Genomic DNA, 144,179 nt, shown 5'->3' with positions numbered 1-144,179 from the left:
ATTAGACAGAATATAAAACCAGAAAAACAACATAAATCACAGTATAACATAAGAGGCATTGTAACAGTGCTATAATTTATATCTGTTTTTCACAGTGCTTGACTTCATTTCTGCTAGCCTTTATTTTCTCTTCTCTGTGGTCCACATTCTGCTTTGGAAACACCTTACTAATTTTAATAGCGATTCCACAATTAACTCCAGAGAGAGAGAAATGGCAGAAAGATGCATAAGAGCTAAGGGATGGCAACAATGAGGTAAGCCAGAAGAGAAAAATACAAATGTTGATGGACAAAGTTAGGAAATAACAATCTCTTTTGTTTTTGTCAATCTCCCCTAGCAAAGGAGAGATGATAAGGAAAGCAATGAAGAAAGAAACATAAATAGAGTCATGAAGTAGGGCAGAACATTCTGATTTTGAAAAGTCACCATGTTAGAACTGCACCCATAATTCAAAACTGTTAAGTTTGATCTATCAATCAAGTGAAGAACAAACAATAATCCTAGCAAAAAAAAAAAAAAAAAAAAATCTGGTTTAAAAATGGGAATATGTTTCCTTGAGGTATGTGATTTCTTGCAGTTTCTATCCCCATTGGGTTTTCTGTTTTCGTTCACCTTGTAGCAGCACTCAGAGATAGGAATGCAGTTGAATCACAAAAGAGAAGAAGTTCTGTGACAAATAATGTGGCCTTCAGTTTGCTTTGGAGTTACACATGTATCAGGAAAAAAAGAAAAAGAGAGGGGAAAAAAAAAAAAAAAAGGAAAAAAAAATGAACAAAAGCATTAAATGTCTAAATATCTAAAGCAGACATTTAATTTATAGTTTGGTCACACAGACATTTCAATCACAGACAATAAGGATATGGTTCTTTTCTAAAACTCTCCAGGATACACTCTGTTCCTTTCTTTGAATTACTCTTAGTGATTCTTTTAAAAACTAGAAACTATCATTTCCCTATATATTGTTATTTTCCCAATGACAAGTAAATTTTCACGTTTTTTATATGTTTAACATACATAGCTAAACTTGAACTGTCCTGGTTTTATCTAAGGATGCATCTTGACATTAGAACTAAACTACTCAAACCTTAAACTTCTGTCAAAAGAAGCAATTCTCCTTCCTTCCTTCCTTCCTTCCTTCCTTCCTTCCTTCCTTCCTTCCTTCCTTCCTTCCTTCCTTCCTTCCTTCCTTCCTTCCTTCCTTCCTTCCTTCCTTCCTTCCTCCTTTCCTCCTTCCTTCCTTCCTTCCTTCCTTCCTTCCTTCCTTCCTTCCTTCCTTCCTTCCTTCCTTCCTTCCTTCCTTCCTTCCTTCCTTCCTTTCTCCTTTCCTCCTTCCTTCCTTCCTTCCTTCCTTCCTTCCTTCCTTCCTTCCTTCCTTCCTTCCTTCCTTCCTTCCTTCCTTCCTTCCTCCTTTCCTCCTTCCTTCCTTCCTTTCTTCCTTCTTTTCCTTCCTTCCTTCCTTCCTTCCTTCCTTCCTTCCTTCCTTCCTTCCTTCCTTCCTTCCTTCCTTCCTTCCTTCCTTCCTTCCTTCCTTCTTTCCTTCCTTCCTTCCTTCCTTCCTTCCTCCCTCCCTCCCTCCCTCCCTCCCTTTCTCTCTCCCTCCCTTCCTCCCTCCTTTCCTTCCTCCCTCACTTCCTTCTTTTCTTCCTTCCCCTCTCTCTCTCTTTCTCTCTTGCTTTCTCTTCTTCTGTCACTCCCTTTCTTTCTTCCTCTTACCCTTTCTCTTTCTTTTTCTTTCCTTTTCTTTGTTCCTCCTTTCATTTGTTTTCTCTTCCTCTCACACTCTCCCTTTCTCCCTTCTTCTTCAAGGATCTCAGCAGGACTGGGATGAGAAGCAGTGCCAGTGCCTGAGGAGAAAGAAGAGCACTTTGTGAACCCTGGCCTGGCTCCCCACCAGATGAAACACAAAGCAGCAGCCTGGTTGTCGCTGCCAGCAGAGGGAGCACACAGAATTGCTTCTGTGGGGCCCTCTGGTGAAACTACCTTTTTGGAAGTTTAGAAAGGGATGGAGTAATACATGTAGTAAGAATAGGATTGCATGTGAAAGTCCTTTCCCATCTATTACAACATCAAAACTGAGATTTAAAATAAAAAAATAGTTTAAACTGAATATCAGCTTTCTCCATTTCCTTGTAACAGGTTTCATATTCATCAATTAGAATAATCACTCTTTATTCAACCATTTGGTCAGAATTCAAATGTAGTATTTTCCATAAACACACATGAAATCACTTCAAAAGAACAGGGAGGTAACCGAGTAACAGCTCTGGGAGAGCCAAAAGTAGCATTGCAGCTCTTACAACTTCCATAAAGCAAGTAAATTTATGTAAGAAGATGCATACAACCTTACGTGAATAATGCAACATGCACTCAAAAGTCAGGAAAGCCAAATATTAAGCTTTAACTTCCTCAGTTTTAACTCTTCAAGTTGTATATCCTGTAGTTTTTATGGTAGACCATAAATAACAAAATGATACATTAAGGTTTCCATTTAATAAGGAAACCAGGAATAGAAAATAACACGTGTACAACTTGGCCAAGCAAACGCTGTGGAAACAGTCAAATTTTAGTGTTTCCTGAGTCTGGATTGAGGATGTTTTAGACCCACATCTGGATCAAATGATGTGACTTGAGTCCTTCTCAGATCTGAAACCATGGCATGAGAAATTTTTGTACTAAGATAACTCAGCTGCAATGGTTTAGACATTTTCTCAAGTTTGGCAAATTTTGGCATATTTAGATTGAAAAACAACAGTTATACATTTCACCTCCAAATTCATTTGGAAAAATTGCAATCCACTGGCAAAGAAGTGAGAAAACCAAGAGAAAACATCCTGTACTCTGAGAAATTGTGCTTCTTGAGATATCCACATTTAAACAAGTCTGTGCAGTAAACTGCAGCAGATAAGATCTGTCCTGCATGAAACTGCAAGAGCACTACTATATTACTTGCAAGTTAGTTGTTCCTGATTTACACAAGTACAAGTGAGATTAAAATGAGATTTTGATTATATTTCAAATAGGATGTCATACTTTCCAAGAGCCAGCCTCTTTGACAATAACATCTGCTCTGTCTTCATGGTACTCATAGCAGAAATCTTCCATAGTGAACTCTAGTTCTTTCTTTATTCATATAAAATATCTTTATCTTTTCTAGGACTCAGCTAAAGTCTCTGGAATGTGCCCCTCTTATTAGGTTTAGAGCTGTAATTTTGAAAGTATGTACAGTCAAATTTAAAGAAAGGTCAATATAGGTGCACACAAGCATAAGTGCAAATGAATAATTGGAGTACATTTTTGTGACCCATGATAATGTAAAAAAAACTAGGATGTACGTGGTATACTGTAAGTACACTGTAACATATCCTACACAAGTAACAGTCTTCAACAACTGCAGAATCACTGAAAAAGAGTCAGAATCAATTTTGAACCATAAGACACACAGAATAGGCACTGTAACAGTGATGGTCTCAGACGTTATCACAACCACCTTTGCACATCATACTTTCCTCAAAGAGGACTGAATAGGATTAGAAGGAAATGTATCTTTCAGCTTCCCAATCCTTTCCCACCTGGATACCAGATGGCCTCCAGGGGCCTAGTGGGTGTTTAAAGTTACACCAGCTTATATCATAAAGTCTAGTACATCATGTGAGGAATCAAGTGTATATCTTGGGTCATTCCAGCTCCCAGAGCTATTGGCTATTTTTGTTCTAAGACAATGAACTCTAAAAAGACGTATATTCCACAGAGTCCACAAGTCTTGCACCTTCAGAACATTGTGATTCGTTTCCTGACAGTCTGAAGACTGTCCATTTCCAAATTATATGTCCTTAATTTGAGCCACTTGCTCAATTCAGTCACTCAGATCTTTGCTCAGACATTTTCCACGGAGGCCAAAGATGTTTCCCACATATCCCACATTTCAAAACAAAGGTTTTACTCCTGTTGATCCAGAACCAAAGAGCACTAGAGAGTTTCATTTGTATAGTGGACTTGGAGCTTGGAGATTTCAATGCTTTTGCCTCTGAAATATTTGAATTAAAGTTCTGACTACTTAGTTTCTGAAATAAATCTGTTTGGTAGTTATGAATAAGAAGGATTGTACAAAGCTAAGAAATAGTCACCTCTGAAGTTCACTTGGATCTTTAATTTGTTCTGGAAAGAACAGTTGCAAGTGTTCAATAAAATTAACTATTTATTTGACATGTTGGAGTGGCTGAGGGAGCTGGGATTGTTCAGCCTGGGGAAAAGGAGGCTCAGGGGTGACCTTATCACTCTCTACTGGTACCTCAAAGGAGGCTGTAGAGAGGTGGGGGTTGGTCTATTCTCCCACGTGCCTGGTGACAGGATGAGGGGGAATGGGCTTAAGTTGCACCAGGGGAGTTTTAGGGTGGATGTTAGGAAGAACTTCTTTACTGAAAGGGTTGTTAGACACTGGAACAGGCTGCCAAGGGAAGTGGTGGAGTCACCATCCCTGGAAGTCTTTAGAAGATGTTTAGATGTAGAGCTTAGGGATATGGTTTAGTGGGGGACTGTTAGCATTAGGTCAGAGGTTGGACTTGATGATCTTGAAGTCTCTTCCAACCTAGAAATTCTGTGATTCTGTGATTCTGTTTTGACACCTCTCTCTGTCAGAACCCTAAGGACCTAAGGTTATGCCTAGAACGAGGATGGGACATACTCAGAGATGTCTTTCTGAAATGAGCACCAAGTGCTAGCAGCTTCTCTAGGCCACAATATTTGTACACAACATCCCAAATACCAAGATGCCTTATTATATCACTATATGCACTCCTAAGGTATGGTCTGCTGAAAACAAGACTCACACACAACAGAGTGCACAACATTGTCCAACTCATATCGGTCCAGCTAGCATAAGCAAAAAGTCCCTCAAAAATTTTCCTGTAAAAGACCACAAATGCAACCTTAAATTGTTCTGTGTAGACACAGACACACACAGCACATAGATCTTGCCCCTCTTCAGTAGAAGGGTCTCAGAGACCTCTGGAAAACTGCTATAATTTATGTAAAAATCATGAACAATAATAATATTATTTTTCTCTCTTTATTCGTTTCTGTTCTAATCAGATATTCTCAGTGATTACTTCCTTCTCTTATCACCACAAAAACTGAAAGGTCCTTGCCAACCTGTCAGCTTGTTGTCCTTTTGCATTTTTCAAACCAACATGTCATTCTGATACAAATCAAAACTTCATTAACATTTCATGTAAATTCTCTCTAGAGACAGCAGATGTTTTCAGGTGGTCCTATTTCTAAATTATTGATCCATATAAAACACATCTGTGGTCATGCCTGCCAGAGCTTTGTAACTTTATGTGTAAGCACCACTTATACACACTAAAGTTTCCTAAGTGTGCTGTTGGCAGATCACAAGTACAGAGATTTTAACCAAGATTTCATAATGTTTTGGCAAAGAAAATATTTATCTGGTGGATTTATTACATTCTATAATTCTTACATATACTTTTATTTTCCTATATGTCCTGGCAGGGTTCCCAAAATTTCATACAAATTCATAAGGAAAACTAGAATACTTTTAAATGTGGAAATACTGCTTATTTGTTCCTTTCTTCTATAACACTAAAAATGACAGCATAGGGGAACATCCATGTAGAGGTTCTCACTGAATAATTCTAGCGATAATTATTATTCTGCTGATAATAGCTGATGCTGTGTGAGTTTGTTCCAAAGGGAGAGGATTGTCAGGGAAGAGAACTTTGTGAAGAACTCTATGAAGAACTTTATACTTTGATGAGGTTTTGCAAGAACTCTATGGAGCCAGGAATGTGCAGTGCATGTCAGGTCTGAAGTTTTTTCTCCCACCCTGCATGGATGTTTCCTCCACTTCCTCTCAATAGCATGATTTTTTTTGTTGTTGTTTCTGCTTTTGTTTGTTTGTTTGTTTGTTTGGTGTTGTTGTGAGGGCTTATCCCTTAGGTATGGGCCCCTGCAGGAAAATGCCCAGAAGGAAACAGGGCTGAGAAAAAGTGTTGACTCTACACCACAAAGCTCAGATATTTCTCCACAGTTGCACATGGGACAGCAGCAGAGGAAGCCTTTGCATATGGGATGCTCTGAGATGAACTTAGCTATTAGCTATCTCCCATCCCCATGTATCCACTAAGAGGCAGCAGAAACTCAGCATTTTCAAAGGTCTTTGAGTTTTCTGGATCTCTTCAGCAGGCCTATTGCCTCAGCTGAAATCCCTCAGAACTGCCTTATGGCTGCTCCAGTTCCACAGACACCTTCCGTGCTTGCCCCACACTGGGGGAGCCATATAGCACGTGCCATAACAACTAGAAATATAACATTCTTGCCCTCTATTCCCTTTTCTCTCCCTGGTGTGTTTCTCATGGTCTGGCTGCAGCTTGCCAGAATGTTTATGCTCTGCAGTTTTCCACCTTCAGGTAGAGGATTGCTGAGCCCATTAGGTAGGTCTCATGCATTGTTTCTAGATGCTCCTGGGTGTTCTCACACAGCCCAACAGGGAACACAAGTGCTCCTTTCCCTTTCAGTATCTGAGAACTACCTCATCAGTCATGTGCAACATAACCCCCTGAACAATTCTGTAGGATGGTCATCAAAACTCACCACAGCTTCCCTTCCCTCCTCCAGAAAAATAAAAAATAAAATAAAATAAAATAAAATAAAATAAAATAAAATAAAATAAAATAAAATAAAATAAAATAAAATAAAATAAAATAAAATAAAATAAAATAATAAAATAAAATAATTATTGAGCGTCAACTTCACAAATAATCCAGTTAGAAACAATCTCTTAGTTAATTTGGAAATATTCAAGTAGTCTCTGAGATGCGTTACAGATTTCACTTGCTGTCAGTAGGTAATTGTTATAGCTACAGTTAGAGGATGAGGATGCTAATATATAGAAACATCAAATGTTCATTAAATGTTGTGAAGAAGGAAAAGGCCACAGTTTCTGTTAGCCAGAAAGAGCAGCAGGTTAAAACAACATCAAGAAACTCCAGATTACGTGTTAGAAAATACTTTCTCACAATAGAGTGTTACAGAACATGTTCCCTGGAGCCTCCAGCACCAACATGGAGAAGCAGATGAGACAGATACTTCTAGGATAGACAGAGATCTTGTCTGAGGTGTTGAGCTGCCTCTCTGCTCCTTCCAGAGCTGCTTTCTCTGTCTGGAGGGCAGTATCTACAAAGAGAATCCAGCAGAACTTCTGCTACTAGATCTTGCTTTCCAGGTTATATGCATCAGTATAAATTCTATTTTATAGTTTGTTTGTGGGTTTTTTTTGTTTGTTTGTTGTTGTTGTTGTTGTTTTGTATTACTTTTAGTGCACATTTACTATGTTTTCTGCAATTTTAATATAGCAGAGGGAGTAATCAGTGTAAAATAGACACATCCAACTCTATTCTTTCGAGTTAGCTGTGGTATGAATGGTTGTCTAACTATTCAGCATGGCCTGATTTACCTTGCTCCTCTGGTGGGTTACGTTTATTCAGAACAAACTTATAGGAAGTGTCTGAAATTTATTTCTTTTTGAAAATGGATTGGGAATCATTAACACATACTTAGCATGGTTTTCTGTACAATACTAATGAGGTTGCATTCTTTGTAAAGTTTCCTGAAAAGTCTTGAAAAGTTAAAACTGGCCTGTTCAGCAAAACAACAAATGGAAGGCAGAAGGAAAGGGAGTATTTTAAATATACTATTGCTTCAGGACTCCCTAGTGCCAGTGTTTTGGAAACATTCTTCATTACACTCTATCCAATAAAAATTGGTGAGAATCCAAAACTCCAATCTTTTTTTTTTTTTTTTTTTTTTTGAAAAGTATGCTCCTGTTAGAGCATTTTAGGTAATGAGAAGTGTCTTTCTCTCTCTCTCTCTCTTTTTTTTCTTTTTTTCTTTTTTTTTTTTTTTCCCACAGGCGCATGGGACTTTAAGGCCCCAGTTGCACACTTTTCAATCAGTGGATTTCTGCATCTATCCCAGGAATAATAATAATAATTAAAAAAAAAAAAAAAAAGGCAGAAAAAAAAGCAGATGCAGAAGAAGCTATCATTTCTGATGGCCAGTTTTTGGTGGGCTCCAGGTAGGGCATGAATAATGTACACAACATAAGCAGAATACGAAACATGAAATACAGGACAATGTTAAGTCAGGAAATAAAAATTATGCTTATTGCAGTAAAAATAATCTGTGCTGTGGATAGAAGGCTATTAATGTGGAGAAGGACCTGAGGGTCCTGGTAGACAGCAGGTTGACCATGAACCAGCAGTGTGCCCTGGTGGCCAAGAGGGCCAATGGGATCGTGCATAAAAACGAGCATGGCCAGCGGGTCAAGGGAGGTGATCCTTCCCCCTTACTCTGCCCTGGTCAGGCCTCACCTGGAGTACTGTATCTAGTTCTGGGCTCCTCAGTACAAAAAAGACAGGGATCTCCTGGAAAGAGTCCAGCAGAAGGCCACAAAAATGATATGGGGCCCTGTGAATGCCTTTGGAGTTGGTTCATATATTTAAAATTCAGCTAGCACAACAGATTGGAAGAGTGAATTTACTGCTGGGAACAGAAAGGAGGAAAGTGTTAACCAGAGCACTAGAGTAAGGCTTTTTCAGGAGTCAGAGGCAGGGTCTAAACTATTTTGAAGTCCTTTCTCATTTCTTGCCAGCCCAGCAAATATTCACCTGTAATGTCACAGATATATTTCACAATTAGAAAAAGAAGGGCTGGGAAGAGCCCCTCTGTGTGGCTAGAGGGGAAGTGTTTTTCATTATCAGTTTTTACCTGTCTTGGATGTTGGTAACATTCATGATCATTTCTCAACATTATTTCAATCACACCGTTACAGCACCCCAGAAAATTCAGTGACGCCAACTGACAGGCATGAATGGAAATGATGGCAGGCATAATGAAGTGGAAAATTTCCATTCCTGTCATCACAAAGGAGCTGGGATCAGATACTGCAGCAGGTTTATAATCTTCAGGCACTTAGTATTTTACTGTATCTAACACAGGGTTGGTAACTCCATTAAAAGTACAATTTTTTATGGGAGGATGTGTCCCCTCCCTTTTATGACTGAACTAAAAAGTGAAAGATCTCTTTTAGGTTTGCTTTGCCTGAGATGTGAATATGGCAAGTCTCATCACATTTTATGCAATGAACATGTAAAAACAAAAAATTCTGGCTGTTCCAAGTTTGCATCTTATAAAAATATATCTTTTACTGCTGAGCATTTTTATAATGTAAAATAATACAATTAGTTATTCTGGACTTACTGTGAATAGTCATAGTATAACTGCTTCTGCCAGAATCCACTCTCAAATTGCTGCTTTGACCAAACAAATAAATACTTTGCCTCTTAAGTTCTTCCTGTACAAAGTTCTCTTAGAGGCATATCGTACCCACTTTTACAAGACAGATCCCTAGAGAAAATGAGAGGAAATTTCAAAAGCACTATATTTCAACAGAGTTGGCTCATCATAAGCAATTGTCTTAAGTACAATTATTTGAGTTATCTGAAATCCAGAATCTTAGTAAACAGAAAAAAAAAAAAAAAAAAAAAAAAAAAAAAAAAAGATATAGCAAAGCTTATATTAAAGCTTCTTTATTGTAGAATTATGGTCTATTTCTAAACCTGGCATATCATGTAACTGTTGGATGATTACCCAAGAGAACCAGTCATTAGCCTGAATACATGTATTTCTACATTCACTTTTTCATTCCTGTTTGCCAAAACCCTGATTCTAAATCTAACTAAACTTGTAGGAGTGCCTTTTGAGGAATAGATTAATTTTTACTCCTGCTTAATACATTTGTCCTAACCTGTTATGACTGTGAAGGTAAATAAAATTGCCCAAACCAGTATCAAGTTCACCACAGGGTTCATTCGTGGACAGTGACCCAGAGTGTTTGGCAGCAAAATCGTTATGTTTTTTGTCCAACTCCTTAATAAAGTTGGAGTTTTCATTCTGTATTCTTACATTATGTTTAGGCTAAAGGAGAAGGACTAATATTGCTCTATAGCAATACAAAGTTAGATCAGGAATTCATAAAGAGCAAAAACAGAACCAACAATAAATAGGAAAGGTATCATTTATCTTTTTTGGAGTAATTTTGACAAATTAATTTTAAGTGTGGTTGCTGGAACATTAATTAATTACTGGAGAGGCTTTTTCCTGTAATTTATGAGCTACAACTCTGTAGTGGCTGAACACACTGCTCTTGGTGGAGGAGCTGCACTTGGAGCATGAGCTATTCCTCAGAAAATACCTCAGTGCTCCCCACACCCTCAGGAAGTGGGGAGAGGGACACCAAAGCCATCTTCTCAACTTTCTTTCTGAAAAGATCGCCACTGGTCATCCTGCTGAAAAGGATTCAATCAAGTAAATATTTTTTCCATGAGCAACCATCAATTGTAACCCTTCTTTTCTAATCTGCCCTGTCAAATCTGCAATCCACATGCCTTGGTGTGGCCAGAGCTGTTAATGAAGCTATCTGCCCAGTCTCAAAGCCAAGTTCAAATGGTAGTATTATGCTTTCCATACTGATGCTTAGTTTTGCTGCTTGTTAGAGGTGGTAAACTGTATTAGATTATCCATGAGATGGTTTTAAGAAATTTGGTGATTGGAAGAAGAAAACATAATGGTGAAGGCAAAAAGTAGAAGCAGTAGTAGAAATTTTCCATCTGTTTTGTTGTCTGCTTTATTTTCATTGTTTAAAAGAACTGCATATTAACAGAATTTTGGAAAATGAATGTATTTTAAAACTATTGTTCCTTGATACTATTTTAGAAACTTAAATATTTTAAAATAATTTTTTTATAAATATCTTACTAATTTATACTATAAAAATATTACATATTACAACATGTTATAAATTGTCATTTATCTTTCTTAAATTATATATCACAGAATCACAGAATTGTAGGGGTTGGAAAGGACATCAAGAGATCATTGGGTCCAACCCCCTGCCAAAGCAGGTTCCTTAGAGCAGGCTGCCCAGGTAGGTGTCCAGATGGGCCTTGAATATCTCCTGAGAAGGAGACTCCACAACCTCCCTGGGCAGCCTGTCCCACTGCTCCATCACCCTCACTGTGAAGTTTTCCTCATGTTGGTGCAGAACTTCCTGTGCTCCATCTTGTGGCCGTTATCCCTTGTCCTGTCCCCACAAACGACTGAAAAGAGGTTGGCCAAATTCCTCTGTCTCCCACACTCCAGGTATTTATAAACATTGATTAGATCCCCCCTTGGTCTTCTTTTCTCAAAGCTGAGCAGACCCAGGTCTCTCAGCCTTTCTTCATAGGGAAGATGCTCCAGGCCCCATATCATTTTTGTGGCCTTCTGCTGGACTCTTTCCAGGAGATCCCTGTCTTTTTTGTACTGAGGAGCCCAGAACTAGATACAGTACTCCAGGTGAGGCCTGACCAGGGCAGAGTAGAGGGGGAGGATCACCTCCCTCGACCTGCTGGCCACGCTCGTTTTTATGCACGCCAGGATCCCATTGACCTTCTTGGCCACCAGGGCACACTGCTGGCTCATAGTCAACCTGTTGTCTACCAGAACCCCCAAGTCCTTCTCCTCCAGCAAGTCATCCCCTAACCTCTACTGGTACATACGTTTCTTCCTTCCCAGGTACTGGACTCTACACTTGCTCTTATTAAACCTCACTTGTTTTCTTCCTGCCCATCTCTCCAGCCTGTCCAGGTCTCACTGAATGGCAACACAGCCTTCTGGCATGTCAGCCACTCCTCCCAGCTTTGTGTCATTGGCATACTTGCTGAGGGAGTACACTATTCCCTCAACGTCATCGATGAAGACGTTGAGCAAGACCGGACCCATCACCAGGGAACATCACTAATCACAGGTCTCCAGCTGGACTCTGCACTGCCAATCACCATCCTCTGAGGTCGGCCAGTTCTCAAACCACCTTACTGTTCACTTGTCTATCCCACACTTTCTCAGCTTTGCTAGCAGGATGTCTTGGGAGACGGTATCAAAAGCCTTGCTAAGGTCAAGGTAAGTGACATCCACCACTCTCTCTCCATCTACCCAGCTGGTGATGCCGTCATAGAAGGCAACAAGGTTGGCTGAGCATGACTTCCCCTTGGTGAATCCACACTGACTACTCCTCATAACCTTCTTCTCTTCCACTCGCTTGGAGATAGCATTCAGAACAAGCTGTTCCAACACCTTTCCATGGACAGAGGTGAGACTGACTGGCCTTTAGTTTCCCAGATTCTCCTTGCCTTTCTTGAAGACTGGAGTGACATTGGCCATCCTCCAGTCTTTGGGCACCTCTCCTGTTCTCCAGGACCTTTCAAAGATGATAGCGGTTCGGTGATCACCTCTGCCAACTTCCTTAGCACACATTGATGCATCCTGTTGGGGCTCATGGATTTGTGTGCATTGATCCCACTCAGATGCTCCTGATCCACTCTTTCGTCAACCAGAGGGCAGCCCTCCATTTCCCAGATCCTTTCTTCTCCCTCCAGGATCGAGGAGTACCAGTGTTGGGAGTCCTTGAAGCAAAGACTGAAACAAAGAAAGCACTCAGTATCTCCACTTTCTCAGCATCTCCCACTACCAGGACACTCCCCTCTAATATATCAAATATATAAAATAAAATTATTTTAACGGATGTCCTTTCAACATCATTAGTAATTTATTCTCATAATATGATCCTTCCTGGAAAAGTTTATGCGTTGCAAACCTCATATTTTATTCTATTTATTCAGTATCACTAAAAGCACAGAGTGGGAGATATTAAAGTATTAAATAATTATATTTCTTGCACATAAGTGCAGAAGTGTTTTTCCTATTTTTCTAAAAAAAAAAAAAAAAAAAAAAAACTCTCTAACTTTTTGAAAATATTCTGTGATTTTTATCCACCAAATTACTGTTTGGCAACTGAGCAGGCACAGGCAACTCAGTAACCAGGTAAATATCATAGTAACATTTTAAACAATTGTGTTTATGACAATTCTTATTTTCATTATTAATAGGAATGTAATCATGAAATTGCAGATATTATACTATTTATGTGGTCTTTAAATTTTCTGGAAAGATCTTGCCAGTGGTCAGGATTTCAAAATCACTATCTAATAAATTCTTACATAACTAGATAAAGTTAATTCAAGACATAGCACTATTGCTGTTGAGCACTGAACCATCGTTTGGAGCCAGATATATGTTATTCCACCAACAAAATCATAATTAACTCTTTCCTGTGCTCAGTTCCCTCTTGGACACCCAGGTCTATTCATTTTCCTGTGGGTGTCAGATGTTACTCCTTGGAAATCATTAGAACAAATGAAGTATTTTTGTACTGTAACGTTTAGGGTAGATATGCTGTGTAATCCAAATTTTCACCAGGTATAGACAGTCACCTCTGGAACATAATGAGAGAGAGCTAATGGCTTTAAGTTATTTTCAGAATGAAAACCATCAGCTGATACAAGTTAAATAGTCCCTGTTTCCCAAGCTATGGCCCAAAATGATGGGTCTGAACTGCTTCCAAACAAAAAGTTATCTCCAATAGAAGACCAGAATCTGTCTCCAATAGAAGAATAGAAGAGAGATATTTGTGAAGAATAATTTATTAAAGCTGGTTTGAAATTTTTTTATTTTTTTTTCCAAGCAGAAAATTCTATTTTCTTTAAAATAAAATAAAATAAAATAAAATAAAATAAAATAAAATAAAATAAAATAAAATAAAATAAAATAAAATAAAATAAAATAAAATAAAATAAAATAAAATAATAATAAAAACATTTTCAGATATAATAACTTTTGTGTTTGCATGTGTGACTTGGGACAAAAACTTGACAGTTTCTCAATCCAGATCTAATTTTAATTATCTCTAAAGGGAGTGGCACTGTCTTATTTCAATAAAAATGTTGAGTAACACTTGAATTTTACTCCTACCTATTCATTCATATGCTTGACTATACTCCTAAAATGTTATTAGATTTTGTGCCATGTATACATAGCAAAAAAATAAAAGTATATGCCTTTCTTATAGACAGTGTAACAAAGACCCATTTTTGTTAACATGAAGTTATAAGTTTGCATATAGCAAACTGTATGTGTGGGGGAGACATTTGGTTAGTCTAGTCTAGTTAGATACTAGGAACAAGTACTTGATCTCAGGAAATTTTAGGCATGACTGAAAGAAAAAACAACTGAAACCTCTATTGTATTAATACAAGGAACCTGGGAAAAAAAAATGGATGAAGAGCTGCTAGTACAGGACATGAAACCAGAGATGGCAGAAATAACAAACAGGTACTGTAACTGAATAGCAAGTGTAGGATTTAGAGGAACAGAAAAACACAATGATGAAGGTACCAAATTGTAACTAGTGATGATAGAAATCAGTGAATAAGATCTAACATAAACGAAACAAAATTGAACTGAGTCAAAACATCAGTCTTTGATGAAGAATGATAGTGCAAATTTATTGGAATTAACTTCTGTTAAAATAAATAAATTTATGTGAATCTTTTAGATTAGATTTCAGTATAAACACAGGTCTTGGTAACATTATTTTAGACATGCTATTGCAAATTTACATCATTGTGGGAGACTATTACATCCAGGTTATTACTATCCAGGCTATTAATAACATAGTGCCCATTTAGTATTGGATGGGATACAGTATGTCCAGGGCTGTCACCTGACAATCAGCAGCACCCATGAGAGGTGAGATTCTTTTAGACTTTGTTCTGGCAAGTACTCAAGTACAAAATAAATGATGATGAGTTGCTTTACTTTAAACAAATGTAAGTAGAAATACAATGAAGACTTTCAATTTAAGATGGGTGAAATGCAAAATTCTGGGAGCTAGTTAATGAAGATAAATGGACTAAAAATATAAGGAACTACTTGGGATACCTGAAATAAATAAAAACAGAGAAGCAAGTATTATTCATGATTTTTATCAAAGACAGGAAAACACAGTTATAGGAAGTAGTGTTAAATAGTAATCCAGTAAATAAAGAGCTGAAAAGGGATATATTTTTTCTGTTTATGGTGAATATGGGGAAAAGACTTGCCAAGCCAAAATGAGTTCAAATTTCAGAATTTTGAATTACTGAAATAAAGAAAGAAATATTGAAAGTTTGCAAACTACTTCACAGAAGACTAATACAAATCACAGGAAGTTCTTTAGACACATTAATGAAAATGAAACAAAAACAGAGGAGCAGAACTGATATGACAAAAGATAGAAAATAACATAAAATAACTATTACGGCTCCAAAATTAAACAGATACTTCCCCTCAGTTTCCAGTAAAAGTTTTGATGTTGAATACCAGGGGGAAAAATAATAATAATAATAAAAAAAAAAAGCATGACCAAAATGGAGGACTGAGAGTGAAAAGGATCATATCCAAAGCAATTTGAAAAAAAAAAATGAATAGACTTTTGTATCTTACTTATGAGGAACAAGTAATAAACCTCACAGAATTCTAAAACTTAAATAAAACAATGTTTTAATCCAAAAAGCTGCTGATGCAGGATGTGCATGTATCACCAGTCCTCCAAGCATTAAAGCTCTATCCAAATTGTGAAGTACTTTGATGTATGTCTCTGCTTTGTATGAGCAAATTTGAATCTGATTATATGAGTTCACTAGATCACTGAATCATGAGGTATTATGGCTTGGAGATAAATGGTAGTTCCAGTCTTTCATTTCCTTCTCCATGGTCAATAAGAGACAAAATTAATTTAGTTTCCATTTTTTGATTTTTAGTGGAATTTGTTGAGTGGAAAGTATTTTGAACAATAAATATTGGTAAGTTTTAATAAAACTCAATGGTTTCCATGTCTTGTCAACTGACAATGTCTAAGCGTGTAATTCTGACCATACTTTGACATATAGGTTGTACTTAAAAAGTTGTGATTAATGTTGGGAATCACAGTGAATCCTTTAGATTAGATGAGATGTGGTATTTATAAAATTCACTTGTAAACCAAGAAATATGTAATCTTTACATATCAATGGGAATTTGAAGGCCCAGCTTTATTTGCTACTGAATAATACGGTAAAATTCAATCACAGAATCACAGAATTTCTAGATTGGAAGAGACCTCAAGATCATCGAGTCCAACCTCTACCTAATGCTAACAATCCCCACTAAACCATATCCCTAAGCCCTACGTCTAAACGTCTTTTAAAGACTTCCAGGGATGGTGACTCCACCACTTCCCTTGGCAGCCTGTTCCAGTGTCCAACAACCCTTTCGGTAAAAAAGTTCTTCCTAACATCTAACCTAAAACTCCCCTGGCTCAACTTAAGCCCATTCCCCCTCGTCCTGTCACCAGGCACGTGGGAAAACAGGCCAACCCCCACCTCACTACAGCCTCCTTTAAGGTATCTGTAGAGAGCAATAAGGTCGCCCCTGAGCCTCCTTTTCTCCAGGCTGAACAAGCCCAGCTCCCTCAGCAGCTCCTCGTAGGACTTGTTCTCCAGGCCCCTCACCAGCTTCGTTGCCCTTCTCTGCACCCGCTCAAGCACCTCGATGTCCTTCTTGTAGCGAGGAGCCCAAAACTGAACACAGTACTCGAGGTGCGGCCTCACCAGAGCTGAGTACAGGGGGACGATCACCTCCCTAGCCCTGCTGGTCACACTGTTCCTGATACAAGCCAGGATGCTGTTGGCCTTCTTGGCCACCTGAGCACACTGCTGGCTCATATTCACCTGACTATCCACCATCACTCCCAGGTCCTTCTCTGCCTGGCAGTTCTCCAACCACTCATCTCCCAGCCTGTAGCTCTGCTTGGGGTTATTGCGCCCCAGGTGCAGGACCCGGCACTTGGCCTTGTTGAACTTCATGCAGTTGACCTCAGCCCATCGGTGCAGCCTATCCAGATCCTCCTGCAGAGCTTTCCTACCCTCAAGCAGATCGACACACGCACCTAACTTGGTGTCATCTGCGAACTTACTGAGGGTGCACTCGATGCCCTCGTCCAGATCATCGATGAAGATATTAAAGAGGACCGGCCCCAGCACCGAGCCCTGGGGATCACCACTAGTGACTGGCCTCCAACTGGACTTGGCTCCATTCACCACGACTCTTTGGGCCCGGCTATCCAGCCAGTTTCTAACCCAACGTAGCATGCGCCAGTCCAAGCCAAGAGCAGCCAGTTCCTTGAGGAGAATGCTGTGGGAAACAGTGTCAAAAGCCTTGCTGAAGTCAAGGTAGACCACATCCAAAGCCTTTCCCTCATCCACCCAGCACATCACTTTGTCATAGAAGGAGATCAGGTTCGTCAAGCAGGACCTGCCTTTCATAAACCCATACTGACTGGGCCTGATCGCCTGCTTGCCCTGCAAGTGCTGCATGATGACTCTCAAGAGGATCTGCTCCATGAGCTTCCCTGGCACTGAGGTCAAACTGACAGGCCTGTAGTTTCCCGGGTCTGTCCTCCGGCCCTTCTTGTAGATGGGCGTCATGTTTGCTAGCCGCCAGTCAACTGGGACCTCCCCCGATAACCAGGACAATCTGAAGTTCTAGATCAAAGATCCTGCATCCATGAGAGTTGCAAAGAGTTACAGCTACAAAGAGTTGGTGTAATATAAAATCAGCCAACAGTTCAGGTACATTTCAAAAATATTGCTGAATGAACTTATTACCTCTATATTTTATGTTAAATTCTGTCTTTCCTCAACTAGCATAAAAACACAAGGTCAACATATACTTTGAACCTGAGTTGACAGCAAGATCTGTGCCTGATCTAGAACTTATATTTCTAGGAATTGAATGGTAAAGGCCTAGTATTGATGCTGAAAAGACATATACAGAATAACTGGAACAAGTTATGATGTAAGCCAACATATACATGTATGTATGAAGAAAATACTGTAGGCAAAAATCTTGATACAAATGATAATCAAATCTAAGATAGTACAACCAAGCCTTCCTTTTTCATTTGATCTGATTCAGAAGGATTTGGTGCCTATTTGCTATACAGGTGTTCCCCAGCAGGTATTTTGATTCTCGTTAGCTCTTTGCAGTGCACTGCTGACAGAGAACACTTGAAAGGATCCTAAGTGCAGGTGACTGACTGTTGAGAGAAATTCATGACATTGCATCACCAAGTTGCTGTAGATATTAGTTTCCAGCACTGTATTTATTGATGAACTGGAAAAGCATTCAGAGTTTTGCATCCCAGGAACAGTGACTGGCAACTTAAACAGAAATATTTATAGGTCTAAATTAGAAAATAAAAGAAATCAAAACTGACATAAGGAAATCCTTGTTGGAATTCCATTTAAACTCAAGTTTATTTGTGATTTTCAGATTTGAAAGAACATTAGGCTCCTCAAGTAGTTCAAGGAAATTTCATTGTAGAAAATTAAATGCCTTGGTGCCCCAACTTAAAAAAAATAAAAAAATAAAAAAAATAAAAAATCAACTACTCAGATTTCTACTTTCTACTTTCTTTTTTTCTTTTTGCATTGTGTCTGGAACCCAATAAGATAAATCAATATTATCAAATCCCATGGAAACCCAAGTAGAACATACTGTACCAGATGTTATTATGAGCCAGATGCAGAAGCAGACCAAACATATATTTTGTCAAAATTGGTTGGAGCAGTAGCTTTCAGCAGTTTATTTAATCCAGCAGGATTTATCAAGACATACTTCAGAAAAAGCTACTTATGATTAGCACAAGTTGTTCATTCTAGCATTTTTCAGCCAAGCTACTATTAATATCTATCTGATGATATAATGTGGAGAAGCACTGCTACTGCTGAATAAGATGGTTTCATAAATATATCAGTGGCAATAATACATATATATATATATATATATGCCCTTTCAGCATCTAAACTTATTGTCTGTCAGTCTGCTGATTAAAGTAAAAGGGTTAGAAGCATGCAGCCTTTCCTTCCAGCCAGACTGCAGTCTCCCTGAACTGGATAAGAGTTTCTAGGTTTTGCAAAGTATAAACCAGGTTCTGAACTCTCTTCTCATAGCTAAAATCTAGTATTAACACTACGATAAACCTGGTGTCAATGACTTTAGAGAGAAATAGGTGATGCAACTTGTCTGTAGAAACATGTCACTTCCACTAAATATCTCTTCAGCAGAAGCCAACAAACTGTCTCTTGTCTCCCACTTAACTGCTGTGGTAGCTGTTATGAGAAACTGTTAGGAAGACAATTCACAAATGAGATTACATTTGTTTCTTAATGTATTTAAAATGGTAATTGGAAAACTTGAGCTGTAAAGAGTTGAACTAGCTTCTGATTATAAACTATTTGTTCTGTTCTGCTTATTATCCATGATGGCACAATAATTGAGACGATGAGTTCTCCTATGATTATGAAATCCAAGGAATGTTTTCACCACACAATTGTCAGATTTAATTTAGTGTAGCTCTTTCTTAAAAAAAAAAAAAAAAAAAAAAAAAAAAAGAGGGGTGGGGTGGGAGGGTGGGACTAGTTATTTGCTAGTTATTTCAAAGATACTTGCACTCCTGTAAATCATCTTCTGCCATTTTTTGTTGTTGTTGTTGTCATTAGGAGCATCATGAGCTCATAAATCAGTGGATTTCTCACATTTTTATGATTATCTCTAAGAAATCTTTATATCCCTAAAGATGACTCCTACAAAAGTATTTACCACACTTAATTTCATCATAAGATGTCTTATGGGATAGTCTGCCTCCACACATTTACATCACACGGCCAACCACTTCAAATGTGCATTAGAGAAATCCCTGATGCATTTGTTCTTACTAGGATCTCAGTGTCTGCTACCTCCTGCTACCAGAGAATTTTCATGGTCTTTGAGGCAACTTAAAGAGAAGTGAGAGTTTCTTAATGCGGCTGTGTGACAACACACTCAAGATGTTACAACATTGTCTTGCAGGACTTAAGTTTTGTTCTTAGTTTGATGCCTCTTCTCTCCACAGTCTCATCCAGAATCTTCTGAAACTATTAAAGCCTTTGATAATCTGTGGTTTATTTCGTCATGTGGGAGTGCATCCTATAAATTGCGCTTCTTAGTGAATGACTTCATCCAGTGCAGACAGCAAATATCTAATGGTGATGTTAGCTAACATCAACAGGAACTGGTTCATAACTTTTATCTATTTTTTCCTTTTTAAAATAAAGAATAAAAAGAAGGTTATCTCAAGCCCCATGGACCTTAAAGCTACTAACAGTATATATTTTTTTTGATCTTATACCAAATTATCAGAAAAGGAGGAGCTTAATGCTTAGCTTATGAGAGAGTACTGATAGTCAAGAGAAAAAAAAATCTTCAGAGGAATTAATGAAAGATGCTGGGCTGAAAAAAAAAAAACTTTCTGGAAGTGTAGACTAGACAAAGAAAATTACACAGTTATTTCCCCATTTGGGAGAAGAGAGAATAAATGAAAGACAGTTCATACCATAGGAAGAAAGGTAAGATAAAGGAAGGTAGTTAAAATGAAAAATTTCCGTCCTTAAATATTATGACTTAGATCAATGAGATTCTTATTCCTGATAGACAACTTGCAGTCTAGAAAGCTTTTAATTGCCCTTGATGAAATTAAGGGCGATGGTCTTTTGCTAAATTATGAGTTTCAGCCACGGTTTATGTAAGTTGTTCACATTACTCACCCTATAATGATGTACTTGGCTTCATTGATTGTGATCTGGTTCTCATTTGTCTGGCATTACATTCTAAGATTGCAGTGACTCAGATTTCCTTTAGTTTTACAGCAGAAAGCACTAGCATGTATTGCATTAGACATCTCGTATTTAATCATTTGGTTTTGGTCATCCTGTGTAGGGTGCTCAAGCAGGTGTATCCAGACACATAATTCTGCATTTTGAGGATAATTAGGAACTCCTTGTTGTAGTGTCACTATAGTGAATCTTTTTGCTATATAAAGGCTGTCTTATTTTTGAAGTTTTCCATGTAAATTGGAAAAAAAAAAAAAAAAAGAAAAAAGAAAAAAAGACTGGAATGTTCCTGAGAAATGATTTAATCCTTTATTTTTAATAAAGATTGAGATCCATGTAGTTCTTTTAGAGCTTTTTCTTATAAAAAGCATGGAAGAGAAAGCCATGCTCGTAATATACTGTGTAGGAAAAAATAAATAAATATGTACATAGTACATAAACTATTTGTCAGTGCTTTCATCAAACCTTGCTTAACCTTTGTTTAAACAAAGCACTGCTAAAGCCATTAGGTTTTTTAGGTCTTTTACCCAGAGGAGGAAGGCAGGAGTTAGCTACTGTGGTACTGAACAGTGTTTTCACTTAATTAAAAACAAAGAAACAAACATAACCTATACTTTTTAATCAGCTTCAAATCAATTAGTATTTTCATTTTAATCAATAAAAAAGGCTACCCAAATGTTCATGATGATAAAGTGAAATGGATTCAGGAATTATAATAGACTTTGGGTTATGACTTCTATGTATACTCAGACAGTAGAAGCAACCATGTGAACTTCAGTGCATGCTAACCAAAGCATGTACTCAAATTTCTTAAATAGCCTATATTTTTACTGTTTTTCCATGTCTGTGGCTTCATGGTTATTGGGTTCACCAGTAAAATTAAAATACATATATATATATTTAAACTATAAAAATAAATTTATTTAAATTAACTCTGTGAATCAAGTGTATGGTATTATCTCACCTTCCCTTTATCACCCGTGCATACCATCATAATACATGTCCAGTAGGAAAAAAACCCTTAAGAAAAAGGATGAACTGCAAACAGATGCAGAAATTCTGGAAAAACTGCATGATCATTTTCTCTGCTGGTCCTGGAAATGAGACAGAACTTGAAGAAACCTTGAATTTAATTCCTGGGCTCTATACTTTATGCATATTCCTTCAGGCCTATGATTCCAAACTGATGAGCAGGGAAGGGAGAATGGAATGAGATATTGAAGGAAAAGACATAATTTCTGAAAGAAGATTGCATGGTTTTCTATCTTGGATGGGGAATATTCCTAGGACTGCAGAAACCCATCTCTTCAATAATCAATAAGACATAATTAATAGGCTGAGCTCAGAGGCACTGCATAATATATACAGAGGACTCTGGCTTTGACACTATGAGAAGTAATGCAATAGTAATTACCAAAATTGCATATTGGTAATAAATAGATTTTCTTTGTGCTTGAAAAGACTCAGTCATGTACTAGTTTTAGTTATACATATAATTTAACCAGAGTACTTAATTAGCCTGTTATGTTCATCTCTAAATACAAATAAAATAAATAAAATAAAAATAAATAATACAATGAAAATAAATTAAAAATAGAATAGAATAAAATAAAATATAAAATAATAATAATAATAAAAGAAAAACATGATACAAGATTACCTTAATACTGCTCCTGACTTAGCAGCAGTTTGATGCAGAGAGCAAAAATATTTTGATCAGGAACTGCAAAAGCTCACCTTCAGTGGATAAGTAGATGTATAAACCTACACAAAATACTTTCCAGGAAGTTTTGAAAAAAGTATGTTTTGAAACAACTCTACATAGACAGTAACATATGTTAAGCAAATTTTCATAGTTACACATGGACGGATCATTGACAGCAGGAATTCAAGAAAATCTGTAAGGTGATCTAATGATCTTTTCACCAAAAGGACAATTTTAAACATTTTCACCTTCTCTGATTACAGCAATGGTTTTAATAGAAATTGTGTATTTCTTCAAATATTAAAGCATATGATCTTCCTGTACTGGCCAAAAAAAGTAAGTAGGAAATTTTAAGTCCTGCTGACCATTTTTGTGTATGCCTGCAAGCTGTTGTTGGCTTATTCTGTTCTTTTTCTTTTAATAGTCTCAGCACCAACCCCTAAAACCAAATGCACACATACACAAATAAACACACACCAAAAAAATCAACAAAAACAACCCACTCATTTTTCTTCCATGAAATGGTTAATAACAAAAATAAACATAGTAGACATGATGGCCATTTCTCTGATTCATTTTGGAAGTTCATATAATCCTTTGTAAAGTTCACTTGGTTCCTGGAGTTTGACTGTACATCATTATTGATGTGTTTCCTGGGGTCCTGGCTTGAATTCAATCAATCAACCCCTTAAGCATCTAATCTCCAAGCATTCCAAATCTCTTCTGTGGGGCACACTGGTCTAAAACCAGTTTGTTTTTTTGTTTGTTTGTGTGTGTTTTTGTTTTGTTTTGTTGTCAGATATTATTTTAGTGACATACCAAAAAGAATTTTACATCCTCGCACATGAATTTATAACATAGGGGATCCCAGAATTTCAATAGACACTGCAAAGTGATGGTGATGAAAGCAATCAGCTTTCAATTTGTTCAAGTACACAACATAATGGATCTGTAGCCAATGGAAAATCTTACTCTTCTCTTTCCAAGGTCACTTCAGTTGGCTTTGGATTAGGCATCATGATTATTATTTTCCCATGAGGACAGAGGAAGTTCTGCATTCCTGATTCCATTATGCAATTCACCTTGACATGCTTTTTGCATTTGAAACTGTCCCAAATATGTAAAATATGATAGTCTTGTTACATAGATGTTTTATCTTCGAACAGTATTAACAGGAACACTAGAGTTTCAGGAAGAGCAATAAAAGTAAAAACACAGATTACATAATGTAGTTTTAAGAACCTGCAAAGAATTAGTTGGAGTTGTAAATACACTCAGATGGACTGTAGTAATTTTGAATCAGAAGATTACTAAAACTCAAATTTCATATGGGCAAAACTATTGTACTAACTGAAATGAATAGCCCTACAGGAGCCAGTGAACCAAGAGAGGAGTAATTTTTTTTTTATGCAGAACTTACAGAGGAAAGAACCATTTCCATGCCATTTCATCTTAAGACAGATGTAAAAGCTGTCCAACGGTGATTATTTAGAATCACATCTGAACCTGCTTCCTTCTAATGCTGGTTGATTTGCAGTAGCAGTGAACAGAAATGGTGAAAATTGAATGGGAAGGACTATCAGTTTTCCCAGGCAGAAGCATGGGATTAGGAAGCTTCATCCTATGTGGTGCAGCATCTCCACCTTTGTGCAAAGGCCAGTCCTAAAGGCAGTGACACCACATGGTAACACAGTACTACTGTTTTCTTGTATCTCTCTACACATCTCTCTACATGCAAAATCAAGGCTGTAAAAGGCTGTAACTTAGCCTTGATTACATGTACCTTTACATATAGGACAGAATCCAATGTGTTAAGTGTGTCTAAAATTCACTTAATGTGTAGTCTCCACCCATGGCTAGTTTGACCCATTTGAGAGGAAGCCATTGAAAAATTCAAATGTGAAGCCTGACTTCAATCTTAAACAGTGAAACTTGAAAAAAGAAATTTATTAATTTAGGATACTTTATGTTCCATTCCCATAACTTTAAGGGGGTATCATATCATACAGAATTCTAACTATTAGCAGCTTGCAGAGATTTTTTCTAAACTGTGCCATTTAAAAAGTTTTCTCTTCCTCTATAACACCAAATAAAAGCATGTGATTTTAATAAACCCTATAACTCTACATCTCTTCCAGCTAGTACCACAAAGAACCATTCTTAAGATTAAGAATGAATATAAATATTCCTTTATGAATATTATTAAACATATTTTTATATGAATAAAAATATAATCTGAGTCCATCAAGATAATTTCTAAAAAATATCCTCTTTACCTTATTCTTTACCAAGGAGTCAAAGTAATTGTTCAATTAAATTCTCATTAAAGTTTATGATATTAAATACACAATCACCAATTAAAACAAAACAACAACAACAACAACAAAAAATATATATATATAATACCCCCAGAACAGAATAACAAAATAATGAAAACTATCAAAATAACCTGCTATCCTCTTTTCATGTTATATTCACTAATATAATCTGACCTACCTTTCAGAGGGAAGTAGTGGTGTACTCTGGCGGTCTCTATAATGTATAATCAATTTTTGTATTGTCCCACTCCTTACCCCTACAATTTGGGCTAGGATAATTAACACCAGGCTTCACCATTTCTTCCTGTACAAGGCAGCTAAAGAGATGGACTGTACACCTTCCACAGCCAAACTTCTCAACAGTCAAACTGAGAGGGAGAACAAGCAAAAGTCTGTCTTCATGAACAGACATCAGAAGCCATCCCTCAGTCCAACCAATTTCAAAAGTCAGTGGAAAGGCCAAAGCCACCCTTACAGCAACCATCCTTGGCTGCAGGTCTCTGAGTACCACCTGCAGCACATTCATACTTGAAATCCCCTCCTTAACAAGAGCACCTGTTGTAAGACAGAGGAAATATGAGACCGGATTAGTCTAGTCCAGAATGCTGAAAAAGACAGTTCTTTGGATGAAGCTTTAGGCAAACGGAGAAATCACAGGTATGGCCTAAGCAGGCAAAAGAAAGAACAGAAGAACAAATGAAAGAAGGAACAAAGGAAAGAAAGAAAATGAAAAAAGAAAAAAAAAAAAGAAAAAGAAAAGGAAAAAAAAAAGAATGACTAAACAAATGAAAGAAAATGAAAAAATGAACAGATGGAAGGGAGAAAGGGAGGAAGGAAGGAGAGAGAGAAAGAGAGAGAGAAAGAGAGAAAGAGAGAGTGAAAGAGAGTGAAAGAGAGAGGGAGAGAGAGAGAGAGAGAGAAAGAGAGAGAAAGAGAGAGAGAGAGAGAGAGAGAGAGAGAGAGAGAGAGAAGAGAGAGAGAGAGAGAGAGAGAGAGAGAAAGAGAGAAGAGAGAAAGAGAGAAAGAGAAAGAGAGAAAGAGAGAAAGAGAGAAAGGAAGGAAGGAAGGAAGGAAGGAAGGAAGGAAGGAAGGAAGGAAGGAAGGAAGGAAGGAAGGAAGGAAGGAAGGAAGGAAGGAAGGAAGGAAGGAAGGAAGGAAGGAAGGAAGGAAGGAAAGAAAGAAAGAAAGAAAGAAAGAAAGGAGAGAAAGAGAGAAAGAGAGAAAGAGAGAAAGAGAGAAAAGAGAGAAAGAGAGAAAGAGAGAAAGAGAGAAAGAGAGAAAGAGAGAAGAAGAGAGAGAAAGAAAGAAAGAAAGAAAGAAAGAAAGAAAGAAAGAAAGAAAGAAAGAAAGAAAGAAAGAAAGAAAGAAAGAAAGAAAGAGAAAGAAAGAAAGAAAGAAAAGAAAGAAAGAAAGAAAGAAAGAAAGAAAGAAAGAAAGAAAGAAGAAGAAAGAAAGAAAGAAAGAAAAAGAGAGAAACATACGTGAAAAACATCTCCTGAAGCACAAAACTAAGCATCGTCCAATGAGAAAATAAAGACAAGTAAAGGTAATCTTTGAAGATAACACACCTGTGTCAGAAACAGATTATAGAAGTTGCAGAAATTTTTTTCCCAGAGAAACACACATCAGAAGTAGTCTCTCTCTAATATACAGTTTGCAGCATAAATAAAAAGAGCAGAATATTATGACACTTGTAAGTTTTCAATATGCATGGTTGTCTTCTCTTTGCCGTCTATTTTTCTCTAGAGGGAAATTCTTAGTGACAAGAAGCAGTGTATTACGAGAAGTACAACTGAAGAGGTCTGTCTAAAATAGAATGAAATAGAGTGGCACTGAGCCACTCTGAGCAAGCTGAGCAATCATAGGCATGAATGTTCACAAGGCATTTCAACCACCTTTTTGAGTCTAACCACCTCTCTGAGTTCTAAGCTGGTTCTAGGTCTGGTTATGGCTTGAGCTATCAGATTTGTCTTTTTTTTTACTTTCCTTTTTTTTTTTTTTTTAATATAATGAGAAACTAATGTAACTTCAAAAGCAGTTTTGATTAAATTTGTTCACAAAGCTCTTGGAACAATTCTAGCTGGAATCCAGATCTCTAAGTTTTTGGCCCAGAAGAGAGAACCCATGCTTGTTTTTGTAGCATTTTGCTTGTACAGTCTGATCAGAGTTTAGTTTGTAGGATCCAAACACAGTTGAGCAACATTTGATTATGATTATTTTATTTGATTTTCTGAAGTATTTGCAGAAAATTATTGTTGCTTTGAAGATACCTCACTTCAAGCTGTTCAGCTTTTATTCAACAAAGCCAAACATAATTTCTTTTTATGAAACACTGTAAATATAGAAAGCTGTAAATTAAGTTGCTTTGGAACAGAGAAAGCAATTTTAAGAAATGTCAAGTGATATATCTAGCCTTGAAATCACTCTCCAGAGGAAGGAACAGGACTTTCCTTATATTCCTGCCACAACGGGAAGCAAAAAGGCTAATTCAATTTCAGCCCCAAAGAAAGAAAATAACTGCATTTACATTATAACACATACCAGTGGAAGAGATACTTGGGAGAAGAAGAATGGTGTTCATGACCACACAACATATGTGCAGCATAAGTATTAGCAATGCACTCAATTTTTAAAGTTATGAATCAGTTACTGTTATACTACTTATTAGAATGTAAACACCAGAGTATTTCTGGAACTGTCTTAAAACTCAGTGATTAAATAATTATTCAAGAAAGCACATATATTACAACAGTGTTATGAATGGGTCTGTTAAAGATCCAAGCTATTCTTACTTTTAATATACCTTTCATACGCTGAATCATCTAGCCATTGCACGCTAGATATATGTAAAAACTATTCTTCTGTATGAGCTTGTAACTATTAAAGCCTTATAATGAGCAAAGATTTGGAGCAGAGTTCTCTAAACTGTGTTGCTGAGCAGAATTTACAGAATTCCCCAAACAACGATGATAGATTACCTGAGTTGAAGCACTTCTACACAAGCAGTTCCAGCGGATCCTTGTTAATTCACTGCTGTGTGCTACAGAGGTCACCTGTGCTTGGACATGCTCTTCAGATTCAGTGCATGGGAGCAGAGCCAAGAAAAACCAGCCTGCTTGGAGGAGGGAACTGAGATGCTGTATAGAATCAAGGGTACAATGGTCTGGGCAAGGAAGCCGAGTGAATGGGAATGCACAAAGAGAAGACAGGACCTTTGCAGTGGGGTTTGCAGGAAAAAGGTGGTGAGAAAGGGAGGGAGATGTTAGACTACCAGTTCACACACAAAACCTGCATAAAACAGAAAGAAGTAGATTTTTAAAAAGCCATCTGGTAAGGGAAAAGATACAAGGCCTGTTTGGGAATATATGTAAAACATTACATGTCCTAAACAAGTTCTAAAACACTCATAATGTGCTGGTCAAGTGGGTGAATTGCTGAAAGGTAACAGCCTTAGGAAACCTGTACCTTATTCCCACAAAACTTCCGAATGAAGTTATATTCTTCTAGGCTTGTCATTACAGGTTATGTCAGTGTACCTGCACAGTATATGTGTACATGTATAGTATATTACAGTTATGCAGGTACCTGCACAGTAAGTTAAATTACCCTGAAAATTTAGTAAGAAATTGTGCCCAGAAGTTGAAAGTGATTTCTGAGAATGCAGCTACATAGGCCATAATGAATATGATTCTGCTGTCTACTACAAAGAGAAAAAGAGAAGTCCCTGTGGGGTTGCATTACCTTTCATCTCTGGTATTATTCATTGTGTTTTGGATCCTTCTTAACTTTCTTTTTTTTTTTTTTTTTTTTTTTTTTTTTTTTTTTTAGGGGAGTGGAAAGGTAGGCATGGGCAATATAAAAGAGACAGTGTTCAATTTAAACAGCTGTACAGTAAGAATCAGTGATGACAGAGCAAAAGCATTATACCACAGCAACCTCGGAAGTTATCTCTTAATCCTTGTATGAGCCTTGATGATCAGTCCTTTGACAGTCAAGCATGAAACCTATAGCTGTTTACTATTACAGCCACATAATATAGTGTTTGTCTATTGAAATGAAATAACTCATTAAGACATTACAAGTAAACATCCCACTATGGCAAGCCAAATTTAATCTCCTTCCACCCAATCTTAATTGAAAAAAAAACATACTATGAAAGATGGCAATGTTAGACTGCTAGATTTTGATAACCTGAACTTCTGATTACAACTCCTTTTCTCCTTTTTCTACCACACCTCCCTTTCATTTAATGGTGATTATCTACAGAAGTTTTAATTTTATTGAAACTCTTGAAATCCAAATAGTTTCTGTCCTGAGTAATTTTTCTGTTCATTTGTTGCTAAATTTCTGCCAAAGAGTTTTGTCTGTTCTTTGGTTGAGATTATCAGAAACTTTTAGCCAGATAATCAGCTGCAAGGAGACCTCTAATGTCCTGAGCAATTTCTCTTCTACAAGCCATTACCAATTATGCACAAAAAAAAAATTGCTGGGATTGTTCCAAACTCCCTCTCATTCCCTCTGGGATGTTTCTCTGCACCAGGTCCTGAAGAACAACAAAGGAATGAGTTTTTGGTTTTGGAATCAACAAGAATAAACACTTTAGTTTCTTAATTATTGGGCTAGGCTGTATCCAAAAGGGACTAAGTTTGGGATTCTTTTCCTGGCTACTTTTTCTAATCAAGAGCCAAATGTTTGCTGCTCCCTGTTTGGGTGCATAATTCTTTTCATTTCTTTTGGACTTGTAGTGTCTTTACTTCCAGCTCAAAACTGTCTTATATTCAGGAATACTACACTGAAAGCAGAGATATAACACTGTGACAACCACGCAGAGAGGACTCTGATGATTTTCTGTGCCTTCTGTTAAGGCACAGAAAAGCAGAGGTGCAAAAATAAGCTCTGAGAAAGTAATGGATAATAGAACACTAGCAAAGACCACAAATGTTACTTTTTTATTCTAACATTTATAGTCTTCACCAAGATTTTAAGCGTTTAATTTGCAGCGTCCTCACTCTGCACCAATCAAGCTCAATTTATTCAAGTGCGAATCCCACAGCAACTTTTAACATTGCAAAAAAAAGTAATTTCCCATACAGAAGCTGCAAGTGACTCGGATCAGTTTGGAAATTTAAACACAATCTAGTTCATAAAAATCCTTTCTTCACCAATTCAAACCCTTTTTACTATTCCTCTGTCAAAAGTCACTCCATTATTTGTTACTACAATGGCATTGCCCACTCATCAAAACTGCATACAAGTCTTCTGTACTCTCAAACCAATGAATTTTTTCAGGTCTTTAAGCTATTTCCTAGGCTTTTCTAATGGTCAGTTCTGCAGGGAGCTGCAGAAGCACAATTACAAATTACTTTACCTTAAGCTTGCATTGTGTTCCTGTGTTAAGGTGTGAACTCTAAATTGGGAACACACATTTGGATAGCTTCAGGATTCTTCCAGTTCCTACCTAACTTCCCTTCTCTATTTCATATAAGCAGTTGAAATCTTGTAAGTATTTGAGAATATCTTCCATGCCCAAAAACTTGGATTACATCACTTACAGTTCACCTGTGAATCCAAAAAGCATTCCATAGAATTAGAGTTAGAAGCATAGAATATCCCAAGTTGGAAGGGACCCACAAGGATCATCGAGTCCAACTCCTGGCACCACACAGGTCTACTCAAAAATTCAGACGATATGACTAAGAGCATAGTCCAAAGGCTTCTTAAACTCTGGCTGGCTTGTTTATGTGGCTATGACCCTGGGGAGCTTGTTCCAGTGCATGACCACCCTCTCAGTGAAGAACCTCTTTCCTTATTCCCAGCCAGAACCTCCCATATCACTGCTTGACACCATTCCCATGGGTCCTATTACTGGTCACTAAAGAGAATAGATTAGCGCTTTCCCCTCTGCTCACCTTAGTGAGGAAGCTGTAGACTGTGATGAAGTCTCCCCTCAGCCTCCTCTTTTCCAGGCTGAACAGGCCAAGTGACCTCAGCCACTCCTCATACGTCTTCCCCTCTAGGCCTTTCACCATCTTAGTAGCACTTCTCTGGACACTCTCCAACAGTTTCACATCTTTTTTGTACTGTGGTGCCCCAAACTGCACACAATACTAGGTAAGATAAGACTGTACCAGCACAGAATAGAGCAAGAGAGTTGTCCATGGCGAGGTTTTCATCAATCTTTAGGTGCTGCTTATAGCCAGAAACTGTATATTTTGCTTCTGTTTTATATTTTTGCTTCTGATGTTTTATACTATCAGCTTTATATTTTAAGTGCCTGCTACAAGAGAAAGCTATTAAGTATCTTAAACTAGCTGGATATTAGGGATTAGGGTCATCATATATCCTCCAGATTCTGTTATGATTTTAAAATTATTACTGCAAAGGATGTCTAATCAGCTCATTGTTTATTTTTTTATCTTTAGGTAATACATTTAAAAAATCCTATATGGTAACTTTCTGACAATGACTCTGTAAACCAATATGAATATACTGGATCCAGTGTGTCCTGGTTTCAGTTAGGACAGAGTTAATTTTCTTCCTAGTAGTTGGTAGAATGTTATGTTTTGGCTTAGAATGAGAAGAGTTCTGATAACACGCTGATGTTTTAATTGTTGCAGAGCAGTGCTTACACCAAGCCAAGGACATTTCAGCTTCTTGCTCTTTCCTGCCCGCGGGCAGGCTGGGGGTGCAGCAGGAGCTGGGAGGGGACAGACCCAGGACAACTGGCCCAAACTAGCCAAAGGTGTATTCCATACCACCTGACGTCATGCTAAACAATATATAGGGGTGGCTATCGGTCAGCGGGTGGTGAGCAATTGCATTGTGCATCACTTGTTTGTACACATTATTATTAGCGGTACAATTATCATCATTATTGTCATTACTATTACTGTTATTATTATTTTCTTGTCTTAATAAACTGTCTTTATCTCAACTCACAGGCTTCACTTTCCCATTTCTCTCTTCCCATCCCAGAGAGGTAGGGGGGAGGGTGAGCGAACGGCTGTGTGGTGTTTAGATGTGGGCAGGGTTAAACCACGACACAGTGTTAACATGCTGGATTAAATTTCCCAGATTTTCTCTTACTTTGGAGAATATATTAACAGATATTGAGAACTGTAGTTACAGTTGCTCTTACTTGCTTTTTCAGTTCCTGACTCCAAGGCAACCTCTAGATCTCTGATTCACAGCTGTTTCACTGCTCTTGTTCTCTTGCAATTAACTTTGCAGAACAAGGTATAGTGAACCCAATATGTTTGGTTTGGTTTCTCAGGGACTGATTCTTGGTCACCCTCAGTGTTCATAACCATACACCACTCAGGAGTGCAACTCTCCCCTACAGTGCAAAGATGTTCATTTCAAATGCCAGTGAAATCACTGCCACAATCCGATACCGGTTTTATACATTTGCACTTCTATTTCATTTACTTTGGTTCAAAAAGCCTTCTCACATTGAACTGGCCTGTTACAAAGTAGTCCCACTGACCTTGGAGGATCATTTTCCCATAGTTAGCGATATTCTTTATGTGTCATGGCCACAGAATTCACCCCTGACATGATCACCACATCCTTTTCCCCCATGGGTTTTCTTTTACTCCTCACACACCCTGTAAACTACTGAGCTGTCAGTCAGTGCAGAACAAAAGAGTCAGTACTGAACAGAATTATTTCACATGTACTTGAAGTTTCAAAGGGCTACAGCATGATGAAACAATATTAAAATGATTAGACAAATGATAAGATATATGGACACCATTGATTAATTTAGAACTAGACAGGAAAGGACAAACTGGAACTGCATGAAAGCAACCACTAGATCAATCCAAAACTAAAAACCCTAGGTAGGTAGTTTCACATCACTGTTTTCATTTGGATTAATCAAATCTGAAAAATTATCAACAGAGTAGAAAGACAGGAAGAAATTTAGATAATTTAAAATTAGTATTATTGTTGATTTCTCTTCTAGAAATCTTTCTTGCTCAAAGAAATCAGATTGTTAGATCTGAGCAAAGGAAAGAAAAGTCTTGTTCCAAGACTTCATCAGGGTACTGTTTTCAAAAAGATCTTCGAGATACACGCATCAAACACTTCAAGCACTTGATTTAGGTAGGCTGGAGCCAGTGAGAGTGTTCTTTGTCAAAGAAAGTCAGTCTGACCATTAGCATTTCCCAAGTCCTAAGAGATTTACAAGTTAAGATTTTTCCTAGAAAATAAAATGCTTTTACAAAAGCATCCTGTGTTTACAAACTCAGTTTTCTATGAACTATGAATATGACCAAAACCACTTGATCACTTCTGGTTGGACACACATGTAATGAATGTCTTTCTAAAGTCTTCTAATGTTTCGCATTGCTATCCTGATCATCTGGAATTTGTAGATATTATTAACAAATAAATCTAGGCAAGGCTTAAAATATGTTTCTTAAAAGATGTAGAAATATTAACAGGACAATATTGAATTCTCAATGACAAAGAGAAGACTTTTTTTCTGGGCATTGCCCTGCAAGAGAAAAAAAAACTTCATATACTCTCTGAAGCAATTACAAGGATCATACTTAGGAAAACTATGCACTCACTGTATTTAATGTATGAAGTCATAAATTATTCAGAAACAGAAGCAAAGTAATCCCATGACAGAAAGTTTAATCTCTTCTCTGTTATAATATTCTCTTCACTGAAGCACTAACGAGGTGTTTTATTGTGTTTAATAGCTGTATTACAGGTGTATCCAGTACCACAACTTCAACTTAAGTTTTATGTGCTTGGTGCTGCACAAACTTCAACAAAAATACAGTTCCCTTCACAGTCCTACAGTTTCATAATTTGGATAAGATCCTAAGAACACAATTCCCATTTAATTCAATGGTAAGCACATAACTAAAACCCTGTGCAAGACATTGAACATTTAGCACAGTATTCACTAACTAGATCCAGATGATGGGCCAAATCCAGCTCTGATGTAGGTGGGCAAAATGCCATTGAAATCATTTGAGTTGCGACACTAGAGTTGAATTTGACCTTATATTTTTTGAACATGATGCCAAATGACTGCAAAAACAATGTAGTTTTTACTCAAGTGCAAATGAATGCGGTGGTTTCATCCTAGCCCCTGGAGGACATGTATTCAGAGCACAAAAGCATCACACAGTTTGGCACAGCTTGTAACTGCTTTTCCGCAAAGATCCAGGACTCGAGCATTCAGGGCGTTGCAGGTCATGAGCAAAGGAGGCGAAACAGAATAGCTGCATGGACATGGCTGCACACTGTTTGCCTCTTGCTAACCTCTTGCCAGCACTCATTTCCTCATTTTCATCATTCACTTTAATGTTTCAAGAGCAACAACAGCGATTTGAATTATTCTGAAATCTCAGTGGATGCACATTGTTCCTCCCCAGGGCCTACTGAAAGGCAACACTATAACTTTGTATTTATGCTGATAGAACTACAAGCTGAATTTGTCTTAGTGTGACTATTAACACTTGGCCTGTGTAATGTCTTACCTTCAAAGATGTCAAGGGTCTTTCTGAAAGCAAAATTATAGAAGACTGTGGTAAATGGGAACAGTATTTTTAACACATGTATTTGTTAGCTGTTCATATTTTCATATTTAGACTTTGGCTTCCAGAATTACTGAGCATAAGGAAACGTGTTCTTTTTTAGCTTCCTTGAGAACTATATTCATCCTATACCTCTAGGGGCCTAAATCACGATATAAATCAAATTCTTTAAAGTTCTCCTTCAAGTCAGTAGGAATATCTTTAATTAGCACCAATAATCACAAGACAGATAACAACCAAAAACAAACAAAAAATACAAAACACCAAATATATATATCCTACAAAAACATTTCTTGCCTCATGAGATCCAGAAACTAAATATTGTAAGTATAGTAAAGTAGGGCTCAAAATTCTGCCTTCCCACTGCTTTATTTAAGAGTGCTTAGTAAATTTAGTACCAATGTTCCCAGTTGCTGGTTTTCTTATTCACCTTTTCTATTTTAAGGGTAATTAGAAAGCTGAAAGCTTTCCTTGGAAAAGAAAATAATGGTGCACACACACACGCACACACAAAATCATGTCTGTGGGGAAATACCATTTTAAGTATGGTGGAGAGATTGCTGTCTAATAAGTTGAATATTCAATAAATAGAGGAAGAAGACGCAAGCTTTCTGTTTTTGCTGGTATTTCATAAGAACAACTTTTGTTCTGTTATTTGTTCATCTCATTTGTACTCTTCAAACACTACAGTCACCAAAGAGACTTCCCTGAAAAAAATCACAAGGATAACACCCCAGGGCCACAGAATAGCTGAACAAATAATCTGCAGTATTGCTTGTTCTCTTCTCACATAGGAAATGTGAAAGATAATTTCTCCCTCACAGCCTTCTCCCCACTCTCTTAGCAGAGTCACCAGCTTAGAAAGAATCACCAGCATGAATCTTTCTTCCAGCATTTTCTAATACATCCAAATGAGATGTTACAGCAGCATATAGATCTCATACTACTTCAACCTGCAAAATAAATCTACAAAGTAAGCTAAAAAACTGAAGTAAACCCAAAGCAGGTATCAATGTGAAGTAAACATACGCAGCTCTTTGGTCATCTAGCTAGACTATTAAGGTTTAATAATGGAAAAATAAAAAATAAAAATAAAAATAAAAATAAAAATTAAAAATAAAAATAAAAATAAAAATAAAAATAAAAATAAAAGTGGAAGCTGAGCATTTATCAGGAGCTTTCCCATAAGCAAAAAGTGAAATTAAAAGTCTAACATCATTAACCCAGTTTTGATCACCTTGACTTACTGCTTTTCAGACTTTTGACTTGGGAGTTTTGATTTTAATACACAATACATGCCATTCAATATTTTCCAAGATATTCTAGAAAAGAAAGATTCAGATCTCAGAATTCAGAGTTAGATGTTTTTCAAAGAATCTATGCAACCAAATGCACATAATGTTTTTACATCTATGTAACTTAGTTTGTCTGGTTACAATGACATTAGAAATAGATTATTCACAAGAACATTTAAACTCCTGTTGAATAAACATTTTAGATTTATTGTCAGATAGGTGGAAGATATATTCTTTCTTGTCCATTTCACTCCAAGTACCAGAAAAATGATACAGAAAACATCATTGAAAACAAGCAAAATATTTCTTCATGTGCCAAAACCCAGACTTTTAAAATAATAAGATGTGCAACATAGTTCTTTTAAAAATGTATTTGATTATTTTTTCTCCTCTAACTCATTCTTTTTCTTACAGCTGGGATGTCTGGAAAACTCTAGCAAACTGGTTTCCAATTCCAGTAAGCCCCCCTAGGAAAGCAGCTTTCAGTTCCAGGAGAAAATTTTTACTTAGTGGCTAAAAGACTTCCAAGTTCATGATCCACAACAGGCCAAGAGCACTTAAAAGTCAACAACATCATAAATTAACTAAGTAAAACTAAAGTACTTAAGTTTCTGAGGTTGATTTGGTGGATATCAAATGAGAATTTAACTCAGATCTCCAACCCCTATATAATTTTCTTATAGAAATTATGTCTCAAAAACAATCTGTACCAGAATAATACTATATCCTACAAAAACCACCACTGAAACTGTGAACAGGCTTTTGTGTTAAAACGGGCAAAGTTGTTTTTTTTCTTTTCTTTTTCCCTTGACCATTTCTTTTCTGAATCAGACTTTAAATAGAGAGTTTTCTGGGATGAATTAAGAAACTTAAGAATTAAGCACAAACTGCCCCCATTTTAGATGAACAGACATTTTATAAGGAAGTTAGAGATAAGTCTAGACAGATTTTGGGTAGATGTAATCCAACGCAGGATTCTGCAGATTGTAAGGCTGGTCATATTCTTTCCTCCAGCCATTTAAATTGATGTCCTAATATGGTAATAGGTGGCACTATGTTGTAAACAGTCTTTTCAAATAAATAAATAAATGCTACCCTTCATCACTAAATGCCACTGCACTCTTTGACAAAAGAGTGTTGTTAACCCAATCCTTGGAAAAGCCAAGGCATGAGCTACTTTAGTCCCAAGCCTTTTCAACCAGCTGGCGCTGTAAGATCTGTTTAGATCTGTATGAAAAATTATGACAAAAATTAAGATCACTTTGCCTTATGCTATAGGTATTCCAGACTTGTGCTGCCTTACTCCCTAATCTGCTGATGGCTGTAAGAGTATATGGATGATCCTTTCTTTGCACTGCATCTTTCATACCACCTGTTCCCCTCTTTCCTTTTTGGTATCACTGCTGAACAAGGATTCACTGAGATGGGACGCTTGTTTATTTAGGGGACTGAAAACCAGAAACTTGGATTGCAGTAACAATTCTACCATTTATATTCTGTGAGAGCTTTAATCTGTGTGCCTCAGTTTCACCTGGAAGAAAATTGAGTTTATGGTAATATTTACCCATGTTTATGAAACAACAGTCATAGCTGAACTGTGGAGTCCATGTGTTTCTTCCTATCCCTCCCACTTCCCACAGACAAATGAAGTCCATATAAGTAAGCAGATTTGCTCTCCAAGAAATATAAAGTAGCAACTGAGAAATTGAGAGGACGGAAAAAAAATCACTTCCTTATCAAGTGATCTTCTAGGATTTCATTTGTCTTGATTTTGCAGTAGTTCAATGTAGTATCACATTCAGATAACACTTCTTTTTGTTGTCACTTATAATTTCTGTGCCTTCCTGAGAAGACTCTTGAGGACACCAATCACACAGAATCACAGAATCACAGAATTTCTAGGTTGGAAGAGACCTCAAGATCATCGAGTCCAACCTCTGACCTAACGCTAACAGTCCCCACTAAACCATATCCCTAAGCTCTACATCTAAATGTCTTTTAAAGACCTCCAGGGATGGTGACTCCACCACTTCCCTGGGCAGCCTGTTCCAATGTCTAACAACCCTTTCAGTAAAGAAGTTCTTCCTAACATCTAACCTAAAACTCCCCTGGTGCAACTTAAGCCCATTCCCCCTCGTCCTGTCACCAGGCACGTGGGAGAACAGACCAACCCCCACCTCGCTACAGCCTCCCTTGAGGTACCTATAGAGAGCGATAAGGTCGCCCCTGAGCCTCCTTTTCTCCAGGCTGAACAAGCCCAGCTCCCTCAGCAGCTCCTCGTAGGACTTGTTCTCCAGGCCCCTCACCAGCTTCGTTGCCCTTCTCTGCACCCGCTCAAGCACCTCGATGTCCTTGTTGTAGCGAGGGGCCCAAAACTGAACACAGTACTCGAGGTGCGGCCTCACCAGAGCTGAGTACAGGGGGACAATCACCTCCCTAGCCCTGCTGGTCACACTGTTTCTTATGCAAGCCAGGATGCTGTTCGCCTTCTTGGCCACCTGAGCACACTGCTGGCTCATATTCAGCCGACTTCAATCCTCAAACTCAACTTCTTACCATAGTCCAAGATTTCTAAAGAGCAAAACTGTGAAGCTCTAATAGAAGAGGAGACATTTTATTTATTTTATTTTATTTTATTTTATTTTATTTTATTTTATTTTATTTCTTATTTTTTATTTTATTTGCCATCCATTCTTACTGCCAATCTGATGACATTCTGAAAACATTTGGCATTAGACAAGCAATACTATTGGTCTAATTAAGAATGATTTTCTTAAATACCACATATTATTGAAAAATCCTCCAAAAACAGACAACTTGTTCTCATGAGAGACAAGGTCTTAGAACTCTGTATTCACTACCAATGTATTTTCCAAATCATTTCAGGTTCAGTTTATTATAACAGGATAATATCAGGATATAATAGGATACAGGTATACAGTTGATGCTGTATTCCCAAGGTTAGGCAATCTTTATAAAAAGTGTAACACATTAAAATAGAAAGGTATCAAATATATCACAACCACCTCTCATGGAAATGTGTTCTCTGTAATAACAGGAGAGATAAATACTTCAAAATCTTGGAGGCAGAATGACTTGTTTTGCTCTTTTCCTACCCTCTTCTATCTTTCCAGTTTGCCTGTTTTGTTATGCACCCATCCTGTGGGAGGACATTTATCATTCCTCTTCCCTGGTCCATTTTGCATGAAGCACAGCAAGAAGGGGCCAGGTAACAAAGGGCAGAGCTCAGTGAGATAAAGGCCACAAGAATAATCATGGGCGCTGAGCCATGCTTCCCTCCCCAAGCCCTGCAGGATGCTCAGCTTTGCCTCCCTCTCCCAGGGGCAGGTTATGGCCAGGAGGAGGGGCAGTCCCCAAGTGATGCACTTTCACACTCTAGTAAATTTGAAGACATCAAACAACTCCACAGGGTTGTTGTGCTTACACATTTGTTGTCATCTTAGACTCTGGAGAAAACTTTTGAGTAACGCCGAGTTTATTTAGCTGCAGAAAGTTTGGTGAACTCCATGGCCTGTTAACAGCAGGAAAAGTCCAGCCTGCAGCTACAGAGGATTGACTGCTTGGTGACATTAATAACATGCAGATTCAAGAGGTAGAGACAGCTGTGATCTTCTGTATCCTCTGTCCTGCAGGGTGAGTATGCTAAAGATTTTCATCCCCTTTATAATGTTCCCTCTCCCCAGTCAAGCGTCAGGGGTGAGGGCAAACCAAGAGAAGCTGAAAGAAATTAGCAGCCTAATTTTGCTTTAGCAGGAATCAGTAAACCACCACTGAGCAGACAAAGCTTAGTGAACATGCTGTAAAAATACTTCTACATCACCAACATTTTAAACAGATCTAGTCATTAAAACAGAGAAACAGCAACTTTTTACAGAAGGCAAACTTAGAAGATAGATAAAGATAAGCATAAACATAAGGAGTGTGAAACAGGGTTTTCTCTGATAAAGTCAAGATTTTGGAAATAAATTAAAAAACATAAAAAGACAGGGATGACAATTTCTGAATGTACTTCAGCAATGACATTCCTATGTCTACATTGTGTATTATATTAAAAATGCATTTCAAATGAAGAGACACATATTACCACAATTTTTAATGAAATGTCTTTTTATTTTTACATATCAGCCTCATAGCAGAAAAGTATAATAAATGTATCTGAGGGAAAGTTAAGCACTATGCCTCTTCAGCTTTTCTTAGCTTTATCTTTTCAAAAACTTCTTCCCTTTCTCATGTTAGCAACTACATTAACAGCAGTAGTTTGCTTAGTGTTACATATAACTTACATCAGCGGTATATATGAAGAAACTATGTCACAAACTATTCAGACTAAACAATTTACATTCTCTTCTAAGAAAACAGAGGTTCCAGTTATAAATGCCATTGTTCTTGAGCTGTTCATCTAAACAGAGGTTAGCAGGATTAAGTCCTAATCTGTGCACCTGACATCAAATCTTCCAGAAACATCCACACAGAAAACAGATGTCTATCCTAAAGTTTAGCAGTGAGACAAAAGCCATATAAGAGAAAACAAAATGGACCTTTTGAACTGTATTTGTTATTGTGATGTAATATATACCTTTGATCTTGTGTAATGTAATATATATTTAATTATTAAATCTAATTTGAACAGGTGAAGCAGTAAGAAATATTTCAGTTAATAGTTTATCTTTTAAGTTCAGGTGGCATTGCTACAGTTAAAGGGAATATCAGCAGGAAGACCAGGAGATAAAATGAACATGTCATAAGTGACTGAAAGATAATAGTTATTTGCTTTAGATCAGTTGCTTCCAGCAAAATATTTCTTTGGTTATTGATAGGTGTAAAATTAATATCACTGAAACTTTCTAGTAAGATGTTGCCTGACTATCCTTGTAAACACAATTAGTGATCCAGTTTCAAATAAATTTAATGGAATACACAGATTTTATTGTATAAAATAAGTTCAGAAGGAACAACTAACATAATTTAAACCAGCACACATTGTGTGATTTTTGTCTCCCTTCAGCATGTGTATTTCCAAAATAGGCATGAGCTACAAGGAATTTCAGCAGTTGTCTAATTCAAAGTTGTATCCATGTCTCTCTTTGACTTTAATCATCTGAGCAGTGAGCCATTAACATTTGTTGGGTGTCTGCCACAGAGTTGGCATCTCATTTAGGTGTTGCATCGTTAACTTTGGTGAAAAGCATTGCTTTCAGAATGAAAGCAAAACCATAAATAAGGGTTTGAATGTGAAGAAAGTTCAAATGTTGCAGATGGTTCTTGTCAAAAGACTGATATCTGGATATAGCTTTATTGGAAAGCTAAATATTTATAAAATAATTTGGGTTTGTATTTAAAGGTCATCTAATTAAACAAATAAGTGACATTAAGTTAGTTACAAATATTTCTAAAATATTGTTTTTGCCATTTACATTTAGCCAATAGAAATTTGAGTAATACTTCTCACATCTGACAGTGTTATTTTTTTATTTTTAAAGCAATATAAGGTTTTGGGCTGTATCAAGCTACTAATATTTAAACGGGAACTGAGAATTGGCTTTGAGTCATATTTGGCATGATGTCATACTTTTCCTCCCAGTGGTAAAAATTATTGCTGAATTCCCTATTAACTTTCACAGCAATGTTCTTTGGACACAACTGGACAAATTTTACCCAGATTTGCGTTCTGTGGAATCCAAGCAAAGGGATGCAAAATACAGCTCAGCAGCTATCTGCCAAAAGGTGACATGCTGTGATGTGTCTGTTTGCCATCAGGATACTGCTGTGGTAAAAATTAATATTACAGTTATCCCAAATACCTTTTCAAATCCACTACTCTTACTTTGAACATTTAAGACAATGTTTACTTCAGAGAAACACTAATATGAATGTATGAAGAGTTAATTTGATCCCTGCAAATTGTCGCTTTTGTAGTACAGCATATGTAAAGGAACAGATAACTTAGTCGCTTCAGAGGAAGGATTCTGAGGAATGAGATTGGGGGGGGGCAGAAGGGAAGAAGGAAGAGTATTTTTCTTTTTTAAAGATGTTACCAGTTGTATCTAAACATTGTAGTACCCTGTATCCTTTTATTCATGTTGACAATTGTTTTTTCAGCTGTATTTAATACCTTCTTTATTTTGTTATAATGAGAGTAATTACATACAGTCCTGCACTAAAGTGTTTGTCTATTAGTTAAATGTTGTGAATGTGGCCAAGAAGTTATTACAAATTATTAGCTTGATACAGCAACATTTTATAAATTCTGAAGAGCATGGCTCTGGCAGGATGATACACACCAATTTCATTTTGTAAAATTATTTTTCCTTCATAACACTGTATGAAGGAAACCTGGCATATATTCCTCTTGAGTTTGCAATGCTCACATCTAGCATCTTCAACAGGGTTTGTTTTGATCTAAACTGACTTCAGTATAGAGGTCATTTTTGTTAGCATTTTGTTAGCAGAAACAATAAAATCTGAATTATACTTGATTCTTCTTTTCCATTTTTGGCATAGCTCTGCTCCATAAATATATATATATATTCATATAAATTTATAAATTTTATATATATATATATATATGCCCAAATATTTTTCTGTAGCACATGCCAGATAGTAATACATGGATTCCAGCTCCTGCTTCAATGATAGTCTGCAACAAAATTCCCATGGGTACAAAACCACATTGCATAATATCCACTTGACAGTATATAACAATATCCAGCATGCTTACTACTCTACATTATATATTTCAACATCTGAGCCACAATTATTTTTAGACATCTGATTCTCTAAGCCTTCCCACGTTATTGTAAGGACACTTCAGTCATATCATCTCCCGCCCTAAAGTAAGCTGGAATAATGCTTGGTAAGAGCTCAGAACTCATTACAGAGCAGAATGGGAGATTGTCATAAATTCCAGCAACCTACAGAGTTCCTCCTACTAGTTACATGCAGAAAGATGCTAAGATTTTCTGTCTGATACCAACTTAAATTAAGTTGGTATAAAATATTTCTAAAATATTTCTAAATATGAATTGGAGTACTACTGTAATTCATCTATTTTATACACATTAAAATTCAAGTGAAACAGCAAAATGCCTACCTCAGCTTTGTCTCCTTCTTTTAAGGATTTCAATCCTTCCCCAATTAAAGGAAATTGCAAAACTCCTGCGCATTTCACTGGGAGAAGAATCAGATCCTTTCACATCTTTACCAGGGACTATACCCCTTTATGCATGTTTTCACACGGAAATCATCCATATCACCCAAAGTTACTTTTGCAATGGGAATTCATATCAAAAATGAGGCCTATAACACAGAATCCAAAGCAGCCAGTCACTATCATTTTCTCAACCTCTAACATCTGGCCATCTTGTTCAGTCCCAACAGGCTTCCATTTCATAAGCTATAGAATGTAGGAAAGATCCAACAGTCAACAAGATTTTGCTGGAGGGAAAAAAGGAGCAACGGCCATGTGAGTGAAGCAGGGTGTCTCTCCTCCTTTGTTAATAAACCTTAAACATATGTATTCTTATGTGAGTGTGATTCTCAATAACACTGTAGAGCATCATAGTAACCAAGCAGCTCTCACCATAGATGCTTATCATCGTTGTCCTTATTAGTGTGCTAGTCGTTCATCCCTGTAAAAATATAGTCAAATTCTACACTTAGGAACACCTTACAAAACACTGAAGACTTGGTGTGCAACCCTTTCTAACACTTCCATAATTAGCTTTTGCTCTTAGAGGGGCTGAGGAAGGAGCAGGAGGAGAGAAAAAGCTTTGTGTTAAATATTGTAAGACTTCCGCTGTTTTATATGTAACATCAGAAAGAGAGAAGTTCTGCATAAGGTTGTTCTCATGGTTTTCATTATCGCATATAGTTAATCGAAAACACTTCAACCCCAGGCAACCATCACACTGCAAAGAGAATATTAAGAGGGTATAAAAGCATCCTACTCACTTGGAAACTAATTAACTTTGTTAAAAATGAAACAGTTTTTTAAAAAGTACTGTAGCGTCAGGAAGGACTTGTTGATACCTCAGATTTACTATGTGTGCACACAAATGAAAGCCAATTTTGCTTCTGTTGAAGGTAATAGCAGTGGTTTCTCTGACCATTGCAGACAGATCAGGCATTTTGTACTACACCTACAACTTTAAAGAAATAGGATAACCTTTTATGTATTTATATTTTCAATGTACTGTATGGATCCTGAACCTCAAAAATCCCACTTCAAGGATATCTCAGTTTCAGACCTATATATTTACGCAGTTTTGTCATTGTAGCTGTTTTGTTGATTTTTTTTTGTCGTGTTTTGCTGTTGTTGTTTTTTGTTTGTTTGTTTGTTTTTATAAGTAGTATTTAGGTTTCTGATGCTGGCTCAATAGCAATATAGATACTCAGTTCCAAAATAATAGCCCTGAAAATCCTTCAACAGCTTTCTAACTTTTGTAAGTGTTTCTACTATTATAAATATCTATTTTCATCTTCAGCACAGACTAAGTGGCTTTAAAAAAATAAAAATAATGTTACAATGTTACACTGCTCCCTGCTTAGCAGTTTTCCATAGCAAGATATACACACAAAGTTCTCGAACCAAGATATATCCATTGAACTGCAAGCTTCTCTGAGCACATTTCTGAACACCAATTGAAAGAGGATCTTGCAATATAATGCATTTAGAAGATGCTTGGAAGAACAATCCTCCCTTTTACACCAAGAGATCATAGCACAAATGCAGATCATGAAATAATAATTTTCTGCCTGAGAACATTTGAGTTCAAATCCCCAAGAATGCCTAAGCCTTCTAGATTCTAGCTACCCTGATGACTGTCCAGTACTTGATGCTTTCAGACCCTCTTGATGAAGTTGTTCCACTAAACAACAAAAATAATAATCAAAACAATTTGAAATGTATGAAAACAGCATGGAGGATCAAGGCTCTAATATTCTGCAGATCTCATTTTGCAGCAGGGAGTACAAAACCCTGCTCTCCCAAACAGATTCAACAAGTGGATTAATGCATCCTTTCTTTTCTGCAGAAAGACAGCCTCTCAGCCCAAGCCCATAATCCCACTTCTTATGAGATGGCCATAGCCAAGTGTCCAACCCACCTTGCAACCCATGAGGTTTCCAAATTGAGATCCCTCCCTGCAATCCTGAAACACGTAAGAACATAACAAAACCCACTTCTGTTCACTGCATTTCATCCAGAATAGCTGAAGTGACTGTAATCTACTGGTTTGAACTCCATTTTGAGTTTTTTCTCTGTGTGGAATTAGTATTAATTCTGGGTCATTTTCCAGTCACCAGTTTCATAAGAGTGCAGCTTCCTGAAAGTGTGCTTAGCCTCTGCCAATTTTAGTCCTGAACTGGCACTGCAGTCCTCCTGGCTAAACCCTGTATCTATATAGGAAATCAATGAAATTCTCAGCAAGTGTCTTAATATGCTATGGGAGTTTATGAAGAGCAGAGGCTGTAATTTGAATTTCTCCCTTGCTGACATGGGTCAAAATTAGACTAAGCAAAGTAAATAAATATTTCTGTGAGAAATCAAATACTACATTAGTGTATTTTTAGATATAACATCACAGTGATTTAAACAAGGATCTCAAAATTTAGGACAGAATGAGTAATAACTCCTTAAAATTGCTACTGATGTCTATGGAGTTCTGGGATATTTTAAGAGTTACTCTGTTGCACTAATTAATAATAAATAGAGAGCATTAGAGTGGTTTTATTTACTCAGCTTTCTCTCACATGAAACTAATCCACACATGCATTATTTATAAATAATGTGCACCTCTCCAGTTCACAGTATCTAAATTATGCAGAATTAGGAACAGCTGACAAACCAATACATGTAACTGTTTATCCTACCAGATATCACTATATTTGCTGCCAGAATACTTGGTGAACTGCAATTTTGAGTAAATCCTATGGAGCTGGGCTTTTTCCCACAGATGCTACAACAACATTTGGCAATCAAGTTAAAACCATTCTCATTACTGTCACTCAGATAAGAGATAACAGAATTAACTTAAATATATACGGAAGCATAATTGAAAACAATAATACAATTTAATATTTTTGGCCAGGCTAATAAAAATAAAAAGTTCTGCAGTATTTTAGAGTATATTAATTTGCAGGTGTTTCAACACTTCATTGCACTATAGTTGTTTCATCACAGTAAATTATATTCTTCTAACAATGTTCACTTCTGACTTGTTTTTACATTGCAGTTTATTTTCAGCTAGGAACTAAATACAATATTGTCAAGCAAGATCTCTCAACAGTCATGAAATATTTAGTACAATATTCACCTGAGAGCATCATCTAGCACAGATTTTTCAAAGCAATAATCTTAGGTTACATTTGCATTGAGTTTCCAAGAGGAAGTATGAATTTTCCAATGCAGACACACAAGGCCAAATTCACCTCATCAGCTCACTTAATTCATGTCTGGAATAAATTTGGGCTATTCTCCATTCAACTGTGTTCAATTAGACTTTGCATCTTCAGTTTTATTTAGATGGAAGTAATTACCTGAGAAAAGCCCTACAGAATATTCAATGTTTAATATTACAGTATTATACAGAAATATATTTGGGGATGTTTCACTTAAACTGTGGCAGAACCTACACGAAATATTCTGCCCAAATTATAATTGGAAAACTTAAGTGAAAATTCATAGGGCCAACTACGTACATTGTGGGGTTTGGGGCTTTTTTGATCACTGGGGCAATACAAATACGAGACAAAAGCTGAAAACCCTAAAAGCAAACCATTCTTCAAATACTGAAATCTAAATCCCATTTTATTATGCTGTCAATGAACTGCCGAGATTCTCCCTTGCTTGTTAACATGATAGCAGACAGATGAGAAGAAATAAAAAGTACTGGCCTGTGAAAGGCAAATCAAAAGGGAAGTTGAAGGGATTTCTCAAGTTACTCAGGTGAGTCTTTACGCCCCAGCCAGTGACCCAGCCAATGGTCAGAAGGGTGCAGGTTCCGTTTGGTTGCCCTGAATGCTCAGACATGGGATCCAACTGTCTGCCCAAAAAGGCTGAGAATTTGCAGTTTCTTTGTAAGCTTACTGCACAATAAACAAAAGAAGGGAATTTGATACTAACTAAACAGAGAGTGAATAGTCAATAACATTGTATAAACTTTTTTTCAACAACTTCATTACTGGAACTTCTTTTTTTTTTTTTTTTTTTTTTTTTTTGTCTGTCCCCTCAGTTGTAAAATGTTTGTTTTTCAAAATGAAACCTTCACCTGTTAGCAGATAGCTGCATCAAATTCCTAACATATGTAAGAGAAAGGTATAGCATATATTAAATGGAAGTTAAAGTGAACGAAGGAAAAGGGAGAGCACTATGACTACAGAGATATTTAAATACTTTTCCGATCTGCAAAATAATCATTTTATGACTTAATCATTTTATGGCATAATGTTTGTAAAATGAAAGATTCCAGTTTAAAAAATAAATTAATTTAAAAGTATGTTTTTCCATTGTTGTATATCTAATTCTTAAATATAAAAAGGTATTTAAAGTACCCCAATCAACATTTTGAATAAAAAGTAAAATATGTTACAAGTTCTATGCTATCATAGCATCTATTAAATGAGGTGGCATGTGAAAAAGACAGGACAAAATGCAAACACAATGATATTTGTACAACAATTTTAAGTGCAGTCAACCAGAGTTTATAGACCTAAACCCAAATTTTCTTATGATGGAAACATTATTTTAATGTATCATGGTGTATATTTCTCAGAATGAGTTAGCTGTCAAGTTTAAGTAATACCTTACATGCCCTTTTCGTAACTTGCAGAATTAGCTTTATGAAACCCAGCTGTTCAAAGTAAAGCCTGGACTAGCAGTGCCATCTAGCATCTTTAAAAAAACTCAACAACAACAAAATCCCTGTGCACTTACAGAATTGGTAGGTTAGCATTTATTAAGACTATCAATCTTTGTAATAGATCTATGCATCAAGTCGTAACCCTCGAGTGAGCAACAGGACATGTTTTGATAATCACTGTATTACCAAATACAACATCTGTACACGTCACAAACCATCTGGACAATAAAAGTGTCAGAGAAAACCCTTTAGCCTTTGCAAGAGCTGAACCAAGACTGGGGAAAAGAGGGGGGTTATTGCACATTGATAGTGTGAACCTGTGATAGAGATGGGAGTAAGGAAGGGCAAGAGGTTTTCTTCCCCAAGCAATCTAGAATGTGTAGACCACTTTAGATTACCAGAAAAAATATTTGCTTATAAGGGTAAAGAGAAACATCTGCTTCACATGGCTTAATAAATTAACCCCCATTCTGAAACCTAGCAGACTTCTGCTCTGCACAGGGATATATTGACATATAGCAATACACATGAAATATATTCATTTGCTCCTCATTATATGGAGTTAAAAGGCTTAAGATTTTCAAAAGTATAACAGTGAGCAAAATTTCACCCACTTTTATTGTTTGTTGAACAGAATGAATTGCTTGGCATTGCATAAGACAAAACATGAAAACAAATACTGCCTCTCAGAGCCTACAGTATAGAAGACAGGCTCTGAAATGACAGGATGTACTGGGAAGCCTTGAAACACAGTCATTAATTATCATCATTGTTAGAAGCAAGCCTTTAGAAAGAACTTGAGTGCAAACAAGGATGAGAAGACACTGCAGCATAAGGAACTGCAGAGGAAGATGTGAGATGAATTATTACAAGCTTAGCCGTAGTAGTCCCTCAGCACAATGGTTCAGAGGTGTAGATACAGGCACACACCTTTCCTCCAACACTAAGAATGAGTTCTTTGAAGAGAAATAGATATCACAGTAATGGTAATTATATAATGAATCTTTCAGTTGAAGGTCCCTGAAGAACCTTTATGTTGCAAAAAATTATGAATGCCTTGGTGACTCTCAAACAGATTTCATCTTCTACTGTTTTTCCCTATTTCTGTGCATTTTTATGTGGACATTTCCCAAGAAAAGTTTTCAATGATTACAGCTAAGGTTTGCCTGCAAAAATCCAGATTATTCCATTCCTGAAAAAAAATTATCCCCCACCTGAAAAGGTTTGATTCTCTTTTAGGGAACAAGTGCCTTTTACCCATCAAGAGCCCCACTCTAGTATTACCTACTTATTACTACTGGTATTACTTAAGGTTTTGTGAGTTTATGCTATAGCGCATTAGATACATACATTAAACACATATCTATGATATTCTCATCTTTCATATTAGGACTTGGACCATTTTTTACTGATATCTTAATTGTCTACTTCCCTGAAATATTTTTTCCCTAGTATGACTAGTTGTTGCCCTGCAAAAGTAGTTATTTTTAAAATATATCATGTTTACAGTACTTTCAAAAGACCCACAGGGTTCACAGAGAATGGGAAAAGCAAACTGTCAATGCTTTAGTCTTGATAAAGTGTCTCTACACTTGTAAAGAAACACAAATGGCAGCATGCCGTGTGTTTTCCTGCACAATCACCCTAACTTCAGACCTACCAACAGAAAGGAACAACACACACTTTGAAAGAATCTAAAGGAAACGTGAGAATGGAGACCTGGCAGATGTTTTACAGAGCCCCTTTCTGCCTTCATTTACTTATGTCAGGTTTGCTAGAAATGTTATGAAGTGGTAACACAGAAAATGTTTTCTTCTCAAACTATTTCAACTTCCCATTTTAGTGTGAATTTGCATCTTACTTTTTGTGTTTTAGTTAAGAAAACTTCATTTTTCCCTCCTTATTTTTCATCTTTTACAGCACACTGGTATTAGTGGGAATTCATTCTGGGGGAGTCTCTGCTTATAAACCAAAGGAGGCAAGATATACTAGTGTAGCTATTTATACAAGTCATATGCATGTATTCAGATGACTAATCATTCAGATGACTGCAGAGGCTCAGTGCTTGATATGAGAGTGCTCCCATTCACTGCATTGCCCATTCATGCTTGAAGCGTAAGAATACTTCCAAAGGAAAACAGCAGCAAAAAATAAAATTCTACCCACCCACCTCAAAAAAAAAAAAAAAAAAAAAAAAAGGAAAAAAACAAATCAAACTAGACTCATTCACAACAAACCCACCAGCACAAAGCGATTAGCTGCCTAAGGCCACCAAAACCATAAGCACAGGATGTTTTTCTAAAGGGAGGAGGGGTTAGCTTGACCTTTTAATTTATAAAGAGAAACCACACACCCAGGTGTTGCAGCTCTGCTCTGTAGGAGCAATTAGGATGTAATCTGGGTTGTTTATTTTGTTGGGTTCAGAGGTCCATGCTGAAAGATCAAAAAAGACTTATAGACACTCAGTTAGCTCCATGCATGTGAGGTTTTTCAACTGGTTTTTGTGTTGGTACTGTCTAGTTATTTGTTTATTTGGAGAGGGGAAAAAATAAATAAATAAATGTATCTTTAAGTAGGAAATCCTACTTGGGCTTGTCTGTTCCAATGAGGCAAATTGCTCCTTCGTGTTGAAGTTGGATTTTAAAAGTAAAGAAACTTGAAAGGAAATCTGTGTCTGTACAGTGAACAGCAACCCTTCAGTCAAAGGTGTATACATAACACTGGTAACAGATACTCTGTTCTAAATGAATATGCTTTTACTGAGTAGTTTGTGACTTAGGGAATACAGTTATAACTAAATTTAGTAAAGAGATAGATTCAGTATATTCTAAATCAGTAACAGTTTACAGAAGCTAGCATAATTCTATTTGTTATTGAAAGAGAGGTATGAAAGAAAGCATATGAGCCATCAAATTACAACAGGTGTTTTAAGAGACCCTTCTGGACAGTAGTAACACCATTGTCACAGCCAAAGTTGCACAGTTACCTCTGCATCTTTGCTAGAATGAGAGTCACACTTGCATGGTTCTTCTGACCCAGACTGTGCCAGCCTGGCAAAGAAAGATCAGCAGTATTTCAAACAAGCAATAGAAAATGTTTCTAAGGCTGTCAGCACAGAACCACTAGTGAGAGAAAGAGAATATATTGTGGTGTTCCCAACCTCTGGTACCTTGATTCTCTTCGAAGTCCTGTAGTTGCTGTTCCAGCAGCACTTCCTTTTAGAATCGTCTCAGGTTTGCTTAAAATGGTAATGCAGAGTAGATAGATGTGCACAGTAGACCATTTGGCCATGATGTTAATTCAAGGAGAAACCTGACTGCAGCAGCAGAAGACACCTTTTTTTTTCTATTTTTTTCTTTTTTTTTTTTTTTATTTTTTTAATAAGTGGGACAAGACCTATCATTTGTTATATGGATATGCAATATTTAGTATAGTGTAAGGTCTTGGACAGTCTTCAAGCAAGAAAGAGATTCTTCCCCTCTACTAAAGTGCTTGGTAGTTGATCTGTCATCAACTACCCACAAGAGAGTAGGAGGGTAAAAATAGCCATTCTTCACAACAAATTCTTTTCCAAATCTTTCAGATTCCCTGTCAGTGCCTTTTCTGTGGCTACTGTTCTTGCAGCTAAAGGGAACCCTGGCCAACAGGATGGCAGGCCAATCATAGAGCAGAAACTCTGTGAAATCTTGATATTGGCACAAAAACTTTTCAAAATTTGCCAACAGAATTACATTACTGTAAGGACTAACAGGCTGGGATACTGCAATCTACAAAGTTTTGCAAAGACTTGTACTCAACCTCAAAAAAAAAACTCGCTGTTAGCCTGATCCAGAAGACACTGTAGACCATTTCCCAGCTGATGTCTCCTCTTTTTGGATCAAAAATTGTGAATAGACAGGTTTGTGTGGGTAGGGCTTCCTCCAATGTGTGAATTTTGATTGTGAACCTTCTGATGACAGCAACTACCTGGGACATTTTGGGATATGGCAGTCTGCCAAGGACTTGATAGAGGATGCTTTTGTTCTTGAAATACCCTATTTATTTCTAATGTTTGTGGACATTTAATCTTACATCAATAGGAAACTTTGGAAAAAAAAAGATAAACTGACTGCTTGGACTTGTCTTCATTATTCAGAATTTTCCTCTCTAAGCTTTTCACAGAAATAAAAGAAAAAAAAAAAAAAAAAAGATTGAAAAAAAAATCACAATTCTAACATCTCAAGGTTCTACAGCAACACATAAAGCTAGACATGTCAATTTCTCTCTCATTACCTTTTTTTTTTTTTTTTCCTACAAAAGTGGAGCACGTTTTTGTAAAGGACATGGCATATGAAAAAATTGGCACTGTAAGATCTCATTCACTGCAACATCTTCTTCTATTCCATTCTGACTAACACAAAGACTAGTGATGTAGAAATGTCAACCCTCATTTTACATGACATTAATATTTTCCAAAGCTTTGATACTCTGAAACAAAAATTACAACAGAATCAGTTCTGCTATCTTTAGCTTTAATGAGGAAAAAATTCAGCATTATATAAGATACACAAAACTTCCTTTTCCTTTCATCAGAGCTAAAAGATTATTTGCCATGGCACAAAAAGGACAGAGAGAATATCTATTTTTGAATGCATCTGTTGATTATGGTTATAAATTAAACTATTTGTTCTTTAAAATTGATGGAAAATTTTAAAATCTCAAAAATACAGTAAGAGCAGGAAAAAAAAACAGCAGTTTCTTCAATATTTAATCCAAAAATAAATGTCCTAAACTTAGAAACCAATTGTTTTCCTTTCATATGACCGGAATATCTTTATATTGCTTCAATTTTGATTTTTGGGGCTTCAGCTATTATACTGATTTGTGAATTTCTAGTCCATAAGCCAGTGGATGTCATACCTGGGGCTTGTCCCACATTACTGATTGCACATTACTGTTGGAGGCTTCTATGAAGTTCTTTTAACCACCAGTTATTGTACTAGTTGCAAGAACTGTGTGGAAAATAGATACATGAAAGAGGAGCTTTTGGTACCATACATTAAAAAGCAAGTTAGATCTGATAGCCATTAGAGTTATTCTTAGCCCTAATATTTATGAAATAATAAATAAATAAATAAATAAATAAATCTTTATTGATAAAAAGCTAGTAAATGTAAATTTTAATCAATGTTTTAAGGAAAGCCCAGCATATTCAAAGTTACAGATCTACAAAACTGGCAGTAATTTAAAAGGAAAGGCAAGATGTAATTGAGAAATAGGGAAGCAAATTCAATGGTTTATTTCTTAACATTTTAAACTACATCAGATGAGCAAAATAACAAATGAATTAAGAGCTGATGAGCATAACCTTATTTTTTCAGATATTTTACAATTCAAAGTTAATGGACACTGTGGGGAAGAGTTTGATGCATAGATGGAATACCAGATGGAAATTTGGCTCTTACTCCTGCTACTGGACTTCTAGATAGCCTTTGGCAAGTCATTTCCATAGTTTGTACCTCTATTTCCTAGTATGTAATCTGGATTTTCACTGAGATCTCCATTTTGAGATTTCTTGATAATGCTCTCATAATTCACTTATATTGTTTTCATATTTTTCTGTGATTTTATCCTTTCTGAAAGCAAAAAGTAGTCTGGGCATGTGGGATATAATTTATCCCATAGCACTACCCTCAAGCAAATAATATTAACCCAGGGCTATTTGAGGTACCTAAAATGGGACATAAGACAGGTTTATGCATCTAATTCTGAACTTTCAAAAACCTTTGCTCAAAGATACTTTAAAGATCATAGGTGTCTTGAGCATCAAAAAAAGCCAGAAATCAACTTCTTGCATGTATAAAAGCACCTGAGCAACTAAAATTAAACAGGACCACGCAACTCAGCACACCAGTGTATGCACATTCACGTATCACAGATTCAGCACATGTCATGCTGGAATCCTGAAACTAAATCTCCTTATCTCAGTAAGGGATTCAATCCAGTGAGTGTTAACAACTGTACCTGTGAAAAGAGAGACTTAAATTTCGGTGCCTGCTTGAACTGCTGCTTATTTATGTTGCATTAGAAAGTCATAAAACACATAAACAGACCATGGAGCAGCAATTGAAACCCAGATCTTTATTTTAAAAACAATGTTTTAACCCCGAGTTACAGTGTTAGAATTGTTGTTGTTTGGTTTTTTGTTTTTTGTTTTGTTTTGTTTTGTTTTTCTGGACAACAGTCCATGCAAAGTGGAATAGCAACATTATAATCAAGAAGGAAGAAAATGCCATTATTTTGACTAATATGGCTCATGCACTTTAATGGATCAAGATTTGAATTTAAATCTTCTTCAGGCAGAAGGATTAGAACTGAAGCATCTCATCACATTAGTAATAACCTGGGGATGAAAGATCACTGCTTGTCCCTTCACCTCTGTTTCATGGTTCTGATTCCTACTTCATTTGACTGAAGATTTACCTGAAGTGTCTATAAATTCAAAGAAAAAGATGACATCCTTTGGTCCAAAACAGCATCTAACCTTCAACAGAGTGATTAACAAGTCAGAATGGTTTCTCTTTGGCATATAGACAACAATGCATGTGCAAGATGCTGTACCTTCTTCACTAGCAGTGAAGTATGAGGTACTTATGGAATGTGATGACAAACACCACAATGCCAAAATCCATCATTATGATCAGGTTATCATAGTAGTTACATTGCACAGAAACAGACAGGAGCTCACATGTAGAAATGATGATGTCTACAGTCACTCTGCAATTTCTGGAAGCTCTGACACTGATTCAGTTCTGATTCCAATTTTATAACGTTTTTTCTAATAGAAATATGAATGTTTAGATATCTTGCACTTACCAGTAAGAAATGACAGTCTGATAGTCACATAAAGGTATAATCAGGTACTATTCTAACATGAGTAAAACATTGTCTCTGTTCAGGTCTATGTTCAGGTCCTTCTAGTTCAGGTCAGCTAAAAATTAATAATAATATTATTAATTAAGCTCTAAGAGTAAGCAAGCTGAAGAATTAGTCTAGGGCCTGGATTTTAACTTAGCCTTGGCAAGTTAAAGTTAGTGTGACAAATAAACGTCATTATGACAGAGGAAACCCTTGTGAATCAGATAGCCTCTCTGACTTTCTCCCTTTCTATTACAGTTAATATCACCAGCAAAATATCCCTTCCTCTAACTCAGCACCTGAAGAGTAAAAGGAACATAGTCTACCTATTCTCTGTTATCATCCCCAGCTAAATACCTTAGTGAGCCAAGCACACCTCTTTCTTGCAGCTGTCAAAGCAGACCAATGTCCAAGGCACTAGAAAAGGGGTAGCTGAAGTCTTTTTCTCAGCTGCAAAGATGCATTCTTCAGACTAATTGGTTACAAATGTTCACTTAACAAGCAAAGTTATTCATATGTTACAGTAAAGCAATAGTGAGTCTTGAAGACTTTAAATGTTGTTCACTTGTCTTTCTAAATCAAAATCACACAGCAATTATTATAGGGAGAGAAAAAAAAAAAAAGCAAAAAAAAAAAAAGCAGTGCTTAAATGGAATGTCATTTTTGATGTATGGGAAATTTTTATCCCAGAATTTAATGGTTTGTTTGTTTGTTTGTTTGTTTTTCCAGAGAGCAAAGTCTCTATATGAATGCATAGGATAGCTACAAAAAATAATAATAATAAAAAAAAAAACAAGTATTAGAAATTAAATTAGAAGCCTTTTTCTGCTATATTATTGATTTTTCACTCAGTTGTGATTAAGCACTCATACTGTCTGACAGGTATTCATGCACTATATAAAAAAAGTTGCTACGTCAAGATCCTGGGGGATGTGCACACATAACACACATACTACATTGCAAAATCTATAGGCAGGATGAAAAAAAAATCAATTCAGGATGAAGGAGCGTTAATTACTGTCTTCCTTAGTCTGCACAGGGAATTTCCAGGGAATTTCTAGGATTGCCACGCCCTGATATATTTTCTGCAATTTGGTCAGTGCAGGAAAACCACATAGAATCTGTTGAAGTCAGCTGCCCAGAATCAACTGAAATTTGAGTCCTGTTTATTCTCTAAGTTTTGCAGAATTCGAGTTTTAGAGAGAAAGGATCCTCATTAAAAAAAAGAAATGGAAAATAAATTATTGTGAAAGGATGAGAGCTTGCCCTGTTCTTGCTTATGCTGTAGTTTCACAGATGTCACTTAGTAATGCAACTATTTTGTTAAGCTTTAAACAAGAGTTGTTTGGCTACTTCAAAATTACGAAAACTATAGAAAAGGAATTTAGTGATCATCTAAATTTACCACTGCACTAGATCTGGTCCACCTAGAAAAACATATCTAGAATCTTTGTCACTTGCTTTTAAATCTTCCCATGAAAAAGATCATATAACCTACCAGTTCCTTGTAACGCTCATCAAAAGTAACAAACATTGTGTCATAATAATGATGGTCTCCTGGGAGGATATATAACAATTACTTTGGTATTATTCTTTCAAATTATGAAAATGTTAGTATCTTTAAGACTTGAAAATATGCCATGCAAAATTTGTTTGTCTTCTCACACTTTGGGTTGTTTTTAACACCTTAAAAATCTTTATAATCTCACTCCTGATACCCAAAATTCTAAGCTGGCAGAAAGTCTTAGTAAGCTGAAAAACCCTGCCTTAAGAGTACCTAAACACACACTTAGTTTTAAGTATATATATGATCATCTTGAAATTTACTGAAATATTCAAATGATTAAACACCTGCTTAAGAAATTGAGTGGTTGGCTGGCAAAGGGCTCATAGTTTTTCAGGGCCAAGTCCAGTTTTCTTTGAAGACCTGATACATTAGAGCATGTTATTTATGGACTGTGCTTTCTATCTAATTTTACTAGGTAGAACACATTATGATTTTGTGAATGGACTTGCATTTGTTACCTTCACATTCTTAGCCTCAGTAATTATCTCTTCATAGTAATGACATGCACTTTGCCCCTGTTGAAGAAGACAATATTTTTACATATTAGCCAACATTGATTGATCTGATTTTCCCAGAAATCCAGGATGAGCACAGTCATTCTCAGTGCCAGGACACTCCCTACCCCCAAACCTTCATGGTTCAGAAAGATATCAGCCATCACACATATCAGCCATCAATCAATAAACTGGGGATACGACATCCAAACCACCATTCATCCACTTCTCTGCAGATGCTCCATGTTGTGAATAGGATAGGCTGTTTTCGGGGTCCACAATACTGCACATATCTGACCAGATCTCAAATATACTAAATGGACGATATTCCATTTTGTGACAGGTATGGCTTCTCTCTAGCTCCCATCTGAGGATACAAAGCAATTGCAAGAGAAATGGAATGGAAAGGTACTCTTCCTGAAGGCCAGTAGGGAGCAAAGTGTACAGTGGAGCAGCAAAATAGGTCACAGATTTAGTCTGATGGAAGAGGACGTTTTACTGCAAACTGCTGAGATAAAAAGACATTTATTCCCCTCACCTCTACACCCACAGAGAAAGTAATCCTTTTCATTTTGGCTGTGAGATAAGGAAGATCTGACTTGTGGTGTTTTATCTGAGGATGTCATTTGTTGACAAATTTAAATGCATGTCCATAGGGAACCAAGACCAAAAAGGCTGTTTTGTAATGAAATTTTATGGTCTAAGTAATATGTCATTTGTAAATCTTTTTTGATTTTTACTGAGTTATCACTATTGAGTTACCATGAATCTAACTAGCTGACATTCATGCCCAGAGCTTTTTGAAAAGAACAATTTTTTGACTCTTCAATAATTTACTAACTAATAAAATTGTTAATTAATTGAAGAGTTTGTCTGTCTTCAGGTGTACATCTGACCCAAGTACCCATAAGTCACACTAACGTGAGGCAAGCTGAAGAAAAGGTCACCACAGTTTTGTTAAATCATTTGTACAACAGATTCATAAAACTTTAGAAGGCATTAAAAGAACTAGTGTTGAATATCTCAAAAATTAAGCATGTAATTTTATACCTGAATAATCTGTAGAAATTGTAATTTTTTTGTGTAATTGTAATACACAAATTATTTATGTAGGTTTATCTGTTCAGCCCTTCCATATGCTCTCCTCAGCTTTTTCTATTACATAGTACTTTTCCACAGAAGACAGTCAACATTTGCTAGTTAAGTAACTTGTTCTTTTCTGTTTATATTGCTATCGTTCAGATACACAAAAAAGGTTCCAAGATGATATTCTTTTCCCAGTAATCACATGAATAGGATAACTTGGTGATTCAGGGCTGGAAGGAATACATGAAGCAAGGCAGCATCACAAGCACAGTAGAAGAGCAAGAAAGGGAGTGCCTCTCCTTTTTTGGCTTCCCCTCTTCATTCTTTGGCTGCAAGATGCCCTTCTATGCTTTTGAAAGCTGCTCAGAATAAGTGTATACCATATACACAGGCTTTTGCTGCTTGTTATGATCAGTGACATCTCTTGGTTTGTCAGATTCCAGCCTTTATATAGGGGCTTGTATTCCTGAGCTGCACTGAAAAAAATGCAGAAGTTTGTTTGTTTGTTTGTTTGAATATTTAGAAACATACAAGGAAAGTATTTTACCAGTTACTGGCATACAAAAAAACAATGTGTCATTGTCAGAGTTCTTTACTTTTAACTGCATGTACAATACATGAAACGTGATGCCATTTTTTGAGAATCTGACAATTAGGAGCTAATTATTATCATCAGTGACTGTCAGCTTAGTTAAAATCTGAAATAATTTGGATCTGTGTGGTCAGTTATTACCCACATGTCATAAAGAAAAATAATTTCTTTAAGCTTTGTGGAATGGATGACTGCTCTTCAGAGTTGCTTAAAACTTTAACATGCTGTAAACGTTTTAAATAATGCTAGAAAGAAGATACCATACTGTTTTCCTTTATCTCTGTGTTTTGATCCTCATCAAAAGCTAAACAATCTGCTAATAAATATAGATTTAATTAAGCTGAATTTCCAAAACCATAATCAGCTATTGAACAGAAGAAAATCATCCTTAAAAAGATCACAACTCAGGAATATGCTAGCTTTAAGGGACTTGTTTTTTGATGGAGAGGACAGCAGTAAAGCCCGTCTGTTCTTTCTGAACTCCAGGACAAAATAATAAGATTGCACACAGCTGAGAAATTATACCTGAGTCATGGTGTTCTTAGTAATGACATTAAGGGTACTAGGATACCCTAAGCTATGACATGCTTTGGAAAAAAATCCCACAGACTTCAAATGACTCCATTTAAGTTTATTTATTTTCTTTACGGTATCTTCAGTGAGACTCATTTGTCTGATAAGTTTATGAAAGGGGTACGGTTAAAGTCTTTGGAAAAGTGGATGTGCCCCATTAAGCCCCAGTATGCCAGGTATTTCCCGGGTTATAGCACTCAGGAAAGCTGACGGGTGCCCAGCCTAGCTGGTGGTGTCTCTGGTGCTGCCTGCTCAGCCAGAGGGGAATCAGGAGCTGTCCTTTGCTTTCCAGCCCTCCTGAGCACTGCCCAGCTAGTGGAGGGCTTGCTTCCATCACCCTTCCTCACGCTGAGAGGTGCTTACTCACAGAAGTAATTCCAGTGACTGCTACAAATTAACTGACAAAGAAGAGGCAATGTGTGAGCTCCCCCTGCAATGTGTGAGCTATTAACTAGCTCAGAGGGAGCCCAGCTGGCTACCCTGGTTGCCTGTGGTGAGGCAAGCATGTTCAGCTGTTGGGCTGATGTTCCTAGCTGTCAGCTCTGTTTCAAATAGCTCCACAAGCAATGCCTAGAAGTGACTTCTTCACTCCCTTCCAGTAGCACTGAAGAAGGATGGAGCCTAGCAGAGCTGCAGATTTTTGGTTTGGCTTTGTTGCCTGTGTAAAAGGGATCTTGGTTGGATCCAGAAAGAATACTGATAGTTAGCACCTTTCAGGATACACAATTCTGTTTATTAAATAAATAAATATATTTTTTTCATTTAAATTTTTTTCATTTTGTCTCAGTTACATCCTATATAAGCACCTTTTCCAGTAAATTAAGAAATACAATACAAAGACACAAAGATGATTTTACACATTTAAGTACAAAATTGTCCCTTTTTCTGGAAAGCTTCCTCCAAGGAACAGAAGCTTCAATATCATAAATAAGCCAACACCTTCTTTCAGGTGAAGATTTGGATCTTGTGAAGCAGTAGTGAAATGTTTACAGTGTATCTTCAGAAGTTGTATAAACAGCTAGAATAACCAGGGTGGGGGGATAAATTCACCAGTATCCCACTTTTATCCACATAAAAGGTCAGCTTATCTTTTCCAAGTATTAACACTGCACACAAGTTCATTTCAAATAATAATTTTGATTCAAGTCTAGGCACACCAAATCAGCTGAGGTCTGAAAACAGTGTGAGAGACTGCTATTGGCAAAAGGAAAATAAAATCACACAGAGATTCAGTGACTAAGTGTGGTAGCAAAATCCATTACAAGGAAAACCCATGGGTGTATTGGTGTATTGGCTTATGCGTATAGAGTGACCATCAGAAGGCACAAAGTATTTCCTCAGCCGTCATTGTTTTTCCAATGGAAAATTTAGGCTTAGATGAGATTGGAGGAAGGAAGGAAGGAAGGAAGGAAGGAAGGAAGGAAGGAAGGCAGGGAGGGAGGGAGGGAGGGAGGGAGAATTATGCAGACCTCACTGGCATTTACCCCTTCCTGGCAGTTTCTTATGGTTTTGTTCTCAATCACTCATATTTATAGAAAATATTTAAGTGGCCTGTATTCTTGTTAGTTCTGTATGAAATTAGAAAGAAAAACAAATCCTTTCCTTGAAAATATTGCCTTTTTAATTTTGATTCTGCAAAGTAAAACTGGCTGCCAGCAGACCATTACTAAACACAGTCACTGTCTAACCCATGCACATAGCTACTACTACAGCTCATTGTCTGGGATCTGTAGTCTAGATGACCTCTGTAGAATGCATGTTTTTACTTTTTTCTTTAAGCTGTATTTATCAAACACAAATCACACAGATATTTTCAACCATCACACATACATTATTTATAGATCTCTTTTGCCAGGCATAGCATAACTATAAACATACTCCAAGAGAATAGCCATAATTAGCATTTTAAGAAGAATAAACAATTTTCTTAATCGTCTGCTTGAAGTGCATCATTCAGACAACTTTTCCAATACATCCAAGAGTGAAAAACACATCCAACCTAAGTAATGAGGTAAATCACAATGACCAAATCCTGCTCATCCCACAATTCACACATCTGTTCAGAAGAATATGACCCTTGTAGTCCTAAGAGTTGCCATATTTTGATTCTGTGTTAAAACATGAGATAGTATATGCTAGATGATCATTACATATTGCCAGTGGCAGTGCTAGCCCAGACAGCCCTTTGTTTTTCTACCAGGTCTCTGAGAGTAAGCACCATCCTGAGGACTATTAACAGCATGGGCAAGGCATTTGACCATTCTCAGCAGTGATTCTGTATACTCAGGGGGAACCAGGTTTGCCTTAGCTAAATTCTGTTTATCTCAGGTTATTTTTGCATTTGTCTACTGTTACGTCCGACCTAGAAATGCAAATGGTTTTTAAATAAAAAATAAATGCTGACATGTCCGTTTTATTAAACTCTGTGTAAACTCTGCTGGAGTTCTTTTCCAGTTTTGGATGCTTAGCTTGAAAGGAATGTGCACAGAGGAGCTCAGCCATGTATCCCACACACTACAAAATCCCACTACAGGCAGCTGAAATGGGATGCTGTCTTTGGATGTCTTATTCCAGCTTCACATGGATGAGGTATATGGCATACACCTCCTTCAATCTTTCTCTTTGACAGCTTAAGGACTTATTTTATACCTTGTTCTATATGTAAAATTAGAATAATATTAGTATTTGGACACTTCTTAAATGGCATGGAGGTATGCTATGAGGTGAAAAAGGAAGACAAATATAACAATAGTGATTTCACAGATTTCTCAGAAGAAAACAACTGCAACAATTATTTCCTTCTAGCTCCATGATGTAGTTACCTTCAAGCTTTAAGGCACAGTTCATTCAGAAAAAATGCTATGGCCTTTAATCTCTGCTATTGCTGGCCACAAACTCTTTACCCAGTATAAAGATTTCAGCAAGCAACATTGCAACCTGAATCAAATGGCTTGTCTCATTGCTGGCTGGCTATTGTGGACATCATGTTCTACCACCTTTTCTTCACAACTGTGATTAGCATTTTGCAACACAGCCAAGTTCAGCAGTTAGTCATATAGATGGAGACATCTGAACCATCACTGTCATTTGGCATTCCTTGCCTCACTTCCAACAGGACTGTCTCTCTATCAGTCAGGTTCCTAGCCCAGATCTCCCTCACTGAAAACATTGGTGAATTTCCCAACACCTTGAATAACAACAGAATTGGGTCCCATGACCAGAAGATGCATGTGCATCTCTCGTCATACTGTAAGCAGCAAATGGGCATGATTGCTATCTAACATCCCAACCTAAGGGGCTGGTGATATTTGAGAGTTAGCTGATTATATTAACACTCAAAGACATACACAGAACTTATTTACAACACCAGAAAAGATAAAGACTTGCCTAAGGGAAATCATACAAGGCAAAATCTATTCCAGCTACCTTAAAATACTCCTTCTTGGATTCAAGTCAATTACTTAACACAGGAAAGAAAAACAACAACAACAAAACCCTCCCTTGCTGATCAAAAGGCAAAACATGACACAAGCAATTGCTACAAATATAAAAAAAAATATTGTGTTGAGATTATTTTTCATTCACCTGTGCAATTCATTTCCCTGAACATTCCTTGGCAATAAAAGAGCACAAAATGAAAATGCTTAAAACATATGTTCTACTTTTTGCACATTGTTTTTAGAAAGGGATTTTCTTTATTTCATTCATGGTGGGTCAAGGTTATTCGGCATTTCTAAAATTGCAGAAAAGGAAACCAAATCTTAGAGAGTAGAAGTCAAAGCAGAAACACTGTTTTAGAAGCAGCAGGTACCATTTCTAGTCTAGGACACAGACTGAAGGTAGCTGCTTTTCAAACGTAGCAATGGAACAATTAATAAAGGAACCCATTAAGGTCTGATTGTTGCTGCTAAAAAGGAAGGTTGAATTTCAGTCCTTTGAAGTAACTGAGAATGATTCAGGCCTCATTACAGAGATATAATCTACATTCATACATTTATGTTAGTGATTCAAATCTATTGGGACAGATTGAATTCCGTTAAATAGTGCATCTTTCCTGTGGAACTTTTCTCAGGCTTTCTCAGGCTAACCTAAGAGGTGACCTAACAATACAAAGTAGTGGGGTATTTAGGGATTCAACTGTGCTGTAAAAGAAAGGCTATACAGAATGTAGAAAAAAAGAATGAGATATAATCTAAAAAGCTATGTCAGCTTTTCATTTGGACTCCGTTTTGTTAATGCCCTCCCTGTCATCACATGGGATAGAAACGCATTCCCTATGCGTTGAAGTAGTTTTAAGTACTGCTCTGAATATAGCACCTGACAGAAGCAAATTTAATATGAAATTCTGGACACGTAGCTTTTGTATTTAACCATAAGATTTTAAAATCGATATACAATCCATCACAAACTAGATATAGGTTTAAGCAGACCTCTTCCGGAGAGGAACCAATTCAAGATAGTACCTGTTTTTAGAGGAGTTGGGGTTAAATATGTCTGTTTGACCTTGCTATTTTCTCTTGCCACCAGAGATCCTAAAATGCCAATTCATTGCATTTTTCAGCTTTTGACAGAAAAAAAAAAAAAAACACAGAAATTAAAGGTTTCTTCAAATGTATATTTTTAAAACATTATGGCATTTATTTATTCTTTAATCTGCTGGAATCAAAAGCACTTCAGTTTTAGAGATAATATATTGTATTCATGACCTGAACAGCAAGTGAACATTGACAGTAGCTTTGCAGACATACACGTAAGCTGTCAGGCATTCACCAAGAAGTAGGCTTTTGCTTTTCATTTAGTTTTTATTTCTTTTTTTATTAGTTGCTACAAAAGAAAAGCCTAAGTCAGATTCACCAAAAATTTTCTGAAATGCTCTGCACTCAGTGCAAATACGTGCAGAATAAATACTCTGAAGTACCATAAACAACATCATAAAACATATTGATTCTAACATTAAATGGTTTCATTTTTAAGGCTGTTTAAATGTCACCCCCAGAAGCTGAGAACATAAATTTAAGAGCTAACTCTCTCCAGAATAAACACCATAATTGGAGAAAATCATTTCTAATTTCTGTTGTGAAGTTAACAATATATTTAACATCCTAATCTAATGAATCAGTCTAATTTTAGAACTATTTGTTCCTTTCTGGATTTTCTGTTGTTTAAATTAAGACTGACTCCAAATGCCACATGTAATTGCACAGGCGGTTTTCCATTGCATTCCACTGATCTGCATTATTAAACTGCCTGTATTTCAAAAAAAGTTTTGGTTTTACATATTGAGTAACTCCCTGTGTTTCTGCACTGGTTCACTTCTCTGCTGCTCTGTCCTCTTAGTGAATGTTCCACCTACTTGCATTCCAAAACAGTTATTTTACAATACTGAATAATGAACCAACATTCGACGTCTAGCATGCTCACCCATATCCTGTCAGTCCCTGATCCCTTGTTATGGTGTTAAAAGATAGTACATCATATGGAAGATGCCTGTTAATTACTGGGAAAGCTGACAGTTCAGTGACGGGATAGAAATATGAATCTGTCATAACATTCAGTATGTGAAATGACAAATCCATTAGGAGAGACAGAATCAAAGGAAAAACCAACAACATATGCCCCTCCAGGAAAATAATAGCTTGAAAAATCGCTTTAAAATAGCCTTGGAATGGAAAATGTGTTTCTTTCTGGCAAAGGAAACTGCATTAATTAATGAAAAAAAAAAAAAAAAAAAAAAAAAAGACAGCAAAACATTCAGACAGATTTTATGGGGAAACCTTTGCAATCCCAATAAAGCCCCTTTTGCTTTGAAGTCAGACGCGTGATTCGGTAAATGACTCATGTTAGCAATTAGAAAATGGTCACTTAGGGCCCCGATTTCTTTTGAGACAAGGAGGGTGAGGGTGGGGAAAGAGACACAATAAATCTTGAGAGGCTTAAAAGGAAGAGCAGGCTAAAGTGTGAACTTTTTATTTCAGCAACGGAAGCGAGAAATCAGTGATTCATTAAAGGAGGGAGAAAGACCTCCATGGAAGCTGGCAAAGAAGAAGGAAAAGGAGCTAATTATGTCTCTTCCCTTTTTACTCTCTCCGACCAGCATATAATCTGCTTTTCCAGGGTCTGCCTGTAGTATATACTTCTTTCCAGCCCCTCCACCAACCCCTCCTCCAGCAGGGGGGAGGGGGAGATCTAGCAGGCAACAAGCTCCAGGTGGCTTTCTCAAGCACTTCACTGCCAAAAAATAAAATAAAATCCTCCGCTAGAAAACAAGTTCTTTTTTTTTTTTTTTTTTTTTTTTTCTTTCTTTCTTTCTTTCTTTCTTTCTTTCCTTGGAGGGGGGGGCGAAGGGGGAAGGTAGCCTCCCTGGAGGGGATTGGTTCAGCCCGTAAGACAGGGAAATTAGTAAGGCATGAGTCTCCAAGCCATGCTGGTGGCCAGCACTCCGAGGAGAAGAACGCTTTAGGAGCAATTAGCAGCGAGCTGAAGGCGGCGGCGGCTGCTGCTGCCGCTGCCGCCCGGAGGAAGCCAGGGCAGCTCCTGAGGCTCCCTCCGCAGCAGGCACTGCTCGCTCCAACTGCAAAAGGGTTTCAGATGTCCCACCGCTGCTTGACCCCCTGCAAATAAGGGTTGACCACCAGAGGCACATCCCACCTCTGACTTGTAATCGCTGACATTTAGGCTACAGCTTCCAACCTGTTTACAACCAAAGGGGGAGGGAAGGGAAGGGAAAAGGAAAGGGAAGGGAAGGGAAGGGAAGGGAAGGGAGGGAGACAAGTTGGGATTTTTCCCTCTCTTTCTTTCTTTCTCTCTCTGGATTTTTTTTTTTTTTTTTTAATACTGTTCTGGAGAATTCAAAGCAAAACAAAGAAACTGCCTCCTCTGGGGTTGTCAGTGAGAAAGGACGAGTTGTGCAACTGGTTTGGGATTTGCAAAAAGGCAAGGGGGTGGGGATCAGAAGAAGGTGCAAAGCCACAAAGTGTGAGTGCGAGTGTGTGTGTAAAGGGGTGTGTGTGAAAAATCCCTTCCAGCACCCCTTTCTGCTGGTTATTATTTATTTTTGTTGTTGTTGTTGTTCACTTTGCTGTCATCTATTTTTCAGACCTTTCTGCATCTAAGATGGTGAAGAAAGGAGTGAGGAAGAGAACAAAATAACTACTGGGAAGTCTCAAACCAGGTTGGGGAGTGTGTGTGTATGTGGTGGGGGGGGGGTGGGGAGGGGAAGAGAAAAAGGAAAGAGGATTAACCACAGCAACCCCCCCAAAAAAAACCAACAGCTCTTTTTTCTGAGGGAGGACTCGAAGGATTAAAAGGCAGCAACTTCTGAGGCGATTTGTCCCCTGAGTTATGGATGTTGGTGCACTTACTTCAGGCCAGATCAGAGCTCAGAGGGATCTAACCAGAAGCAGCAACCACCGGCTCTCCACTTGCTTTTTACCAGGTTTTACCCTTCCAGTATGTTTCTTTTGATAAGACATTTTCCAGCGCCCAGAGTTTCAGTACAATGTGCAAATGGATACTGACAAATGGTGCCTCAGCCTTTTCCCACCTGCCTTGTTGCTGCTTGCTGCTGCTCTTCTTGGTGTCTTCTGTGCCTGTCACCTGCCATGACCTCGGCCAGGACATGCTGTCCCCGGAGGCCACCAACTCTTCTTCTTCATCATCCTCCTCCTTCCCCTCGTCCTTCTCCTCTCCTTCCAGTGCGGGGAGACACGTGCGGAGCTACAATCACCTCCAAGGCGACGTGCGCAAGAGGAAGCTCTACTCTTACAACAAGTACTTTCTCAAGATCGAGAAGAACGGCAAGGTCAGCGGCACCAAGAAGGAGAACTGCCCCTTCAGTAAGTACGGCTCCGACTTCGGACGCCGGCTCCCCCGGCCGCGGCTCCCCCGAACCCGGCGCCCGAGCCCCCGGCTGGGAAAGGGCCGGGGAGGGGGCTCGGGGCGGAGGTGGGGTGGGCTCTGCCGGGACCCCGCTGCCCGCCCGCCTCTGCCTCGCTCTCCGGCAGGCATTTGCTTTGCAAATGGCTTCGCCGAGCACCGCTCGCTCCGCTGCCTGGCAGAAGAGCAAATTAGAAAAGATTTGCAAAGGATGTGGCGCGGAGCGTGTGGGGGAGCGAAGGTTGGGGGGGAGAGAAGAGGGAGACGACATTGTCTCCCGCATCTGAAAATAATTATCCCCTGTCATTAACGCGCCTCGACGAGAACGCTATATTAAAACAATGCACCCATCTCCCCCCGTGCACACACGCTCTTCGCTTTCCGAGCCCCAGCGCGGCTGCCTGCCCCGCGCCCCCCCTCCCCGATCCCGGGGAAGGGGCTTTTCCTCCCGCCGCCGCTCCGCTGGCACCCGCGCTGCGCTCGGGTTCGCGGCAGCCTCGGTGCTGCTCCGCGCCCCATTGTAAACATCTGGGGCTGGACTCGCGCAGACCTCACACACATTTCATTGTCTTTTTCTTTTTTTTTTTTTTCTTGAAGAAATGATTTCAAAGTAAAAGCCGTATGGCTGTTTCCATGGCTGTACTTTCTAGCTTTTCTGTGGTACTAATGAGGCTTTTAGTAATAGCGTGCTTCTGGTAATGTATTTCTGGCTGTCAGTGCTAGAAATGTAACATTTATTCGGTTTTCTTGCCTGTGCAGTCTCAAACTGAAGCAATTGTAGTAAATCACAATATATTGCATTGTAACTCTTAAGTGACTGCATCCCACTATAGTGCTGCAAAAGTAAGCTCTGTTATGCAAGTGTTGGAGTAAGCACTATGACTTGTTCCGCTGGTGGAGAACTGCTCCTTGGTTCTTGGGTTGTTTTTCATAAATACAGAAAAACCTGAGGATAAATCTCCCGTTAATTTAAAACAACTTAAAGTGACTTAAGTAGCTCCCCTGTTAGCTAATGTGTAAAGTATGGAATATTTCAGCAGGTTGCCCTGCTGTATGATAGGCATTACTGTTAATTCCACTGTATTTCTATTAAATACCCATAATACAGGCGTACAAGCAGGGAGGAGAGAGCTGATGTATCATGTCACTGTTTCACTTGCTCCACCTGGCACATTCATACTCTGTCATATGCTTAATGTTTGTAAAGGCTTTAGATATCAAGGCAGCCAAATCTTACCACTTCCCTTTTATATTTCATAGGAAGCCAAATTCTTGAAAGAAAGATCTATGATGAAGGTTTCACTTCAATGGGTGCTTGTGGAACTAGGTCCTAGCCCTGTATTTCTTTGATAACTTGTATTTGCAGAGGATAGCGTGATTCCCCTCAAACTGGATTCTGCAAACATTGTGTGCATCACTGAAAACACAGAGCCATGCTGTGTAGAATATTCCTGCAGCACAGTCTGTAACGGGCCAAATTGACAACAGTATATTCAGAGAAGTAAATGCTCATCTGAGCAGCCCCACTTAGCCTGCAGAATTATTTACCGAGTAAAGTTGCACACATGCATGAGTTTCTGAAGAAGAGGTATCATAATCTGCATGAGTTTCTGAAGAAGAGGTAGCATAATCTGCAATGTACATATACATCTTTCTACTCTTGATCTATGTGCATGAACAACTCCCTGTAACTCTGGGATGTGATTCCTTTTTCCTAGAGTTCTAGACAGTGTACCAGAAAGAGAACAGGCATTCTGGGTGATATCCTGGCTATTCTTCACAACTGCAGAATATCTACATAAGGGGTGAAGAATGTTGTGTTTTGTTTTGTTATGTTTTCATATAAATGCAAACCAATGGTTGTGTTACACATAGATGTATCCTGTCTTTCAAGTTTACAAGTAGCGAAGAAAAGACTCCCATCGTCCTAGGGCATGTAACTCGCTGACCCCACAGTGTGATACAACAACATCTTTAAACACAAGATTACACTTTAGCTAGCAGAAGACAAGTCAAACAGTTATATCTTCCTCTAACACGCACTATAACTTGCAGTGTGAAATTGTGTTTTCTGCACATAAGCTGAGACCATTCATGTAGACATTTACCATGCCTTAATTTCAAGGGTGTCTGTAGCAAAATGTTGCAAGTGATTCACAAAATCTGTGCTTTTCATCACTTCCATGTAGCTGTGTAATCAGAGTGCTGCCATAATCTCTAGCTGGGCTGATTCCATGCAAATATGTAGTATCATTAAGATAGTCTAAAATGTGTAATTACATGTGAACAAATTTCTGCCATGCATAAGGGGATAGCCAGCCAACACACTAAGTTGTAGCCTGTTTAATGTTAAAGGCTATTTAGTCTTTAATAGAAGTTCCTCCTTCAAAATCACGCTTTCCTAAACAAATAACAGTTACTATTGACACACAAGACTTTGTTTGAAATCTAATTTGGAGGCTAATTTTCTTTTTCTCATATGCTAATGTTTAAAGTCCATTTATGCTGCAGTAAAGCCTTATCTGTAGGTCTCTAAGATCATGATATGTTGTGTAATTAGACAACAGCTTTCATGGCTGACTGCCAATTAAGTACTGTCAAGGAAGAAGAACAGTTAGAGAAAGTCAGAATAAACATTCAGAAAATAGAACTTAGTCCCCAGCCTTTAAAATGGCTCAGACAGCATCCTTAGATTTGCTCTATAAATATTGTGTAAAGTGCACTAAATAAAAGTTTACTTTGGCAGATGTTTTCCGACTTGATTGCTTGGAACTTTTCCATCAGCCTTTCTCTACCTACAGGGTAATGGGAACAGAGGTGGCTTCTGAACACACTGTCAGGAAGCTAGGAGAACTTGCAGCATTTAGGAGAAATGGAGTGTGTGTATCTCCAGATAAAAGCAGGATGCTTTTTAGGTCTGGTTTTATTGTTCCTTGCAACTGGAGTTTTGTTCTCAAAGAGTAACATTTTAGTGATAGTTTGTCCCTCATGTCCCTCAGCACCACAGCTGTGAAATCCCTTTCCTTGGTAGGATCATTTGTGTATATGAACAAGGACAGCTGCGCTGCTTTCTGGAGTCTTAAGTATTTTTCGGGGGGGGGGGGGGGAACACCTCTAAAGTGTAATTTAAAAAAGTAAATTGCTGTAACTTGACATCTGGGATGACCAACAATAGCTTTAGCCATATGTAAACTTGGAGAGAACTGCATGGTGCAGATTCTGACCTGATTTGCACCTAGAAAGCTTTCTTGAAGATGGTGAATATTTGGGTTTAATGGTCGTCATGCACTAGGCTTCATGATATAATATGGTCGTCATGCACTGGGCTGCATGATACTTGTGATAAACTGCATCCAGGAAATTTGAACATATTATTGAGTGTTATATTATTTTTAATCGACTTTTAAGGCAACCATAAATAGTGCTAAGAAGCACATGGGCTTCAAATTTACAGCACAGATTGTAGTAGGTGAAGAGTGGTAACACAATAAGCAATGGTTAACTAGCAGCAGCTAACATGCAGTCCGTAGTGGGAGTTCTGCCTGAGCGAGGATTACAGGGTAAAGCTGTTATTCAGGTAGATATTTAGGGAGTGTAGTCCATGTCATTGAGACTGCCCATTAGAGGGAAGAATTACTAGATCGATTCCTGCGAGTTTTGGACCAAGCAGTGCTATGCAAAACCTACGGTAGATGGCGGCACAGACACTGTCTGGTGTCACCTCTGCTCAAAGTAGGTAGACAAGGGGCTGGGTCCTCAGCTCTGTGGACTAATTTGGCTCAAGCAAAGCTAAAGGGTCTTACACCAGGTGGGAGGCTATTAAATGGCCTTCTGAGCATCCGAAGTGGATTAATCCAAACAGTGCAAAAGCACTGCAGTTGCAGAACAAGTGTTTTCACTGAGAGAGCTAGCAAGAAATAATTAGCTACTGCTCACAAGCTAACCTACTCCAGGCTTTTCCCCTGAGTATGCAATTATCTTTTATGAATGGCTTTAGTATCTCCTGAAGTCCTTGGCAGTCTTTCATTTTGCTATAGTCAGTGTGGGATTAGATTAGCAATATAATGAATAATAGCAAGACAGTTTCAAGGCTTGCTCTGTAGGCCAAAAGATTGTAGACAATGACTAATTGCTAGAAATGCTGAACATTGCTAATGAGGATTTTAAGTGTATGCATGACATGTAAATACAGGTTTATAGTATATATTGGATTGTGTACACACACATCAAAAGTGTTCCGATTAAGTATACTCAGTTTGATACTCTTTCTTTTTTTTTTTTTTTTTAGTATACCTCAAAGCTTTGTTGGTACATTAATCTCAGATGTACAGTTCAAAACAGATTAGAATACTTGGTAAAATACATTCTTTTGCTTCTGGACATGGTTAAGCTAGCTGTTTGGGTTTATCAATTCCTCACAAGCTGGTGTTTGTAAATTAATGTGAGGACTTTTCTCTATTTTTCTAAAGACTAATTAGTAGTCATATGTGTTTTGTTGTTTTACTCTATAAGAGATATTTTATTTTGTTACCAATTAAAATGGTTTAAAATAAGAAATAATGCTGTCTCAGTGAAGTAAGTTAGTAAGTTGAATCTTGTTTTTCTTTTTCTTTAATATGAAATTTGTGTTTTTATGGAGATGACTTCTCACTCCAGGTTTCTTTTTTTTTTTTTTTTTTTTTCCCTGCAGAACTCAGTTACATAATTTATAACCAGCAGGGTACAACCATAGGCACTTAGGATTTATGAATGTGGAAAGAATTGTACTATTTAATGTCTACATGACACTCTCCTGTTATCCTTACTGCATTTCTGCCTTGTGGACCCTCCATGCTGATACTGTAGCCCTGTCATAAATCTGTTCAAAATATACAGTTGTAAGAAGTCTTTTTGTCTTCATAAATCTAACTTATAACCTCTTGGGGAGAAAAATAAATAAATAAATGAACAGTTGGGGCAATTAAAAGTTTGTCCTTAAAACCTCAGAAGAGTGAGAGAAAGATGCATACAGGCTCAGAGATGCCATACTGCTGATTTAATGGGATGATTCTCAGGTATGGCTCAGTCAAAACTTCCCTTGAAGATGGTGTTAGTTGAGTGAGTGCTATAGAATCTGCTTACACTTTTGAAACATCTTGGATGCATTCACTCATAGCATAAAATCCTCTGTTTTGAAATAAAGATGACTTTCATATGTCTTTGAGCTGTGTGTGTGAAGAGGGGTCTTTTCACTTCAAATGGGAGTTCAGTCAGATTCTGCAATAGGGGAGTTTTCATTTCTTCCACAGAGCCTCTCATTCCAGAAAAGGAAAAAACATCCTATTAGCAAAACTTGTTAACCTGTGTGTCTTAAGTTAAAAACAGTGGGTACTTATATGAACATAGAGTTACATCTCCTCTCATGGAGGTTTCCAGACCTTTCCTCTAATCGAGTAATAAAATCACATTGGTAAGGTTCTTAATGGGAAAAAAAAAAAAAAAAAAAAAAAAAACAGTATTGCATTTTTATTCATAAGCCTGATATTTGGATGGTAGCAATAGTGTCAACAAATAATTCAGTCAGCTTGGACTTGTTCTAATGCTTCCTTCATGTCTTGTTTTTGTTTGTTTTCTCAGTTTTCTGAAGTTTTCTGAATCAAGGTCTTAGAGTTCTTTCCTTCCCAAAACAGCACTGAGTTGACATTTCAGTTTGTACATTGTGGTACCATTTCTTGCAGCTGCCATAAGACACTGAACTGTCTTATCCTAATATTCTGTGGTTTATCATGTAGTGACTTCTGACACTTTGAATAGCATAAATAGTTTGAAGGTTTATCAGCATTGTCAACTTGATGAGACTCTATGGAAGTAAGCTTTGCTTACTTCGGGCTAAGGAAAGCTAAATATCAGATCAGAAATGGAGGATGCATTTGAGTAATATGACCACATATAAGTGTCTTGGTTACTATGTAGGTAGAAATATACTAGTCTCATTGCATGTATTTATTATTAATAATAATAAAATCCTTCCTGTACTTCAACAAATTATTTTGATGCAATACTTTCATATCTTGCAGCCTTTCATTGTTCAGATACCTTGAACACAAAGAACTAATAATGGTACTTGTAAGCATAAGTTTTGTGACTTGAAAAGATCCTTTCCTCTCTGTATTAATTGTTTTTGTTGCTAGAGCCAATTTGTTGTAAAACATTTCTTACTACATAGTAAATGGGAGACAGGAAACACTGTTACATGAAGTTTTGAAAATCCAGCACAGGAAAGCTCTCTGTTTTTATGAAGAAAATGAATATCTTCAAGGGAAGGTGTATGAGGAAAAAAAAATCAGTTATATTTTAAGCACTGGATAGATATTAAATCATTAGCTAAATGCATTATTAAAACTGGTTGTGCTACTTCATATGTACAGTGCAACAAATGGAAATTGCAGGGGAATTAAATGGTTGCAAGTAAGCCTGGTCACACGCTAAATAATAGCTTTAAAGGCACTCTTTGCTTTTAAATTGGGTTACTTGTGTTCTTTCTTTGAACATTCAGTTCTAATTGCAACAGTAAATCAAAGAATACACTCAAAGTAGATTCCCATGTAAGGTGGACAACTGGACAGTGCCTTTTTACTGCTACTAACACGTGCATCCAATTACTGGGTTGATATACTCACAGTGTCAGCTGTAAAGCATTCCCATATTTTATAGTTAGCCTAAAGAATTATTAGCCTGTCCCCTTTCACATTTACCTCTAAATAATCTGTCAGTAGTGTATATCTTCTACAGTTAAAGAGGAATTTTCACACGCATTGAGGCTGACTTTCAAGAAAAAGGAAATGTTGAAATTACACCAAAAAGTTTCATTCCTTCCACCCCAACCCCCCTTCTGCAATTTCTGATATTGTGCAAGAGAGGAAAAGGCTACAGATACGATAAACATGAGTGCTCATAAATTTTATATAAAAACAAAGATCAGATCTTTCATAAACCTTGATATAGTAAAGCAATATGATGCCTGTTCCTTTCATGGTCGAAAACATGTGAAAGACAAAGCTGGTTGTTTTTTGCAGTTCCTGATTCCTCCTACATAGGGAGCAGAGGTGAAAACGGGGGACCTGACAGGTCTAGTTTTTCTTCCTTCTTCTGCTACTGATAGTAGAGATTCAAAACATAGCATAGAAATAAAGGGAATGTAAATTTTCTTTCAGGTTCCTAATGCACATCTGTGCAAGCTGCAGTCAGTGTATGTGGGAGTTTGGGAGGGGACACTAAAGCATTTTGGAAGTATTCAGGATACTCTTTAGTTGCAATTAAGTTGTGGTGCTAAGTGGAGGTTGGGAATAAATCATTGATACCGTGCCAGCATTAGAGGAAGGGGAAGGGAAATGTGATGAGTGCCAGAGCAACACTAGAAAGGATGACAAGAAAGAAATAGGGGTACCGTATGTTACACGTGGGAGACAGGAACGTGGCCTACCCATTCTGGCAGTAGTGAAGCCATTGAATTTCCCCATTTTATCTCACTGCATCATCAGTGTTCTCACTTCCTGAACCTATGAACCTGCAAATTCATCAAGGTACCTATTGAATTTTTTTAAAAGTGTGCAATCAATGTTGAGTTATCAAATCTCCCCACTCCTACCCCCACTTCCTTTGTATCTTCTCTAACCCTGTTCTGTTGATATGATTTGGTATGTGCTCTGGCATTCTCTTCTTCAGATTATCTTCTTCAAGAGGATTAGCAGTATGCGTTATTCCTAGTGTCAAAATAAGTGTTGACTACTTGCAAGCAGAAAGGTGATCATACTTGGCCCTTGGGAGTAAGAAAAGCAGCCACAAACAAACCTGTGTTAAAGAAGAAAAAAAATGGGGTTTTGGTTTGTTTGTTTTTCATTTTTTTTGCTATGCTAGTTTTTCACTATCCACTGAATTTGGTATGAGAAACATACACCTGAAGGGCATCGATATATCCTTAGACTTTTAAGTGTTTTAATTTGGGGGGAAAGGAACAGGTTATTTTTTATGACTATATGTTTACTGTTATCAAGTATATCATCTTTTGTAAACTTATCTTTAAGATTTAAAGTAGTTACATAGTTACAAGCTCATACATCCAATAACTGTTTGTTACTACAGTGACAATAGGAATATATGCTCTGTGAAAGAACACAGGATGACTGTATTTAACAGGAAGTAGGTTTTATAAGACTATAGTTTTAGTGCCACATTTTCAAAACTTTTTAACATTATAGGAGATGCTAAGCCTCCTGATATTCACTGCAACTGTCTTTGACTTCAACAGAACAAGGTTTGTTCACTGTGTATTTCCCAGATAATCATTTTTTTTTTTATGGATTTCCAGGAGGGGGGTAGACATTAAAGAGGGTAAAACATGTTGATCTGGAAGTACCTCTCCCACCCATGTGAAGAATATAAAACCTTTGGCAACTTTAACCTTAGTTAATATCACTGTGTCCTTCTCCCCTTTCTCAAGAAAAGCAATGTGGTAGACATGGCCCATATCTTGATGACAGGACACCTTTCCTTTGTCAAAACGCTATTGCTAGTAACCACAATGCAGAGATTAATTGTGTGTTCAGTGAGAATTCATAGCTCCAAAACTAATGGTAACATGAAAAGAAACAGCAGAAAGAGACTGAGTGTCTGAGCTGAGTGGTGGCCACTTGTTACTAGTATGCTTCAAGGTCTGTATCTGGATGTTCACCTGGCTTTTCAGAAGCTGAAATGATAATTTCCTCCTGGAAGAGATACATGTAGTTTTGCTACTATCCTTACTGGGTGTCTGGGGCAGAAATAGATAATTTGGTCAAGGGACTCAACCATGTGTAAATTGGAGTAGAATGTTCATACAAATTGAGTTTCACTAGGTGTTCTGAGGTACAAACAGACACCCTAAACATTCCAAGCTCTTCAACTAGCAGTTTATCTGCTCCTGACAGAAATATCTGGGAAAGTGAGCAACATGTAACTAATAGAAGGAAATGATCGTTTCAGGCTTTATCCTTACACGTGAAGATACTGGATGAAGGCACATACTGTGCAAGTATGCAAACTGTTATGAATAGAAACATTTATTGTCATGTCTATTCCTTTTTATTTACAGAACAGCATCACCTCTGCTTCCAATAACTCATGAGCTCACACAAACAATAGCTCACTTCTTAGGGCAATGCACTGTTTAAATTGCTTAAGGAGCCATAACAAAATTTACCAAAGTTAGCAGTGGGAGCTGCAAATCATGCCCTTTCTGTGCCCCAGAATGGATTCAATTCAAGCAATTTTGCTGCTTCTCTTCAATTTTGTTTTGTGGCCAGCCACAGTCATAGGCCAAGGAAGATGGAGGGAGATGGTGAAATCATGCAGACTAGCAATCTACCAATCCTGGCAATGACAATGTTTCCTATAGTCAAAACACTGTGGGAGATACTGCAGGATAGGGAAAGGGGAACAATACTAACAAGAATCTCTTCTCCAAGTACTATGTGGAGAAATGTGCCATTTCTCTCACAGTTTCACATGTGCAAAGCACTTTGAGGGTAGGAATTGCAACCAAACTATGTACATTTCATGGGAGTTAGTAGTACTTTTTGGTACTTTATTTTCTCTTATTCCATAAACCAGTCAAGAACAGTGATTGCCGATTGCTTCAAAACTGGAGAAACTTGTGTATTAAGGAGCTACAAGATTGAACCCAGTGATGTTGCTAAAAACATTGCTAAAAACATTTTAAGATCATTATAGACATACATGTAGAAAGATTGCTACTAGTAACACAAGTGTAAAATACCTCATTATAAGAGGTTTGAGATGAGGAAATTCATTACAGGTGGATGATATACTTTACAGAACAGCTACTACTTGAAGGTTGCAAATAAACTGGCTGGAAGAAAAGGTCCAGCACCAGCATTCTTTGAGGAATCAAATTTTCATGCAAAATTTAGAAACATTCTTTGATGGAATTTTCAATCATAACAAGGCTGAAAAGCATATGGACTGGAATAATGACATGGTTAATGACACTAAAGGTTCTTCATCCTTCAGCACAAGAGATGAAGATAGCCAGGGCATAAGGGGATCTGGGAGACTTTACTGATTTCTCCATGCTCCCCTAGCTGATAGCCAAACAAGACAGAGGAGGAATCTGTTCACTTCAAAGGGAAAGGGAAGAAGACTGAACAAGGATAGTCTACAGGAAGTAAAACTTGAGTTTGTGAAGTGTCATACAGTGTTTATTAGCTATTATGAAATATCAGGTCCTGTATATGATTTTTGTCCATTGTACCCCCAAATTTATACATGTATTTGTTTCTAGTCTCTCTTTGGCTCCTTGCTGTTTATAAAACCAAGGTAGTAATGCTTCTTCCATGAGCAAGGGTGTTATGAAAACACATTATTTATGAAACACACCTGTAACATGGTGATGAATGCCAGGGAAAAGAAAAAAAAAAAAAAAAAAAAAAGCCCACCAGGAAGGTAATGATTCTCTTTTTACAGAAATGTTTGTGTATAACGAATAGGAAGGGCAGTTTTGTCCTCTTTATGGAAGGGAAAGAATAAGCTACTTCTTAGCTCCAGCAGACTTAGGTGTTTGTCCTTTGATCAGCAAAAACTTAAGCTTCCACTGGAAAAGAAACATTCCATAGCTTCTCTCGAAAGCACTGTCAAGGTTACTCAACAAACTTGTTGTATAGTGTAATAGAAAAGTTAATGGCAAAATAGCTTCTGAAAATACATGGGTGTAGACACAAATTGGATCTGCCCCTCTGTCATGCTGAGCTGAGATCTAGTTGTGCTGCATGACCATTGTGATCTTAAGGGATATCAACCTTGATGTTATTTTAAAGGTCTAAATATTAGGATGTTTCAGCTCAAGGATCTATATGATTTCCATGATTAAACAGTTAAAATAGTGATTTATTTCACTTTCTTCTTTTTACTGTTCAGCCTACCAGTCAAAGAAATTTAAGCATGATTTCTGCCTAATAATTTTCGTATTTGGTCCTATTATGCAGTTTTGGCACTGCCTTAGTTTCTCTGAAATGTTGCCTATGTTTTGGAGTAAAGCTACAAGATTTTTATTATTATTATTGTTTTATTTCTTTTCCTATCTTTCTTTTTATTATAGATATCTCTTCTTTGGTGTCACACGCATTATTCTTTCAGTTTAATTTATTACAGTTACTTTTACATGTCACAACTTCTCTTTGAAATGACAGCCATCCAAGTTAAAGTCTTTTCAACTCTAGTGAAAACACATATAATGAGGCTGACACTTGGCTCATGTGGTATTAATCTGGTCTCTTGGTCATTTCTTCTGTGTCTCCTGCTGCAGTCTGCTCTGAAAAAGACATATCTGCAGCTGGGGAGTACATAAGATTAACTTCCGCCTCTCTGTGGCTTCTTGCCTCAGACCACACACCAAATAATTCCTCAAAGCATTATCCAGATTTGCTCAAAATTCACCATGCTTGCTTTATTCCTTCAGTTCTGCCACACATGCATTTGTGGACTTGCTTGCAGCTGATTCTGCTTATGAAACAGGAAATATTTTGCAAAGATGAGGATTTGGGGACAAACACTATTGTAAAATATCCATAATACTTTTTCTGTGGAACTTTTTCCTTTTAGGTTTTGCTGGTTTTATTAATGTACACAGTAGATCAGAAAGGTCAGCAAAACGTAACCTTTTTGGTTTTCAACAGTACTCAGGGCATAACAAACCCTATCTAGTCATCCAATACTAACTAAATTATAATAAGTGCTGTGTCCAAAATGAAATAAATAAATAAGGCAAATAATAGTGCTTATATTGAGAAAGATCTTTAGTGTTGTCTGATCTATTAAATTCAGTAATGTTGTTAAAAAAAAAAAAAAAAAAAAAAAAGAGTTGTTGATGGGGGAAATGTTACCTCTCTTGTCCAGGGACCTCTAAATCTTAATCACCACTTAAAATCCTTGAAAATGGAGAAACAGATGTAAGGGATATGTGTATTTGTGCTCAAACACCAATGCAGACTCAAAAAGTATCTGTAATGATGAGCAGGAAAAACAATACCTGAAAACATCTCACTGCTTTCTGTTGCCTTGTGGTCAGTACAAGAAGTTATAGCTGAGGTTACCAGACATTTCTCATTAAGTCCTTACAAGGAAGGGAACATATTTTTCGTGTTTGAGTAAACTCCAGTCTGACATATTTTAATATTAATGTTGTTGACTTTTTATCTAAGTACCTTGTGCTAGTAGTTTCAGAATCTTTCTTTCTCCCAGTTCATGAGATCTAATCATTTTCAGATATAGTTTACTGTAAGACCACCAGCCACATCAGACTTTCTGTTTCTCACGGTAGTCAAATATAAACATATACATGACCTTTTTGTTTATAGATGTGTTTTGTGTCCCAAGCTACGGCTGTTCTATGTGCAAAACTACTGTTGTACACTCAGACACTACTGAAAATACAAAAGTAGATCGCATGATGATGCAACTAATATACTTCATAAGATTAAGTTTCCAAAGAATCTGTAAAGGCCCTAACTATTAATGAACTAATTTTCTATTTATTCTACTAATTTTCACATCTAATCCTCTAGTACCTATTGCTGTAAGAACTTCCAAGAGCTTGCTTGATCAAGTTTATGATGTAAGATCTCTCACATTGTGAAACATCTTGTGAATAAATAGAAATCTGTATTATTTCATTATTTGGACATGTGAGATTAATGCCTCCAGATGGACCATAGCATATGCTTTACCCAAGCAGAGAATGACAAATGTTAGAAACTTTTAGATATCTAATAATAATCTTTGAGTTTAGTCAGTTAAAGAACTTATCTCATTCTCTTGTTCCAATAAATATCTTGCTAATAAATTCTAGTTAACATGAACTTGTAGCAGCAGAGTTTCTTGGTTTGTGATTTTATTATTATTATTATTATTTTCTTTTTATTCCTCATCCAAATAGTAGATTTGTTTTCTGGTTTTGAAGGAGAGCTTATACTCACAAGTCATATGTCACAAGCCACTAAAAGTGTCAAAATCTTACAGCAGGCCCTTGGTGGCTTGTTAATCTCTCCCTTTTTTTTCCCCCTTAGTTTTAAAGGAAACAGACTAATTCACTTAAATATAATGAGAGACATGCCTGCTATAGCCTATGTTTTAAAAAGTGTCAGCCCAAGCAAGATCTGTCTTATTTCTTCACCCTTTTTCTTGGATCTAACAATTAAACACAAAGTTGAAAAAATACAGGTTTTTAAGGCAGAGCTATTTAATATGTCAAATGAGAAATAGAAGTCTTTTTCATAACAGAAAAATATGCAAGTGTTAGGGTGGAGAAGTTTTTCTTCTTTGGGCCCATCCTTCCAAATAGTCGTCAGCAACATGCAAAAGATAAAACTCTATAGGGAGACCAGATGTATGTCTAACCTCTTGCCCCCCTTTTTCTAATTGGCTTCCATTAGGAACAAAAAGTTAAAATACCTCTAAACAAAAATAATGATATGGCACGGTGAACTTTTCAACTGCTTAAGAACTTTTCATAAAATTGTAGTATTACAAAAACCTGTTTTAAGGCCAGAAGACTCTTCTACTGTAGTGATATTTCTATACTTGGACCAATAGCTCCATGTTTACTTTTGAAAAGTAAGGGCCAGAAGCTCCATGAGTTGCAACAAAAATGAAAGTAACAAGTAGTAAAATTCTTACTTGTTAAAGAAAATCTACAAATACCATGCTTTAGAACTTAGGCTTCCTGTCCAGTGTTGGGCTTTTTCATTCCATAGACATTACCTAGCCAAATCTTGAAATGTAGCTATGTTATTTCCTCTTTTCATAGAGACAGAAACTGATACAGGATGTTTAAAGACTTGGATTTTTTCTATTTTAATTTTATTCAAGCTTATTCCATGCTAAATAATGGACTGATAATTCTACTCTGTTCCTTATTTTGTATTCACAACAAAAGGGATAATGTTCATGTTCTTAATAGAAATGGGATTTAAAGGGTAAAGTGTAATTGTTCAGTTTGTATAGCAGCGTATGTCTCCAACATACATGTATACATATGAAAGATTACATGATGACTTTGATGCTAGTTAAATATATAGAAAGTAGAAAAAATGTTTAGAGAAGGGATTGAAAACAGATAAACAATTCTGTCTAATGATAGAGATATTGTAAGGTAGCTTCTCTTGCTAAGTATACCTTTTCCCCTAGATGGCAAAACTGAAAATATTTGAAAACAAATTGACCTTAATGGGTAAAGCTAGGAGCTGTTGGTAATCCATAAACTGTCCTTTGGAAGATCTGGGTTTGGGAACTTATTCTGTTTTACAATGAAAAATAAATATTTTAAGTATTGATAAGTATTCACTACTGAAAACAGCTGAAAGCTGATAACAGTCTGTCCTTCCAGGAGAGCAGAGTCTGAAAGCCAGCATTTTGCATATGGATTCCAAAACCATAATTTTAATTGCTTCTTTCTCATGTTGTTGAACTTTACAGAGGAGTTAGTGTTGAAGAGATTTAACTGAAGAAATGGTATTCATCCAGGAACAAAAGAAACTTGCCTACAGAAAGGCAGGAGGAACTGGTCTGATATTTTAAAAAATGAAGAGACTATTGGAAGCAGGGATTCAGGGATTTGAGTGGTTAATTGCAAAGACACAGAAACCTAAGGCTGTGGGCGGCATCTACTAGAAGTAGAGAAGTCCTCCAGCAATTTGTTATAATTGCTTTGCTGGAGTTTACTAAATCTCTTCAGCTCATGTGAGCATTCCATACCTTCCATCATGCAAAATCACCCAGAAATCACCCAATTTAACTTTACTGGCTTAAAAGAAAGATATTATCTAAAGCAAGTGTGTCCAGTGGAATGTTTGGAGATCAACGAAGCTCCATCTAGGATTGGTGACAAGCAGCTGGAGACAGGAGGTTTTTCAGCCAGTGCAGGATAGAATGTTTTCACTCCTACTGAAATCAGCGATACTGGAATTTCTGGATTTCTCAACACCTGAAATCAAAAAGTGTCTAGTGACACTGAGATCAGACTTCATCAAGGCATAGACAGGAAGGATTTTATAGTAGAGGTTTTCATTACTTTGAAATATCCAGTATTGACACTGAGAGAGATAGGACATGCAATCACATCAAGACTGACTTCATTATTCATACCAGAGAACCAGGATGCTTTAGAATGAAAAAAAGTAAAAGGAGTCCTAACAGGAGTGTCATTCGATAAAAAATCACCAAAATCATTTAGACTTTCAACAAAGAGGATGGAGTTTTGACCCTGTACCTAAATGCAGCAGTCCAGGATCTCAGTTATGCATTCCTCTTATTTTCTTCAAATAGACAATTCAAAATAGCCAATTTTTTCACACCGGGATTTCAATTTCTATCAAGAGTATCATTTCAGCACCTTATAAAAGTAATAGTACCACCTTAGAACCTAGTCCAGGAGAAAATACCAAGAGATTTTATGGATTGTGCCAATCCTGGAAAAGGTTACAGATGTCGATTTTGCGGAAGGCTGAAGTAGCCAAAGGAGAAGGTCATTTGTGGGATAAAAGGGAAAAGGAAATTAAAACAGAATAACCAGTGGGGAAGCAGAAGCACTCTGAAATTGCATGATAAACTCCTCATCTTTTTTTGTGCCCTGCATCTACCTTAGAAGCTCAGTCTTTTATTTTTCTGCATAAACTTCAAAGCTAAAACACTAATACTGGAACTGTTCTTACTGGATAGCTTCAGCAGACAGTTTCTGTGAAAAAGCAGTCTGTGAATGGTATCAGAAAAGTATTTGCTACCCCTCCAGAACACTAACACATTCGCAAGATGGGCACTTCCAGGTGGTTTCTCCGACTTACCAACGTCAAGGTTTTGTCAGTTTGAGAGATGTAGGTAGGCAAGGAGTAGTTATGTGGCTCTTGGCCTAGAAAAGGAAGTCCTGCAAAGACATGTAATATGTAACCAGTAAGTTTATGGTACCAGAAAAAAAAAAAAAAAAAAAAATCTGTACTCATCTTTCTCTGGCATCCTTTTTACATCAGCTTTTGGTGGAACACTTTAAAAGTGGTTGAACAGGCCAGTGTTCCAGTATTAAGTTTCAGCCAGCATTGCTTCATGGCTTTTGATGACTGAGGATTCTACTGCATGCACAGCCTTACCATGGGCATTTGTTACACTTGGTCAGTGTGTATCTATTAATTAAAAACTTGTAAAGGCACAAGACTTAAAAAAAAAAAAAAAACCTCTTGGGAATTCTACTGTGGTTCCTGTTATCACTAGTACTTGCCATATAAATTTGTTCAGAATCTTCCTAAGTTCAATTAATAACATATAGGTTCTTCTCATCATACTCTTTAATTAAAGGCTGTTGCACGATCTCACTGCTTTACATGTTACAATTAGTTCTTATTTTCAGTCAGGATACATTCATAGTCAGTGCTACTTCTCCTACTCTTGAAGGAAGGCAGGTTCCTTCACTGCCTCTTCTTCTCTAAAGCTCACTGTAAAGCTCACCACCACAATGTATATACAGGGAGCTGATATGCAATCTTTTTTTTTCCTCTGCTAAACTTAATAAATCAAGTTCATTGCTAAAAAGAGCCCAGTGTGCTGAGAAATACCCTCACTATTTTCCTGCTGGTCCTGGCCATGAAGTACTGTAGCTAAATCCACATGGATAAGCTATGCATCTTAGTGGATCATGTTAATTCATGCGTTGTACCCTGAAAGCATATCTGCCTTGCTTTCCAAGTTTAGTATCTTTACTAAGGCAGCTTAGTTTGAAGTGTTTCTTTTCTGGACTACAAAGAACCAACCTGGATGGTTCTGTGTAGACATGCCTTTTTCTTGTAGGATAATGCTTTCATTTTCCTGTCTTGTAGAACTGCTTCTAGGTGACTGGTCTTAAACCAAAATTGCATGCCATGTCCCAGGCCAGGTTCTGTCCTCAGTGCTCAGGACTCACACTATTAATTTCTCAATGCCAGAGGAAATGAGTAGTAATCCTAGTATTCTAATTTTAGTAGAATTCTAATATTGCCAAAACTAACAAACCCCCCAAACAGACCTTACACCTGTCACATGGCAAATGCCACTCTCTGCCCAATAAATAAAAGAAATGTAAGAATAGAAATGGAGCTAGCTTACAATATATTTAACAGTACACATTTTTGGAAATTTTGAAGTCCTCCATTAAGAGTGATGATAAGAATAGAGCTGATACAGGTGAAGATGAATTGAAGCAATTTATCACATAGTGTTTTATTCTCAATGATTTGGCACATAAGGCTTCTTTTTAAATTTAGAAGTGGGGAATTGGTTTATGGGTTTTTTAGGGGAGGAACTCATTTTTCCCACTTTCTGAAAGATGTTGAAAAGTCAAAGTATTTACCATTCAGAGTGAATATGAAAGATTGAAACAGACTCTCCTATAAAATCAAAGTCCAGAATAATATCAGTTTATATTAAACACAACATTTTATGGAAATTAATTTAAAATATATTTTTTAAACTGCCAAAAATTGAAATTTATTTTTGCTGTAGTGAGTTTAAATTGGAAACATTTTTTTTTTCTTTTTAAAAGTATAATAAAAATTATGATAAGTTTTAGAAAGTTAAATTGAAAATCTTGTTGAAACCCATTATTTCTATGGGAAAATAAAATGAATGAAAAGTCATACTTTCAAATGAACTAATGGTTGGTCATAAAACTTCTATATATACTTCAGAATATATACTTCTATATATGGCTTCAGAATAAGAAAGGAATTGGAGAGTAAATATGAGAAAAAAAAGAAAAAAAAAAAAAAGATGAGAAGAGAGTTCTAATATTCTTTTCAAATAATCAGACTCATCACTAGAATTAAGCTAAGCACAAAGAGTGATTAAATTATGTTTTGCACTGGCTTTTGTCCAAGTCCTGACACCAGGCAAGCAATCTGATTGCCCATTAAATGTCTTAGATGATGTCTGAGGCTCAAGGTACTGATTTCTGTACAACTGAAGGAATAGAGATTTCCTGCCAGTCCTTAGGTAGCTTTTGTCCCTAAGAGGTATTGAATCATTGAATTAGAAATGCAAGAGGACTAGGGGGCATAGCACTAATAATGGGACCTAATACTGTGCACAGAACTCTTAGTTTCCATGCAGAAACCTGTCCACAGGTTATCATCTTTTTTCTTTTTTTTTTTTTTATACATGGAGAAGTGTAGAAGCAAGGCTGTATCTTTACTTCCTTGGCTTCATTCCATTTTATTTATCAATGGTCTTAAGGCAAACATTAAGAAATATGCTTGTTTTCTCCTCCTGACATTTTTCTGGAGCAGCAAGACAACTGCCATAAGTTCTGGATACGGCTCAAGCTGACGAACCAGGATGTTTTTCATGAAGTTGTATCTTTTATAGAAAATACATATTTGTGTTTAGAAAAGCACGTTAGTAAACAGTGTGCTTTATGTGGCTGTGTATTTGCACTGAATATAATTCACAGTGGTCTCTTCCATGTTGAGGAGGGATGAGGACAATGTGCTTTTTTTTTTTTTTTAATCTTGTGACAGAGTTTTTCACAATAGCATTTCCTGAAATATTTAGGTATAATTTCACTTGTTCCTGACATTCTAAGTTAGATATATCAACCAAGGCTACTCTTAGCACTTCCTTGATGCATCAAGATGTCATAGAAGATGTGTGGACTGTTGCATCTGATGTATGGAGATAATGGGCACCACGTGATTATTTTTTTTCCTGTTTTCTTTTTCTTCTACTATCTGTATGTCTGGCTTTAATCAGTGACTTCTCTGTGAAATGTTACAATTGGGCCTGAACAAGCTTTTTGCTCTTCCCTGATATGGAACTGTGGATTATAGGTGAAACTGCATTAAGAGGCTACAGAGGTTAATTATTCCTGAAAGTTTCCAGTACCATACACATCAGTTGACACACTCAGCACACTACATAAACAATCTGGGAGAAGTTATCAGAGCTGCAGTTGCCCATCCCCTGCTCTATCTGCTTTAATTTTGAAGATTTCACACATGGTAGTGTATTTTGGATTGATTAATTTATTCATTCATCTAAGATGGTTGATCAGCATCATATACCATGTACGGTATTTCTTTCACATATACAAGGAAAAAGATTCCTACTTATCCTCAAAATATGTAATATCTAAAGTCTTTCTTTCCATCTAAAAGCTCTCCTTTATCTTGAAGTACCTAATCTTTCTTCTTCTTAATAATAGTTTGAAGTAATATAGGTAGACACCTGCATACATTGTGGTTGCCAATAATTTTTGAGGTTCTGTAATCACATCTAGCTAGTTTAAAACTTTTTTTTTTTTCCTCTGTTGTCCCATGAAAATTTCATATAGACCCAGAAGCTGGCTTTCATTGGGAAAACTGATTAAACAAAAGTGTTGTCAAGATCATAGTGTAAACATACTGATAAAAGTTGCTCTTTTAAACAGAATCCTTGCAGGTGTTCAGTTAAAAACAGAAATCATAAGGTTTTTAAACAAAAAGCAATCCTCGGAACACTATCGTCTCATTTAAGATTATTTTGTTTCAACCCAAACTCTGTGAAATCAAGTAGCTCCTATGTAAAACAGAGAAACGAATGTACAAGTACCTGCTTCCCTCCATCTCTTATTATGATGTTTTCTTACATTCTAACACCATATTCTTTAATCTTTTTGTAGAAAAGAGGCAGCTTTATGCTTTGGAGTATGCAGGAACAAGTTGAGGAAGGGTTGGAAGGTCAGCGAGGGAGCTTAAAGTGTGGCAATTCACTTCTGTCTCACCTCATTCCTGCTTCTTCAGAGCAGCAGAGCAATAATCTTTTAAATCTGTTTGATATGGCTCATATGCTTGAAGCAACTTGGACACTGTTTGCATAGGAGCTGTCTTGAATTTGCCTATATGAGATCACAGCTAAAAAAAAAGATCATAGGACACTCAAGGAATTCTCCAGGTTGCTAGATTTAATTACCAGAATTTCAAAGGAATTCTTTTGTACCAAAAATAATTGGATCATCATTTTTTTTAAGTGGATTAGATACAAAAATATGAGGTAAAACAGCCATTACATTGAGATATGATGTGGGACATTTTTAGCTGTCAAAATGTGCTTAGAAATGTATAACAAATGCCAGCATGATACTGTGAATTGTGAAAAAGATAAGACACAAGTTCTGCTGTTTGCTGTTCCCAGTAAATGTCTACTTTTGTTTAGACATTATTAGTACAAAAACTAAGATAAGACTGTGATTTTCCAAATGTTGAATTGTACTGTCCAACTTGGTTTTTGAATTAAAATACACATAAGCCAAAAATTACGTTTATATCATCTAGTGTGTTGTGTAACAAAAAAGTGTTAGGTAGCACAGTTAATGAAATTATTAAATTTTGGCAGTGGTGTTAAATTGAGTTTATATTCAATGTTGCTTTGAGGGAGAGAGGGTGGAAGGAAAGTTAAATTCTAGTTCATATTAATTGAAGAGACTAAGCTGTTGTTGATATAATAAAGTCTGTAAACAACAATTAGGTGCTATCTGATAGCTGTTTTTTCTAAAAACAACTTTAGAACAGAATAGTCGAAAGTGAAGTTTTTATTCCATGTAAACAATAATCTGTGTCACCAGCTGCTTTTTTGTACAGGTGAGATGTTGATGGTATTAGGAGCACTGTGCACTGAGAAAAGGGTCTTTTAGCCCATAATGCAAGTCGAAATATAACAAGCTAAATATTCAGTGGAATAAGGAGTTAACATACCTCACTATCTTCTGTCAAATAAAACACTGGATATCAAAATTAGTATGGCCTTTTCCATTGTTTTGTAAAGTAGACAGCAAGTACAATTTAAAGGATCTAATTTTTTATATCAAAACACTATTGTGGTCACTTGGATAATTTTCTTGAGCATAAATATCACTTGAATGGAGGAGCCTTCAGGATCGGCTTTGGTCTCCTTGCAAGTTGCCAAGGCAGTTTTTGCACACCCCAGCTTTTATGAGTTATGTTTGTTGTTTATTTTTCCATTATCACGATGACCATTCATATGTTTCATAAATAGTATTTTGATTAAGAGTGTGGCAAACAAGCTCCATTCGTCCCTTGTTTGGTTTGACACCATTCATGGATGCTAACACTTAATTAGTCATTGTCCAATCCAAGGAATTTGAGTAGCTCATTGCTTTTCTTTGTTTATTCCATCCCATCAGTAGTGCAAGATGTATCTTGAAACAGAATGTGATGTGAAATGTCCATGTTGAAAAATTACTCATTATGGGTAACAGAAGTTAAGCCATTGCACCATTCTGAAACTCATGTTGATTGTGAAATGATAGACAACACTCCTCTAAATTACGTATCAGAAAAATAGAGAGATGATTTGAAACCATAGCTAGTAATATCTCTGAGGCTTAAAGGTGAAATTAAACTGTCATCAAGAAGAAAAAAAAAAAAAAAAAAGAAACTAGATCAAAATTTGAAAATATAATGTATTTAAGTCCATTTCAAATAAAGCTGTCTGAAAATCAACAACTGTAGTTGTAAAGGGCTTGTGCAACCGTTGTGATGTCAGTCTAGATGTACAACGCCCATTCTTCTATTAGCTTTCTAGTTTGGGTTTCACTGAATAAAATTGTTCAAAGAAAGTTCAAGTTTTAGAAAGATTTCCACATAGACAAAAATACCAGCCCTGTTCCCTTTTGAATGATTTGTATAAACATTTGCAACAACTCAATCCTGAAATGTTCATTAAACTCAAGGTCTGCTAAGCTTCACAGTTTTGGGATTTACTGGGAATGTTTCCAGTTGTTGCATTTTAGGTAAAAAATAAATAAATAAATAAAATCCCCTTTTATTTAGCATATTTTGCTGTATCAATAAGCAAGGAGGCGGGTAAAGACACTGTAAGGCACCACTTTGTTTGGATCAGCTCAAGGCAAACCTTTACTGCTTATATTTGTATGATATCTTTCCCTTTATCTGTATTTTAAATTAAAATAAATTTAAAATCTTTGATGCTAGAAGCAAAACCTTTGAGTATCTCCTGATAGTGTCCAAATGTGCATAGTTTTTCACACATTCAAACATTTATAGCTGCTGTTGAGAAAGTTATGCCAAATAACTTAATTCTGCCCATATATATGAGGAAAAAAAAAAAAAAAAAAAAAAAAAAGAGACAGGGCCCAGAACAATAAGATAAGACATGAGAGATCTGGTTATTTAAAATTATAAACAAAAATGTCATTGTTGACGTACATCTCATGAGTATTTTCTTAGCAGAATTATCTGTATAAGGTGATTAGGACTGACTGACTGCCTAGCTGTAGGAGAGTATTAGGTGACTTGTAGTTTTATGGGTGGAGTAGTGAAAGCATGAGTATCAAAGTGTGTGTGTGTGTGTGCATGAGTACATAAAAAGAACAGATTAAATAATAAATATTATCTTGTTATCTTACTCAAGGTAGCTTTCTGCAAAACAATTTTATTATTATTTTTATCATTTATCATTTTTAATCATTTGGCTTGTTATCTAGCTGCTTGGTCTTGTTCTTGTGGCTGCAGTTGTTTTGCCTAGACAAACACATACATGAATATACATTGAAGGGGATTTGGAAGAAGGATTTATAGTAATTTACATAAGTTAGCCACATGGAAAAAAAAAAAAAAGGCATTCCTATTAGAAACTTGGCCTCGGCTACTGTCTGTCTAAGCACTGTTCAGTCTAAAGAATGGCAGTGGAGCCTACTATTACAAAGTACAGGGAATCATCAAAGGTAATAAAATTGAGATCAGACCAAAGCAGCATCTGGGAGTGAAGTTTTAAGTAGCAGACAGGAATGTGTACTAATTATTGGATTGTTAATATGTTGCATGTGTTGCTTGAGTAGAGATGGTGTGACTAAGGGGGCAGGCAGTAGCAGAGCCAGTAGCCCTGGATTTTATCCATCACAGATTCTGTATTAAATCTCCAGCTGCTTTATAACTTTCCTAATACAGCATATTCCCATGCAAAACCTGTCTGTCCAACTGAGCACACCACTTCTTCCAGATGTCACCAAATTTATGTAACAGCCTTGGACCATTTGGCTTCCTGCTAAACTGGATTGAAAGCTTAGAAGAGACAGCTGGACAATGTTTCACTGCTACTAAAATATTTGCATTGTATACTTCAGACACTCAAGTTCATCAACGTGCTTTGATGGTTTCTTTCCTATATATACAGGAGGAACATTTAGTTGAGATGATATTGCAGCTTTGCCTTCAAACATAGCATTCCAAGATGTCTTTTATCCTTACATAAGATTGCTCTTGATTATGTTATTCCTTTTTAAAGATCAGGAGGCTGTAGAGAAAGTATTATTTTCTTTTCTGTCAAAGGTTTGCCAAAGAAATAAGGAGCAAATACACTTCACCAGCCAAAAAAAAAAAAAAAAAAAAAAAACTTCCAAGTTCCAACATTACAGCAACATAGAACATAGGTTAATCAATTTTCTAGAAAGACAGGAAGCAATAGAAGTCCTGTAGTGCTTTGCATGTGATGTCCCAGGATAATGTAATCAGCTTACATGTCTGCAGAAGAAATAGTCTTGAATATTAGCTGGAGTAATAGTGCAATTAGTGAAGCCACCATTTTTTCTCTATGAAGTCTTCCAAATTTCAGGTTTTTGCCTTCAATGACTGTTTAAAATGTAGAAAGTTCACCTGTTATCATCACTGCTGTTTGTATCATTCTCAGTTTATGTTCTGTTCTGATCCCAAACAGATTTTGGGATCTGGCTGTCTGTTATCAACAAAAAATCATAGGATTATACTAGATATAAAGGGAATTTCTCTCTCACACCTAGAAGCTTTATGAAGCCCTTATGAAACTTTACATTTCTTGTGTTAGTCTGTATGTTATGTTCATGTTAGGGAAACACTTCAATGCTTTTTCAGTTGTAAGAAATGGAAATTGTCTACCAGGTGTTTTTGTGGGATGCAGGTTCAAATTCTTCGTGGAGAGTCTGCCATTAGCAGGCTGTAGTTTTCTGTCCGTGATGAAAAGTTTTGGTTCGAGTGAGCAAAAAGTAGAGAGACAATGGAAATTCCATGGAAATGGAATTGCATTTGTGATTTGATCAAGGGTGTGTGTCAGGAACACTTAAGTCTTGTGCCCCATCACAGGTCACCAGCTTGCTTATGGTGGCCTGGATAAGGCCCACAGTATTTGGGATTCTCTCCCCTCAGTCTTAAGTGATTCAAAGACCAGATGGTCATTCAAATAAAGAATTTACATTTGAAAAGAGAAAGGGGATGTGTGCTGTAGCTATTCCAAGCTCTGTCCACTGTCCTCTACTCTATTTTTGCCAGCCTGCCAGGACTGATTGGGTTTTTCCTGTTCTCATTTTGTTTGCAGACTCCAGTAGTGGTAAGAAAGTCTGATATTTTTTTTTTTTTTTTTTTCCAGCTCTGTGGATTTTGAAACATATCTTCTCACTATCTGTTTTGTTTTATAATATATTTCACTTTGGACACAAATACCCTCCCATCTGATTCCACTGGTAGCAGTGGCTTGGTCAGCCTCCTTGGTGCAGAACAAGAACATTTCTGAAATCTTGAAATGTTTCCTGAGCTAGAGAGATGGTTTCCCACCCAGCTCTTGCTAGCAGTCACATATTTATCCATGGAATCCCCATATGGCTTTGTGGGTGGTAATGTGTAGAGGGCAGCTTTCCCACCACAGCAGTTTTCCTCAGTACAGATTTATTTCTCTTTTGCTCTGCAGAGTTTTCAATCTTAATCACTGCTAAACTTAGGCCTGGTGTTTGTAGGCCAATATTAACTGTATGAGGAAATAGACTATATTGAACCTCATGGCTCCTTGGATACCCATTTGTTACTTTTTGTCTTTAAAATTGGATAATTATTTTGAAAGTTTCCTCATCCTAACTAGAGGCAGAATAGAATGTACAAAATCCTGGCACCAAGACTTTCATTACAAACTCCAGCCTGCAGGCAAATTGGTGACTCTCTGAGGGCTGAAAACCTCAGCCATGCAGAAAGCAGTAGAGAACCAACAAAAGCAGAGTCCTCTGGCTGACTCCTGTAGATGAGAGCGCTGCAGGGTTCTGTGTACATAGCAGGGGGTAGGCAGAAGCCACCTTTTAGCATCTTTGTCAGCTCTGAAGCCTGCATTCCTCAGTAATTCAAGGCACAAAAGTATGAGAGCAATAGGGTCACCCTGAAATTGATAAACACCAGCTTGAAAATGTCTTCCATTATATAAAGATTGGCTGGAAACAGATAAAGTGTCGTGTATCTTGCTCTATTAACTTGTTAGCTGAAACCAGGAATTTGAGATGTGTGCCTGTCTTTTGTTATTAATATGCTCCAAGGGGCTGAAAACCTTTTGGTCCCAGTCCAGTAGTTACAGACCTGAGCTCAGTTAGAAGATTTCTCCGGCAAAACATGACTTATTCTCTTATTTGGAGGAAATGTTGTTCCTGCATTGTCAGGGAAAAAGGAAATATAAGGTATAGTTCATATATGCTGTCCCCAGGCTGCGTGTCACCTAGGCTGTGAGAGCATTTAACACACACCATGGCTCTCTCCTGCAGTCTGGTGTACTGGAAATCACAGAATCAAATAGTCACAGAAGCACAGAATTGTAGGGATTGAAAGGGACATCAAAAGATCATCAGGTCCAACCCCCCTGCCAAAGCAGGTTCCTTAGAGCAAGTTGCCCAGGTAGGCGTCCAGATGGGCCTTGAATACCTCCAGAAAAGGAAACTCCACATCCTCCCTGGACAGCCTGTTCCAGTGCTCTGTCACCCTCACTGTGAAAAAGTTCTTTCTCATATTGGTGTGGAACTTCCTGTGCTCCATCTTGTGGCCATTATCCCTTGTCCTGTCCCAACAAACCACTGAAAAGAGGTTGGCCAAATCCCTCTGTCTCCCACACTTAAGATATTTGTAAACATTGATAAGATCCCCCCTCAGTCTGCTTTTCTTCAAGCTGAACAGACTGAAAAGTCTCTCAGCCTTTCCTCACAGGAAGATGCTTCAGGCCCCATATCGCTTTGTGGCCCTCCGCTGGACTCTTTCCAGGAGACCCCTGTCTTCTTTTGTACCGGGAAGCCCAGAAATAACAGGGAATCACCTTTCCTTCTCTTCTAATATATACTGAGTAACACTACATCTCTTCTACCATACTAATGAAGCCTAAGTAGACTGTATGCATCAACATGTTAAGAATTTTTCATCATTTAATTTCATAGAGGGTTCATCCCCACAGGAGAAAATTATTTTCAAACTTTTAGTTTTTAACAATATCATATGATGATGAAATGTAAAATCAGTTAGATGTTGGGATATTCATGCAAAAACTTAACAATGAAGCACCAATGTGTATGATCTGGCACAAGTTTGGATTTTTGTTTTTGATTGTAAGATTGCATTCAAAGTGTTTTTTCTCTTTTAATGGCTTAAAATTGAAAGAACTAAACTGGCATCTCACTGTATTTTGTTATTTCATAAATGCTACTGCCTAAAATGCAAATACAGACAAAACGGGAGGAAAGACTGATTGAGTCTAAACTCTATACTGAAGTGCTAAACACTGCATTTCGGGTACTGCCATTCATCTTTCTTTGGTGGACAACGTAAGAAAAATAATAAATAAATAAATAGGGGCAGTTAGAAACTTACACCAAAGCAAATCAATTAGTTGTAATTCATAATTCTCTGTTTTGGTTCAAGTCAATAAATTATCCTAACAGTTACAAGCATTAGAAAACTGAAGTTGTGAATTAAAACTACGTGCAAGTATGTATGTAAGGAAGTACCTAGTGAATGAAACTTATTTTTTTCATAATAAAATCCCAAGTAAAATAATTAACATTTCTGGTGTTGTAATTGATAAAAAGATTGTTCTAAGCTGTGGATGCTGTTTGCAATCTAGGGAATCTACTCTTTTACAGTAACATTACCCCGATTTAGTGTTCTCTTGAAAAGAAGTCCTGAAAGAACACCTAAAAGATGCTAGGCTGTTCTTTCATTATTTTTTTTTCTAGTTATTAGGTGTTGTTTTTTTTTTTTAATAGATTTCCTTTGTATGAAGATGAATTATGAGACCACAAGAGTTGCTTTGCAATGTGCTGTACAAGCACTTCAGAAAGCATAGTCACAGCACGTGATGTCATTTACTTGTGTCTTTGGAAGCAAAGAGGAAAAGAGACAGAAAGAGGCCATGTTGGTAAGATGAGACATTTCCTCCTGTTTTAGGAGCAGCAAAAGGTTTCCATCTCCAGTTATAGTTTAAAGAAGATTGAGTAAAGTAATGGCAGCCTACTCTGGAGCAAGCTGTGTCCTTGGCACACTTGCTGAGTTGGATGATAGGCATAAGAGACTGCTGTGGTGCAAACTCAGAGAATTAGACTGAACTGAGGGCACTGAGCACTGAAAGAGACCTTCCCATTGATTTGTTTGAATAATTTAGTGGTAGGATATTAGAAAGCACAACTTTGATTACAGGGGAAATGGGAAGTTTAGCCATTAACACTTCTGTACCTGTCAGTGCCTCTTCTTTAGAAGGGAAATTCTCAGAATAAATCTTAAAAGAGAACTTTGTTTGTTTTTTACTTCAAACAGTTTGCATAGTTCTGATTTACCCTGGTTTCTAGCACTAAAGAAATCTTGCTTAAATGCAAGGCAACCTTTTTCTTTAGAATATAAATCAAAAATATTTTTAAATGGCATTGCAGTGCAATCTCTTATCAGTGATAGATTTAAAGTAACAAAATATATTGCTTTATTTTTTTTCCTAAGTTGGCAAAAGTTATTTTTTGGACAGAGACAAAGTCAGTATCACATCCTCGGGGGATTTTGTGCATTTGTTCTTTGTATTACACCATGGTAAGAAAGTAGCAGCTGGAATTGCTGTTCTCCTTCAAATCAACAGTAGTTTTGCCATTGAATTCATTGGCAGAAGGGCCAGTTTGCATTTCACTAGAGTAGAAGCTACCAATTCCTGAAAGAGAATGGTATTTCTGAAGCAGGCCTTGAACTACCTTCAAGTGTATATGTCATATAGATTTTATCTCATACAAAATAATCTTTTGAAAAAATGCTACCATACATAAAACTCATTGGCAAGGTATTCCAAAAGGTCTTCTTGGTGTGTAGTGGATGTTAGTAGACAAAATACTTCATTAGCAGCGTTAGGTTTTTATGTTAAAGTTGTATTTTTTTTTTATTCACTTTAATAGTATCAGGGCAGCAACAATTTAAGACAGATTCTTGGGTGCCGTAGCTCCAGGTTTATTTATCTCTGTTGGAATTGCTGAATTTATTTCTTTATTTACTAATTTTTTCACAGAGAGAAATAAAGAAATAAATAGTAACAAAAACATTTTCTGGGCATGGGTTCTTTGTGGACTGCTAGCAGTGTTTAGTGGGTGACAAAAACTCTGGGCATTTGAAAATTACCAAAATTCCAGAAATGAACAACTTCATTAGGTTGTTATGTAACACCAATGTCTTTACATATGATCCCACTCACAAAATCCAAACAATTGTATTTCCAAGAAGTTTATTAAAAGGTTGTATGCAACCCAAATAAGACCAAACAGAGGTGCAAGAGAGGTCACTCAATTGATTCCAGTGGAGCAGCTTTTCCATCAAGTAGATGAGAGCTCAATCTTATTATTCGGAGTTACACAGGTTTTTGCTTGTCTTTTTGAGTGGGAAAATCTTAATAGTATATTTGGTTTTGCTTTTTTTGGTATTCAATATTTCCCTTTAAAGGGTCAAATAGGAAATGAATGCCTCCTTGCATATGTTAGCTAAGAGCTGTTGATAGAGTGATTATAATTACTGTTTTCTTGAAGAAAAAAATCTGTCCTTCATTGTAGATTGATAAAAAACGACTGTTAACTGTATCTGGCACAGACGTAACTAATGAGCAACATACAAAAATATGTAATTTTAGTGTGTTTTATTTTACAGAAGATTTTTTGTGTTGTGTATATATTTTCAGATTGTGATAAAGTAGTATTTATCCTGATTGAGATTGAGTTTTAGTTGCAAGGAAATGGACTTCACTGAGATTTGTGCAATTAAGGGATCCAGACTGAAGTTCATGGAAGTATTGTCACTGAATCCAGTGAACTTAAAATCTTGTCCCTGATGACTGTAAAATTAAAGATGCCTTATTTTCTTAGATTACTCAAACATATGCCCAGCAATTTTGGTTACTAACTGGCAGATATCAACAGTTAGTTTCAACACAACAATGTCAGTTCTTCTGTGTAAATCAATACATTATAAGAGGGGTTGATCCCTATGCTGTTAAAACATAGTGTTAAAATTAGGAAATTCTTCATGACCAGCTGTAACCTTTAGAAAGAAAACCTTCCAAACATACGGTTGACTGTGTTTTGTTTTTGTTTTTGTTTTTTGTTTTTTGTTTTTTTTTTTTTGTTGTTGTTGTTGTTCATTTGTTTTTGTTGTTGTTGTTGTTTAACCATCTTGTCTTCAAGTGCTACTCTCTACCTTAAATTTTAAATGGCAATTTTAAAATTAGGTTTAAATTTAGTTCCAGATAAATCAATTTCTAACATCACTGTCCTGTCAGAATATTTGTTTTTTGTAGAGCTAAAAAATAATATGTGTTTTAGCTTAGATAAAAAGTTTGGAAAGGCCAGAGATTATTTTATTCCTGTTTCTCAAAGTACCCAAAATGTTCCCATTCTATCTTCCAAACTTTAATGATCCATAAAAATTACTGTATGCTTGGGATGGATGACAAAGTATCCAATTTCTTGCTTTGCCTCAGAGACAAGCATGCATCCTCCTGAAAAATGATCCTGGATAGCAATTTTAACATGACTTTGAACTCATCCTTGACAGCATCTTATTCTGAACACAGTTCTGTCTCAAAGAGCCCTACTGGACACATGGCTGCCCTCAAAGATTCAGGTCTCTTTGACATCTGGAGATGATCTCACTGTGATCGGTCTCTCTTATCTCCCACCAATCTTCCCTCAAATAATTTCCAACTCATTTTTCTCACGCAGGCATTATTATGCCCAGAATTCATCTTTGTAGTATTTTTATCTGCACAAAGAAATGGTAATAGTACAAAGCCATGACTCGCTGAACAAAGTCTGTCAGTATGAATTCTGAAAACTGTTCTCTTCAGAAAGCTTTTTTTGGGCTCCGCTAACCAAGGTAGTCTTTACTGACCATTACTCCACCCTTGCTAGATGCCCTTGTTATTTATTGTCTGCTCCTTCTCACCTTTCTCAGACTTTTCAAAAACTCTGTAAAAGCCATTATATCATTCCTACCAGTCTCTGTTTTCCATTTGTAGATCATAATATAAACAGAAACTGTTGCTAATTGATTTTATCACATGGTCACAATGTTAACTTGTGTTTGTTTATCCTATTTGTTGCATCCTCACAATATATCTTTAGAATGGAAGCTTTGGGGATAGGGATCATTTCAAGAATGAGTGTGAATAAAGAACTCTGCAAAATGCGAAAGTAGATCATGAATGAGACCTCCAAGCAGCATTGCAGCAAACTAAACAAAAATACCTCATCTTTTTGTGCACACACATCTACACACGTAGCTCAAGCATTCCATGTTAGGAAAACCCTTCTAGTTTTTGTAAAGTAGCTTTTGATGATTTGCGCAGGACAATGTAGAAATATGGTTATAGACAAAGATTTGGTGTAATTCATTTCCATATACAAAGCCTAGTGTGTGCATGTTAAGTTCAGTTTAAGCTGATTTATAAATTAGAATCCTTTTGTATTCTTTTTTTCTCTTAGTATTTATCCCCACTTTGCATGTGCTTTCTTTAACTGTATGAAGAGAGCAAGGCTGTAATTTTACTTCCACCTGTTTTCAAACAAGGAGAGACTGTTATTCTTTACAGTGCACTCCTGTTTGTGTAGTGCGACTATCTTGTTTTGTTTGTTTTTTTCATTCTTGTTTTTTTTTCAGGAAAGCACCGACATGGTGAGCTGTTTTTCAAAGGACATAGAATCATAAAGACAGGTTTCATCAAAAAAGTGAGCAGCTCTCATAAGATGACACATGTAGATCGTCATACAGACTTCTGTCTATGATAGCTGGCTGACTGAACCAATCCATTACATATTCTTTACTGAGCCATCAAAAATAGAAATTAAATGATTTGCCACTGGCTATTTTCAGGCAGAAAAAATCAGCAATCTCAGGGTTTATTACTGATTTGCAACAGGAAGAAGACTTTGTGATTCTGGTTGGCTTCAGATTATCTAAAAATCATGCAATGTAAGTGTTCTCTTCTTCAACATTTGCTTTAAATGCATGGAAATAAATGGAAAACAGAATAAAATTCAACATGGATTTTCCAAAAGGGCATCATGTCAGTGTAATCTGATGTCTTTCTTTGATGATTGTTTTTCCTGGACAAGCAAAATAAATGAGATCTCATCTATCTGGCTGGACATCAGAAGAGTTAATATATTTTCAATGCTTTTAGGAGTAACTTGGACAGCTAAAATTAAATTTGGTGGTGTGACATCGGAAAATCCTGAAAATATAAAGCAGTAGTAGTATATAGGAAGTATTTGGTGAGATTGATAAGTGGAAAGGTGGGAGAGAATTCAACAGTATAAAAAGCAAAACATACTGTTTTGAGATAATAACATGAACATATATTGTATGCAACTATTGTATAATCTTGAAGCAAGACTTCAGTGGACCACTTTATCACAGAACGAATAAGAATAATTTCTAATGTGATGCAGCTATAAGAAATGTAAGTGCAAGCATCTTACATTCTGTAATAGATATATCTTCAAGTAGAGGGAAAATTGTGATTCCATTCTACAAATCACTGTTAGACCTCAGCTGAAATAAAATGTATTATTCTAGTCAAGGAAAAAAAAAAAAAAAAAAAAAAGATGTGGAGTAGACAAGAATCTGTGGGTAACTCTGTAGTGGACGTATACAGTTTTAGCAGGAAGTCTGAAAAATACCTGACCTGTTTAACCAGGAAAAAGGCTGAAAGAAGATATAAGAGTTCTATATTAATGTATCTAAGCAGGAAGAGAAAGAGTAACCATAAGTATGGAAAGAGGCAAGATGACTGCTTACACTAAGAGAGAATGATACAGAAGTATGAGGAAAAGAAAAAAAAAAAAAAAGAAAAAAAAAAAAAGGTGTAAAAATGATCCTTTAGGGAAAAAAAAAAAATGGAATTTATATTTTTTAACTCTACAATACAGATTTTTGAAATGTACTTTGAAAAAAAAAATCTAAGCAAGAATTAAGGTTTATCAGTTTATGAACTGAATATATGATGCAGTTGCTTCATATAACAAGTAACTTAACTCAGTTTTAGTACCCTACTTCATATTATCATGATTTAAAGCATCAACAGAAATATTTAATTTAAAAACAATTATTTTGCATTTGTTGGTTTTAGTCATTCTGTTGATTCTCACTGCCTGGTACAGTTCAACACTCCTTTTTGCTAACCACAAAGTATCTGCAGATTTTTCTATGTGTAGTTATATGGCTTAATGAACAATTATTCAGATTCTCATTTTTTCTTTTTGGTTTTGCTAGAAAATGGTGGATCATAAGTTAGTTATTTACAAGATAATCATTTACATATGGCTTTTTTTTTGTTGAGCAACATTTGGAAAGAAATTAATGTAACTAGAAAAATTTCAAAAAACAATTTAACGTTGTTTTGCTGGTTAAATTACATGAAATGACATTATGTTGGAAGCATAAAAAATAATTTGTCAAAACATGCTTTGCATTTAGTATTTACTAATTTATTAAGCAAAAGATTGTATGTATTTAGTATACTGAACTGATTGTTTCTAGTTACCATGTCCTTTAGGTTTTTAAAAGTAGTAGAACTCATCTTCTGACACCTTGTTTTTAATCATTGATTTCTTTCTTGTTAAAAGTTTTACTTTTTTTGAAAGTCCCAATCACTTTTTAACTTTGAATGAATGACATACTGACATGAATAAGTTAAATAAATCATAAAGAAGTTATTTTCAGTGTTAAAACTCTCATGTAAGGTATTTCATCTAAGTTGTTTGATTTCTAGGTTATTTGCAAAAGTACTACTTCATTTAATATCATAATTTTACTGTCAAATTTAATAAAGCTGAACTATCTCATTAAATAATATTTATAAAATAAAAAATAAAATATATGAGATTTGTTTTAATCAAAAATAATCAAAACAAATGTAATGCTACAGATTAGTGTTTTTCCAATTACACAAAAGAGAGACATGATTGACATTTTAATAATGGGTAGTGCTGTAACATTGCCTATAATAATTACTTAAGCAACTTCCATGATTCAGAACTATTTTATTCAGGTTTTTCTACAACACGTTGCAATCAAAATAATATCTGTTTATTTATCTAAGACATCCTCAGTGCATGGTGGAGATTGAATCTCATAAGCACATTCTTGATAAAGCCATGTTTGAGAGGCAACTTCTCCCATCATATCTCACAGCATTTTGCATTTGCATAGGGACAAGCTGCTGGCAATAAGATGAGCTGAAGCTAGGAATACATCACATACTTTAACTTACATCACTGAAAAACAGCATCTGCTGAAAAACAGCACCCTTGGAAAGTTACTCAGCACCTGACACATTCAGTGCATCCTTTAAGAACAATTGCTCCACCAATAGATACTGAAGAAGCTATTACAGAGGGATAGGAGGATGTAGGGTTGAAAGAAATTTAACATCAATTTTAATTGAAGCAATGTTAGCACAATAAATTGATTAGGTTTAGGCTAATCTTAAATGTCACAATGTATTAATCTTATTTGTTCACTCTATGGGCAAAAGTAAAATATTACGGCAATAAATAAGGCAAAATAATATTGTCTTGGAAGTTGTATGATGAACTGTAAATTCGTGCTATAATATCTACTAGTTCTGCAATGTTTACTAAACTTTGATTTTTATTATTCATGAAGTTTTCAGGGACCTGAGCCTTTTTTCATGCAGTAGATTACTTCCAGCATTGGCAAGACTTCCAGGCTGTACAGTGAAAATATTTTATGTGGAGAAGTCAGAGAGCAAACATGAGACTTAACTATATCTGACACATCTTGACTAAAACTGCTGTCACCACTTGTACTTGCCAACCATGAATATGGCTCACAAGAAGAAAAGCTATAAACTCCAGCCATTTTGTACACCCACTTTCAGACACTACATTTCATAATTACATTTCACAATTCCTTTTCAGCAAAGCCAACCAAATGTTTCATTGTGGTCTCTTCTTTATTAATGAAGTGTCCCTATACAGACCAATTTTTTTATGATGCATTTGTGATGTATCTGCAGTCACTCTGTGTGCATGCAGCATGAACACACTTCAGTCCTATACTAAAGCACACATTGCATTGTAGTCCATCAGTTTCAGTTTTCATCATTTAATCTCTTTAGCGTCATTTGATGATGTTTCTGCTTGCTTAGAGGATTATGGAAAAGTCATGCATTGGGATATCTTGCATAAAATATCTGTGACATGGAGATTAATACTAACACCTGTGATAATTATCTTAATATTGATTAATTAGATTATTAATAGCAGGTATTAGTATCTGTGGATGTAAATATATCTGTTATCTGATGTCACCAAAACCAAAATGTAGATGTTTGTTAAGTATAGACTAAACACAGCTAAGCTGAAAAGATACTCATAACTAGTGAAGAGCTTTAGAGCTCTAAACAACGTTTTTCTCTGATTCTAGCTGTTATTTCTTTTGTTTGGCCTGCCTCCAGATGGGAAATAATTTAGACCAGATCTATCCATTAGACAAAATTGACATCTGTCTTGTGGGTAGAAATATGAGAAGGGAAGATGAATGGTGTCTCATTCCTGTGCTGAAATATATCAAATTTTAAGAGAAGCAAATTCACCCCGTGCCCTTGGACTGCATGAAGTATTTACAAGAAGTCACTATAATTTTGCCTGAATGTATGATCCTATGTATGATGTATGATCCATGTATGACATATGTTCTTTTTCTAAATCATTTTCTGTACAAGAAGTATCACTTCTGTCTAGTGTAGTTTATAAAAGTCCAATATAATTTGAAGGTAGTTGATAGCTATGCAACAATTCGGTTTCTGGTGAGAAACATATCAGGAATAAGGAACTGGATTTCACATCCAGTTAGAGGTATTTCAGAGTTTAGGAATACATTTCTAAAGTATATGTGAATTGTTCTATTTATATAAGAAGTAGTATTTCATATACATATTCATACATATGTATTTAAATATATAAACTGTATTTCAGAAGATAGTCATATGGTTGGATCTATTATGTTTACATCATAGGCATAATTGTGTGCATATATATACATATATATAAAATATGTATATCTATAGTAAGTATACGTAGTATATATATATGTATATATAGTAAGTATATATATGTATATATACACACATATGTATATATACACACATGTATATATAGTGATATGTATGTATGTTTAGTACATATGCACAAATATGAGTTGGAAAAGAAATCCTGTAATTAACAAAATGATTGTAGATACTTTCAGGTGCAAAGTCAGATAAAGATTTGACCTCTGTCAGTTGAGTTTTGTTGCTGAAACAAGAAGTCATTTGTTTTTCTGGTTGTTCTTAAGTAAAGGGCTATGTAAAACTGTTCATGGCAAATTAGTCTTTACAACCAGATATAAGTTTATAAATACCATCTGAAGACATAGGAACAAAACTGGAAAGATCATTGGTTGCCTGGACCAATGGCCCTCAAAAATACATCATCTAAGACAGAACAATGACTTGTGAAAGAACAGGTGAGTCAGAAAGAGTCAGACAGAAAGGGTGAGATTTATTCTGCAGAAGAGACACCATATTTCTCCACCACAGTATTACAGAGCTTTATGCTAGCTAGCCTGAGTACCAATAGCAGTCAAGCCACTGGGCAGTTCACTGGGCAGAATCACCCTGCCTAGCTATGAATTGTGTTCTGAGCACTTAGAAATCTGTGATGCTAATCCAATTATGCTAAGGACTATATAGAATCATAGAATTATTAAGGTTGGAAAAGACCTTCAAGATCATCTGCTCCAACAATCTCCCTGCCACCATTAAACCATGTCCCTAAGTACCATGTCCAACCTTTCCTTCAAACACCCCCAGGGAAGGTGACTTCACCACTTCCCTGGGCAGACCAATCCAATGCCTGACTGGTCTTTCTGAGAATAAATGTCTCCTCATTTCCAACCTAAACTCCCCTGGCACAACTTGAAGCCATCAAAATAAAATATAAATACAATAAAATATAAATACTATAAAATATAAATACTATAAATAAAATATAAATGCATATAAATACAAAATAGGAGACAGTTCCACTGAACAATGTGATGATTATTTACTTATGGATGAGATAATGGATGAGATTATTTACTTATGTTTTCTGTTTAATCAGATACATTGTAATGCCTCTTAAGGTGCTATATTCAAATCATATAATTTGGATATACATGTGAGTAGGAGTTTGTCGCACACACAGTGTTGTTTTCTCAGATTCTGAGCTGTTCTAACAAATATGGCAAGAGATGTCAAAACACATTTACCTTCTAAAAGTACTCTGTACTGCCTCAGCAGTTGCAAAACTTCTCTAGCATTGTTTTAATTGTTCCGTTAATCGACGTTAACCAAGTTACCCTGTTCACAAACTCTAGTGAATTTCAAGGATTTCAGATCTGTTTTCAGTTTACACTGTGGTATTTTCCTTCCTCTTCAGCATGCAAACTCCAATCTCCTCTACCTTTACATGCAATTTTACATATTTCTACATACCATATGTATGAATTACTTTGAATTTTATTTTCTCAGATATTCAAAAATCAGTATTTTAATCCAGTGCCTGTTTGAAGGAAACAAAAGCCAAAGTTATGTTAAGTGTTCACTATCTTAGTCTTGTGTACAAAGAAGTAATTGCAGATGTGTTGTTTTGTCAGTTTACTGTACTGTTTTTTCCTGTAGTTTCAGGCAAAGTAACACAAGGAGAATGGAGGAGACTCTTAATGGGTAAAGATGGCAGGATTAGGCATACTCTATCTTAAAGGAGCAAACATAAATTTAAATATTAAAGATTATACTGACTAGACATATCTGGTAAGTTATCCATTAACATAAGTAGCTTAAAAATATCTTTTTTTGTCAGGGAAGCAGACTATGAAAATGTCTTGCCTCTTGGATTTTGAAAGTTATATTGTTTCTTCTCCCTCCACCTTCTTCTGGGTGGTGACTTTTGATAGTGGTTTCAATTCTTTGTATCTATATCTAGGTTTTCTGGATTGTTACCTACTTTGACTAGTTCCTTCATACTGAGTTAGGTATATCTCTTTTGTGAAAAGCAGTGATATTCAAACCCAGCTGTAGGTAAAATAATTATTTTTATCTTGAAACAAATTTTTACGTACTCAGGGTTTTCTGCTTCCTTCCATCTAAACTTGTCTGTTATATTTGATTTATAGAACTAAATTTTTCACAATAAACAATATAGCCAGTATACACCCCATATACTCCTGATGCCCCCAAGCACCTACTTTTTTTCTACCACATGCAATGATTTGTCCTGTGGTAGATAAATGGTCAACAAGTAACAGAAATTATTTAGTAACCTTAGCTCATATTGTATCATTTCTTATGAAGTTATATAAGAAATTTTCGTGGCACTTCAAAGCTCCCAGGAAGCTTTTTGTTACAATTCAGACTGTTCAGAATTGTTTTTCTTTTCAGAATCATTTTTCCACTTCCACAGTGTGGAAGATGAGGAAAAGGTTCTACTGATATTTGAAATATATCAAAGAAACTAATAGTATGAGATAAATGCTAACCAATGCTAAATCTCATTTCACCATCTTTAGTAACATATACAGATTTATGTCTTGAGATCATTACTGTTTTTCTGCTTACTGATGTGAAAAATTGTTGCAGTAGAAAACACTTATTTCTGGAAGGAAATCTCATTTTTTACAACAACTCTAACCTGCAAGTATATCTTTAGGAAAAAAAAAAAAAAAAAAAAAAAAAAAAAAAAAAAAAAAGAGAGAGAGAGAGGGAGGGATAGCATAAATTACAAATATACAGCATTTTTTAGAGTTCTTAAGAAGGATGTAATCTGACTGCATATATCAGTATATCACCACCTATTTCATTTCCCACTGTTAATGTTGCAGAGAGAATAGGAATTTATATTTCAAACATAACTAATATCTGGCTAATAATACATCCAAGAAAGGCATTGGTTTTAGTTTAGACACATCAATATATGGAAAATCTTCATGTTTGTTTGATAGTTAGTATCAAAGCCTGACCAAAATTTTTCATTAAAATGTTTTGCTTGCTTTCTTAATGAATCTTCTTGGCTTCAGCTTCTACAAATTGATCTCTGCTTGATCTCTGTGTATTTTTTTCTAGGCAGCCATTGTTTTTATAAAAAAACAAACAGAAACCTCAACACAAAAATAATCCTAGAAGTAAAAAAGTTCTTCCAGTATGACTGTAAGAGCAAATCCTTCTTAACGTTGGCTCAACTTTAGACTTGGGTTGTAATGATGGAGTTGGAAATGGAAGGAGAAAGGGAGTTTAGATCTCTCCAGTCCTGCACATGGAATGTCCCAGTTGCTCTTCCCCTCCAACTCCTACATGTACCAGACTTCCAATATTTTTTCTTGGAGTAAAACAATAATGATGGCAATGATAGTCTAATAAATTGGCTAGTAGATATGAAATAAACTGGCTAATGAATGCTGCCCTCTACTGCATAGTCTCTAGGGTATGCATAGGACCAGCCTCCTTACAATTAAAGACAATTCTTCCTAAATTCAAGACACAGTACTGTTAGAGTGGGAAGATCTGGGTCCTATCCCTACTTCTGCTTTATAACCACAAATTTGTTACAGTTCTTTATTTATACTGCTTTTCATTTGTAGACGTCATCGAAAATACTCATCTCTAAATATTCCCAGCTTTTCCCCTCTTTCAGAATATGATATACCACTGGGATTTCCTTATCTTGTTTTAACTGAAAAGGGGCATGGACTAAGACTGTCAGTTTTGGTTTATTCCATTATAGTTAAAGTAGCAGCCTTTAATCATTACCAGCAATATTAGTGGCACAACAGTGTTTACATCTCAAATATGCTTCTAATTTTCCCAGTCAAAGGCAAATTGTAGGTGATATCTTAATGTTTTTTTAGGTAGCTAATGCCAAAATGCAAGGTTATGATCTTGATCTGAATATTTCCCAGATGTGTGGTAAGGTGAAAGGTGGAACAGCTAACAGAATTTGACTTCCTATGCATGTTACTCTAAGTTAAGTGAATTCTAAGTCAGGCATAATTAGAGAATGAGACCCCCAGAAGCATTCACCTTCACAACTGTTTGAGATGAAAGCTTAGTGCTTGGGTGGATGTAATATAATCCACATGTTGGAAGAGAAATCAAAATCAGCTGCCACTGTCTTCTTGTACATGTTTTACAGTGCCCCATTAGCCACCTTCTTGTCTAAAGTCAGTGATCTTCTCCAAGCTTAATGCTTCTAATTCATTTACAGTGGAATCAGCACCAGATTCTGAATCTGCTGCCAGTTCTACCCAACTGTCTTCCACTGAGGTTTGACTTTGCATATGGCAGATCCAATTCTGGAAGAGATTGTTGATAAAAATGGAGGTGAAGGGTCCTCAGTTATGGAAGTTACTTAACTCTTCTCCAGGACAGTCACATGAGAGATAACACAGATTACACAAAGAAGAAATAGAGCAACTTAATGAAACTTAAATTGGCCTTCTTCTGAGTGGAGGGATTGGAGCAGATGACGTCCAGAGGCCATTCCAACTTAAATTGTTGTATGAATCAAACAGGCATCCAGAAGTCTTTTCTATGACCCACAACACTGGAATTGTTAAGGTGGGAATCAGAGATTGATACTTGAAACAGCTGAGAAAACTAGAGAAGTTTGCTCTCAATAAATGTTGTTGTCTCACTCGATAACATTAAAAATGTTCAAACTTTGCTATTATTCTGCTAAGTGAGTACTGAAAAACAGTCTCCTGATCCAGTGAAAGTTACTGGCTTCTAAACCTGATCTTACTAGCTACAATGCCTAATGATACTGGAATGAGGGTCACATGCTTTCAGGAATATTATAATATGTATACTTTTGCATCTGTTGAATTTTTTTTTGTTCTGAGACAGTACTGATTATTGGTTCTACAAATCATACATTTGGTAAGACAAATATAAAATTTCGTAAATTAGAGCATCCTGCTCATGAAAATTTTTCTGTTTCTGATTTGAGATGTTTCCAAATAAGCAACAGTGAACCAGCAGAGAACTGTACCAGCCCACTCATTTATCGTTTGGCCTGGCATCTCCTGCTGAAATGGGATTTAAGGAGGAAGGAAAGACGTAAGTCTATAGGTCAGCCTAGGATTGTTCAGTCTGGAGAAAAGGAGGCTCAGAGGTGGCCTCATTGCTCTCTGCAACTTCCTGAGGAGGTGAAGGCAAAAGGGAGGTGCTGGTCTCTGCTCCCTGGGAACTGATCACAGGATGTGTGTGAACAGCACAAAGCTGCACCAGGGGAGGTACAGGCTAGATATTGTGAAAATTTTCTTTACAGTGAAGGTGGTAAAACACAGGAATAGGCTTCATAGAGAGCTGGTTGATGCCCCATGTCTGTCAGTGTTCAAGAGACATTTAGACAATGCTCTCAATAAAGTGTTTTAATATTTGGTTAGCCCTGAAGTGGTTGGACTTGATGATCTTTGAAAGTCCCTTCCGACTAAGCTATTTTATTCTATTCTAATTAGAAAGGTCTAAGGGATTGCTGAGGTCTGTGGGCACTGATTCTTGTCAGTCGACATTTGCAGTAGTGGCATCAACAGCTTTGAAATCCTTCAAGCAATTTTCTAGAACTACTTGTACCAGAACTACTACTCTTTGATACCAGAGAATGGAGAAGGTGTTCTACCAAACTGGGATTTCTTAATCTCTGTTTTATAAGAGATTTTACGGGACACTAGTTGTTGCTCAGTATGTACATGAAACATATGGGACATGAAAATTACAGATAACTTGGAAACAGTGTCAGTAATATAGTGAAGTTTCTTTATTGTCATAAACAAGGAAATATTATGTTGGAATCATATCAGTATACCAAAATATGCAACATAATTTCTATCCTGTTTCAAAAATTCCTTTTTTCCTTTTTTACCAGAGGCTAGTTTTGTTATTTTCTGCTTTCTCTGGGGGCTTCAATTTTTTTTTTTTTTTTTTTTTTTTTTTTTTTGACAGCTGACTATGCAACTGAAGGTATTGAGTGGGTCAGACAGTCTGATTGCTTTGTATTGGCATGGAAGTGAATTATAAATGTGAAGATGCATGACAATAGATTTAGCAGTGTCTTGTAACTGTTGATTATTTTGTTATTTTATACACAGCAAGGAGCTCCCAGAGCGTGGTCTTGGCACATACAGATTTCAAAACAGCAAAATAAATAAAGTTAATAAATCGACTGACAGTTTAAAGGCAGCCACTGTGATTCTGTCGTATGCTTTAACTTACTCTTTTTCTATCAAGCTGTTTTGTTAGTGGCTACAACAGGGAGACAGAAAGAGACAGTGCAGATTTGAGGGAAAAAAGAGGCCCTGGTGAATAAAAAGAATAATTCACCAGAGATGATCAGAGGAACAGGGACATTCATATTTACAGAAGAGGTTCTGTGAACTTTGTATCTTACTTTGTAGAACAGTTCCTCTCTGTGAATCTGATTTTTAAAAGGAGTCCCTTCTACATCTTGTAGGAACTACAGTAAGTAGTCCAGCTTTCAGATGTTGAATCCTATGTTCTGTAAGATACATTATGCATACTCGTGTTTATTTTTTAAAGTAAATGTCTGTTCAGATTTCTGTATAACAGACCTACCACTGTTACCATAATTACACTTTTCGTTACAGAAATAAATAGGTTCCTTCCTTCTACTGATTGCAGCGGTGGGGCAGTTTCTGATAAATCCAAAAAGAGTTATGGTTGGTGTTGCATTTAATAAGACATTAGCTAGGATCAATTAATAAGTACAAACCTGCAAATGAAGAACATGAGGATGAGGTTCACAGTAAAGTTCACAATTTAGAGGCAAGATCTTCAAAGATAATATAGCCTCTGTAAAGTCTAGTAATTATGCAAGTATTTATGGTGTTCAAGTTTTCATGAGAGAGAGCTAAATTATCACAGTCCTACTCTGACCTGCAGCAACCATGTATCTCAACTGACCTTTTCTGCCCAGTGTTTTTAATTATTGTTTGCATTTCTTTTGGAATTCCAATACCTATATCAGAAATATCATATATAATATCAGTAGTTCTGAATGGTCTTTGCATAACCAAAAATCCTGAATATTTCAAAAGGTCACCTGCACACTATGCACTCTGTCTGTGCATTTCTGGGAGTGATGGACTTCCTATGCAAGTACTGTGCAGAATTCTGCTGTGTAGAGTGGTAGTGCAACATTTTAAGAAAGATTAGATTGACATCTTCTATGTAGAAACACAGCTAAGACAGACAGAAATCTCAAGAGACCATGGGGTAGATCCACCTCTCCTATAATGTACATATGGATGATACCTACTGTGAACTCCAGTAGACACTTTTGTCATCTTTCTTGAAGACAACACATACTCCAAAGCATTCTATTGAGCCCATTATTTATGATCCCTCTTGCACAGTGTATACCTCAACTTTTTTTTTTTTTTTTAAACACTTTTTTAAAAGTGTTTTTTTTTAAAAAAAACTTTCTTCTGAAAGTTAATGGTATGCTTACTCTTTTCAGATCTCTTCTTCTTAAGGGAAAAATAAATAAATAAATAAATAAATAAATAACACTTATTTTACTCCTTATTTTACTTTACCTTGCAAAACATATTTTCTAGATGTATAGCAATGCTAGTTCTTTTTTACACACATCTTGAAGGGAGAATAGAGTGCAGTTTATGCCTTTCAACTGCTGGATGAAAAGGCAAGATTTTCTTTTGCTTCACACTCTATATTCATGTTTAAATACATGTATGTTAGGAAGATGTTTGCTTTTCATGCTATTCACTGCAGCCCAGGTTGTGGAAAACTAGCCACCCAGAGAGTTTTCTGCAAAATGGCTACCTCATTCTTCTTCACCTTATATTTGCATTTCCTCAATACCTCGTTCATTTTTGGCAATAAATTATTGAGAGTGATTTTCTTAATACACTTTTCTAGCCTGTTTTTCGTCACACTCAAAATACAGTTTTGTACATACCTAGTGTATTTAAGATAATGTAATACGATAGTGTCAAAAGCCTAACTGCTGAGCTCTTTTCATGATATGAACAGTTACATTGCCATAAAATGAAATTAGATTTGACAGAATTTTCTCTTGACAAATTCATGTTGGCTACTTCTCCGCTTTCTTCCATTTCACTATATCAAAGGATGTATATTTAAGAATCAAAGGGCAACCCCACCACTTTAGACTAAAGGTCAATTTAGTTTCCTGTTTTTGGCAGCAACAGAAGCCTGAAGAGGAGAAGAGAACAAGCATATAGTGATAACTGCTTTCCTAGTTTCTGTCAATATTCAATGACTAATGATGGTATCCTTGTGCTAGCACTATGTTTTTTTAACTAATTCTTCTGAGTGATTTTCATGTAAACTGACACCCCACCAATGACTGTTGTAAGCTAATGAGCAGAATGTGAAAAGAAAAAAAAATTGTTTTGTTTTGTTTTGAACATTTACCCAATATTTTGATTTTAGATACAGGGAGTAATTCTTCCTACCTCACTTTCTTAAGGTTGCCCACGATTTTACAGAATTCCTCTCCTCAAGCCATTTCTGTGCCACCCTGCAAAGCCCTGAGCTTTAGTGATTTCTCAAAAAAAAAAAAATAGTTAATCCATATTTCATGCATGTGTCCTTTCATGTAGATTTTACAGTTCTACTCCATCTTGTACATGTTGAGACTAGGCCAGCCTGCATGTTCAAAATGAGGCACAAATGGATTTAAATATTGTTGCTATATATTATTTCCTAAACAGTCCAAATTCCTTTCCTGTACTTTCCTATTTTTTTCTTTCTACTATTTATTATATGACTGAGAATTGATAGCTGTACCATAAGCAATTCTGCAACACATTCCATGTTTATAAAATTAACAGTATTCTCCCCATGTGCATTACTTCACAACATTCATCTACATCAAATTTCATCTGGTATTTTACTGTTCTATCAGCTGGAATCTTGAGAAACCTCTGCATTTACTTCCAGCTTCTTTTCAGATTTACTACCCTGAGTATTTCAGTATAATCAGCAGGGTTCATGTCAGTATCCATCCATTATGGTGAATCACTAATGAATACATTGAGTATAAACAATGCAAAGAATTTACAGAATCACAGAATCACAGAATTTCTAGGTTGGAAGAGACCTCAAGATCATCGAGTCCAACCTCTGACCTAACACTAACAAGTCCTCCACTAAACCATATCACTAAGTTCAACATCTAAACGTCTTTTAAAGACTTCCAGGGATGGTGACTCAACCACTTCCCTGGGCAGCCCATTCCAATGTTTAACAACCCTTTCGGTAAAGAAGTTCTTCCTAAGATCCAACCTAAAACTCCCCTGGCGCAACTTAAGCCCATTCCCCCTCATCGTGTCACCAGGCACATGGGAGAACAGACCAACCCCCACCTCTCTACAGCCTCCTTTAAGGTATCTGTAGAGAGCAATAAGGTCACCCCTGAGCCTTCTCTTCTTCAGGCTGAACAAGCCCAGCTCCCTCAGCTGCTCCTTGTAGGACTTGTTCTCCAGGCCCAATTTCTTCCTGAGAAAACTGATTATTTTTGTTCCCTATTTTTAACCTATTATTTCTTTATTTATAGTTACCTAATATCAGTTGCACAGCATCTGTATAGAAAAGTTGATGCTTACTGGAAAATAATCGTAGAGTTGGATCACAGACAAGCACATAGAACGTTTTATATTTATTGTCTATGTGCAGGCTGTATGAACAGCACATGTACCATAGCTTTCAAGGTTGACAGCCTAGCATACAAACTAGTTCACTCTTAGCTTTCTTTGGCATGAACTATTTCCTCATGAGATGAACCTCCACAAAAATTCTCACAAAAGTTCATTGCAAGGACAACTCCTGAGAGGAAATATGGACAAGGACAAGCCTGGCTTGGTTCTTTTGGTCTTATAAACTCTCATGCCAGGCTCTACAAGAGGAAGTCTAGATGACTTTGGCATCAAACTATAAAAAGCGCAATGGTGGGATGCCACACAGTCTTCACAACACTCAGAGCTGAAAAAACACAGACCTGTCAGTGGTCTACAGGTAAAGTCTCCAGAGGTCATCACAGGAAATTTGAACCAAGTACTCTCATGGATGCACCAGACTATGCTCGAAGGTGTGAATATGATTGCCAGACAATTTTGATGAGCCAGCCGAGGGGGCAGGTGCTCTTTACAACGTTAGGCAGTAGTGTAAGTGAAGGTATCACTGAGCCTGACATAAAAGTAGGGAGAGAAGACAGGAGGTCCCTACACTTTACGTATTCCCTACTGTATTCTATTGTCCATTAACTGTCCCAAGCATAGTTTTGTGAGTATTTGCACAGAAGTCTTGTGCATTTCAAGGAAAGCGAAAAAAGAAAAACAGGCTGCATGTGCAATTAGATCACATAATCCTGGGCAAAACATGCTTGTTATCATGACATCTGAGGATGTCAGCATGCAAGATGAGAAACAATATAAAAAGAGACTTGAAGGAAATGAAAGCAGAAGGGTGTGAAGTGATTGTGATCTGCAGATCAGCCTTTTAAATTTCTGTGCAAGATTGATGATTTTGTCATCCTGCTTTTTGATGAGGTGTTGAATGAATGTTTAAGACAGCACATATCACTGCTCATCAGAGTTTAAAAAAAAAAAAAAAAAAAAAAAAAAAAAAAAAAAAAGCTGTTTGTACTGGAAGAACGAAGATAGGTCCAGCCAGGTTAGGAGATAGTCAAGTATTAAAGATGAAAACACTGTGAAAGACATATATCAGGTGCTTGCACTGTAGCTGAAGCAGGCAATAGTTTACATCTTTGTGCAAGGGTACAGACCTTGTTACTTTTTTTAGTGTTTCAGCACACCTTTGATAATGAAGAAAGTGTACAAGATATGTAAACCAGAGTACAAATCTAACATTAAAAACAAGAAGCTCATCACATAGCATTATAACAAGAATGATATATGCAGTGATTGAATGGTGTCTTTTCAATTGTTTGCATCTTAGGATGAATTAAGTACCCAGACTGTTTATGTCAGAAAAAAAAAAAAAATAGTCAAAACAACGAACTGATGTTCAGAGGTCATCTAGTTATTTTCACTTATTAAATTGTCGGCTTTAACATCTTCTGCAGTATGAACTCACAATCAATTTCTCACTCCATTCACTTTGTCTCTTTATTTACTCTAAGATTATCCAATAACATGATTGTCTTTTTCAATAAATATTTTATCTGAAAAACTTTCGACAGTAGTTTGTTGGCAAAACACCCCCCAGGGTTATGAGCTACTCACAACCTATGTCAATCTTAAATTATACACAGTATTGATACAAACTATGTAAATGAGAATACTAGATTCACAGGTCTGTCTTTTATTTGATCACATTTATTTTCAGTCAAGAAAAGAATCTGAGGAAGAAAATGTTGCCAGGGACAAAAAACAGTCTGTAATTTTAAGATATACTGAAATACGGTTTGCAATCGTTTTCTTAATACTGATCACCTTTGCTGTATATCTTCCCTAGTCTATACTTCTAAAATGTTCATTATATCCCCACAGTCCTTATGAGGTTTCCTTAAAATAGTGGTTATTATGACCAAGCAATACTAGGAATATTTGTGTTATTGTGGAATAAAACTGCTGAAAACGTTTATGAGTAACTGCCACCTAAGGTAATTATGTGAAAAAGTTATCATTATAGCTGTCCAGGGATAGTCCTGCATTATTAACACATGGATCCCACATTTTAAAATACCATGGATTCCTTTCTCCTGTGTAAGGCAAAACCAGATATAATTCATTAGGAACAACTAATTAATGTGATAGATTAGTGCATTTGGCAAGTTTCTGATTTGCATTGAAAACACTAAAACACCCTTTTCCTCATAGAAACACAGTAGTATCAGGATACTGTTAGGAATTGTATTTAGACATGGTCCCTAGAAAGGGAGCCTGTAGAACTTTCTGTTTTACCCCAAAACTAGGTCATTGTGCCCATACAGATTTAGGAGGGGATCTTACTTTCCACTGGCAGTGTGCAATGTAAATTTCCAGTTTTTGTGGTATAGTTATGCAATGAGTTTCCCTCTGTCTCCCACCTTACAGAAGAAGGTATTTGGAACCAGAAAATAAGAGATCTTATTTTTCCAATCCTGTTTTCTGCATAAAAAGGAGTGAAGCTGAGATCTATGAGGCCTCAAATTAAATATAACTGTTGAACAAAACTGTTCTCTCATTTCGATGTGCAGCTGAGTAGTATTTGCGAGACAATCTCTGTAGGAGGCAACAGACCTGTCACTAGGACAAAGACTGCTGAGATAAAAGCAGCAGAGGCCATCTGCAATACACAGTAAGTGATACATACATCTGATACACCTGTACATTTTTTCATCCATTTGTGCCCCATTTGTGAATATATATACTGTATCTGCTAAGAATTTCTGACTGAACTGCACTTGACTGCCTTAGCAGTGAAGGTCTGCCTTTCCTGAGACTGCAAGTAACAATCTGCTTCTCCTACCAGTCACCATGCATTTTGACTTTTTCTTCTGCAGTGCCACTGTCTATATATTATCCTTCTCTTGTGTATTAGGCTGGGCAATAAATGGAACAGACCGTATGATTTCATTCAATTTGCTCTCTTATTCATGTTGAAATTTGTACAAATGTTAAAATGCAGGAGATGAACATAATGATCGTGAATGTAAAAGGTAACATGGGATTCCACCCAGGTTACAAATAGGCAGCTCCATACACCTCTGAGGAAATTTACTGAACTATATTGGTCTCTTAGAAGCTTTCCATCATCCTATGTATTTCTGTGGAGACCTAGAAATTTAAGATTTGGCAGGACTCCTGAGTGCCTGGTCCTGTCTACTAAATGGAAACATATATGGTCTGCCAAGTTTCGATTAGGATTTGGATTGGGATCCAAGTTTCCTTATAAACATATGAAGTAATCTTTCTGCTTTATTCAGTACCCATCAGACCTTAGTTAGAACACTAGTTCAGTCTTGGGCACCTCACTTCAAAAAAATTAGCCAGTTGGAAAGATACCAGAAAGAAAGCAATAGGAGGTCTAGAAAACATATACTACTAGGAATGACTGCAAAAACTTGGATTGTTTAGTCCTTAGGGTTTTCGGTTGATTTGTTTTCTATCAAGAGTTTATTTTCAGGCTAGATCATTCCAATGATTTTGTTTATAGTGCTGCTCCACAAACAATTATATTTGAAGGGTTGGTGAACTTCAGCACAGAGGCAGGATAAAGTATCTGGGGGAAGGGAGGGCTTACACTCCTTAAGTTGCCTTTGTCAACAGAGCTAACAAATCAGGTAACTACAGCCCTGCATCTGTATACATAGATCATATATTCTAAGTTGGGGTGTTTTGTTTTCCCCTTTTTCCTCCTGGTGTGTTAATTGCTACTACTCCTTGGGTGGTTTGAGTTGTCAGCTGTAACTTCTCCATCTCAGAAACAGTTCAGATAATGAATTCTGACATTCTGTCTGTGTCTAATCTGCATGTTATCAAATCTCGCAATGTTGGGGTCAAGCATGCTGAGATCTTCAGACCTTTACATTTTCCATCAACATTCACATAGCTGGCTGCATCTCTTCCTGTCTTTGCTCAAAGCATGGAGTTCAAGAAATCTGAGTTCTGCTTAACAGAGCTAGGTAGAGTTGGTCTACCTGTAGCCATTCCATCTCCACAGCATGAATTAAATCCATGTGAAGGAAGTGAGACTGTTTATCATCTTCCCTCCTCCAAGACAATTCCAGCACTTAGGCTAAATCTGATGACATGCTAGCATGTAAGTGATGAAAGTAATGGAGAAGGTGTCCTTAAGGACAGATCTGAACACATCTTAATTGACAGCATAGATGTATCCTTGAAGTCACTTCTTGCATTTCCTTTGCTTAAGTTTAACCCATCTAACTTCAGTCATTTAGCAGAGGAAGTGGCAATGTTCAGACCTGTCCTTTGGAGCTGTCTATCTCTCTCCACACACTAGAAGGGAAAATTAATTTTCCGTTACATGTCGGTATTATGTGCCCATGCAGCATAAATTGCTTCCTGACATTTTTGTAGCTAAACTTAAACTTCTGCTTTACTAACCAATAGCTCTTACCATTTCATCCCTAATAGGATTCCCTCTTCCTATGTATCATACTGCTGCCACCCTTCCATGTATTTGGTGTTACAGAGGAGTGTTGGTTGAGTGGTCTTTACTCTGCTCTGAAATCAAACTCATAAAAGAAACAGATAAGGAAAGGAGAAGCAACTTATCTTCTCTTATTCCCTCTGATTATCTGACAAAGGGCTTTAATAATTTTTTGTTGTTGTTGTTGTTGTGTACAACGGAGATTTCATATCTTATGCTGATACTGTGCTCATGCAAGAAGGCCCTGAAGTCCTATTCTCACAGTCTTCCAGAAGTTTGGATATTTATCTCAGGCATTTATCCATATATATATATGTGGAGATATAATGTATAATATATATTATAAGATATAATATATATTATAAGATAATATATATACATATATTATGTATATAATATATAGAGTTATTATATATAATGCATATATATATAATATCTATATGCATTTTTATATATATAATATCTATATGCATTTGGATAAATGCATATAATGCATTATAATGCATTTATTTTCTGTTCCACTATCTTTCTCTGTCTGATGTCAGCAATTCTTATGCAAAATAAATAAAAAACAGGAGGTGTTCAATGCCATGTTCAATGCTCAAAACCATGGGCAACCTGATCTAGTTGGTGACGTCCCTGTCCATGGCAGTGGGTTTGAAACTAAATGATTTTCAATGTCCCTTCCAACCCAAGCCATTCTATGATTCTATGGTAAGATTGATAGCAGTATACATTCTGACTTGGGGATGTTTTCAACTCACTCCCCACCAGTGTAAGTGGTGAAACAGAGTGGGAACAGACTCAGTGACCCCTTAGTACTTCACTCTTGTCTTTCATGACCACATCCAACCAATCTTCTCACTTCCTCAAACAAGCCTTTTTCAAATAGCCTACTAGGAGCAGCTTTTTGAATTGTGAAATCTTTAACATGATGCTTTATCATCAACTTTGTTTGGCCCAAGACACTGACAGTCAAAGAAACTCCTCTAGAGATGCTCCCTGCAGGGTGAACTAAGAAAAAAGTTCTGAAAACTTAGTTTAAAGATATGTTGCTAAGTTTCCCCTCCTCGCCCTCCCATTACCCACTTGCTACCTGACTTCACAGGTCCAGAACCTTCTTGTCAACATTTCAGAAACTGGAAAGTTTCAGAAACTCTCAGTCATTATCACATTCTGTCCAGATGAACTCAGTCTTATTCTGCAGTGCAGACAGAAGAAAAGGCAAGGGAGGGAAGGACTGCCTGTGGATTGCCACATATATGGATGGCATTATGTCTGAAATGTGAAGTCTTTGAATTGGGGAGTATAGAAGGTATTCCCATTCTTTTACATTAAGAATAGGGTTACAGACAAGTAATGTGCATTTTAAGAACTTACTATACAAATGACACTACAGAAAAACAGTCACTGCCTCATGCTACATAGCATTTGATTTCAGAATCATGTGGTTCTCATTGCAAGGTACAGGGTTTTTTTGGTCCATTGTAATACAGCCTTGATAATGTATCTGGTACTCTGTCACGTCTGCTTCCTAACAAATTGCTTGACATAATTTTACACAAGTTCTAGGATATTCTGTATTTTTTTTTTTTGCCTCGTATTACCAGTATTTTTATAAGAACATAAGACATTTGGAATTACTGTACAGAATTATGTAAGAGTATGGGGTTTTTTTTGTTTGTTTGATTGATTGATTGATTTTAAACAATCCCTCTGTGTGGAACAAGATAGCCAGTCAGCTTTCTGTTGCCTTCTCATTTATACAATGATCACTTTTATAAACCATAAAAATACAGTTTATTTAAGTTAAATATATTTGGTTTCTATTGGGAGTATGTTTTGAGCCTTTGGGACCTGTAAAGAGAGCATATGCATGGCTACAGGGCACATCTCAAGATGATATTTAAAATGTTTCTAATTATATTGAGTTGGAAATCGTTTGGGTATTGAAAACCATGCTTTTATAGTGGATGTGGTCAATGGGGATAAGTTGTAATTGTTGGAGTTTACAGAATTATGGCTGTAAAGTAAGTGTGCTATCTGTTTTAAAACCATAATGGAGACCACAGCATTTTTTTATTTTCTTCATTTAAAAATATACATATATTTTTTTTTCTTTTCCAAGTTCCTAAAGAACATAGAACTGGAAATGGAAACTACCGATGAGAATTTTCCCCCCAATAATATTTTTTTTGTACTGCTTATTATCAAACCTAGATACAAGTCAAATTATACCATAGTAATTATTTATTTTATTTATTTTGTTGAGGGATTATTTTTAGCAATGCAAATGAATGAACCCAAGCCAAGGCATAAAATCAGATACTAGAAACATATTAGGTAGTATTTGGAATACATACTTTTTTTTAGTCTCCATAGAAAAATAACACAAGCTCCAACCAATGGTAACTAACACAGGTTAGAATAGAAAAAGAACATGATAATAAATATAATACTTATTTTTAAAAAAGGGAAAACAAAAGACCTAGAGACAAGTCAGCATATGTAGAGAAAAAATATGGGGCAAATATTTTTTAAATATATGCTTATAAGCACCTAATAAATTATAAATCAAAATAATTAATAGTAATATCACACCATACCAAATTTACATCAGTGATGGGCTAAAACCTTTGCATACAGGAGAGAAGCAATAGGTATCATCAATTTGGGAAAGATTTTTGAAATCAGTATATCAGAATATTCTCTTAAACAAGAGTAACAAACGAAATATAAGTGACAGTCTTACAGCAAAGGCTTTGTATCAAATACCATATATATCAAAAATACAGAAAATCTTCCTCATGTAGACAGTGTATATAGGTCACCTTGGAGGTCACATATCATTTTTTGAAAGTGTTTAAGAACAATTCATCTGCCAAGAATAGTTTTCCTGACTAAAGCCATGGAGTACCCTCACTCTGGCATCCTTTTAGCCACATTGTCTTTGACTATATAGAGATTCTTACCTTCAAGCTTGATTACTCTTGAGAGGCAATGGAAATTATCTATATTTTTTATTTCAGTAACATAGATGCCCAATCATGCCACATAGCTCTACTATAGAAACCTTGAGGAAAATACAAAAAAAAAAAAAAAAAAATGGGTCCTGAAAGAAGTCAGTTTCATTAGGTGGTGAAAGCACTACAGTTTTATGCTTCATACTGTATGTCTCAATTGCTTTACTTTACACATTCCTGCTGAATTTAATAATGACTCAAGAATAATCAAATACATATTTTCACCCTTAGATCAAAGGCACTTGATTTAAATGCAGTCTATTTCAAAGTTCTGGAAAGTCCTTATGACTTCTTATAGATCTGTGTCAGATGAGCTGATGCTCTCATCCTGAGCTCTGGAATTTGTGTCTACATCACAGACACCTACAAAAAGATTCCCATTACCTTCAATAGATTTCTATCAAACACACAAGACAATCCCCTCCATAACAAATGTGTAAATGATGCTGAACAATTTGCAATCTAGACAAAAGATAGTTCCATGCTCGTAATGAGCATGTAACTCCAGTGAAGTCTCCAGGGCATACAACTAGTAACAGGGCAGATAAATACCAAAATAGACCCCTGCTACCCAAGGAGTAATAGATGAAGAGTACTACATTTATTTGAAAGAAAAACAATTTTTTTACTTCTTTCCTCAAAATATTGCAGAAGTTAAAATATGCAAAATTTTCACTGAAAGCTATACAACATTTTTCAACTCCAAAAAACACAAAACAAACCCAATGAAAATAAGTCCAGGATCACTGGTCACGAGATCAAACTGACAGTAGTTCAGATGAATTCAGCTAAATTTGGTTGCAGTTAAATAGCATAACTGGGTACAATCAAGGTAGTTACTCTTACATATACTCTCATATATAATATTAGATGTATATATATATTACTCTTATATATAATGTTAACATAATAACAATTCTCCTCATTATTTTCTTTTAGCTGCCTGATTGGGGGTATAATGGCAAATGAGATAGTGACCAAACTTTACCAGAAAAATTTTCATGATTTATATAAATTGTTCTGTTGTTTTAACTCGGTTATTATAGTGAAGAGCAGTGTATCAGCATTAAAATGTGTTAATTTAGAGCAAGTTTCCTATTTAAACACTGTTCTCCTTCAGCTGCACTCAGAAATTTCACAAGTGCAATAGTCTGTTAAGTTAATCCAATATGGTGTTATTACAAAGATACTATGACAAACTATAAATCAGTTTAATCCATTTCAACATACAATAAGTAATAATACTACATATTATGCCAGTATCAGATTTTATTTTTATTGTTACTGGTGTTAGAGATAGACCTAGCCTAGTTTTACTGGTGACACTTGGGTTACAGCTATTAATTTCTACAATAAAATTTGTTTGACTAAATTCGTTTTTGACATGGAAAAGACCTGAAAACATGTCACTCGCACAGAAAGAGAGGGGTGTTGTAGCAACATTCACAACACAGTCTTACCCTCTTACACGTTGTCATCCACATAACTTAAAGCATTCCACTTAACTGTTCTTGATTTTGAGTACAAATACTGTAGAAGATGACCCATGGTAGAAAAATGTTAAATACCACTGTTCTGTATTAATGCTTTTGCAGAAAAGCAAGAAAACAACTTTGGCTTTTTTTTTTTTTTTTTCAGTGAAAATGAGCAACATTATAAGAGTAACAAAAACATAATAGGCCTTGGCTGCTAGGCTTACTGATCTGCTTGTGTCAATGGCACAACGTTTGTAATATATGAGCTGGCTAACAAGACCTAGTTAAGGAGCTCTGACAACTTTTCTTGAGTACAATTATCTTCATCCTACTTATGTAAAAGGATACAGAGCTCCTCCGTAATAGTCATATTAGTCTTAAAAGTAGGTAGTGGGTCTTACCTCACTCTTCCTGAAAACATTCTGGAATTTTCCAGATTACTAATTTACTAATTTTACTAGTTGACTAATTTCCCCCAATTTACGTCTCCTCTTATTTACACCTAGGACCTTGTGCTAATGCACAAGCTAACATTGCATGTAGGTGACTAATGGAAGTTATGTTTTGATTTTTCATTTATCTAACCAGGCATATCTTTTTCTACCTAGCAGTGGAAAAAGGTAGCTCTAGATATAGTAGAAAGGCCTTTGCTGCTACTGAATTGGATACACCTCTGATGATGGAATGAGCTTATTTGGGAAATTGTTTTTCTTACTCCCTCACAGGTAGCACACTTGCAATGCCATATGTAACTATGCTTTCACTGTTTTTTTAAACCCATTGGGTTTCAAGCTCAAGAGGTAATTGTCACAGAACTGCTCTCATGCAGCTGTTAGAAACTCAATGGATATTCAGCTCTGTGAGTGACGTTTTTTAGTATATATGTGCAACACAATCTTTAGCAGTGTTGATTTTTCATGCTGTAGTTAAGAAACTTACAATTAAATTCTTACAAGAGAAGGTTTTATCACTGCTTTTTTTAGCAGTACATGATAAACTATGCCTATCAACACCTACATTTACATACTGAAATCAGTATTTGTAGCATGAGGCACTCATAAAGAAATTAAAACAAAATAACCCTCCTCCCTGAGTACTTTATAGGTTTGGACAGGAAATGTATTGTGTACATATACATACATACACATATATATGTATATATTTCTGGTTTAACATGGTCCATTTTTTGGAGAGCTTTACTAGATCCTAGACCTCTTGTTGTTTATTGTTGCCATTCTCATTGAAGTCTTTCTAATATGTAATCACTCTGTAGCTCTGGCCAACCTACTGCTTCCTGTTAAATAAATACAAATTCTCTGGTAAATGCATTATCATTTACATATATTTTTATTTAAAAATAGGTAATTTATATAAATCCAGAATTTATTATATTAATATATATATATATTAAAAAATGCAGTCAGAAAAGTCCATCTCTTCCTTCATGGCAATAAAAGGAAGCTTTTCCCATTATATTGCCTAGGTTTATATTTCTTTTATTTTTCATGTCCATAACCTATATCATCAATTTTCTTCCTATTAAAAATCAGATATTTCTTTGTCGTGCTTGATTCACAGCCATTGTCTAGCTAGCATCAAAGCTTCTATGTCAAGTCACAGAACAAGTATCAACCTCGCTCATCTGTTAATCCTGATTTATACAGACCTGCAGCACAATGGCCATATTGCTTGACTTTTCCATTGTACCTAAAGCAGCCATTATTAATATATACATATCTATGCAGTGAAGGAGCTTCCTACAAACGTCCACTGCAAACTGAACTCCAGATGCTTACACAGTCTGCACAGACTGCATACAGTTTTCATGGACAGAAAAACAGCATTTCCAGACAAAGCACTGAATAACAAGCTACGCTCGGATTCAGTTGGTGTGTGGTTACCATAAGGAATTTTAAGTAAATGAAAAAAACATATGAATTTTCCAGTTTTTCTCTGCTCAGACAAAAAGTGTTGGACATATGTAGTACCAAATTATTGCAGATGCCTTTTCTTTAAGTAGTTGGCAACTCATCAATGTTGTCCCAGCTGATCTATTCATCATATTATTTGTTGGCTTTATGTAGGATGTTTTTTCTCTAAGATTTCCCAATACTTTTGGCCCTCCAGTAATTTCCGCAGTGGTTGCCCCTTTGTGACCTCTGAGTTAGATGGCTTTTTTTTCCCATTACTACTACTTTAATATCAATAGAAAGGCTGGAGTATACTACCTATACTAACCATTTAGAAGATATTTCTTTGGAACCATATTTATCTTATATTAAAGCATTTGCATTAAAACAACAGAGCCATCCAGGTTCTCTAATAATAGCTGAAAATATACCTCTGAAGTCACTCCCTGTGTAAGTGGTACTAACTGCTAGTCCCAAATCAGTATGCTCTTGGACAGACAATGCAGGGATGAAAATTTCTGTGTCCTGTTACTGGCCCCTTGAGGTATCCAGTATCCCAGAAATAGTTTTGTTTTGTTTTGTTTTGTTTTAAAAAAAAAAAAAAGTTAATCATATTTATTACAAACAGAGCAAAACGTTTCTGATATCTGAAAAGCAAAGATAATGTGGCCGTTAGGGTTAGTCTTACTATATCCCAAAATGTCAACACACTTGCCAAAAATGAATTATCATCTCAGTGTAGCCAAGAGATTTAGTTTATCTAAATGTCCTACAAGGAATAAATAGTTTACCACTGGTTTTGAAGATTGGGATAAATCTAACATTCTATTGACATATGCTATAGATTTAATTTAATGCTGTGGTTCAGATGTCTCTTCTGATAAATTTTAGTAAAATCTATGCTAAGAAGAATGGAGCTGTTTCAGTATTTATGGGGTTTAAAATGCAGGGTTTGCAAAGGAAACATGTTAATTGAAACAATATTTGTGTATACTCTTGCAATAGTTTGGAGAAGAATGTTACTGAAGTCTATTGGTCAATTCATTTTGAGTATTAGAAGCTTAGTATTTTGGGGGGTTTACTGTTCTTTCTATAGTGAGAAAATCATATAATGAAGTGATTAAATAGTTGATTTTTTATTTTTAGGCATATTGGAGATAACATCCGTTGAAATTGGAGTCGTGGCAGTTAAGTCTATTAAAAGCAACTATTATTTAGCCATGAACAAGAAAGGAAAAGTCTATGGCTCTGTAAGTACCTCTTTTTACCTTCCAAACAGATGGCAGTAGTCAACATATTTTCCTCTCTTACCTACTGAAAACCCCACTTGTCTGTGTATTACTACTAATTAGAGCTAAAATTAGCTGTTCATCAAAATGTCACCCTCTGGTAAACCAGCAGCCCCCCCAGCCACAAGCTTCTTGTAGCTGGGATTTATTATGTTCACTGCTTCAGTCACATTTCTTACTAACTGATGGCTGATGGAAAGGATCTACAAAATGTAATCTTTAAGGCTCTTTTTCCATATTTTTCACAGAATCACAGAATCATCTAGGTTGGAAGAGACCTCCAAGATCACCTAGTCCAACCTCTGACCTAACACTAACAAGTCCTCCACTAAACCATATCACTAAGCTCTACATCTAACGGTCTTTTAAAGACCTCCTGGGATGGTGACTCAACCACTTCCCTGGGCAGCCTATTCCAGTGCCTAACAGCCCTTTCAGTAAAGTTCTTCCTAAGATCCAACCTAAAACTCCCCTGGCGCAACTTAAGCCCATTCCCCCTTGTCCTGTCACCAGGTACATGGGAGAATAGACCAACCCCCACCTCGCTACAGCCTCCTTTAAGGTACCTATAGAGTGCAATAAGGTCACCCCTCAGCCTCCTCTTTTCCAGACTGAACAACCCCAGCTCCCTCAGCTGCTCTTCATAAGACTTGTTCTCCAGACTCTTCACCAGCTGCCTTCGTTGCCTGTTTCTGGACTTGCTCAAGCACCTCAAAGTCTTTCTTGTAGTGAGGGGCCCAAAACTGAACACAGTACTCGAGGTGCGGCCTCACCAGAGCCGAGTTTCTGCAGTACTGACACAATAATTAGTGATTCTGAGGAAATAAAGTGTACCTAAAATGTTGTAAACTTCAGCTGATGGAGAAGGCACATCAAAGTATGAGTGTTGAGAAGAAGATTTCTGGAGCACTTAGCTATAAAATGAATATAGTAATTAATACACAAGCTTATAGACAGGACAAAGAGACAGAGATATTTTGACTGAGAAGAATTTGGATATCATTTGAAAATTGTGCTATTTGCATTTCTGTAAGTTTGGGTTTACTGATATTTCCAGTTTAAACAAGTAATAATAATAATAATAATAATAATAATAATAAATTCTTAATAGGAAGCAGTATGATCTAGAAATCTGACTACTAAATTCAAGTTTACACTCACACATCCGCATGATGGCACAGACATCAGATTGTTCTGTTATTACATATCAACTGGTTTGTAATTTTGTAACTTTTTATCCAGTTTGAACCCACATAAGTGTAAACTTATTCAAGTCATGTACAGAGGTGATGAGCCAATCTTCAGATTGCTCCGGATTCAGAACATCCATAGGTTTTAAAGAGGGTAACATAGTTAAGCCCACTTCTGCTGAAAACAATGAAGTATTGCCATTCTGAGACTACCGATTGCATCAATTGAGATTCAAGGGGGTTGATGTCATTTGGCCCTTTTTTCTAAGTAAGCATTTCTGTTGGGTGCACTGAGTTCATATAAACTTCATAAACTGTCTTCCCTTATCTGCACTGTTGTTACTAGTCACTCCTAGTTTATGAGGTTACTTCTGATCTCCTCCAGTTCCTGGGCAGTGTTGAAGAATTGCATTAGGGATAGAAAGACCTGAACAGATAATTTTTTCCTAAGCTCCCATAAATGTAGATTTTAATTTATAAAATTACACTGGTGAGATATAATAGATAATCAGTGGTCAGCCCTGCACGTTTGAGAATCATAAGGGTATACTGAGTGACTAACATTGTTACCTTTTTTCAATTAAGCTCTGTTGCTTTATTGATCACAGGAATACTTCTGGACATAAGTGAATATATTAGCCTATATCACCAGTCAATACAAATCTTGGTTAATGTTGTTAAGTTAGTCATTTGTGATGATCTGTCCCAAAACCTAAAATAAGGTTTCCTACCCAACTTGTTATCCATTGCTGGTGTGGTAGGAGTTCATCCAACCCTATTCGTACACAAAAGAAGGCAAAACAGCTTTCATGTACCGTAGGTGGAAACTGCTGCCATAAGATTCAGTAATTCACAGTGTATTAGAAATAGTGTTGACAGGAGGCTATGAATGTGGAAAGCTGGTTTTTTAATTCCAACTGAGATAATTTTTCAATATTCACATCATAAAATCACAATATAATGACTTATCAAAACCTATTCCATAATACTTCTGAGATTTCAAGAATGCTTCTGTTATTATTTTTCCCATCCTCCTAAGACTTGCAGTTAGACTCATATTACTGCAGAGTGGCAGCTTGCAGATGGATATGAAAAACAGAACCAATAAAAATTTTAAAAACACTCTTAAGCATGTGCACAATAGACATTCATTCACCATATAGGTGCAGGGCTATACTGAAATTTGGTTGGAATGAACAAAGCAGTCCTGGGCTAACACTCAGACCCCTGCCAATAAGACTTCTTAGCCACTTCACAACATCATTCGTTCTCTCTGTATTATCTAGAATAGGAAAAAAAAAAAAAAAAAGTTTGGATTCTAGTATGGTTCTGCATCTGGAAAAACAAGTATGACTGTTTCTCCATTTATCAAATATGTTACCATTTGACTGACTAGAGGGAACCAAGGAAGACTCATTTGGTTTCTTTAACAAATTAATACTCTGTCAGATAGGAAAAATTACTGTAGTTTAGAACTATAGTTGATAGTCACCTGCCTTCTTAATACCTTGATATAGGAAGTAGCAAATTACTACAGCAACTAAAAGTTAAATTATCTGTATGTTAGCGTATGAATACAGGCAGCATTAATGGTTGTTTTGCATAGGAGTTTTCTCCTGCCAGTGTATTCCCCAACAGTTATTGTTCCACTAACTACTAATCCAAAAATTTAAGTGCATTTTGAGAGCCAAATTGTGTTTGCATATGTGCAATTGTGTTAAAAAAGCATTAAGTATGTGTTCTGTGGTCTTAAAATCAAGTTAAACATTAATAATACACCAGAAACTTCTTACTGTTTTGAAGTACTGAACATTAACTAGTTTAAAAAATCTAGTTTAAATTAATAGGAATAGAAAAAAATATGTATTTGACCCGTGTTGTTTTAAAACAATATAATTCAGATAAATAATGTCTATTTTATTAATGCAGATACTTTCTATATATTTTTTTTTTATCTGAATATCTACAAATTTTAGTCATAATCAAAAAATCCCTGAAATTATTATCCCATGAAAAATGTTTTATTATTCATACAAATTTGTTATCTTGTTCATAAACACCTTAAGAATGGTTAGTATATCATACTCTAAGATTCTGACATGCTTCCATTTGAGCTGTACAATAACATCTTGTTTTTATAAATGCAGAAACAACAAAATATTAATTTTTGGTTGATGTTTCAGTATGTTGTAAATGTTATACTTTCAAAAGTTTTCTGTATGGAATATAAGTAATTTGATCTGACTTTTTTATATGTAGTAATTACTTTTTTGTGAAAACAAATCTTTCTTGTCTTCACTATAGAGAAGCAGATCCAAATAAAAGTGCATTTAACATTATAGTCTCCCTCTACTTGCTTCATCATGCTTGTATTTTTTATCCTTTATAGCAAATGGGCAACTGATTCTCCTTTAAAAATAGAAAGCATTAATCCCTGGTATCCTACCCAAAACTGCTCTGAATTTTACTGTGAATATCTTTACAATAAGATATAGGCTCATATATGAATCATTCTTTTAGGCCAAGCCCCTCTTCAAATCAGCAAGTAAACAGGCTTCACATCCATTCTATCAACAGCCTGACAGTGATTTGCACCCACCCAAAAAAGCACTTTTTCATGGCCAGTGTAGTGTAAAGGATCTTACTTTCAATAAGAAGTATGCCATTGTTTAACATATGGTATCAATAATCTGGTTCAAGATATTTAAGGGTTGTATTTATTAGAATTTAAATATGATGAATGATTCCAAGAGCACTACCTCATACTTCGAGTTTATTGTTGAGAATATGATTTAATATTGTTCCTGTGTTCCAATACAGAGAAGTTGCATTTCAACTCTGGATGAATTATATCATTTTATTGCTATAATTATTGCTATAATTATTTTTTTTTCACTTTTTGTAATCTAAGTGATGCTTTAAATGCATCTCAGTGAAATTTGTTTATTCTGAATTGGTGTTTTCTTCTTTTTACAGAAGGAGTTTAACAGTGATTGCAAATTGAAGGAAAGAATAGAAGAAAATGGATATAACACATATGCATCCCTAAATTGGAAGCACAATGGAAGGCAAATGTTTGTGGCTCTGAATGGAAGGGGAGCCACAAAAAGAGGACAGAAAACAAGAAGGAAAAACACTTCAGCTCACTTTCTTCCAATGGTAGTAATGTCATAGATGAAGGAACTATATTATCAATTCAGTTGAACCAAAGGCTCTTATGTCAAGCATAATTTGTAGTCCTCTCGAAGAGTAAGTGCAAAGAAATTGCGCAGATATCTGCTTGTTTGAAAAGAGCAGGGGAAGCCTCTGAAGGTTTTGAACTTATTGCTGGCAGATAAAATACTTTTATTAAGTTCAGTGTCATATCTTAAAATCAAGATACAAGCTGGATCAAACGGGATGGAAGTTATTGCCAGTGTGAACAATTTATTATTTTTTTTAATCTCTGCGACGGAATTTAACAGATGAGAGACAATCTATTGAATGATCTTCATGGGGAAAGTTATTTATGGAATACTAACTTGTATCAAGGACCTTATTTGCTTATTCAAGCCTAATGATCCAATGAACAGTTAGACACACAAGCATTTACTGGAAGCACTTGGGTCATATGTAAAAGCAAAGATGTTTTTGGAGAAGCCTTGTGGAAGAATGGATAAGATTAAGGAATATAAGCAAAGTAGTGTAAAACTGTTTTAACAAAACAGATAGTATGATTTGCTTGTATGTTCTAACTTCATTCCTTTTTATTTCTTTCTAAGTTATTTATTTAATAGGATGTTAAATATCTTTTTGTTTTGAAATGTTTTCCTCATTTGCTTGTTGTTTTCCCTTTTCCTCGGTACTTTATGCAGAGGTTGATAAGTGTCAAAACCTCATAAGCACACTGAGAATAGGGAATGGACATGGCTTTAAAGGCAGAATTTAATGTGTATAATCCATTTTTTTTTTCTTAAACTGTCTTGCACTTAAGCAAAAAGACCAAACAAGCAGTGCTTGAATTTATGGTATTGGGTGTCTATGTTGGAGAGGTTTTTTTTACTTCTCAACACTCAAGAACAAACTTCAAGAAATACTTTGTTCAAAGGGTCTTTCTGCTGTTTTTAAATTGAGAGGAGGGGCCACCTCTGTACTTGGGTGTCAATGCATCTGTTTGTATATATGTCTGACTTGGATTTGGGGATCAAAGATGCATTGCAATCAGTGAGAAACTTTGCGGCAAGCACTGGGCTGGAACCTAGATGTGGACAGCCCAGTTAAAATCACTGAGACTGCACATATTAAAACTAAACAGTATGTAATTCCCAAGTGTAAAATTTGGTCTCTGAAAGGTAAGTAAGAAGGCAACACAGTCCTGCACTCCTTATTCAGTTAATATGCCCATTCAGCACATTTGTCCTTGGTACCAGCTTGTAGAATCACAGGCATATACTGGGAGCAATACCTAAATAAGGACTGAGGGGTAGGGGATTCAAAATCATGTGCATGCATTTATCAGAGACTATTACTCACATGTATATTATATATGAGAGCCAACCAAAAAGCCGTGCTGGTATCCAGCTTTAGCATGCCTTTCATATCCATCATTGTAACTGAAGGCTCAAAATGCATAATATCCAGCACATTTTTATAAAGTGTTACTAGTCCCATGGCTTAACTTGAGCAACTGCAGTATAACAAAGTTAAGCGTGATATGAAGTCTGTTCAATTAAAGGTACATAAGGTTTGTTTTATGTTTTGCTTTACTCTGTAATTTTAGAGAGCTCTGGATAGCTCACCAATATAACCATATTGAGATTCATTTTGTTAGAGCAGATAAATAGAAAACAGTACATCAAACAATTTGTACCACTGTCTTCACATTGTATTCCACTAAATAAATAAATAAGCCTTTGCAGTGTCTGTAGTAAGAAACAAAAGTAGTATAATATTATTTTGTTCTAAATACTTTAAGTGATAACTATGAGATTATATTGATGCTGCAGTTTTATCTTCAATATTTCTTGTTGTGAAAAAGTTGGTTTTATTTTTATTGTTTGGAAACTGTATTTTGGTACAAAGGATAGCCTTGCATAATGTGTCTTTTTGAGAATGTTTAACCTCTAAAAAGGCTGGTGTTGGAGTCTTCTATAACTTATTTAAGTCAATGTTTAACCAGCACTTCAATCTTAATCTGTTATTTAAATATCAGCTGTTTGTGTTTTTTTTTTTTTTTTAAGCAAAAAATAATAGCTTTCCCATAAAATACAAAATGGTCAGATTGTATTTCCTGTACTTAAATAAAGTCAATTGTTTTAAAACCAGAAAGTCATTTGAGACAAAACATTTTAGCCGATAGCTAACATTACATTTCATTGAACTTTATCTCCAGCTTGCTTCTTCACAAATGTGACTTTTCTAGAAAGGGAAATAATAATTTCAGATTTTAAATGTAAATGCAGACAATCAGCAAACTTAACTACCATAGTAGAAGTGAGGTTTTGTTGTTTAAAGTTGTAATCAATAATGAATACTGACAAGACATAACGGACCACCCACAGTGAACATTCAATGTTAGCTTGGGCAATTGCAGTATTGGCTGATCACTTAAAGAACATTTAGGGTACAAATGATTTTTAAAGAATTATCTAGTTTACTTGGTCAGGGAAGGGATTATGCATAAACTTTGTAATACTACTCAAAACTTTATGCTGCTCAGAGGCCAAAATCAGAAAATATCACTTTTCCAAAGTGAGTCAGGAGCCATTTATGACGTGAATAGTTGTTTCTGAGAATTAACCAAAGCAAAATTACCTTGAAGGAATCAGTGATTCCTGCATCATTATCATACCATATTCCACTGTGGTGGAAGCAAACTGCAGACACTCTAGAGTATCACAGTTCTTCAACTATAAGCTGTTTTCTGTCAACATAACAGACTCCGGAGTAAAAGGAAAACAGGGGAGGGATTTAAAAAGAAAATAAAAGCAAAAATCACTGAGCAACAATGTATAGCATGTTATATTTAAATAAAAATAATAAAATCTGGGGAATAGAGAATAAGAGTATTGTCCTTGTTTGTTTTATTAACCTGAAGTGATATTGCACAATAAAAATAAAAAGGGAAAAGGTCTGTTGTACTACAGGATGTGGTTTGGTGCTGTATAGCCCTAAAACAAAACAAAAATCACTAGAACATTTGTAAAGTTTCTTTAATTTTTTGCATGTGTGAGTCAGCTATCTCCACACTAATAACAACCAAATGCTTTAGATTCTTCCCGTAAGTATTCAGATCCACCTAGTTTATACAGTGAAAAAAGTAATGAATTTAAAGCAAGCATCTTTAATGAAAGAATGAAGGGTTTTAGGAAGAACGTGTACTTACATTTTTAAAGTAAACTTCAGAGATGGAAAATTAGTCACATTTTATACAAGATTTCATTCAAGACATTTTGTGTTATAAAGTTCACTAGAGGTTAGTAAGCTTTAATAATATAAGTGTATAAGTACAACATAATTCATGTCCCTGCTGAAACTGGTTGTCTCTATTCATACAGTTCTAACTACTTCAATCAGTAATCCATGAATTAATTAAGGAAGACATTGCCTATTTTAAAGTGTCATTATTAACCCTCTTAAATTAGATTTGTGAATCATCATTCATTCTCCTTATTTTCTATTGAGTTGGGGAAAAGAGCACAACACAACACACAAACATGTTCTGATGCAGCTAGTTGGTGTACGATTACTGATGGTGTTTTCAGAAAAAGCTCAAGTGAAACAATTCCAATGCAACTGCAAGTAACAGACAAAAACATGCAAAAGGTTATGTTTCCCATCACATTATGTAAAAAAAAAAAAAAAATAGTTTGCTTCATACCTATCAGATTAAAATTCATAGTTATGTCTACCTACTCAGAATATTTGAACCTCATATGGAGCTTTCTCTGACTATGTTGCGATTAACTATTTGGGACTACCATTTTCTAATAAAGCACAGTGAATCTCATATGCTAACGTTGACATCAGAAATACATGTCCATTGTCCAAATATGAGGTTATACACATCTCAATACCAGAAGACAGCAACAACTACACTGGAAGTATCTTAGTGTGTAGTTCTATGTGAAATATTTAGGGTATTGATGATATATAGATGGTATACTGCAGTGAAAATACAGGGCCTATAATTACATCAAAGGTCAGACTCTTTGATGATGATTATCTTGAGATAATGTAGCAAATGAAGAATCAAAATACTACAGCTTCTTTATTACTGCTGCAAGTATAATGTGTGTTCATCTTCAGTGTAGCTATTCATCCAAGCTCAGGAAGTACACTATTTCACCATATAAATTACTATGGCTCCATTTAAATGATGCTATATTTTTTTTATTATTATTTTTATGATGAAACAGTTTTTTTAACTGGTGAAAGAATTTCATTAACTCTTTTCTCTGTTAACAGTCTTCAGAGAAGTCTGGGAAAAGATCAAACACTCACCTACACTTTAATCTGCAATTTTGTCTATCTATAAACAACTGAAAATCAGATTACCTTCAATGTATGACATGCAGGAACTTATGTTATTCAGTGAGGTGTGTCTAAGTAGAAAAAATATGGCAGTCGCAAAATGTTCTCCCTGAAACATTTATCCATGTTTTTCCTGATGGCCACCTAATTTATATACTTTCTTGCATTAGAAATAGTCAAGTCTCACCTTGTTCCCATATTTCTAAAATTTATGCCACAAAACTGTATAAGTGAAGTATAAGCACTTCAGCCTTTGCTCTCTTTTCTTTTTAATGAGTTGAGACAGCACCCAGAGAAGGATCTGCCTTATCAGGAGCCCACACATACAGTTTAACATCCTTTCAAATTGTAGTGGACTGATCCATTCAGAACAATCAAAATGTTTTGAGAATGGTCTTCTAGTAGCAGATACAACTAAGTGCCTGAAAAAGCCTAGTTTCCTCAATTACAGGAACAGTAGAATTTTGTAAAAAAATTAGTGAGTACCTTCTATATGGTAGGGCCAATGGACTGGGATCTTTCAAGCAATACTAACAAACCAAAACAAATTAAGGTATTAGGCATAAATTAAAAACACAACATAAATGTTCCCAATGGACTTTTTAAATTTTGCACTAAAAATGTGAATACAATTTCTTTATTCCACAGCTCTAAAAACATACTTTTCATTAAGTCTTTTTGAAAAATGAAAAATACTGTTTTCAGTTTGCTCTAATGTTACTATGGGCAGTATATATCTTGTCCAATTGTTGTACAGTAGTTTTCTATGATTTCCCCCTTATTTTACATGTCATGATGGCCTCAAGCAAAGAGATGCATAAATGCTTCACTGAGGGATTCCTGATATTTGTCGTATAGTGTCATTAGCACTACAAACTTAAGATGTTTGTTTTTGGTTCCATGTAGAACATGATACAGAGATCTGGTGATACTATTTTGTCTTGTTAACCCTTGGATCCTCTAAAAAAAATCCATACATTTAATGTGCAAATACGAATTCAAAAGTTAAATATGCTTTGCAAGAATAGCTTGGCTTTTCTAACAACCACCATACACAAGATATGTTGCAAATTAAAATGTGTTTTGATACTGCTTTCCCCTTTCATGTTCACTAGACATGAGAATAGAAGAAAAAAATATTATTTACAGTCATCATTGTTTTCCTTAACTGGTAGTAAATACATGTCCTATGCTGGTCTTTGACTAGGTCTTATTTTGGTGATGAAATAGAACAGAGATACCAACAATCCTGAAGGGTCATCCTCTGTCTCTTCATTATGATCAGCCAGTTTGACTTACTAAGTGCTACTGATATAGTTCATGTTCACTTAAATATGGATTAAGCTAAAAGAATCCAGCTTTAGAAGAGATATGGCTCTGCTTATTCTATTAAATAAGTACTGTATCCTTTGCCTGACAGAGATGGATAAGATTTAATTTATTCATCTGTTTAACTGATTGCTTGTTAAATGCTCTGAGGTGAATGATGAAGTGTGAGCAAAAAGTCTTGCTGATAGTACATTTCTGTGGTAGTTGGGGGGTGCAGTGGGAAGGTGCTGTGTCAGGAAAATTAAAGTACTTTGAAATAAAACCCCTTGGGAAGGTTCAGCTATATTCAGCTATATTCATACTGAAAGCCATCATGAAGTTGTAAATGAATGGCTGGGCCTCTGGACTGAGGAAGTTAGTTATCCACAAATAAGTAGCCTCTCCACTCTGCTGACTGCTCTAGTGTCATAACCATTTTCCACAAGTGAAGTCACAATAAACTTGACTCTGGTTATGTGTATAGATACAAAATGTGAGGCAAATTCTACTCACGGTCTGAAAATGACAGCGGCTGAGCTTAAGTCACCTGTGGTAATGAGTTTCTTCCCCATTACAGAATCACAGAATCACAGAATTTCTAGGTTGGAAGAGACCTCAGGATCATCGAGTCCAACCTCTGACCTAACGCTAGCAGTCCCCACTAAACCATATCCCTAAGCTCTACATCTAAACGTCTTTTGAAGACTTCCAGGGATGGTGACTCCACCACTTCCCTGGGCAGCCTGTTCCAATACCTCACAACCCTTTCAGTGAAGAAGTTCTTCCTAATATCTAACCTAAAACTCCCCTGGCTCAACTTAAGCCCATTCCCCCTCGTCCTGTCACCAGGCACGTGGGAGAACAGACCAACCCCCACCTCGCTACAGCCTCCCTTGAGGTACCTATAGAGAGCGATAAGGTCGCCCCTGAGCCTCCTCTTCTCCAGGCTGAACAAGCCCAGCTCCCTCAGCCGCTCCTTGTAGGACTTGTTCTCCAGGCCCCTCACCAGCTTCGTCGCCCTTCTCTGCACCCGCTCAAGCACCTCGATGTCCTTCTTGTAGCGAGGGGCCCAAAACTGAACACAGTACTCGAGGTGCGGCCTCACCAGAGCTGAGTACAGGGGGACGATCACCTCCCTAGCCCTGCTGGTCACACTGTTCCTGATACAAGCCAGGATGCCGTTGGCCTTCTTGGCCACCTGAGCACACTGCTGGCTCATATTCAGCCGACTATCCACCATCACTCCCAGGTCCTTCTCTGCCTGGCAGCTCTCCAACCATTCCTCTCCCAGCCTATAGCTCTGCTTGGGGTTATTGCGCCCCAGGTGCAGGACCCGGCACTTGGCCTTGTTAAACTTCATGCAGTTGACCTCAGCCCATCGGTGCAGCCTATCCAGATCCTCCTGCAGAGCTTTCCTACCCTCAAGCAGATCGACACACGCACCTAACTTGGTGTCATCTGTGAACTTACTGAGGGTGCACTCGATGCCCTCGTCCAGATCATCGATGAAGATATTAAAGAGGACTGGCCCCAGCACCGAGCCCTGGGGGACGCCACTAGTGACTGGCCTCCAACTGGACTTGGCTCCATTCACCACGACTCTTTGGGCCCGGCTATCCAGCCAGTTTCTAACCCAACGAAGCGTGCGCCAGTCCAAGCCTAGGGCAGCCAGTTTCTTGAGGAGAATGCTGTGGGAGACGGTGTCAAAAGCCCTGCTGAAGTCAAGGTAGACCACATCCACAGCCTTTCCCTCATCCACCCAGCGTGTCACTTTGTCATAGAAGGAGATCAGGTTCGTCAAGCAGGACCTGCCTTTCATAAACCCATGCTGACTGGGCCTGATCACCTGCTTGCCCTGCAAGTGCTGCGTGATGACTCTCAGGAGGATCTGCTCCATGAGCTTCCCTGGCACTGAGGTCAAACTGACAGGCCTGTAGTTTCCCGGGTCAGTCCTCCGGCCCTTCTTGTAGATGGGCGTCACATTTGCTAGCCGCCAGTCAACTGGGACTGTTACTCATCTAACATATTCCCTGAGCCTGACTCCTGACACAAATACAGTTCTTCATTGCACTTGAAATGCAATACAGCATGAGGTCTTATGTATATCAAGTACTAAGGACAAAAATTCACTTATGGGAAAAAAAAAAAAAATCAAGTAAAAAATGTCAGGTGGAACCTTGCAAGCACTACCATTGCTGAAAGTTGACTGTAACACAGGGAACCAGACATAACAGACTACTCAGCACTTGTGTGATGACTTTTCTGCCTTATATCAGGGTTATATATATAAGGGTAACATTTTTATAAGCGAAACCTAGTGGGATGAGTCCTGTGACTGGGGTGTTGCGATAGATGGTTACAGGCTCTTCAGGAGGGACAGGCAGGGTAGGCGAGGTGGTGGGGTGGCAACGTATGTGAAGCAGGGGCTGGACTGTGTGGAACTTCAGGTCGGCAATGGCAAAGTTGAGAGCCTCTGGGTAAGGATCAACGGACGAACGAATAAAGGGGATGTCATTGTGGGAGTCTATTACAGACCGCCTGGCCAGGACGATAGCGCCGATAAATTATTCTTTACAGAACTAAGAGAGGCCTCGAGATTAACTCCCCTTGTCCTTATGGGGGACTTCAACTTGCCAGACGTTAACTGGGAGTGCCACACGGCTGACACGAGCAAGTCCAGGAGGTTCATGAAGCACCTAGATGATAACTTCTTGGTGCAGGTGCTAACGGAGCCAACTAGGAAAGGTGCCCTCCTAGACCTGTTGCTAGAAAACAGAGAGGGTCTGGTGGGAGATGTGGTGATTGGTGGCCGTCATAGTGACCATGAAGTGATTGAGTTCAAAATTTACGGTGACAGAAGGAAAAGTGCCACCAAAACCTCATCCCTAGATATGGGGAAAGCGGACTTCAGGCTGCTCAGGGAACTAGTCAGCAAGGTCCCCTGGGAAACTGCTCTTGAAGGCCTCGATGTCCACCAGTGCTGGTCACTCTTTAAGCGATGCCTCCTAGAAGCACAAGATAAGGCAATTCCAAAATATCGCAAGTCAGGCAGGCGGGGCAGGAGGCCGGCGTGGCTGACCAGGAATGTTCTAATGGAGATTAGGCGGAAACAGAGAGTGTTTCGCTACTGGAAGGAGGGCCAGGCGTCATGGAAAGAATACAGGGATGCTGTTCGTGTTTGTAGGGAGAAAGTTCGAGTGGCCAAAACACAGCTAGAGTTGAAGCTGGCTGTGTCTGTGAGAGAAAATAAAAAGGGTTTTTTTAGATATGTAAATGGAAAAAGGAGAACTAAAGAATACATAGGGCCGCTCCTTGATAGGGAAGGTCTCCTCACAGACAATGACATAGGCAAAGCAGAGACGCTTAACACCTTCTTTGCCTTTGTCTTCAATGCCAATGATGGGCTTCGGGACCCAGGGTGCCCTGAGCTGGAGGACCGGGACGGTGGGGATGACAAACTCCCAACCGACCCTGAACGTGTGTGGGATTTGCTACTCCACCTGGATCCCTACAAGTCCATGGGTCCGGATGGGATTCATCCCCGGGTGCTGAAAGAGCTGGCGGACGTCATCGCGGAACCTCTCTCAATTATTTTTCAACGATCCTGGGAATTTGGAGAGGTCCCGGTAGACTGGAAGCTGGCAAATGTTGTGCCGATTTTCAAGAAGGGTCAGAAAGAAGACCCTAGCAATTACAGGCCTGTCAGTCTCACGTCAGTGCCTGGTAAAATCATGGAGAAGATGGTTCTCGAACTTATTGAGGCGAACCTGGGGGACAAAGCAGTCATTGATCCCAGCCAGCATGGGTTTGTGAAGGGTAGGTCCTGCCTAACTAACCTGATTTCCTTTTATGATAAGATCACCCGTATGGTGGACCAAGGGAAACCAGCTGATGTGATTTTTTTTGGACTTCAGCAAGGCTTTTGACACGGTTTCCCATAGGATCCTACTGGACAAAATGTCCACCATACAGCTAAATAAAAACATCATATGATGGGTGAGCAATTGGCTAACGGGCAGGGCCCAAAGGGTTATGGTAAATGGGGCTGTGTCAGGCTGGTGGGCGGTCACCAGTGGGGTCCCTCAAGGCTCCATTTTAGGGCCGGTACTTTTCAATATTTTTATAAACGATCTGGATGTAGGAATAGAAGGTATTCTGAGCAAGTTTGCTGATGACACCAAACTTGGAGGAGTTGTGGACTCGAATGAGGGTGGAAAGGCCTTGAAGAGGGATCTGGATAGGTTGGAGAGCTGGGCAATCACCAACCGCATGAAGTTCAATAAGAGCAAGTGCCGGGTCCTGCACTTGGGACAGGGAAACCCTGGCTGCACGTACAGACTGGGCGATGAGATGCTGGAGAGCAGCCTAGAAGAGAGGGATCTGGGGGTCGTGGTAGACAGCAAGTTGAATATGAGCCAGCAGTGTGCCCTGGCAGCCAGGAGGGCCAAACGTGTCCTGGGGTGCATCAAGCACGGCATCACTAGTAGGTCAAGGGAGGTGATTGTCCCGCTCTACTCTGCGCTGGTGCGGCCTCACCTCGAGTACTGTGTGCAGTTCTGGGCACCACAGTATAAAAAGGACATGAAACTGTTGGAGAGTGTCCAGAGGAGGGCTACGAAGATGGTGAAAGGCCTGGAGGGGAAGACGTACGAAGAACGGCTGAGGTCACTGGGCCTGTTCAGCCTGGAGAAGAGGAGGCTGAGGGGAGACCTCATCACAGTCTACAACTTCCTCGTAAGGGGGTGTCGAGAGGCAGGAGACCTTTTCTCCATTAACACCAGTGACAGGACCCGTGGGAACAGGGTTAAGCTGAGGCAGGGGAAATTTAGGCTTGACATCACGAGGGGGTTCTTCACAGAGAGGGTGGTTGCACACTGGAACAGGCTCCCCAGGGAAGTGGTCACTGCACCGAGCCTGTCTGAATTTAAGAAGAGATTGGACTGTGCACTTAGGCACATGGTCTGAATTTTTGGGTAGACCTGTGCGGTGTCAAGAGTTGGACTTGATGATCCTTAAGGGTCCCTTCCAACTCAGGATATTCTATGATTCTATGATTCTATGAAAGTAGAAAACTATGCAGATTTTCATGTGAAGGATTTTTTTTCCTCTATCCAATGGAAGGAACATCAAAACAAAACAAAACAGGACAAAACAAAAGAAAAAAACAGACAGGCTGAAAGCAGAGGCAACAATCACAGTAACATGAAACTAGTAAATCATCTAAGGCATATCAGGAAAAGACTCAGTGGAGCCCTTTTCTTTAAGGGTGGTCAAGGAAAGAGTATGAAAGGATGCCAAACCCTTAGACAGTAGGATGATGTTAGCAGCAGTATCCTTAATAGTCATATTAAGGATATGACTTACAGAAGCCTTTTAGTAGAATAACAGAATCAGAGTGCTGTAAATCTTAAAGCCACTATTCCTTGTCCCTATCAATACACTCCCTGACAAAACGTCTCTCCACTGCTTTTTTTGTAGCCTTCCTTTAAATACTGGTCTGGAGCACCCCTCCTACAAAGACATGCTGAGGGAGATGGGGTTGTTCAGGCTGGAAAAGAGAAGGTTTCAGGGAGACTTTACAGTGGCTTTCTAATACCTAAAGAAAGCCTATAGGAAAGCTGGTGAGGGACTCTTTGTCAGGGATTGTAGTGATAGGACAAGGGGGAATGGCTTTAAACTAAGAGTGTAGATTTAGATTAGACATTAGGAAGTTCTTTACTCAGAGGGTGGTGAGGCACTGGCAAAAGTTGCCCAGAGAAGCTGTGGACGCCCCATCCCTGGAGGTGTTCAAGTCCAGGTTGGATGGAGCTTTGAGCAACCTGGTCTGGTGGGAGGTGTCTATGTCCATGGCAGGGGGGTTGAAAACATGATCTTTAATGTCTCTTTCAACCCAAACCATTCTGTGGTTCTATGATTCTATAATGAGGAGACTCGGCATAGCATATGAGACAAACTGCAATAGGACACAATGCTTGAAGTATGTGATCATGATGGTCTTCTCACAACAAGACACATCTTTCTCACTTAATAAGGTCAGGAAGAAAATAGTAATTAATTTATATTTATTTGCTGGAAATACAAAATCTAAACAGGACTTCATTATTTTAGCTTCCAAAAAAAAGTTACTGAGAAAAACACAGTAATCATGCAAATACAGTCTTGCTTTGGAGCAAAGTACTACAAATGCTTCAGAGAAGCATAAACTGAACTTTGTGAATGCAGTGTAATAACCAACATAATGCTCAGTGTGTAGTTCACATATATAACAGTCAATTGACTCAAATAAGAGATGCAGGAAAGGAAGGGGAGGCTGAATAGATCTAGGGCCACACATGGAAATTGAAAATGTTTACTTCTAGTCACTTCTTTAAACAAGTAGCTAGATCACTGCTATAATATTACAGAACAGTAAAATCACAGAATCACAGAATCATCTAGGTTGGAAGAGACCTCCAAGATCACCTAGTCCAACCTCTGACCTAACACTAACAAGTCCTCCACTAAACCATGTCACTAAGCTCTACATCTAACGGTCTTTTAAAGACCTCCTGGGATGGTGACTCAACCACTTCCCTGGGCAGCCTGTTCCAATGCCTAACAACCCTTTCGGTAAAGAAGTTTTTCCTAATATCCAACCTAAACCTCCCCTGGTGCAACTTTAGCCCATTCCCCCTCGTCCTGTCACCAGGCACATGGGAGAACAGACCAATCCCCACCTCACTACAGCCTCCTTTAAGGTACCTATAGAGAGCAAAAAGGATCATACCTGTATTGTAAAGAAAAATTACAACCTTACTCTTCATTGGAAAGGTATGTCCTAAATCTAGCAAACTGATATAACTGGGGCTTCATGCTGAGGGATGACGGCAAGATACTGCTAGGCAAATACATGCATCAAAAGCAATGAGGAACCTAATTGTGGCTAGATCAGGAAGCACAGAAATGGAAATAAGGGATATTGAGAAGAATGAGTTAAATAGACTTTGCAGAACCTTACAGAAAAGGTTCAGTTTAAGTTTGGGGCAATGCCTGAGCCTGAGGGAGAAGTTCAAATGTTCTTCAAACCCAGTCCTAGAAGCAAGTTTCTATTTGGTTCTAATTATTAAATTAGATATAATTTTTGTTTGTTTCAGTCCCTCCCAGATCGTCTATGTTGTAAACATTTTACTGGTAACATTATTGTGTTTTATATAAATATGCAGAATTTTCTTAACTTGAGCCAGATCACATTTAAAACAGCATCATGTAACAAGGATGGCCCCAATTAAACAGAGGACAGCTGGCAGTACTATTGCAATGCATAGAAACCTTGTGCCTTTTCCTGTCTGTTTTTTTATTGAGCATGAAATCTGCAACAGATTTCTTGCCACCTAGGTAGAACTGAACAAGATACACTATCTCTTATTTTTCCCTGCAGATGCATGTAGCCAGTATGTATGGAACCACAGCTCTGACTGTGGTACTGTGCAGCAGTCTATGCCTACACAGGCACATGAAATGAAGCCCATGCCAACCCAGGTGCTTCTGCAGCGGGTGTTGAGACGGTTTAGCCAGCACAGTAAACCAGACCTCTGTAGTAGAACATGATTTAGAAAATCCATTACAGAGGAAGCTTTTCACTTTGGCAGCTGTTCTCAGCTAACACATCAGACTGCTCTTTGGAAGAATGGTAATGTAGAGCAAAAATGGAATAGTTTACATGGTAGAAAAGGGGCAAATAGAGCTGATGTAGTCAGTGTTTTATGTCACATGTTCAGGTGAGGACTTGAGGACTTCACCCTGCTTTAAATATTATTTGCTATAAAGACCAATATGTGCAAGAGGATAGAGACAAATCAGATTAATAATAATAATAATAATAATAATAATAATAATAATAATAATAATAATGAAGTCATGTCACAAGAGTAAAAAGACTGTAAGCAAAAAATGCAGGAAGCTGGGTGTACAGTGTGCTGGAAGACCTGCATTGGTGCAATTACCAGTACTTCAACACATGGTCTGCAGTGCTGCAGTGACCAAAGGAACTCCATCAATACAACAAATGGTTTAATCATTCATGGCAGACACTTGACATTTTTTAATGAGCTGCAGCTTCTACTGTCCACTGTGTGCCTCTGACCATGAGTAATTATTTTTCAGTTTAAATACATATTTGGATTTATATTTTTTCATTAATTGTTCTTGCAAACAAGACATCTGGTTCATCTTTCTCTCATGTACCCAAAGAGCATAAAACTAGAAGATAATACCATTTCACCTTCAAAAATTTCTTATTAATATCTATATTTGACTTAATCAGTTTCTAACTGACTACAGCTTAGGAATACCTGAAGAGAGAGTGAGGCCAGTTTTGTCCCATTTATGTACTTTATTTAAAATTTGTGTTTGTTTCTCTTCAATGTTAATCTTAGTTTCAATTCTAACTTTTTCCACTTTAGCTAAAAGCCACTGATAACCAAGTGAAGGACATGAATTAAGTCACTCTCAGTATTCTGAAGAACTACTCAGACAGAATTTTTCGGTTGCACAGCATAAGGCACATCGTTCTGATAATGTTCTGATAAAGACTCCTTTCTGTATGGCAGCATCTACATTATCTACAGTATCCTACTATGCACAAGAAAAAATAAAACTTTTTAGTTTTATCACTCCTGTTTATAAGTCTGAGGATGAGATTTGTCCATCTTTTGTCACTATTTTTTGGTGTGTGAATTAAATTCACATGGTTATGTAAGAATTATGTAAGAAACTGGTTATTTCCAGATCACTGATTAAAACTTTGATTGGCACCAGGCCAAGTGCATATTCCTAGAATTCCTGTCTAAACTCTCTATTCAATAGTTTTTCTTTGATTGCTGTTTTTTGCCCATTGATGTATCATTTAGCATGTGTTTTACTGTTATTTTGTAGTGTTAATTTTTTTAACTGAAATATGGTATGATGCTAAATGAAAGGTTTATAAAATGTAGTATATCTACATTGTTACTTTTATGTATCAGAATTGTTATCTTATTAAAGAAAATCTAATTTACTTAAGGTCAAAATCTCCTTTGAGCCCTATTAGCTATTACTATATTTTCATTCTCTGGCTCAAAAGTGCTGTAGCAGAAATTATATAATGCTGGCTGGCTTATATACTTGTAAGTCTTCCACATGCTTTTCTGATGATAATTACAATTTTGTATGTTATGTATAAGGAATCTGATTTACTTCAATAATTTTCCATGTACTTTGGATAGATGGAGCCCAAAGAGTCCAAAGAATAAGAGAAACAAAATTATCACCACTACATCTGATTTGCTGAACATAAATTCACATCTCTGTTTCCACTGAAACTGTAAATGGGCTGATAATTGTACAGCTAATTATTAAGACAGTGGCTTGCTGTAGGAACATAACATTAGAAAGTCCATGCTGTTTTTGTTGCTTATGAATCATTAATAATGAGTTGCAATATGGCAACTTATCCAGTAAAACACCCATTCAATGAATTATTGAATCTCTGAAAACGTACAGTTAACTTTCCTTTTCCCTAACTCCTATTTCTTCTATTAGCAAAGCTGCAGGTATAAAATTGATCACAATTTTTCTCTATTCAAGCTCTTTTGCCTAAAATAGAATCCATTACTTGGAATTTCCCTGACAGAAGTTTATCCAACAGTTTTAATATATCTGTTTCTGGAAATTCTGCTGCTTCTCAAATGGTCTGGGTATTGAACTGGCGTTTCGATGTGAAATGTTTTTCTAATATCCTATAAAAATTGTCCTTGCTACAAATTTATTTAATTAATTCATGCTCTATCTTCTGCAGGGATTAAAACAATTGATCACCATCTTCTTTGTAATAAACTTTTATGCATCTGAAGCCTTTTATCATAGTCTTTTCATTCTTGTCTTTTCCAGACTAAACAAACTACATTCTTTCATACTTGCTTTGGGGGTCATGTTTTCTAAACTGCTTATCATCCTTACTACTCACAATAAATTGTCTCCGATTTTGTCTTTCAGAAAATGCATCTACTCCCCAGTAAGTTCCTACCAATACCAGATAGCATGAAACAAACACACCCTCATTCCATCAAGAGATACACATTTAATAACATTCTGGAATGCCATTTGACTCTTTTATAAATGAACATTCACTTCCATCTGTGTCCCCATCTAGTTTTCTGCATTTGCCAACTCCACATGTGCATTCAAGTAGTCAGCGAACAATAGTTAAGATGGCTTTCAACCAGCTGTGACTTTATATTAGTTTCACTTAGACCATATGTCCCTACTTTGCTCAAGAACAGCACACAAGACTGCATGAAAAGCACCCAACCACTGCAGATAAGTATTAACACAGACTCTGACAATTACCATCCAGAGCCAA

At 36.8% G+C, this 144,179-nt stretch overlaps 1 protein-coding gene across 2 annotated transcripts; it reads left to right on the top strand.

Moving 5' to 3' along the window:
- Positions 1–65,196: 65,196 nt before the first annotated feature.
- FGF10 (fibroblast growth factor 10) lies at positions 65,197–130,264 on the top strand. Of its 2 annotated transcripts, none has more exons than XM_082783298.1 (5): positions 65,197–65,304; positions 65,744–65,818; positions 65,919–66,482; positions 123,649–123,752; positions 127,958–130,264. In XM_082783298.1, exons 3-5 carry the CDS (start codon positions 66,146–66,148, stop codon positions 128,153–128,155), a joined length of 639 nt encoding a protein of 212 aa, XP_082639424.1. In that variant the 5' UTR covers positions 65,197–65,304; positions 65,744–65,818; positions 65,919–66,145; the 3' UTR covers positions 128,156–130,264. The 2 variants fall into 2 exon arrangements, with proteins under 2 accessions (XP_082639424.1, XP_082639425.1); XM_082783299.1 differs by lacking the exon at positions 65,197–65,304 and adding an exon at positions 65,434–65,622 and having other exon boundaries at positions 66,083–66,482.
- Positions 130,265–144,179: the final 13,915 nt, after the last annotated feature.

The sequence above is a fragment of the Aythya marila genome (assembly GCF_965140915.1).
Source record: "Aythya marila genome assembly, chromosome: Z".
NCBI classification, from domain to species: Eukaryota; Metazoa; Chordata; class Aves; order Anseriformes; family Anatidae; genus Aythya; species Aythya marila.
This window is presented reverse-complemented; position numbering and strand designations above follow the sequence as displayed.

Coding starts and splice junctions, on each gene's coding strand:
- FGF10 (XM_082783298.1), top strand. CDS start 66,146: ATGTGCAAATGGATACTGACAAATGGTGCCTCAGCCTTTTCCCACCTG. Junction 66,483..123,648: donor GAAGGAGAACTGCCCCTTCA/GTAAGTACGGCT, acceptor TTTTATTTTTAG/GCATATTGGAGATAACATCC. Junction 123,753..127,957: donor AAGGAAAAGTCTATGGCTCT/GTAAGTACCTCT, acceptor TTCTTTTTACAG/AAGGAGTTTAACAGTGATTG.